At 38.2% G+C, this 140,285-nt stretch overlaps 13 protein-coding genes across 35 annotated transcripts in view; 8 read left to right on the plus strand and 5 right to left on the minus strand.

Moving 5' to 3' along the window:
* Positions 1-632: 632 nt before the first annotated feature.
* On the minus strand, positions 633-20,368 carry LOC307005032 (glutathione S-transferase kappa 1-like). Of its 7 annotated transcripts, none has more exons than XM_079624756.1 (9): positions 20,288-20,344; positions 6,179-6,302; positions 3,954-4,025; positions 3,781-3,862; positions 3,493-3,609; positions 2,159-2,304; positions 1,652-1,768; positions 1,452-1,545; positions 633-748 (listed from the first exon to the last, which is right to left on the minus strand). In XM_079624756.1, exons 3-9 carry the CDS (start codon positions 4,023-4,025, stop codon positions 699-701), a joined length of 678 nt encoding a protein of 225 aa, XP_079480882.1. In that variant the 5' UTR covers positions 6,179-6,302; positions 20,288-20,344; the 3' UTR covers positions 633-698. The 7 variants fall into 7 exon arrangements, with proteins under 7 accessions (XP_079480882.1, XP_079480883.1, XP_079480884.1 ...); XM_079624757.1 differs by having other exon boundaries at positions 637-748; positions 6,179-6,347; XM_079624758.1 differs by lacking the exon at positions 20,288-20,344 and adding an exon at positions 12,294-12,317 and having other exon boundaries at positions 637-748; positions 6,179-6,273.
* Positions 20,369-20,584: 216 nt separating this feature from the next.
* LOC307005030 (glutathione S-transferase kappa 1-like) lies at positions 20,585-24,910 on the minus strand. 2 transcript variants are annotated; one of them, XM_079624752.1, is made up of 8 exons: positions 24,415-24,910; positions 24,256-24,327; positions 24,080-24,161; positions 22,221-22,349; positions 21,838-21,983; positions 21,484-21,600; positions 21,304-21,397; positions 20,585-20,765 (listed from the first exon to the last, which is right to left on the minus strand). In XM_079624752.1, the coding sequence occupies exons 2-8, from the start codon at positions 24,325-24,327 to the stop codon at positions 20,716-20,718; spliced, it is 690 nt and encodes a 229-aa protein (XP_079480878.1). In that variant the 5' UTR covers positions 24,415-24,910; the 3' UTR covers positions 20,585-20,715. The 2 variants fall into 2 exon arrangements, with proteins under 2 accessions (XP_079480878.1, XP_079480879.1); XM_079624753.1 differs by having other exon boundaries at positions 24,507-24,661.
* A 496-nt stretch (positions 24,911-25,406) lies between these two features.
* On the plus strand, positions 25,407-31,620 carry mboat7 (membrane bound O-acyltransferase domain containing 7). Its single transcript, XM_079624749.1, has 10 exons — positions 25,407-25,533; positions 26,266-26,439; positions 26,884-26,963; positions 27,193-27,322; positions 27,406-27,532; positions 27,617-27,773; positions 28,193-28,388; positions 28,510-28,662; positions 30,868-31,044; positions 31,160-31,620. Exons 3-10 carry the CDS (start codon positions 26,888-26,890, stop codon positions 31,545-31,547), a joined length of 1,404 nt encoding a protein of 467 aa, XP_079480875.1. The 5' UTR covers positions 25,407-25,533; positions 26,266-26,439; positions 26,884-26,887; the 3' UTR covers positions 31,548-31,620.
* Positions 31,621-33,682: 2,062 nt separating this feature from the next.
* tmc4 (transmembrane channel-like 4) lies at positions 33,683-43,919 on the plus strand. 2 transcript variants are annotated; one of them, XM_079625481.1, is made up of 16 exons: positions 33,683-33,868; positions 36,318-36,492; positions 36,677-36,819; positions 37,021-37,185; positions 37,811-37,896; positions 39,587-39,738; positions 39,830-39,977; positions 40,146-40,304; positions 40,961-41,115; positions 41,364-41,490; positions 42,000-42,097; positions 42,182-42,365; positions 42,451-42,581; positions 42,681-42,836; positions 43,046-43,124; positions 43,620-43,919. In XM_079625481.1, the coding sequence occupies exons 1-16, from the start codon at positions 33,823-33,825 to the stop codon at positions 43,788-43,790; spliced, it is 2,175 nt and encodes a 724-aa protein (XP_079481607.1). In that variant the 5' UTR covers positions 33,683-33,822; the 3' UTR covers positions 43,791-43,919. The 2 variants fall into 2 exon arrangements, with proteins under 2 accessions (XP_079481607.1, XP_079481606.1); XM_079625480.1 differs by having other exon boundaries at positions 42,000-42,365.
* Positions 43,920-46,077: 2,158 nt separating this feature from the next.
* Positions 46,078-49,659, plus strand: leng1 (leukocyte receptor cluster (LRC) member 1). Its single transcript, XM_079626051.1, has 4 exons — positions 46,078-46,606; positions 46,863-47,054; positions 47,412-47,710; positions 48,511-49,659. Exons 1-4 carry the CDS (start codon positions 46,475-46,477, stop codon positions 48,722-48,724), a joined length of 837 nt encoding a protein of 278 aa, XP_079482177.1. The 5' UTR covers positions 46,078-46,474; the 3' UTR covers positions 48,725-49,659.
* Positions 49,660-50,066: 407 nt separating this feature from the next.
* lmtk3 (lemur tyrosine kinase 3) lies at positions 50,067-69,184 on the plus strand. 3 transcript variants are annotated; one of them, XM_079625477.1, is made up of 16 exons: positions 50,067-50,533; positions 52,632-52,765; positions 52,948-53,092; positions 53,197-53,267; positions 54,881-54,999; positions 56,481-56,568; positions 56,971-57,119; positions 57,229-57,313; positions 57,545-57,666; positions 57,849-57,998; positions 58,377-64,779; positions 64,869-65,032; positions 65,354-65,490; positions 65,748-66,082; positions 66,199-66,277; positions 67,838-69,184. In XM_079625477.1, exons 1-16 carry the CDS (start codon positions 50,446-50,448, stop codon positions 67,963-67,965), a joined length of 8,397 nt encoding a protein of 2,798 aa, XP_079481603.1. In that variant the 5' UTR covers positions 50,067-50,445; the 3' UTR covers positions 67,966-69,184. The 3 variants fall into 3 exon arrangements, with proteins under 3 accessions (XP_079481603.1, XP_079481604.1, XP_079481605.1); XM_079625478.1 differs by having other exon boundaries at positions 65,357-65,490; XM_079625479.1 differs by lacking the exons at positions 50,067-50,533; positions 52,632-52,765; positions 52,948-53,092; positions 53,197-53,267 and adding an exon at positions 54,117-54,302.
* Positions 69,185-70,175: 991 nt separating this feature from the next.
* On the plus strand, positions 70,176-78,033 carry prpf31 (PRP31 pre-mRNA processing factor 31 homolog (yeast)). Its single transcript, XM_079625000.1, has 14 exons — positions 70,176-70,388; positions 70,496-70,705; positions 70,797-70,857; positions 70,945-71,028; positions 71,138-71,235; positions 71,371-71,477; positions 72,133-72,302; positions 72,566-72,723; positions 72,822-72,911; positions 73,717-73,844; positions 75,142-75,214; positions 75,318-75,446; positions 76,853-76,951; positions 77,265-78,033. The coding sequence occupies exons 2-14, from the start codon at positions 70,496-70,498 to the stop codon at positions 77,382-77,384; spliced, it is 1,527 nt and encodes a 508-aa protein (XP_079481126.1). The 5' UTR covers positions 70,176-70,388; the 3' UTR covers positions 77,385-78,033.
* A 525-nt stretch (positions 78,034-78,558) lies between these two features.
* Positions 78,559-90,127, minus strand: cnot3a (CCR4-NOT transcription complex, subunit 3a). Of its 4 annotated transcripts, none has more exons than XM_079624996.1 (19): positions 89,960-90,127; positions 89,280-89,340; positions 89,059-89,126; positions 88,867-88,941; positions 88,519-88,608; positions 88,216-88,344; positions 88,027-88,122; positions 87,653-87,872; positions 87,408-87,535; positions 87,221-87,271; positions 86,910-86,960; positions 85,909-86,824; positions 85,524-85,629; positions 85,284-85,425; positions 85,016-85,100; positions 84,559-84,757; positions 81,266-81,398; positions 81,056-81,181; positions 78,559-80,020 (listed from the first exon to the last, which is right to left on the minus strand). In XM_079624996.1, the coding sequence occupies exons 2-19, from the start codon at positions 89,302-89,304 to the stop codon at positions 79,922-79,924; spliced, it is 2,739 nt and encodes a 912-aa protein (XP_079481122.1). In that variant the 5' UTR covers positions 89,305-89,340; positions 89,960-90,127; the 3' UTR covers positions 78,559-79,921. The 4 variants fall into 4 exon arrangements, with proteins under 4 accessions (XP_079481122.1, XP_079481123.1, XP_079481125.1 ...); XM_079624997.1 differs by having other exon boundaries at positions 87,653-87,866; positions 89,960-90,108; XM_079624999.1 differs by lacking the exon at positions 86,910-86,960 and having other exon boundaries at positions 87,653-87,866; positions 89,960-90,096.
* A 1,172-nt stretch (positions 90,128-91,299) lies between these two features.
* Positions 91,300-102,566, plus strand: sphk2 (sphingosine kinase 2). 2 transcript variants are annotated; one of them, XM_079625002.1, is made up of 8 exons: positions 91,300-91,468; positions 94,385-94,559; positions 95,474-95,914; positions 97,550-97,699; positions 97,826-97,920; positions 98,260-98,375; positions 98,854-100,561; positions 100,818-102,566. In XM_079625002.1, the coding sequence occupies exons 3-8, from the start codon at positions 95,491-95,493 to the stop codon at positions 100,878-100,880; spliced, it is 2,556 nt and encodes an 851-aa protein (XP_079481128.1). In that variant the 5' UTR covers positions 91,300-91,468; positions 94,385-94,559; positions 95,474-95,490; the 3' UTR covers positions 100,881-102,566. The 2 variants fall into 2 exon arrangements, with proteins under 2 accessions (XP_079481128.1, XP_079481127.1); XM_079625001.1 differs by having other exon boundaries at positions 91,302-91,468; positions 94,385-95,914.
* Positions 102,567-108,584: 6,018 nt separating this feature from the next.
* Positions 108,585-113,633, plus strand: gprc6a (G protein-coupled receptor, class C, group 6, member A). Its single transcript, XM_079624903.1, has 6 exons — positions 108,585-108,851; positions 109,416-109,713; positions 109,796-110,548; positions 110,663-110,860; positions 111,718-111,841; positions 112,130-113,633. The coding sequence occupies exons 1-6, from the start codon at positions 108,655-108,657 to the stop codon at positions 113,167-113,169; spliced, it is 2,610 nt and encodes an 869-aa protein (XP_079481029.1). The 5' UTR covers positions 108,585-108,654; the 3' UTR covers positions 113,170-113,633.
* Positions 113,634-116,670: 3,037 nt separating this feature from the next.
* kpna5 (karyopherin alpha 5 (importin alpha 6)) lies at positions 116,671-130,379 on the minus strand. Its single transcript, XM_079627107.1, has 14 exons — positions 130,245-130,379; positions 125,219-125,352; positions 124,937-125,038; positions 124,181-124,280; positions 124,002-124,096; positions 123,782-123,913; positions 123,585-123,673; positions 120,776-120,875; positions 120,485-120,648; positions 120,310-120,388; positions 120,088-120,213; positions 119,872-119,999; positions 119,053-119,231; positions 116,671-118,531 (listed from the first exon to the last, which is right to left on the minus strand). The coding sequence occupies exons 1-14, from the start codon at positions 130,246-130,248 to the stop codon at positions 118,344-118,346; spliced, it is 1,620 nt and encodes a 539-aa protein (XP_079483233.1). The 5' UTR covers positions 130,249-130,379; the 3' UTR covers positions 116,671-118,343.
* zufsp (zinc finger containing ubiquitin peptidase 1) lies at positions 130,266-135,757 on the plus strand. The gene is made up of 12 exons (XM_079627106.1): positions 130,266-130,465; positions 131,423-131,960; positions 132,038-132,139; positions 132,261-132,320; positions 132,407-132,514; positions 132,707-132,816; positions 132,946-133,114; positions 133,853-134,038; positions 134,112-134,274; positions 134,666-134,829; positions 134,963-135,183; positions 135,378-135,757. The coding sequence occupies exons 2-12, from the start codon at positions 131,432-131,434 to the stop codon at positions 135,423-135,425; spliced, it is 1,860 nt and encodes a 619-aa protein (XP_079483232.1). The 5' UTR covers positions 130,266-130,465; positions 131,423-131,431; the 3' UTR covers positions 135,426-135,757.
* Positions 135,758-137,732: 1,975 nt separating this feature from the next.
* The window catches only part of rwdd1 (RWD domain containing 1), a 3,419-nt gene continuing 866 nt past the window's right edge, over positions 137,733-140,285 (minus strand). For all 9 annotated transcript variants that reach the window (XM_079625039.1, XM_079625035.1, XM_079625036.1 and 6 more), the window contains exons 3-8: positions 139,899-139,964; positions 139,643-139,773; positions 139,365-139,517; positions 138,286-138,418; positions 138,149-138,211; positions 137,733-138,041 (exon numbers count right to left, since the gene is read on the minus strand). In XM_079625039.1, coding sequence (XP_079481165.1) covers positions 137,929-138,041; positions 138,149-138,211; positions 138,286-138,418; positions 139,365-139,517; positions 139,643-139,773; positions 139,899-139,964 — 659 coding nt within the window. In that variant the 3' untranslated portion in view covers positions 137,733-137,928. The remainder of the gene's footprint in view (positions 138,042-138,148; positions 138,212-138,285; positions 138,419-139,364; positions 139,518-139,642; positions 139,774-139,898; positions 139,965-140,285) is intronic.

The raw sequence follows: 140,285 nt of genomic DNA on the forward strand, positions 1-140,285 counted from the left end.
ATGGTTGACTCTTTCCACTGATAAGGAACACAGCTAGAATCCAGGAGGCCCTGAAAGAGCTTGGTGAAGACCCCACTTAGTTGGGTGGAGCAATCTTTAAGCACTCTGCCTCTGAGTCTGTCAGGGCCTGGGGCTTTGTGTGGGTTCACTTGCCTTAAAATAGAACACTTGCCACTAGTTTTTCATCAATGATGATAGTCTGGTGAGATAGACTGGGGCTAGGTGGATTCCAACTGGCTGGTGTACTTCCTTTGTCAAACCTGCTGAAGAAGTTGTTTAACTGCTCCGCAAAGGAGGCGGGGTCTTGACAGTTAATCGCTGCAGGTTTAGATGTTCTCCCCATCATGGTGTTTAACCCCTGCCATGCCTCCCTTGCATTCCCAGAGGTTAATTTCTGTTCCACTCTGTCCTTGTAGTGAATTTTTGCCATCTTAGCCTTCCTTCTAAATTCTTTCTGAAGCTCCCTCACTCTGGGTGTGTCACCTTCTAAAAAAGCCTTCTTTTTTAAAACTAGACAGATTTTGTGTGTGTGTGTGTGTGTGTGTGTGTGTGTGTGTGTGTGTGTGTGTGTGTGTGTGTGTGTGTGTGTGTGTGTGTGTGTGTGTGTGTGTGCTGTTGAAATAAAAACAATGTGAATTTACACCACCAAATTTTTATTTAGAAGTTGTTAAAATATATAGAGTATGGAGGAGTAGTGATCACATTGTGGCTGTGAGATTTGTAGGCTGAGGCCCCATCCACTTCTCCCCTGGAACGAGAGAGAGAGAGAGAGAGAGAGAGAGAGAGAGAGAGAGAGAGAGAGAGAGAGAGAAATTGGACAATGAACAGTATATCACATAAGATTTGAATATCCTAAGTTTAGTTAGGAATATATGTTTAAAACATGACACAGCACAATAAACATCCAAAAAATTCTATGGTAAATATAAAAATATAATAAAATGTTTTCTATGAATGCATGTTTGGGCAAATTCTTTGATTATCATTAATAGCATTAGAAACCGATTAGCATATAACCAGTTAAAATCCCACATAAACATTTGATAAAACGTGTGTGATCAAACAAACTCAAAGGCCAATTATTTGTAATCAAATCTTTACTCAGTGAATTTCAAAAACACAGATGGATCATTCAAAATGCTGTTCATCATTTGCAGTCAGTTTTCCCATGTCTAGGTCATTGTACTGCTAAACAAAGCTGGAAAGTGACGGGCATAAAATATCACAGAATAATGAATAACAAAGCATGAATAACATACCATACTTTGCTCATCTTGCAAGAGATGACAGCTTTTTAAATAATTTTATTGTTTATTATTTATTAATGGCAGTAGTTGGAGTAGCCTTTATAAAAAAATAAAAAGGAAAACTATGTATTAAAAAAGGCATTAGTCAAACAAGTTGTTGGTTAATGGGTTAATCAGTTAACCGTCTACATTCCTTATAGTTACTGATGAAATAAGCCATGAGCTCAAATCTGTCAGAACCAAAGAAGACCTCAGCCTTCCCATTCACATGACACACAATGAATGGAAGACCAAAGCACTGCAAAAATGGGGGGAAACAGTGTAAGGATGTTTTATCATATTTTTACCACAAAAAAAAACGTGTGAAAGACAAAGGGTGCAAAGATGCAAGTAAAAGCACTGACCTTAAACTCCAGTGCTTCCTTTGTGACACTCTTCAGCTTGTCTTTGATTGGCTGAGATTTGGCAAGGGTCAGAATTTCCTCCACCTCATTGGTTGAGAGACCTGCCTTTAATCCCGCCTGTGCAAAACAGAAATACATGGGAGAACACTATAAATTACCAGACAATAATTCATTTTATTGCCTTCGCTAGATAAAAATGACGGTCTCCATCGTGATGCTAAAATAAATTGTGAAATTTCCTCACATGTATACTATATTATATAATGTATAATAGAGCAGTCGTTCTCAAACATTTCCTGGAGTACCACCAGCCCTGCACATTTTGTATGTCTCCCTCATCTATCACTCCTGATTCAACTCGTGAGCTCTTTAGTAGAGACAGCACGACCTGAAATGGGTGTCTATACAAAATGTGCAGGGCTCTTGGTACTCAAGGACTGGTTTGAGAACTGTACCAGTGATCTTTTTTTGAATTAATGATATATGATGCTATATGCTATATGATACCTCAATGAATGAGGCAGGCTGGGTAATGTCCTGATGAGTGCGCCACATTCTTTTCCACAGCTCTCTAGACACCCTCTCCACCAGCCCGTCTCCCTCTTTGTGCTGCTCTGCCACAGCTGTCACAAAACGCATCGGAAACAAAGAGTCTAAAATGTCAAGAGAAAAAAGGACAAAATAGAGATGTGATTCACTTAGAAGCACAAGAATAACCTGTTTTAGAGTGTAAAAACATTCTAACTGGATGAGTTAAGTGCCAAAATTTAGCACTTAAAGCGATAGTTCACTCAAAAATGAAAATTACCCCATGATTTACTCACCCTCAAGCCAACCTAGGTATATATGATTTTCTTCTTTCAGACGAATAAAATCGGAGTTATATTAAAAAATGTCCTGGCTCTTTCAAGCTTTATAATGGCAGTGAATGGATTATAAATTTTTGTCCATAGAAGTCCATAAAAGTGCATCCATCATAAAAGTAATCAAGACGGCTCTAGAGGGTTAATAAAGGCCTTCTGAAGCGAAGTGATGCGTTTGTGTAAGAAAAATATCCATATTTAAAACTTTAAAAACTTCCGGCAGGTGGCCTACGCAAGTCGACTTACGCCAAAAGAGTAACCCTGACGCAATGGATGTAGGAGTATAGCATAAGCTTTGATGCCTCTCGCGGTTCAAACAAATAGGGCTGGACAACAAACACAAGCTCCTCTTCTCTTATATAATAAAAGCCTCCGACATTTCTCTTAAAAAATTCTGGTTTTAGACTTCTAATTCATGACCAGTGTTTTGTTTTGCTCTATGCGTCATGTCAGGGGTTACTCTTTCTCCGTAAATCGATACGTACGGCCGATTTCTCCGTAAATCGAAACGCATCGCTTGGCTTCAGAAGGCCTTTATTAACGCCCCCCCCCCCCCCCCCCCCGCCCCCCCGGAGCCATGTGGAGTATATGTTTATGATGAATGGATGGGCTTTAACATTTGTCCTCCATTCACTGCCATTATAGACCAAATGAGTCAGGACATTTTTTAATATAACTTTATATAAGATTAAGATAACCGACTGTATTCGTCGGAAAGAAGAAAGTCATATACACCTTGGTTTGAGGGTGCGTAAATCATGGGATAATTTTCATTTTTTTGGGGAACTATCCCTTTAAGTTTAAATTTGCAAAAAAAATTGCATTAGCACTAAACATCTTTTCCAGTAAAACAATAAAAGATTCCCTGGAAACAGCACAAAATTTTGTTTCTTTATGAGAGAAAGAAAACAAGTATGCCTTGCATGGCTCATTATAAATCTGCATGAGTGCCATTGTAGAGAAACAGTGGCTTGATACCTGTCTCATAAAGTTTTGAAGGTTTAAACATAGGGACCCCAAAGTACTCAGACAGCAGCTTCAGATCTGAGGCCATGTACTGCATCTTATTAGGGATAAATGCAGGGGGCTGGTTACCTAGAAAAAGAATTGATAAGAATTGAAAGGAATGATACATCTATTAAAAAAATAGTTGACAAATGTATGTTACAAGTTCTACTTAAGCGGTTACATTATTGCTCCCAGTAGTTATTTAAAAAAATAAAGTGATTAATTATAAAAAGAGATACATTTACAGTTACCCGTTACCTGAGCCGTGTTTGACTCCTCCTAAATATGCTGGTTTCAATTTGAGGTCGATGTTCCAAACATTTCTATAGCGAAACAGCACCTTAACACACACAATCAACACACATATATTAATAAATCTTGAGCAGATTAGATTTCAATTACGGTAACTATGTTAATAAACCAACACGCACCTCAAATGCCAGCCAGGAGTAAGGAGAGGCTACATCATAGTATAACTTGACCACTTTTCCGGAACTGATCATCTGTAATGAATAAGCACGTTATAACAATCACAAAACATTAATAGGTTAGCATGTGGACATTTAATTTTCCCTGCAGTGTAGAGCTTCAGATTCTAGAGCATTTGCACATGATGCTGAAGTGCAGAATGATGTCATCAACATTGTTGAATGAAGTGAAAACATTTGAAATCTTTTCTTTGTTCTATTGTCAGTTAAATAAAGTAGATTATTGATTTTATTGCATTTTTACAAATTGTCCCAACTTTTCTGGAAATGTGGTTGTATTTCTTTGTCATTTTGAAGAGACCTTTTTGAAGGATATTGGTTTACTTATCCCATTTTTGTGCACAAAAGCTTAACTGAGACTTTAGTGTTTGTAGACGTTTAAGAACTTGTTGTGTCGACCTTAATTTATTGCAATTTTATGGTGTTCAGTTTTATTTCGACTTTAGAAAATAAACTTGATTGTTCTCCTCACAAATCACCTATTTCTTGTTTTTTCACTGGCATGTCTCTTTGGAGTTGAGGACTATAGTGTATCTTTGAGCCTACATTCAACATGAGTAAAATACTTTAGTACTGTTAAAATCAGATTTTAAACCCCAACTGTGAACACTGACTGAATGCAACTGTCTCTGACTTGCCGCGTTTGTGCATGATCAGTAAGTATCAAATTACATTCATAATCGGCCTTGCAGTTGTTAAGTGTGTCCCTGGCTTAAGGCCTGGTTTCACAGACAGGGCTTAGATTAAGCCAGGATTAGGCTTTAGTTTTAGGACATTTAAGTATAGCTTTTATAAACATGCCTTAAACATTGCTGGTGTGCATCTTGAGACAAAACAATGGCACTAACATATTTTAAGATATGTCTTTGATGTGCAAATTGCTTTCGGTTAAAGGGTTAGTTCACCCAAGGGTTACTTATGCCCTAGTTATGTCCACCCACCACAGTTTTACCAAAAATCCTATGCCAATGCAGCTTATAGCTTGTTTTTTGGATTCATCACTGTCGAGTATAGTTCAATTTATGAATAAATTACAATTTTGTACTTCTTTCATCTGTTAACTCTCACTCGTTCCTACTCACTCATTACATGGCATTAGTGTTTTTTAAGGAATAGGAGTTGGTATACATATTCAAGGGTGTGCAAAGATGGGTGGTGTGTTTATGATCATATGTAGTGGGCCGGTCTGGGCCAAAATGCCAGGGCCTATTTTTTGTCCCAGTCCAGCCCTGTCTTTGGGGAACCAAAAATGATTCTTCGCATAACTGAAAATTATTTTGGAACCTTTATTTTTTATAAGTGTATCACACTGCGGTTATATTTACCACGCCTGAAAATTGCTGCAGAAAGATTCATCAGAGCTTTTTGGTGTTATTCATGTGCTACTATTAAAGTAATTTGTTAATACTCTTTTAAGTTTACTTCTGGTAATAGAAGAAGAAGGGATGGTGGCTGCCTCAGTGCACATTACCAGCCTCAGAAATCTGAGACTCAATACATTTGTATAGGATAGCGCATATGCACCACAAAAGCAAAAATGAAAAGTAGCCTACATAAAAATAGAAAGTATCGCTTGAAAAATATTTTTAAACATATCTTCATAATCATCTATAGTGGCAAGTTTGTGTACTCTTTGAAAAGATCTGGATTTCTATATTGATCTAATGTGAGCTTCTTTTCACCTATGTCACTCACAATTATAGACACAAACGCTCTGGCTTTACTAATAACAGCTTGATAAACAGTTTTACGTTTCAAAATCATTTACAGTGCAGGCTGAAAAAAGGCTACATGAAGACTTGGGTGTTCATGAATAACATAAAGAGGCCTGGGCAAATGAGACAACCCAGAGATATTTATAAACTGAAGGGAGGGATGGTCCAAAATTGGTCAAGAGGTAAATAAGCGACTACAGAAAATATTTGGTGGAGGCTTTGCTACAAAACGCAGATCTACACTTTACTAAATTCATGGGTTCACTTAATTTCCCAAGGACTGTGAATGATCACTGATGTTGTTCTTAATAAAAATGTGAAAAGTGCAATTGTTTGTGTTTACCAAATTGTGAGTTAATTAAGACCAGACTACATTTTATTAGTCAGTGCAGAAATATAGATATTTTAAAGTGCCCATATTATGCTTATTTATTCAATTCATTTTTATATTACCTCTGTCACGATCCACACACGGGACACAGGTAAGATCCAAGTGCAGTATTTATTTGGGGTAATCCGTAAATCGTCATCCAGTCCAGGCAAGGGTCAAAATCCAATAGGGGAGTTCCGGTTGGGCCTTGAAGAGATGTAGACGTGTCTAACTGAGCTCTCCCACATGAACCTTAAAATTCGTCAACAAGACACTTTTTTCGTTGTTTGAAGCCATACAGACACTGTGTGCATTGATAAAACGTGAGAATTTTTGTTTTTATTCTGTTAATCGAGTTGAGCCGCTTATAAATATGCCGGACCTGAGGAAGGCTGCTAAATCTAGCGAACCAGCGGAAAGCACGAGCTCGGGGCAGTCAGCTATATTGCAAGCAATAAATTCATTAAGAAACGAACTGCTGGCGAAAATGGATGAGAAAGCAGAGATGCAAAATGAAGAAATACGCAAGCAAATCAGTGGTTTGAGGGACGAGTTGAAGGGTGCAATCGATCAGACTAACATCAAAGCTAACGCGCTAGAAGAGCGCACCGCATGCTTGGAAACTGCAGCCAACACTCACTCGGATGCTATCGCTAATCTGGAGCAGCAGGTGGCTGAATTGAAAAAAGAGGTGGTGAGTTTGGCGGCAAAGGCTGAGGATTTGGAAGCGAGATCACGGAGATGTAATTTACGCATCTTTGGGGTTAAAGAAGGACGAGAGGCAGGCGTTTCAGCGAGCACCTTCGTTGCAAAACTATTACAAAAAGTGATGGGCCTGGACGAACCGCCCGTTATTGACAGGGCTCACCGTACTTTGCAGCAAGCCCCGGGAGATGGGCAGCCACCGAGAGCTTTTGTCGTCAAGTGCCACTACTATCAAGAGAAGGAAAGCATTCTACGAAAGGCTGTTACATCTCCAAAACTTGTATCTGAAAATGGCGACACTATCAGAGTGTTCCCTGATTACACGCAGAATGTGGCGCGACGGAGAGCGGCTTTCGGACAGGTGAGACAGTTATTACGGCAATGCGAGGGAGTAAAATACGGGTTGTTGTATCCTGCAAAACTGAGGATTACGACTCGGGACGGCCAGCAGAAGAGCTTTACTGACCCAGAGAAGGCGGTTACCTTCGTCAGGGGACTTATGAGTGATTAATGTGAAAGTCTGTTCGGCTACATACCTCGGTATATTTGGTGGCGTATTGGAGTGAACCAATTGTTGTTGGGGATCAATATCGCTGCAATGTAATGCCATGGGACATTGGATCAGTTCAGTGACATTGGACAGTGGGTGTACTGATGGCTAGTTGCATATGCGGACTGAGGAGTTATGCGTGTATATATATATATATATATATATATATATTTTTTTTTTTCCCCCATGTTTCATTCAGAACTGTCTTCTAATATATGTAGGAAACAATTATATATAATTTGACTGTCTTAAAGTAGGCCTATTATATATCTATTCATGTAATTATTTATTTTCTATTTTTATTTATATACAAGAATTCATATGTCTGCTTGGTTTTTCATGTTACACTTAGAATCGTTTTCTAACAGATGCAGAAATCAAAGTACTGATAACTTTATTTTTATATTATTATTATTATTTTTATTTTTTTTATATATATATATTACAATATATGTATATATACTTTTTATTTATATATATATATATATTTTTCTCTTCTCTCTTCCATGTACACAGGGATATTGAGTAATGGTTCTAATTAGTCTTGTTAATGTTATAGATGTTCAGCTAAATGGTTATTATAAGGTTTGTGTGGGGCCTCAGCTCCACTCGGTAAGTTTTATTTTCTTCTTTCTATGAAACTTCATAGTGGCTTGGGAGGTTGGGGGGGTGCAGTCTCTCATTTGGGGAGGGACCAGCAGGGGTCTGTGTTGTTAATGGGTGATTTAAAAGTTTTCTTTTTACTCTGCACAGTCTGTTTTTTTTCTGTCTTTGTGGTTTTGTTCCTTTTCCCTTTACCTTCTTTTTCTTTCTCAGAGTTGGAGATGAGTTTTCATAATAGCACTGAGTTGGACTTTATCAGCCATGGGTTCTGCAGATGGAATGAATAGACCTGCGACTAAATTTGTGAGCTGGAACGTGAGGGGACTCAATCATCCTGTAAAGCGAAGTAAGGTGTTTTCACATTTAAACAAATTGAAAGCAGAGATAATTTTTCTACAGGAAACACACCTTCGCACAACAGACATTCCTAAATTAAAGAGAGGATGCGTATCACAGGTCTACCACTCTGAATTAAATTCGAAATTTCGCGGTACAGCCATCTTGATTGGCAAAAATGTACAATTTATACAAACCAGTGTTATTAGTGATAAATGCGGGCGTTTTGTGATTGTTCAGGGCAGACTTTATAACGTGCCGGTGGTCCTAGTTAGTGTGTATGCTCCAAATTGGGATAACCCAGACTTTTTTAAAGAATTATTTGGCCGTATACCAGAGCTGGGCACACATCATCTGATTTTGGGAGGAGACTTTAATACGGTTCTTAAACCTTCTCTAGACCGTTCCAAAGTATTTACAGCCCCTCCTTCCCCCTCTAAATCTGCAACTAGTATAAATGCTTTTTGCGGCTCTAGTGGTGTAGTAGATCCATGGAGATTTAAGAATCCTACGTTAAAGGAGTATTCCTTTTTCTCCGCTGTTCATCAAACATACTCAAGAATAGATTTCTTTTTGCTGGATCAAAAAATGCTTTCATCAATTAAGTCTTGCAGTTATGAAAGCATTGTTATCTCTGACCACTCTCCGGTCACTATGGAGCTTTGGCTCCAGGTTAGAAGGCCAATTCAATGTAATTGGCGATTTAATACATCTTTGTTATCTGATGAAACATTTGTAGATTTTATTTCAACACAGATTGATTTCTTTATTGAAACTAACCAGCTGCCAGACACCGATATTTTAATACTTTGGGAAACTCTTAAAGCATATATTAGGGGTCAAATAATAGAATACACTGCTCGTCTTAATAGAAGCAGGTCTAGACGCTACAATGAGTTGATCAATCTAATCCACGATGTTGACCAGCAACACTCCTCGGCCCCTACAGCTGACCTCCGCAAAAAAAGAATAGCATTACAAACTGAATTTGATCTTCTTGCCTCTATGGAAGCAGGAGAGAAATTTTTGAAATCTAGACAAAACTTTTACGAACATGGAGAGCGGGCAAGTAGGTTACTCTCTCACCAGCTGCGTCACTATTCTGCTGCCAATTTTATTACAAAAATACAAACTGCGGATGGAGAAGTTAAGCTTGACCCCAAAGACATCAACGAACAATTCAGATTATTTTATTCATCCTTATATTCTTCAGACAATCCTAGTGACCATGTATTTCTTGACAATGTAACTCTCCCAACTATAGCTGAGGAAGATAAGGCTATCCTTGAGCAGCCGATATTTGAAACTGAGATTAGTCAAGCAATTAGGTCAATGAAAAATAGAAAGGCACCAGGCCCAGATGGGTATCCAATTGAGTTTTATAAGGCTTTTGCCTCCAAGTTGATACCTTTATTGTGCCTCGTCTACAATGAATCACTCAAACAAGAGAAGCTGCCTACATCTATGACCCAAGCCACAATATCTGTGCTTCCAAAAAAGGACAAGGACCCCACTAAATGCGAGTCTTATCGCCCGATCAGCCTACTCACATGTGATTATAAAATACTTACAAAGATTCTCTCCTTAAGATTGGAATCTATAGTACCAAAAATTGTGCATCCTGACCAGACAGGCTTTGTAAAGGGCAGGCAGTCTTTTCACAATTTACGTCGCCTCTTTAACATAATATATTCTAAACATTCGAATCACTCGCCAGAAATAGTGATTTCACTAGACGCGCATAAAGCTTTCGATCGAATTGAGTATGGACACCTTTTCAAAACTCTAAGCAAATTCGGCTTTGGTCCAGTCTTTGTTTCTTGGATTCAGACGTTGTATGCAGCACCCCAAGCTAGAGTGAGGACTAATAACTTTAATTCGCAATATTTCATTGTTCAGAGAGGGACACGACAGGGTTGTCCGTTGTCCCCTCTTCTCTTTGATCTGGTCATTGAACCACTTGCCGCGGCATTGCGATGTAATAACAATATACGGGGTATCACGAGGGGTGGCCTGGTTCATAAAGTGTCATTGTATGCCGACGATTTGCTGATGTTTATATCAGATCCGGAGACTTCAATCCCAGAATGCCTAGACACCATTTCTCAATTTGGTAAATCCTCTGGGTACAAGATCAACCTCACCAAAAGTGTTTTGTTCCCAATTAATGTTTTGGCTCGGAATCGATCCTTTGACTCATACCCATTCAGGACTACAGAGGGTCCCATGACATACCTGGGAGTAAGTGTCACAAGTAGATATAAGGACCTATTCCAAAATAACTTCAAATCAGCCTTAGGACAGATCAAGGAGAACCTTAATCGTTGGTCTACTCTGCCTCTGTCCCTGGCTGGACGTATTAATTCAATAAAGATGGTAACGCTACCTAAGATCTTGTACTTATTCCAAACAGTCCCAATCTTCATACCCAAATCATTCTTTAAGGAGCTTGACAGACACATCAGTACATTTATATGGAACAAAACTATACCTCGCGTACGGAAAACAGTTCTCGAGAGACGTAAGGAGAATGCTGGACTAGCTCTACCAAATTTTTTATACTATTATTGGGCTGCAAACATTCACAAATTAGTAATATGGTATGGAGCTTCTATTGGTGGGAGTAGTCCGAGTTGGTGTCTAATAGAACAACATTCATGCTCGTCCGTCTCTTTGGCCTCATTGTTGTGTGCTCCACTGCCAGTGGCAGTGGGTGCACATACGGACAATCCTATTGTAAGAGGCAGCTTGCGCATATGGACCCAATTTCGCAAACATTTTGGCCACATACAAGCTTTGGTGTCTATGCCTCTGTCCTCAAACTTTCTTTTTAAGCCATCGCTTATAGATACAGCCTTTCTCACCTGGGCTAGAAAAGGCATAAACAGTGTGGGAGATCTTTTTGTAGATGGCACGTTCGTTTCTTTTGACTATTTGGTTAATGAATTAAATTTACCAAAAACACATTTTTTTAGGTATCTTCAGGTCCGTGATTTTGTCCGTTCCCAGTTTCGTTCATTCCCCTTAAAACCAAATATCGGCCCTCTTGATCATTGTCTGACGGTTAAGCCCCATCTCTCGGGTGGTGTCTCCCAGCTATATACTGCTATTCAGGCCATAAAATGCCCATCTCTTCTGTCTCTTAAGGTACAGTGGGAGGAGGATCTAAATACAGAATTGACGGATGAAATTTGGCAAAGAGCTATACATAAAATATACACATCGTCTATCTGTGTTAGGCACAGGTTGATACAATTCAAAGTATTTCATCGGCTGCACCTCTCTAGGACCAAATTGGCCAAAATATACCCTAATGTGGATCCCAACTGTACGCGTTGTCACCAAGCCCCTGCTTCTCTGGCCCACATGTTCTGGTCATGCCCAAGCATAGGCACATTCTGGTCTGAGATATTTAATACCTTCACCTACATTTGTAAAAAGAATATTGATCCAGATCCTATCATTGCAATATTTGGGGTGGTACACAATAAAGTTGGGGTCTCAAGAGGCCAATCTCAATTAATAGCATTCTCTACACTGTTAGCCCGCCGACTAATTCTTACAAATTGGAAATCTCCCTCACCCCCAAAACACTCACGTTGGGTGTGCGAAACTATGTCCTTCCTCCAGCTTGAAAAGTTAAGAACTACAGTCCAAAACTCAGCAGAAAGGTTTCAGAATGTATGGCAACCTTTCTTGGATTATTATGAAAATGCATTTGATGCTAATTCTTTAGATTAAAAAATCTAGGTTCTCATCTCCCTTTCCTTTTTTTATGTTAAATTTTTTATTTTATTTTTTATTTTTATTTTTTTTGTGTTCTGTGTGCATTCTCAGAATTTGTACGAACCTTGGATGCCAATCTACGACGAAAGGGGATATGTGAGATAATGTATTCAAAGTATGGGGTTTGTGGATAGAGATGCCTTGTATGACAAAGAGAATGTATGTTGGTTTGTCTGTGTTATGTACATTTAAAACAATAAAAACACTTTGAAATAAATAAAATCCAATAGGGCAGTCCAATACAAGAACAAAGCAAGATACAGGCAAGAAACAGGAACCGAAGTGGTGTGATATACAATAAGGAATCCGTGACAAACAAAGAAACAACCAGGGTATATAAACACACAGAACTAACAATGATAAATATATATATAAATAAATATAGCTGCAAGCAGCGATTACGGGCCCAAGCCGGTGGCACCGCCACCCTGGTGCCTTTAGTTACACTAAAGGCACCGGGCTGGCGCTGCCACCGGCTTGGGCCCTCCATCGCTGCTTGCAGCTATATTTATTTATATATATATATATATATATATATATATATATATATATATATATATATATATATATATATATATATATATATATAAAAAGCCGCCACCCCGTTGCCTTTCGGGTTCCTGTGCACGACGGGCAATAACGTAACCCCGCTTTGACTGTCGAGAAGAAGTCTGCTTTAGAGCTTGTATCAGTGTGAGTCTTTCTGCTCCCCTCCAAACACACACAGAAAAGGGGGGGCTGTCTGTGTGTGTGCCCTCCCTCCCCACACACACACACACACACACACACACACACACACACACACACACACACACACAGAGAGAATGGCAGGGGGATCTCAGTCAGAGAGAGACAAAACCACATTCAAACCAAAATATCTGACTTCCTGTTGGTAGGAGCTAATGACTGTAAATGAGAAAGTTGTCCGGATCGATAAGCACAATATACAGACCGAGTTTTGTGACTGTAGGTAAAAATAACCCCACCACTTTAGTCAAAAGTATCTTGAAAGTAACACACTTCCTGCTGCCAGTTGGTGGCGCTATAACTTTGACTCACAATAGTCACATCCATGTGATCGCCCTCTTACAACAAACACACTGCTGAAGTTTCATCAAGATCAATAAATGTATGAAGACGTTATAACACATCGTGTTTTTCTTTTCTCGCCATAACTTCGTTTCCTCGCCATGGCCAAACCATTCGAGATATCAAAAATCCGTCTGCAATTTAGCGTCCTCAATGTCTTTACTTCATGCTGACCGAGTTTGGTGGCGATAGGATAATTTTACTTGGAGGAGTAAATAAAATTCCAGGGGCGTGCGTTTTCATACAACCCATAATAGCCGACTTCCTGTTGGGCTGGCGTAAAACTTAGAGCACGAAAGTTGTTCGGCCCGATGAGATCTATATGTGTACCGAGTTTCATACTAATTCATGCAATATTCAGTTTGATATATGGACCAAGTTTTCGGACCCCGTTAAAGGGGGCGCTGTTGAGCCCCCCTGCCACGCCCGGGTACCAGCTTCAGCCCGGCCCTGATGGCCGCAGGTTCTGACCTGTGTGCAAAGTTTCAAGAGTTTTCGAGCACGTTAAGGGCCCCAAAAGTGGCCGAGAAGTCCCACACAGCAGAGAAAGGGTTAAAATAAAGCCCCCCTCCTCTCTCACACACACAGACACTGAGAGAGACTGGCAAAATTCCCATCAAATCACATTCAAACCGAAATATCTGACTTCCTGTTGGTCGGAGCTAATGACTGTAAATTAGAAAGTTGTTCGGCTTGATAATATCAATATACATGCTGAGTTTTGTAACTGTAGGTAAAACTATAACTAAGTTATAACACACTTTATGCATCCTTTTTTAATCATAAATTCGTTTCCTCGCCACGGCCAAACCGTTCGAGATATCAAAAATCCGTCCGCAATTTAGCATCCTCCATGTCTTGACTTCATGCACACCGAGTTTCGTGGTCATCGGATGAATTCTCTGGGAGAAGTGTTTCAAATGCCAGAACATGCGTTTCCATACAGCCCATAATAGCCGACTTCCTGTTGGACTGGCGTAAAACTTAGAGCACGAAAGTTGTTCGGCCCGATGAGATCTATATGTGTACCGAGTTTCATATTATTACATGCAAGCGTGTTTGATATATGGACATGTTTTTGAATCCCATTCAAGGGGGCGCTGTTGAGCTCCCCTGCCACGCCCGGGTATCAGCTTCAGTCGGGCCCTGATGGCCGCGGGTTCTGACATTTGTGCAAAGTTTCAAGAGTTTTTGAGCACGTTAAGGCCCCCAAAAGTGCCCAAAAGGTAGTAAAATAATAATAATAATAATAATAATAATAATAATAAAGAAGAAGAAGAAGAAGAAGAATAATCCTTAGAAAAACAATAGGGCCTTCGCCTTTTCAAGGCTTGGGCCCTAACAAGAGACAGCTGGGAACAATGACGGGAACAATGACGAGAACAGCTGAGTGCAATGAACAGATAAGTGCAGACAAGGATTGTGGGGAATGTAGTTAACAATGACAGACACCGTGGGGAAAGAGGACCTCCAGTGGACACCCGGGGAAACACAACCAGACACCGTGACATAACCCTCCTCCTACGGAGCGGCTACCAGACGCTTCAAGACATAACAGACAACACAAGAGTCCAGGTAGAAGGTGAAATGGTGGAGGATCAGAGATGGGACGGGGGGCCAGGTCCATGGAGGGGAACAGGAACAAAGGTTGATGACTTAGCCGGCGACCCGGGTGAAACCGGCAGTCCATCGGGCGGCCAGGGCGGAGCAGACAGTCCATCGGGCGGCCAGGGCGGAGCAGACAGTCCATCGGGCGGCCAGGGCTGAGACGACCCCTCGGGCGACCAGGGCGGAGACGACCCCTCGGGCGACCAGGGCGGAGACGACCCCTCGGGCGGCCAGGGCGGAGACGACCCCTCGGGCGGCCAGGGCGGAGACGACCCCTCGGGCGGCCAGGGCGGAGACGACCCCTCGGGCGGCCAGGGCGGAGACGACCCCTCGGGCGGCCAGGGCGGAGACGACCCCGGCTCAGGAACTGGAACAGACGACCCCGGCTCAGGAACTGGAACAGACGACCCCGGCTCAGGAACTGGAACAGACGACACCGGCTCAGGAACTGGAACAGACGACACCTGCTCAGGAACTGGAACAGACGACACCGGCTCAGGAACAGGACGCGACGCGAGCAGTCTCCGGGTCGGCAGACGCGACGCGAGCAGTCTCCGGGTTCGGCAGACGCGACGCGAGCAGTCTCCGGGTTCGGCAGACGCGACGCGAGCAGTCTCCGGGTCGGCAGACGCGACGCGAGCAGTCTCCGGGTCGGCAGACGCGACGCGAGCAGTCTCCGGGTCGGCAGACGCGACGCGAGCAGTCTCCGGGTCGGCAGACGTGACGCGAGCAGTCTCTGGGTCGGCAGACGTGACGCGAGCAGTCTCTGGGTCGGCAGAGCAGACGTGACGCGAGCAGTCTCTGGGTCGGCAGACGTGACGTGAGCAGTCTCTGGGTCGGCAGACGTGACGTGAGCAGTCTCTGGGTCGGCAGACGTGACGTGAGCAGTCTCTGGGTCGGCAGACGTGACGTGAAGCTCAGGCTCGGCAGACGTAACGTGAAGCTCAGGCTCGGCAGACGTGACGTGAAGCTCAGGCTCGGCAGACGTGACGTGAAGCTCAGGCTCGGCAGACGTGACGTGAAGCTCAGGCTCGGCAGACGTGACGTGAAGCTCAGGCTCGGCAGACGTGACGTGAAGCTCAGGCTCGGCAGACGTGACGTGAAGCTCAGGCTCGGCAGACGTGACGTGAAGCTCAGGCTCGGCAGACGTGACGTGAAGCTCAGGCTCGGCAGACGTGTGCTTCCTCCATGCATGTAGAACAGACAATGTATAGAAGAGGAAGACCACCTTCTTGACCATGGCAGGATGACTGATGATGGGCAGTTCTGGGATGATAGCGGGCTGGACGGGAACGGCTTCCGGGACGACAGCGGGCTGCTCGAAGGGGATGGCCTCCGGGGCGACAGCGGGCTGCTCGAAGGGGATGGCCTCCGGGACGACAGCGGGCTGGACGGGAACGGCTTCCGGGATGACAGCGGGCTGCTCGGAGGGGACGGCCTCCGGGACGACAGCGGGCTCCTCGGAGGGGACGGCCTCCGGGACGACAGCGGGCTGCTCGGGGGGGACGGCCTCCGGGACGACAAAAAGCTTAAGATTCTTACACAATTTGTTCATCATTAACACAACTTTCATGAATTTTGAAGAGTAAATGCAATCGGCAGTAGTCAAAAGCTAAACGTATGGCTATAAACGAAATACACCACTGCCACATGACTTCAACATCACTTTGTTTAAAAACATTTTCCCTGAGAGTTCGAGTTATAATAGTTTGCAAGAGCACAATTATAAACACACAGAGGATATGAAAGCAGATTGGTGAGTAGATGATTTTATGTGTTCAGCTTGAGGACGTTTAATGTCCCCGACAACCTCTAGTCCCATTTAGCCACTTGTTAACAACCACCTTTTAGAAATCAAGTAAAAGCTTTTAAGAATCACAAGAGGGTACTGATGTATTTTATATTGTAGAAAACATTGTGACAATCCCTTGAGCTTGTGTTCACCACAAACTTTATTTCAAGCATTTAACCAAAAACTCATTAAAAAAACCTATTGACTTCAGGACAATGGAACGAAAGTGCTAAAATGCTAACTCGTTTCTGGGTTTTGTCCTACAAAAATGCATCATTCCTGTAGAACTCGTAGAACTCGTAATTACAACTTTACATTTTCTGGACCACCTGACTGCCGCAGATTCATATTGGTGTGTTAGTATAGATAGTATTGGCATAGAAATGTGAACTATAGTTAAGTACATTTACATTTGAGTAAAAATGTATATATACAGGTGCTGGTCATATAATTAGAATATAATCAAAAAGTTGATTTATTTTAAGAATTCAACTTAACAGGTAAAACTAATATATTATATAGACTCAAGGCCATTGCACACGGAGTCCGAAATTTTTGTATACGTTTTTTCGTATTCGTGATTCGGTGGCTCTGAATTGTCAAAGCACCATTCAAACACCATTCAAACTGCTTGTTACGGATGCGAAAAACGCAGAAAATCGAACCCGCTTCGATTTTTTTTATGACGGACGAAAGTTTCGGAGGCAGTGTGCAAGCGTGATTGACATAACGTGAGGTCGTATTTATTTTTTAACGTGCGAAAATTTCGGATGCGAATTTCGGACTCAGTGTGCAATGGCCTTAATTAGATGCAAAGTGAGATATTTCAAGCCTTTATTTGTTATAATTTTGATGATTATGGCTTACAGCTTATGAAACCCACGAAATCAAAATCCCAGAAAATTTGAATATTACATGAAATCACAAAGTAATTACACAGTAATACCATGGTCATTGAACCAGGTTTTGGTTCTGTTGGCAGTGTGGGCAGGTGCAAATCCTGCTGGAAAATGAAGGAAGCATGAAGTGCTCTGAAAATATCCTAGACAGCTGCGTTGAGTCCTCTTTTCTGATGAGAGCAAATTGTGCATCTCATTTGAGAATCAAGGTCCCAGAGTCTGGAGGAAGAGAGGAAGAGAGGAGAGGCACAGAATCCACGTTGCTTGAAGTCCCATGTAAAGTTTCCACAGTCAGTGATGGTTTGGGGTGCCATGTCATCTGCTGGTGTTGGTCCACTGTGTTTTCTGAGGTCCAAGGTCAACGCAGCCGTCTACCAGGAAGTTTTAGAGCACTTCATGCTTCCTGCTGCTGACCAACTTTATGGAGATGCAGATTTCATTTTCCAACAGGACTTGGCACCTGCACACAGTGCCAAAGCTACCAGTACCTGGTTTAAGGACCATGGTATCCCTGTTCTTAATTGGCCAGCAAACTCGCCTGACCTTAACCCTATAGAAAATCTATGGGGTATTGTGAAGAGGAAGATGTGACACGCCAGACCCAACAATGCAGAAGAGCTGAAGGCCACTGTCAGAGCAACCTGAGCTCTCATAACACCTGAGCAGTGCCACAGACTGATCGACTCCATGTCACGCCGCATTGCTGCAGTAATTCAGGCAAAAGGAGCCCCAACTAAGTATTGAGTGCTGTACATGATCATACTTTTCATCTTCATACTTTTCAGTTGGCCAGCATTTCTAGAAATCCTTTTTTTGTATTGGTCTTAAGTAATATTCTAATTTTCTGAGATACTGAATTTGGGATTTTCATTAGTTGTCAGTTTTAATCATCAAAATTAAAAGAAATTAACATTTGAAATATATCAGTCTGTGTGTAATGAATGAATATGATATACAAGTTTCACTTCTGAATTAAATCAGCTTTTTCATGATGTTCTAATTATATGACAAGCACCTGTATATATCCTGGACGCTCTCTCTCTTTATCTCTATTTTTATATACACACACACTGTGTGTATACATATACTGTATACACACAGAGATATATAATTATAATAATACACACATATGTTAGATGTGATTAATTGCTATTAATCTATTTAACGGCTCTAATATATATATATATATATTCATATATATGTATATATATATATAAATAAATAATTACTAACAAGACTTTTAAACAGTATTATATGTATATATATATATATATATATATATATATATATATATATATATATATAAAATGTATGTATGTTTGTGTAATTTTTATTTTAATAAGAAAGAGCATTGTAAAAGTGTTAGCTATTGACTAACACTATCAACAGCTATTGATATTAGAAATGGTCAACAAAAAGTTAATTCTATCAGCCCAGACAGAGGCAGGACGCAGGAGACAAAGCGATGTTAAAAATGCGATGTCAAAATAATTTTAATTCAAATCTGTTGGTAATCTCTAAATGTTCAAAAATAATGTTCACATGAAAAGTTCTAGAATCACGTGAATAAATATACCTTTTTGCAATTTTCCATTTTGTTTGCAAAAAAAAGAAAAGTTCAGGCCCCTTAGTTCTTGATTCTTTTCTCTTAAGACATTGACTTCTCTGCAGGCCATTTACAGTTTTTTTTTTTTTCAATTGCTAAAAAGCACCAATCAATACTAAAGTCTTACATGTATATAATAAATCATAATAAATATAACATTATGCAATCTTGCAGGACAAGTATGTGGATAAACCTACAGGACTCCGTACAAGTATGGTCTCTGTGGGAATAAGTGATGTAGAGAAACGGTGTGAAACTGTGAAATATGTATATTTATCTTCTTTGTAAGTATGTATCCCCCCCCAAAAAAATAAATAAAAAAACTATATCTCCACTCAGCGATGATTTCATCTGTTTTTTTATTATCAATTAAATTTTAATCAATTAACACAATTAACCTCGCTTACATATCAAAATTCAGTTGAACAGAAATCTTTTTCAGAAAGATGAACTTTAAAACATTCCAAGATAAAACATTCCATATTCCATAAAACATTCCATATGTGCACCAAGTGCACTCGAAACTTGATTGCCATGGCCTTTTCCACGATTTAATGTACTGGGTCGGTATGCGTCTGAAACTGATGCAAATTCCAGGTTGGTACGTTTCGACCCGTTCCCTTGGCTAAAATCCAAATCACATGCTAGCATGCTGCTTGTACTATTTCTGTCATGTATTTATATGGAAGAAATGGAGTACTACGCTAGTGCGCAGTTTTAAATGGGAAGAAATAGAGTACTATGCTATTGTACAATTTTTAATTCAGTAAAACTGTGAAACTTGTTAAGCTTAGTTAGATGCGCAGATTCAAAGGAATATCGCATACGTATTGCAAAGAGAGAGAGAGAGGTATTAAAGAATTGCTAAAATCTGCTGCAGCTGTTAAATACAGCTTTATTGTTTGTGATACTTTTATTTTATTGATTTATTTTTGCAAATATGTGGCATGATTTTTTCTTTACAGTTGACCTGAAAACATTGACCAATTGTAAGCATTAAGAATAATATACTAAGCTTTAAAAAAGTTGTTCAATAAATATTTTGCTGGGATTTCGATATGAAATTTGAAGGTGTCCTTGAATATGTCCTTGAATCTGATGTTCATAAGAATTGAGAACCGTGACTGATGTGCTGCGAGTTTTTACCAGCTGCATTTGGTTACGGTGTTCACACTTGAAAACCGGAAAATGGTATTTAAATGCATGTCCTCAACTTACCCTTAGGAAGCTTTAGTAACCCTTTCGCCCTCTTCTTCGGTTTCTTCTTCTGATTCTGTTTAATAGCAGTTGTCAGACTAGTTTATAGTGCTTTTCTGCCACCTACTAGACTGGAGCGAGAATCGACAATGTTGGATAGGATATTACCCATACTAACTGAAATTCAGCTTTGCCATCACATAAATAAATTAAATTTTAAAATATATTCAAATAGAAAACATTTATTTTAAATTTTAATAACATTTCACATTATTACAATTTTTTACTGTATTTTTGGTCAAATAAATGCAGCCATGATAAGCATAGACTTATCTCCATGGCTTTCCTTTATTATTTTGTATGTTTATGTTTGCTACTGAATAAAAAAAGTGAATTTACATCAAATTAGATTTTAAGTTGTTAAAATATAGAGTATGGAGGAGTAGTGATCACATTTTGGCTGTGGGTTTGAGAGGCTGAGGCCCCATCCACTTCTCCCCTGGAACACAAAAAGAAAGAAAGTGATTGGACAATAAATAGTATATAACCTAAGATTTGAATATCCCAAGATTACTTCAGAATTTATGGTTTAAAACATGATAAAGTGCAATAAACCATCAAGTAATCTGGGTATGATGATTGAAGACTAAAAATGTACTGTTTAATGTTATTTTTTAGTATAATTTTTCTTTATTAATTTTTTTTAATAATTTCATAATGTATTTTGTGAAGTCAGGGTATGTTGTACATGTGTGCTGAGCAGAGATATGGGATGAGCTATATTATCCTCACCTATAGCCTTATTCTTTTTTATATATATATACATTATATTTATTGTAGCTCCTATAGCCTTATTCTTATATGCCTGTTTCTCTCTGTCTGATACATGTATTAAATAATAAATAGAAATCTCTTGGCAAAATATCTGGTATAGCTTCCGTGATTCAACCATAACAGGGGAAAAGCGGGTTTCAAATCTACAATGATAAATATAACCATTATCCTATCTAATAAAAGAAGTAGAAATCCAAAGTTACCGATGCAATGAGCCATAAGCTCAAATCTGTCAGAGCCAAAGAAGACCTCAGCCTTTCCATTCACATGACACACAATGCACGGAAAACCAAAGCCCTACAAAAACGTAAGGGAAAATCACTGTAAGGAACATTTTAGTTAGAAAGACAAAGGGTGCAAAGACGCAAGTAAAAGGCACTGACTCTATAATCCAGTACTTCCTGTGTGGCACTCTTCAGCTTGTCTTTCATTGGCTGAGATTTGGCGAGGGTCAGAAATTCCTCCACCTCATTGGCTGAGAGACCCGCCTTTAATCCCGCCTGTGCAAAACAGAAAGGCAAGACATTAGTGAACACACTGAAGTCAAAGTCAGTGGTGAAGTACAATGGATGATAACAAGACATTTTTTCATTTTTATGAAGTAATAGAAGATTAACATGTCAATTTACTGACTGAAAACTGGCATTCAGATCTGCATCCATTTAGTTCTCAATGCCCAACTTCCTAAAATCCGTTTCATGCTGACTTTACAAAAGCGTTAATAGGGTATTTGATACCTCAATGAATGAGGCAGGCTGGGTAATGTCCTGATCAGTGCTCCAGATTCTTTTCCACAGCTCTCTAGACACCCTCTCCACCGGCCCGTCTCCCTCTTTGTTTTTCTCTGCTACAGCTGTCACAAAACGCATCGCATTCAAAGAACCTACATGGAAAGATGGAGGACAAGAGAAAATAAAAGAGACTGTGACAGAAAGTGATTTACCTAAAAACACAAGATTATCCTTTTTAGATTGTAAAATAAATCCTTAAGCAAAAAAAAAAAAACTCTATAAACAGTCCAACATCTTTTTTCTATATGAGAGAAAGAAATCCACAAGTATGGCTTGCATTGTGCATGTGGTCATCAGTGTCATCGTAAAAAAAACAGCAGTTGGAATACCTTTCTCAAACATTGCCTCAACAGGATTTGAAGGTGGATTCAAAGGGACCACAAAGTACTCAGACAGCCGTTTCAGATCGGTGTTCATGTAATAAAACTTATTAGGGATCATTCCAGGGGGGCGGTTACCTAGAAATAGAAGAAACTTGATAATGTCTTCTTATCTATAAAAGCACAATGTCACATACATCCATCAACATTCATTTAGAAAAATATATATTATAATACGTTTTAAAGGGGACATATCATGAGAATCTGACTTTTTCCATGTTTAAGTCCTATAATCGGGTCCCCAGTGCATCTACCAACCCAGAAAATGTGAAAAGTGACAACACAGTAACTTTGTTTTGGTAAGCTTTTCTCTGGAAAGGCTTATCATCCAAGCCGATCAGTTCCAAGGTTACACGACAACAGTGTAACCAGTTCTAATGCAATGGCAAAAGTTTGAGCAAAGCATCTCTCGCTCAGGCTTAATAGTTGTGGTATTTTGACCTAAAAATGTCACAGCTGTCTTATAAAGATCTTAGGGAACTGTGTCAAAGTTAAACATGAATGTCTGCAAGTCGATAAGATGAATCAATGTAAATCCACAACAACTACATAAATATATCCACTAACCATTGGAATGGGGGTTCAATCTTCAGCTGGCTGGCAGGAGCCGCCACTGGCATGTCATGTGACCTGTCAGTGGCTGGCTGGCAGCTGGCAGTCTGCCTTGGCAAGTTTCAGAAACCATTTATTTTTGGCAGTTTTTGTGTTTTGTGTTCCTCCCTCTCTAGCAACCGCGCGGCTGTTCAACCTGTTCGACTGCTTTAATTGGGATAAAATTCTCTAAACAACAATCATGCAAAAGAATAAATGCATGAGATTACATTCATAAAAAGAAAACAATGTATTTACTTGCAGCGAGAGTGACAGGCAACGCATTATACTCGCAGTTCAACCACGGCTGGCTGAAGTGAGCATCCAGCAAGTGTCAGTAAGCAACCAGTCGTGATCACGGCCATTTGACTGGTTTAATTGGGATAACCGGCTCTAAAACATCAATCATACAAAAGAACATAATCATAACAGATGCATATTAAATGAGCTAGAGAGGGAGGAACACAAAACACAAAAACTGCCAAAAATAAATGGTTTCTGAAACTTGCAACGGCAGTCTGCCAGCCAGCCACTGACAGGTCACATGACATGCCAGAACCAGACTGCCAGCTAGCCACTGACAGGTCACATGACATGCCAGAACCAGACTGCCAGCTAGCCACTGACAGGTCACATGACATGCCAGTGGCGGCTCCTGCCAGCCAGCTGAAGATTGAACCCCTCCTGAAGTTCTGAACCATTGAGAAATGTCCAGGTGCAATCTAAAAGTTGCAACCTCTTCCTGAGTCTCTCCATAAGGCTGCACTCTGCTACTGGTTATTTCTGTGATTTTGGATGAGATTCGCGTGTTTTGTTATTGCCTGCCTGAGTATCCAAAGCTTGTGTAAATGATCTTCTGTGGGAGGCTCATGCAAATCAAAAGAGCAGTTATCATTGACAGGTGCAAATTTGTACTCTGACCCACAGTTGTGGGTCATAGTGACTGAGGCCAAAATCCTCCTGGTTGTATTCAAATAGTACCCAGACTTTTCTACAAACATATCTTAATGCTTAATAAAATTACACTATACATTTTTTATACTTTTTTATATTTGTTATTTGTAAACGCTATTATGTGTCTCGTTATATTTATGTGGACTGAATGCTTCAATGCCAAGGTAAATTCCTTTAATGTGCAAGCACATTTGGCAATAAAGCTCTTTCTGATTATGATTTTGGTATATTTTGTGATTGGGGACATATTATTTCTTTATTACCTGAGCCTTGCATGACTCCCCCTAAAAATGCTGGTTTAAATTTGAGGTCGATGTTCCAAACATTTCTATAGCGACACAGCACCTTAACACACACAATCAATACAAACATGAAAACATATTAAGCAGCATGGATTTCAATGAACTAAGTTATACTAAGTGGCGAAAACATCGTATACCTCAAATGCCAGCCAGGAATACGGAGAAACCACATCATAAAACAACTCGACCACTTTTCTGGGACTGGACATCTGTAACGAATAAGGATATTCGCGTCACCCGACATACACTAAAGATTATTAGAACTGTCATTTACATGCATGCGTAGTAGACATTACCCTTGGCGTCAGTCAGTCAGTCTAACTGCTGTACTTGAAAATAAACGGTGTCAAAGTTCAACACAATTAGATCGAGAAACAAATAGACCTACTGTTTATGGCAGAATACCGCTCATTTGCTACGACAGTCTAACAACGATTGTTTAGATTCCAATAACTACAACAAACTGTATTTTTATAAATTGTGAACGACGTTCAGCAGGTGCAGTTTAGTGTTGGGCGAGTTCGCATTTAACACTGAAGCTTCGAAACATTTTTGAATCTTTTGTTTCGAATCATGTATCAAACCAAGTCACGTGATTTCAGTGAACGAGTCCAGAGTGGCAGAGCCATAGAGAGAAATTCTCTCTATGGCTCTGCTGAGTGGTAGAGAAAACTCTCTGAACGAGGCTACTGTCTATGCTTCATACAGAGAATGTCTAATAAGTGGTAGATCTTTCCGTAGACGGGCTCTGCTTCAAATCTGTTTCAAATGGTTTACCGCTGGGGGGCGATCTCTGTAAACTTCTGAATCATGGAGACATGCGGATTCACTTAGATCGCCCCCAGCGGCGAACCATTGAACATGTGTCAATGTTTTGTTTTTTTTACCCATGGGTCCGGTTTACCCTATGGGTTTACCGATTCTACATGACCTCTGATCAGATGTATACATTTGTTCGCGTTAAACATTATTACAATTAAAATGAATAATAGTAGTTAGTCTCTTATTGGCCTGTGATTACGTTAGCTGAACAATCCATGATGCAACAAACAAAACACGCCTTGAAAATTGATAAAAGAGCACATATTACATAGACACTTGATATTTAATCTTATGATTAACGTTAGTTCATTGCATTTGAAAGATTTTACTTTCAATAAAACATCTGCAATGTGTTTGTAAAAGGTGTTTTATGCATGTTTGGCCTGAGTTTTTTTGCATTTCCACTGTTCTGACCAGCAGGGTTCACTAGCGTGTTCTGTTTCGAACGCTTCGAAACAGTGAATCATTGGATTCGAAGCTTTAAAAAGCTTCGTTTCCCCCATAACATCTTCCGCATTAGACATTCTCTGGGCGTGAGCAGCACGTAAAGTTCAGAATTTATAGAACAATTTTTCGACCTGCTGAAGTAAAAGGTAAATGCAATAAAAAAAATAACTGGCTTCTGATTAAAAACTAATCGCCAGCCATTGTTTTTTTTGCACGATAAACTTTCGATTTAAAACAATTATTATTATTATTATTATTTTTTATATATATAATAATATGACAGTGCTAAGATTGAATGAATGCAGTTACAATTTAAGTAAATGAAATTAGATTATTAACAACGAATTCCAAATGTTTCCGTAGTGCTTGAGCTCTATTTGCTCCGCCCCCTGGCAGTCAAAGTGAAGGTTCCCGTCTGTTAAAGTGGTTGCCAGATGTTGGATATGTGGAAAAATAAATTACGTTTATAATGTAAACATCATACATACCATAAGCACAAATGTACTGCAAATTGTGAACCTGCAGTTTTTCTGATATTCTAATATATTTTAAAATGTCTCTTTTACAGTCAGAAAATGTAAAAGAAATGCAAAATACCACAATACACAAGGACTTGTATAAATTAAAAAAATATTACAAAACTTTTATAAAACTATTTTTATAAGATTTTCGTATTTTTAAAATATATATATATGTATTAATTGACCCTTTTCACTTTTCTGGGGTTCTCAGAAGCGGAATAGTTGTATTGTTGAAATTTAAATGTTATGAACAGCGCTTTTTTTAAGTATAAAAAACTGGGGGGGGGGGGGGATCTTTATAATTCATTAATTAGCTGCTGTGATGTTTTACGGTTTTTTATTTATTTGCTGTTGCAGTTTTTGTGAATATCTGGCAACTCTAATGCGACGCTTGCAGTGCACATATGCGGTAGTAGGAAGTGGTGAATGAGGAGAGAGCAGGCTAGTGCTCGGGCTTAAAGGAGACTTTGGAAAATACAGTATCCGTCAAAATAGCTAGTCTTTGATAGCACACCTCCATACCTCACTGCTGTAAGTATTGCTGTGGTTATTTAAGAATTATAGGTGGTATATTTATTATCCAGTCTTACTGTGCCAAAGGCTATCTGCTTCTGTAAGGCCAGTCTATTAGATGCATCCCATATGATTCAAAAAATCACTATTCAAATGTCAGTTTTCTAAAAACTATTTTGATGTTGTTAAGAAGTGTTGGGTGACTATAGTGTCAAGAAGTGACTTCTAGATTTACAGACCTGCCTGCTCGTTTGGTTCAATAAAATCATTAATGAAATCTAAGAAAATATTAAATATGCTCAGGGATGGGATAGTCAAAGATGGGATAGCTGGCTAAATGTTTGGAGTTTTCTAAACTGATTAACCCAAGCACTATTTTAATGTTGGATGGATAAGCTTGAATATGAATATAACATAATAAACGGTGAGATAATTGTTATGCTTTGTTATTGGTGTAAACAGAAAGATGTCACCAGAGGAATTAGTCTACCTAGGAATCCTTGGTGCATCAATACCTGTAGGATTCCTTTTCCGCTACCTAAGTAAGTCTGACTATGTCTTTCTTTACGTTAGAGCCCACATATTAAAATGTGTTAATAATAGGGTGAATAAAGGTAAAAGTCAAGTGGTATACTTTGTTGTTGACATTGTTTTACAATGTGTTTAGGATGTGTGTGTGTGTGTGTGTGTGTGGGGGGGGGGGGGGTCACTACTTCTATATCATCATGATTTTAACAACTCTTGATCACTTTTGTGTGCATTATTTACCAGGCCCTCCAGTTAAGCAGGGGGCGGCATTGCTCTTGGGTTTGATCATCTCCATTGCTACCTGTGGGATCCACACTCTACACTCTTTCTTTACAGTGTTAGGAACATGGCTGATTATAAAGATCAATTGGAGGTTAGTGTTATATGTAGCTGTCTGGAATTTTACATTAGATTCGGAGCTATTTCCCTGTGCTCTGTTTCATTTTTTTTATTTAGAAGTGCCCCTGCTCTGTCTTTGGGCTGGACGTTTCTGTACCTCCTCTTTTTCCGTCTGGTCACCTGGTTTGGCCTCCCTCAGCCAACACCTTTTGCCAATGCCATTCAGCTTCTTTTAACGTTGAAGGTAAAACGCAATAAAATTAGAAACATTTTCCATGTTTTAATCTCTTGATAGAATTATTGAATGAGTTTTGTTTTGAATACACAGATGGTCAGTTTAGCTAATGAGGTTCAAAGTTTTTACTTGGAGAAGAAAAAGGAAGTGAGCGCCTTCACTAAGTCCCCAGTTGTGGGAGGACTTTCCCACGAGCCTTCACTATATGACATTATATCATATAGCTACTGCTATGTGGGCATAATGACAGGTAATTTGCATATTGATTTGAATTTCCTGGAATGCTTTTGAGTCTGTTCAAACGTTCTGTGCTGTATGTTTTGCATGTATGCTAACTTGTCTTTCTCTGTTTCTCTCTGCTACTAGTTCAGTAATGTGTGAGTCCAATTTCTTTTTATAACTGATTGTGTTATTATTGCTCCTCTTTTTTTACCATGATTTGTCCTCCCAAACCCCAACATCCATATGCTTCATTTTGTCATCCCCTGTGGCACATTGATATGGCTCATTATTGCATTTGATTCCATACTAATACTCCATTCTATCCCAATATCATGTGTCACCTTTGCCCATCTACGCCATGTCTTCATTGATAACTCTTACCATGCTCTCCTCACATTCCTTCATTTTCCATTCTTTGTCCCACCCACTCTTGCCGGTGTCCCCCAGGTCCCTTCTTCCGCTATCAGACGTATGCAGACTGGTTGCAGCAGTCCAGTCCCCTGTCGCTGCCGGGTAAAGAGCCCTGCCTGCAGAGGCTGAAGATGGTGCCCGTTTACGGAGTTCTCTTTATGGCTGTCAACTTTGTCTTTCCCTTGTCCTATGTCCGTACTGAAGAATTCCTGGAGAACAACTATTTTTACAGGTTTGTTTTTCTGGATTAAAGGACCAATCCATACTGAGTCTAAAAGTAAAGTCCAAAGGACATAATTATATTTAAATCACACTTTATCATTTTATTGACAATCATAGTGGTTATGTTTCAGATTTTTCTACATGGTGGCAATATTCTTTGTGTTCCGGATGCGTTTCTACTCTGCATGGTGTGGGGCAGAGGCAGGTTGCATCAGCGCAGGTCTTGGCTGTTACCCCCAGGGGGCGCTGTCCAAACCTGGGGGAGGGCCAACGGTGAAATATAGGTAGGGTGATTCACTTTATTACCTGATAGCTTTTAAATGTGCTTTTACAGTTTGACTTTAACTTGTAAATATGATGACTTGAACTTTGAGAATTTTATCTAATCAGGAGGTATGTCAGGGAAAACATGACATGTTCTATAAAAAGATATGATAGATCTTTAATTATCTAAGAATAGAAATGTACGTTACTGTAATAGACTTGAAGCAGGATCCTGTAAAGTACAGCATCAGAGGTCAGCAGGGTTACAGTTAGGCAATATTAAACTGTACATGTCAAGACAAACATGATACATTAGAATAGGAGAATTTTCAGAAGCAATTAAACACATTTTTTATCCTTTACAAAAGCTTCAAATGTATCACAATTTAAATACAGTGCAGACATAATGTTGTAAATAATAGTTGTGGCTGGAAACAGCTGATTTTTAAAGAAAGATCTACAGTTGCTCAAAGGCCCATTATCAGCAACTATCAGTCCTTTTTTTAATCTCATGTTATTTTTGCTAATCCAAGTTAATAATTTTAAAAGGCTAATTGATCATTAGAAAATCCCTTTTGCACAGATGAAAACTTTTGCGCTGATTAAGGAAGCAATGAAAGTGGCCTTCTTTAGATTAGTTGAGTCTGCTGCATCATGAGTTATGGGTTTGATTACAGTCTCAAAATGACCAGAAACAAAGAACGTTCTTTGGAAACGCGTCAGTCTATTGTTGTGCTGAGAAATGAAGGCTATTTAATGGAGAGATTGAACTACTTCCTTGATAGAACAGCACAGACTGCTTCTAACCAGAATAGAGAGAGGTGTGGGAGGTCCGGTGCACAAATGTGCAAGAAGACAAATACCTTAGGCTTAGAATGTCTTGTTTAAAAACAGACTCCTCACAGGTCCTCAAATGACAGCTTCACAAAATAGTAACTTCTAAACACCAGTGTCATCAACAGTGAAGAGGCAACTCTGGGATTATGGGCTTCTAAGTAGAGTAGCAAACAAAAAGCCATATCTCAGGCTGTCCAATAAAAAGAAAAGATGAAGATGGGCAAAAGAGCACAGACACTGGACAGAGGAAGACTGGAGAAATATGTTGCCATTTCCCACAAGTTTGAGGTTTTCTGGTCAAACAGAAGAACATTTGTGAGATGCAGAACAAAGGAAAAGATGCTAGAGGATCTGTCAGGTATGGTGGAGGGTGCTTTGGTGGTGGTACAATGGGACATTAGTACAGGGTAAAACGGACCTTGAAGAAGGAAGGCTATCACTACATTTTGCAACGCCATGCATGCCATACCCTGTGGACAGCACTTGATTGGGGCCAATTACGTCCTACAACAGGATAATGACTCAAAACACACCTCCAAACTATGCCAGAATTATTTAGGGAAGAAGTAGTCAGCAGGAATTCTGTCTGTAATGGAGTGGGCAGCACAGTCTCCGGATCTGAACCATATCGAGCTGTTGTAGGAACAGCTTGACCGTATGGTACGGAGGAAGTGTCCATCAAGCCAATCCATCTTGTGGGAGATGCTTCTGGAGCATGGGGTTTAATCTTATCAGATTACCTTAAAAAATTGACAGCTAGAATGCCAAAGATCTGTAAGGCTGTAAATGCTGCAAAAGCTGGCTTTTTTGATGAAAGCAGAAAAAAAAAATCAGTAAATGACTGCATTTCCTATTCATTTGCTATATTTCCTCTTCAAACTAATTTCATGCGTTTCTAACACATCTAGACATTTCTAAGTGATCTCAAATTTTTGAGCGGCAGTTCAAGCAGCACAACTGTTTTCAACTGTGAAAATATAGAAAAAAATTTGAAAATATTTATTTAGTTATTCCAAGTTATATATGATATTAATAATAATAGAATGTATTCTTGATATAGAATGTATAGTAATTTTCAGAATTATTAAAGATTATATTGTGTTCTATATATGTATACCGGTATATACAGTGTTAATAAATTAATTGCGTTTTTAAAGATTAGCTTTAAGTGAAAATTAAATAAAGTAAAATAAAAACATCGGTTAATATCAGACAGTCATCTGGGAACGATATATTGTAAATCACTAGTGTAAACAGTACTCGCAATAAAAAACGTCCATGTTTCTCTTTAGCCTGTACCTATAAGACGCATTAAGCGAGGTTATCTACAGGAAATTACTAGCTCATTTGAGGTTTGATCACGTGGTTGATAATGTTGTATGTTTCAGTCCTGATCCAGACACTGCTGTGGAGTATGACTTCAAAACTATCCAGAACATTGACTGTTATAATACAGATTTCTGCGTCAAGGTTCGGCATGGTATGCGCTACTGGAACATGACGGTGCAGTGGTGGCTTCACCACTATATTTACCCCAATGCCCCTTTCAGAGCGTACGCTCTTAGGTACGAGCATGTACATTTGACCTTTCAACTGCATTGTGGTTAAAATGCTCTGTTATTGACCATCATAATCTTTGACCATCAACTTTGTTTTATCTCTTTTCTCACATTGTGGCAGGGCTGGATGGACAATGTTAATCAGCGCTTACTGGCATGGCCTCCATGCTGGATACTACCTCTCTTTTCTCACCATCCCACTGTGTATCGCAGCAGAATCGGCCATGGAGGCTTCCGTCAGAGCCCGTCTGGGGCCGAAGGGCCAGAACATCTTCGACTGGATCCACTGGTTCCTCAAGATGAGGGCTTACGACTGCATGTGCATGGGATTTGTTCTCCTGAAGGCCAGCGACACCGTCAACTACTGGAGCTCCATATACTTCATAATTCATATCATCGCCATTGTTTGTATAGGAATAGGACAAATGATGAAAGGAGGGAAAAAGAGAGAGAGGAGGGACGGAGCTGAAGGAGAGAAACAGGATGTGGTAAGAGAGAAGGCTGAGTGAAACAAATGTGTGATGTGATGATTGGGATGATAACTGGAGAGTTGGTATGTTTACACACACACACACACACACACACAAAAACATTTCCCAACATGCACTGTAATAGCCATCAACTGCCATTTAACGGATTTTGTTTTTTAAAAAGCAACACGGAGAGAAGAGTAAAATGCGATGAACCCAAGGATATCAATCTTTATTTTATTAACAGTGAAAATAGCTTTCAATTCATTTCCAATACTTTTAATGTTATCATTTGCTTTTTTATTACATATATTGGAAAATGCTTATTTTTGTTGTCTGGTGAAAAACAGTGCAACCTTATAGATTCATCCTGACCAGGCCAGTATTGTATTTATATTAATAGTTTTTCTGCTGATCAGTGGCCATGGGATTCGAATTCAGCTCCCACACAGAGGACTTATAACTGAATCCATCCGTACACACACACACACACACACGAATGTTAGACCCCTGCCATATTACTACATTGAGTGCAAATTTGTGGAGATTTACTCCCTCTGTAAGTGTCAATGAGGTCACACAACCTTTGTGATAACAAAGTTGTATATGTTATATGGGATATTAAAGTTGATCTACCATCTTTTTCATCCATTCTAAGCACATTGATGGTTATGTATCACTATTAGTTTTATTGTTCTACAAAGAATGTGAAAGTATATGGAAACTTTCTTTTTCTCACATTTTCAGAAAGTAGGAGTGAATGTTTTTGCTATTTTGTTAATTTGCTCTTTAGTTTGATGCCAAATGAGGTAAAGTGCAACCTAATGTTAAGTGTTGCTAAACATGTATCAACAAAGTAATATGTTATTACTAAGAGCAATTAAAGTCTGGTTGAATCTGAATAAGTATGAAAGATCTTTTCTTAAAAGATCAGATGTAAAACATTCTTTCCAAAACATTCAGATTTTTTTTGTTCTCGTACACTGGAGGATTGTGCTGGTGTTTAGTTTGTTGATCGTTTCAGAATGTATGCTGGTTCCTAATGTCTACCTGCTATATTTTATCTCTAATGTTTACCTTCTGGACTATATTTAACACAGGATGTACCACTCATATCCTTCCAGGTTTTGTTTGAAAAATCAGTGTTTTCAATAAAATAAGTGATTTTTATCCCTGCCAAACTTCCTTCTCCTGATGTAATTTCTGTGTTTGGATACAAAGTATATTTAAAAAGTATCATCTGATTTTTCATTATTGTCTCAAACATTTTTGTTATTCCTGTTTTTCTCTCGATGTAATTGCTCACATTCTGACTTGCCTTACTTTTCAAAGGATGATTTTTGTTTTCTGCTTCTTCTTTTTTTTAAAGTCACTTATTATGCTCACCAAAAAGTATTTATTTGATATAAAAACTGTAATATTTAACTATTTAAAACTATTTTATAATATAATAAAATGTGATTTATGCCTGTGATACAAAGCTGAATTTTACTCCAGTGTTCAGTGTCACGTTATCCTTCAGAAATCATTTTGTTTGGAAACCGGGAACTATTTTTTAGGATTCTTAGATGAAAATTCAAAAGAACAGTATTTATTTAAATTAGAAATGTTTTATAGCACTATAAATGTCTATACTGTCTCTTTTGATCAATTTAATATGCTCTTTCTAGATAAAAGTGTTCATTACTTTAAAAAAATGTAAGTTACGTTACTGACTATAAACCTGTATATAACGTTAGTAGGCTATACCAATTGTCGGAATTCTTTTGCCCATTTTAGTGAATGTTTCATAAGTTGCATTGACATTTTTTATTATTTAGTTCTCGTGTTTAGTAATGGTGTGTAAGTTAAGTGATACGATTTGATTAACTAAAGTCTGAAATTACTGGCTTGCGACAAAAAGGTTGCCCTTCGTCTCCATGACAACATTAACAGGCAATAACGTTAAACCACAGGAATATGCTTACCAATGGGCTCATAACAAGCCTGACTTAATTTTCAACAGATTAAAAACTTTATTATTCAATTAAGTCATTATTAAAAAAATGTTGCCAATTTAGTAAATCTGCTATCAGTCACAGAGAAAGGAAATTTTCCAATTGAAGACTGAGTTGTCTTTACTCATGGTAACGGGATCTGTCAAGGTTGCCTTTGTTTCACTCATAGTCTACCTACAAGGAAGTGTTTCCAACTTTTATTTTCATGAGATTCAAAGTCCAGACACACCTTTTCATCTGACTAACGCAACTGCCTTTTTGGGTTGTGTTGGTTGTCTTCGTGTGTGTTTTTATGTGGAATCGATAGTCCCTGATTTATGATGGAGCTGAGAGAATTCAACAATCAAGTACATCCAACTCCAGGTAAGAGAGTACATGTAAAGGGGAGTGTATAGAGTTTATTTACGCTCCAGTTAGCTAGCAATTAAGTTAACGTTAGTTCTCCGAGTACAAGAGAGACCTTAGTGTACAAATAGTAGCCTATAACGTTACTTAAGCACAATTTATTCGAATCGTAACGTTACTTTATTATAACTAGGCCTAAATGTATTAGTGGTGTGGTACACTATAAATTGGTATACTTAAAGTCTGTTAAATTGGAACAGCTAATTGCATTTTAGTCCAAAAACAGTGGAAATGTTAATACTTAATTAAGTACACTTTAAATATACTCTTGCATTTAAGTTTTCAAATGCAGAATTCACTAAGCATAAACTTAAAATATATTTAGGTACAATTGCAATTCAATAAGCCTACCTACAACTAGAGTGTTGAACACACATAAGTAATCTTTATAAACTACCTGATATTCAAGGTGTAGGCAAATTATTGAAAAGGTCAAGGTAATTATAAAACTTACTTCCTGGTTATTTTTTTGCAACTCAAAACACATTTCCTGTAAACTTTTATCTAGGCTATACTATTTTTTTTATACTCAAGTAGAACTCAAATACAGTTCATTGTATTGTACATTTGATCATAACAGGTCAACGGAGGATTCAACAAAAATAAATAGCTGAAGTAGTGAAGTAGTATATATTAATATTTAACAAATTAAATAATTTAATCTGCCCATTGCTCATTGTTACATTAGCGCTGTTGGAAAAAGTTGTGTTTGTAAATACAGCACCTGTTAGCAGAAACAAACTAGATGTTTCAGTTCATACCTTACATTTTCTTTCGTTTGCACAAAAAGAAAGTCTCATATAAAAAAAATTACATAGCATCATCTAAAGATAATTTCATCATTCTCAGATTTGAAATACATGGTGAGACTTGTGTCTTTAGCTGCAATGAATTTCTAGACTCTAAAGGTTTCCTTCTGACAAATGTGCCAAATCTGCAACATGGATTCCCAATAGTGTGCAGTCTAGGCGAGTTCGGTTGTTTAGCCAAAGTACAGCACAACCGATTGTTGATGAGTGTGATGGCATTGGGTCTATGGCGTGTTCCAAACATAGATCAAGCATAGTGGTCTGACATGTCAACTTCTGGTTCAACCAATGGGGGTCAAGGTCTAGCTTCGGCAGTTACTGTGTTTTCAAGTTATGTCAGAAATGTATTCATGAGATAAAAAAATGCATGGAAAGTCTGCCCTAGTGAAAAAAACCTATGCCAAAATGTATTTAAAATAGGCCTATATATTTATTTCATACTAACTAGGCTATACCACAAACCCATTAATATATTTACTGACATATTGCTTGAGACTTATTGATATAAATATTATAATTAAACTTTATTTGGAGTTTTCTTCATTGCACAATGCATATTATTTAATGTTAAGCCTGTGTTTAATATCACTATAATTAAGGATAGTATGATTACATACTGTATACTTTAAATGCAAGATATTTAAAGTGTAAGTAATGTATACTTGCAAAAGTTTCACTTTAGCACAATCAAATATAATTAATGTATCTTAAGTTGGACCTCAGCAATATTTCCGGATAGCCTAACTAAAGTGCTTTAAGCACAAAATTACTTGTTCCAAATTAGCAGACTTTAAGTATAGCAATTGAATATACCAAAAGTACAATCGCAGGGTATTTACATTAAGTACATAAATATGTAAATGTATTGGTAGTATACTTAGCATAAAATAAATGTACGGTATTTCAAATAGGCTATATATTTATTTTTCACTAGGGGAGCTATACATGTTTTCATTTACAGCTGAATAACTGGAAAATCTTAAGCTAGCTATTATGAGGCATCATTTTGGAGACTGTGACAGTTCCTTAACTGTGTGTGTGTGTGTGTGTGCACTTGTTTATGTGATTTATGAGGACACAAATTTGTATAATGGCGTGTATTACACTGGTATTACAACTTAAACGTGGTTTATGAGGACATTTCATGACGTGTGCGTGTGTGTGTGTGTGTGTGTGTGTGTGTGTGTGAATAATCATACTATTTACTGTATTTGGTGAGGTAACTAGTTAATTCGCTTTTTACTGTTGCTTTTTTATATTCTTTATTCATTACAATGACTAATGATGTATGTCCTTAGTTTTTAACCATGTTCAGTGTGAAGTCTATGATGTAAAGTCTGTTATTTTACAAGTGTTAAGGAGAACTGGCAGGGATATATGGGTCATCATGGCTATGTATAGAAATGTGGTGCATAGAATATTTTCAGAGCTGATGGGAAAATGCTGCTCCAGTTTGTTCTCAGTCCTATTTTTTAACACAACCATTACTGTACCTTGGCTTGTACTGTAATGTCTCACAGTAAAGTTAAACGTCAGTATTATAGTTTCCTATATATCATATATCATTTTAATATACCAACTTTTGTAACTGTTATTAGACTACCCAAGTCCTTATGGTTCCCAGCATTCATTGAGGTTACGGACAGTTCCTCCCCAAGAGACCAGTGCGGTTCAGTTTGATTGGGCCTCCCCCCCTGAAGATGCTGAAGACTCTAATGAGCCTCCAAATCTCCGCGAGCTGCCGCTGCACATGGGCCTGAAGAGAGCAGTATGGTATAAATGCATTATCTCATTACATAAATGTACCAGTGTCAACATTTACATTTTTACATTACCAAAATTCAGCTGTACTCTTAGCACTAGCTCCGAAAGGTTTCAGGCAGAATTATCCATTGAAACTTTTAGTTTCACAAAGTTGAATCGTAATAAGGCTTGTTTCTCTCTCACTTTATTCCAGGCAGGTGCAACAGATGAAAATCCCAGTTGTTTCTAGCTCTTGGAACATCAAGCAGTCACAGACATTTCGCCGTTTCTGTGAGGTTGCCAAACATGTTCTCAGCTATTTTGTTCTGTGGAAAAGGGGAATCCAAAAAATAGGAGGTGAAATGAAAAAAACATTTTAAAAAAACATTAAAATTCTGCTCTCATCAGCACATACATATGTTTTTGCCCCAAAAATGAAAAGTAAATCAACTGGTAATCTAAGAAAAAACGCCAAGAACAAGATCATATAAAAGCCTAGTGGGGAGGAAAGAAAATAAAATAAAATTCCCTTTCCTTTATCCACTTGTTTCCTTGTAGGTCACTTTGGTGGAGGAGTCCAATCCTACTTCCTGTTCCTGAGATTTCTTGTGATTCTCAACTTCCTGTCCTCCTTGTTAATCGCAGGATTTGTCCTCATTCCCAGCATTGTGTTTCGCTCTATGAACTTCAACTCCACCATCCCTACTACAGTCAATCTAACCGGTAGGAACACTGTCTCTCTAGTATAAAAAGCTCATTTCTATGCTTCAAAATGAGAACATTCTAGCTGGTTACTGGATAATCCTCTTTCTCTGGACTGTCTGAGACCCTTTATAATATCTGGTAAAGCTGCAAGACCCTGACAACATGTTTAGCATTAGTACCTTCACAATCTAACTAAGAAACAAATGGCGCCGATGGCACGCCATGTTCATAAGCAGAGGTCTTCAACCCTGCTCCTGGAGATTCACTGTTCTTCAAAGATTATTCTCAACCTGCTTCAGCACTGCCTGTCATTTTCAGGCGATCCCGAAGAGCTTGATAAACTGGTTCATCTGTGTTTAATTATAGGGCTTGAGCTAAACTCTGCAGGACAGTGGGTCCCCAGGAGCGTCTGTTCAATGCATTTGTTGATTTGGTTAATAATTCATTGTAATAACTAATCCTTTAAAAGAAAACCTTAGATCACTTTAGAAACAGTTAAACTATCTTAATAGGAAAAGTTGTTTCCTGTAGTTAATAATAGTTTGCTGTCATTTTAATTCAATTCACTTTTGATTTTAATTCAGTTCACTTAAAAAAAAAAAAAATCTGCAGTCAAATTTTCATATTATTTTGTTTGAAACAGGTGTGGAAATATGCTTGCAGTATGATCCAAAACCTGATACCCTGATGGTGTTCATCACATACTTTCTGGACCTGATCTCGGGAACGGTATGGACGGACTTAATGAATACATTTCTAAATACATTTACCCCCGGTTTCACAGACAAAGCTTAAAGGGGTGGTTGCTTATGATTTCACTTTTCTAACTTTAGTTAGTGTGTAATGTTGCTGTTTGAACATAAACAACATCTGCAAAGTTACAACGCGTCAAAGTTTAAAGCAAAGGGAGATATTTTCTTTTAAAGAAATAGCTTTTTATGGACTGTCTACAACAAACGGCTGGTAGGGACTACACGACATTCCTCCCGGGTTAGTGACATCACGAACCCTAAAATTTACATAAACCCCGCCCCCGGAATGCGATTTATAGATTATCAAAACAGAATATACTAATCAATGACTTGAAGATAACTACACATAATCTACATGAATTCACCAACTAACCATTCAGAAATGTTGTCTACATGTTGTCACTTCTTCTTGAGTCTCTCCATCTTTCTGACTCTGGTTTAAACATAAAAAGCTAAATGTTTTTGGAATTTTCAGTGCATGTGTGTGTGAGGTAAAAGGACACAAGTTTTTGTGGCTCCGTCCCTCTGTGCCGGGAGCAGCAGCTAATTTGCATTTAAAGGGACAGACACAAAACGGTGCGTTTTTGCTCACGCTCAAAAAGTGACAATTTTAACATGCTATATAAAAATATATATATGTGGGGTATTTTGAGCTAAAACTTAAAATTACTCACTCTGGGGACATTTAACATCTTGTGAAAAGGGCATTATAGCACCCATTTAAGCTCACTGACTAAAATGCACGTTTGATCTGTTTTAACTGAAAGCAACTTGCACTGATATATCTTAAAATATGGACACCAGTAATGTTTTTTGGACATCAAGATGCACACCAGTAATGTTTTTTTCTAAGGCACAGTTATGAAAGCTACTTAAATGCTAATTAAATTGATCTAATCCTGGCTAAATATATAAGCCCTGTCTGTGAAACCGGGCCCTAAAGTAAATCTTTTCTATTGTAAAACATTTTAAAATATAATTTATTTCTGTGATGGCAAAGCTGAATTTTCAGCATCTTTACTCCAGTCTTCTGTGTCACATGATCCTAAATTTTTCCTAATATGCTGATTTTCTGGTCAAGAAACATTTCTTATTACTATCACAGTTGAAAATAAAAAGTTGTGCTGCTTTATATTTTTTTGTGGTAGCCGTGATACATTGTTTTCCTTTGGATTCTTTATTACATAAAAATGTTTTATAACAATGTAAAAGTATTTACTTCCACTTTACTTTTTCATAAATTAAATGCATCCTTACTCAATAAAAGTATTAATAATAATAAAAAAATAATAATAAAATAAATCTCACTGACCCCAAACTTTTGAATGGTAAAGTATATGAATTAAATATCATATTTAACATTGTCAAAAAAAAAAATTTAAATGCAGCCTTTAAATTTAAATGTCTGAACAACAATGATCGCTAATGGGTATTTGGGCACAGAGGCAAAAATGGAATACAAATTAAAGTAAAAGTAATGTGTGTGTGTGTGAGAGAGTGGTGTGTGTGTTATTTTAGGAATTATTATGTTTGTTTTTGAGCCTGTTCTTAAATAATGTGAAACTTACTTAGAAGTCACTCTGAATAGAAAATAATCCCTGTTTATTAATTTTTTATTGTGAATATCTTCTAAATGATCTTCACTCATCAGTCATGTCTTCCTTCAGGGATTCATGGAGTATTCATACCTGTTTTATGGCTACTATACCAATTTCAATTCAATGGTTGAGAGTAATGGCTTCTCTTACAACATCCCTCTGGCGTATCTGTTGACGGCAGCCTTCTACTTTCTCTTCTGCTTCATTTGTATGATTATTAGGTGAGTCTTGTCAGCTTTGTCAGAATTTTCTACCAGCATATTAAAAGAACATGGCTGAAGTATTAAGCCGACATCCCTGATTGACCAACAGAATGGGCGGCACGGCACGTGTTGCCGTTGTGACGGGTGGAGGAGCTACAGGGGGTTACAGTGCGCTGGTTTTTACTGGATGGGATCACGGTCTCCAAGAAGACCGTACAACAAAACTTAAACAGAGCAATTTTCGCTACCGGTTACAGGTCTGCTTGTAAAACAAGTTTGAAATGAAATACCTTTAGATATTGTGTAGGAGCAGGTTCCTTTTGGAGAAGAAATTATTCAAAGGAAACTGCTAGTGCAGAATTATGTTTATCATTATCTTGACAACATATATCTTTTTTATCTTTCTCACCGTCTCTTTCCTGCAGGTGGATCTAGAAGAGGAAAGACTAAAAAAAAAGTCTGCTTCCCTGACTTTGAGCCAAACAGTCTCTCTCTATGCGCTCCGTGTTTTCCTCAACATGGTTGTCTTAATTCTCATCGGTGCAACTTTCTATGGCATTGCTAAGGCAACACAGTTCAGCCAGGTAAGCTGAAGTTAAAAAAGACCAAAGACAGTAACTAAAAAATTGAGAGGCCACACAACATAAACAAGAAAAATATTTTTCTGTCAATTTACCATTTTTTAGATTAAATTAAGTATTAGCTTTTCATCAGTTTCCGAAACCCCTGCAATTCCTACACACACGCCAGTTTGAGACAGCCTGACGTATGTTTAATGCACTTCACGCTATTGATAACAAAGAGTGGAATACCTATTCTTTCTCTTTGCTTTTTTAAATCAATATGCTACTAGATGATTCTATTCAAATTGATAAATGAGTTAGGTCAAAAGTAATCAAAAAGTAATCAGATTATATTAATAAAATGTGAAATGTACAGTAATAGATTACATTACTAAATAAAAAGTTTTCATCATGTAATTTGTATTCAGTAATGGATTACAGTTAGTAAGTAATCTCTCCAGCATTGATCACATGACAGCGACAACACGGCGTCCGGATTTCATTCATACTACAATTAATACTGTATAGAACTTTTTTTAGAGGATGTTTTAAGATGATTTACAAGTAAGATTATAAAAATCAATGTCAATATGTTTATTTATTTGGTTGAGGTTCTGATTACCTTTTTGGGCTTTATTTTTTTGACAATTAATTGATTAAATCTCTCTTTCTTTCAGCTTATGAAAACAACAGGCTTTAAGGGACTGGTGTTGCAATACTTACCCTCCATGGTAATAACCGCAAGCAATTTCGTGGTGCCTTTACTGTGTGACAAGATTGCATTACTGGAAAAGTATTCTCCCAGTACCACAGTCATCCTGGCCTTGCTGCGGTTAGATCAATTCTCGCACCCACACCAAAGATATCAAAGAGAACAAAGAGCAGAAATATGAAGAGCAGTACCGTACTAGTTTAGCAGTTTCTTTTGTTCATTTAATAGCTTTCAAAATGAATAATTTCAAAATACTCACACATTGTTTGTTCATCCACTGCTCTCTTTGATTTGATCTTTGTCATTGTTCTTTTAGAAACTTATTCTGCTTGCTCATTTTTACTCATTCTCTCCATTTGTCATTGTAGGGCAGTCTTCCTGCGTTTGGTGAGTTTGGGTGTTTTGCTGTACACTCTGTGGGAACAGATTACCTGTGAGGGAGATATCAGCAAACAAAACTGTATACCCTGCAATTATTATTACGACGAATATAAGGTAAACAACTTAAGATATGCACTCTTTCATAATTTGTCAGATACACTAACGTTCAGAAATTTGGGGTCGGTAAGATTTTTAAATGTTTTCGAAAGAAAAGTGTAATGTCATTTATTCCCGTTATGACGAAGCTGAATTTTCAGCATCAGTCCTCAGTGTCATTTGATCATTCAAATTTGCTAATTTTGTGCTCAAGAAACATTTATTATTATTAACAATGTTTAAAACAGTTGTGCTGCTTAATATTTTTGTGTAGACTGTGATGTATCTTTCTTCAGGATTTTTTATGAATAAGAACAGCATTTATTTGAAATATAAATATTTTGTAAAAATATGAGTCTTAAATTGCTTTATAAAATGTATTGTTTAAAAATCTTACTGAGACCAAACTTTTGAACAGAATAGTATAAGTTCTAATCAATATCTTACTGTTTAATGCCCAAAGAGTATAAATTCTGCTTATTTCCTTTTCTTTTTTAACTTCAAATCCCTCTTTCACAACCACATAGTGCTGGGAGACTCGAGTTGGACAAGAAATGTATAAACTTACTCTTTTTGACTTCCTGATTACCATTGCTACACTGATCCTGGTAGAATTCCCACGCAGGTCTGTTAGTGTGTTTGTGTGTGTTAGGTCATATATTTCTATATTAAAAATGTATGTCTTTAACTTATTTTTTGGCATGTTCAGGATTGTGGTGGATCATTGCTCATGTAAACTAACTCAGTGGGTGGGACGGCAAGAGTTTCTGGTTGCCCCAAATGTTCTTGCTCTAGTTTACAGTCAAACGGTGGTTTGGACTGGAGCTCTTTTCTGTCCATTGCTGCCATTCATCAACACCATCAAATTCATCCTCTTTTATTTCTGCAAAAAGGTACCATGGCATGAGCACAACCTTCTTAGACATATACACGCAATTGATTGAAATGGCTAATTTTGTCCATGTTTGCTTGTATCAGATAACTCTCTTCCAGAACTGTCAACCAGCAACAAGAAACTTCCGGTCCACCACCTCCAACTTCTTCTTCCTGTTGGTTCTGCTCTTTGGATGGATGTTGGCCACCATGGTTCTCCTTTACAGTGTGACTAAGTGAGTGAGGCCTGCCACTCTCCATGTATTTTTTTTAATGACAGAGAGAGAATATTCAAGTATAATCATATATGTCATGCTTTTTTTGTTTGTTGGTAGGATCCATCCATCTTATGGCTGTGGGCCTTTCCGCTTTTCCCCAACAATGTGGGAGGTTGTACCACAAGCTGCCGAAATGCTAAACAGCACCAGTGCAGAATTCCTGTTTTATATGGGCTCCCAGAAATTCTCTATCCCACTCTTCATCTTCTCCTGGTCAGTATAAACAGCCATGGATCAATTCAGAATTTCTTATGGTTTCATGTAAAACTTTACTCAACATGCATTCTATCAGCTTACTAAATAATTGATTTAGATTGATAAATAATGCTATAAAGATAGGACTGCTTATGATATAATTGTTGATGAAAATGTGATAAAAACGTACATTTATGCATTACATGTATTTTATATTTAATACACAGTGTGCTCCTGTGCTATGTAAGCGCTTTAACATCTGTCCATGGGAAAAGTGTAGCACTCCTGAAATCTCAGTGTAAGCTGGTGAGTGCTTGGTTATTAATCCTAATCCGCAGACTAGAATGGTTATGCATATTTTTAAATCTACTTTGAAAACGCATTTTTTCTCAATAGCTTTTAAAATATCCTGATGTGTGTGTTTTATGTTTACATTTCTATTTTTATTGTTTGTCTCTTTGGCCTTGTTAAGCACTTTAGTCAACGCCAGTTGTTTTTAAATGTGCTCTACAAATAAAATTGTATTGTATTGTATTGTATATTTAAAGTGTGTCATTTGTGTAATTGTATTATACAATGATATTTATTTACAATAAATTCAATTGGTATACCTTTAAGCAAAAAGTGTTTTAGGTCCAGATATAATATAAATAACACTGAAAGCCACGATAAAATAATATAACATTTAAAATAAGGGGTGTGATTACCTACCTAAACTAAGACTTTCTTCTTTCCAGTTTAACTTCTGACTGGAACCATTATTAATCCCTCCTTTAATCTGTATTTATCTGGGTGTAACAGGAACAGCGTGACAAGCAATTCCTGGTCCGACAAATTGAAGAGCTGAATGCCACAGTGCAGAAGGAACAACGTGAACCACAGCAGCCCCAGAGAGAGACTGACACAGCAACACGGTGGAATCAACATGACAATTATGCATTTGACCGCGATGAAGATCCAAGGCCATATTAAGACTTTGTTGATAAAGTGCAGTGTATGCTTGAATTCTGAAAACCGTGCACTCCATTATTTTACACAAATGCATCCAATGATACTTTTACCACCGTTAAAAAGTTTGGGGTCAGTAAGATATTTTGAAAAGAAATTAATACTTTTATTCAGCAAGAGGATGCACTAATTTGGATAAAAGTGACAGACATTAATAATGTTACAAAAGATTTCTGTTCTTTTCAACTTTCTATTCATCAAAGATATCCTAAAAAAAAGTATCATGGTTGTTATAAAAATACTAAGAAGCACAACCGTTTTCAATAATGATAAGAAATTATTCTTAAGCACCAAATCAGCATATTAGAATGATTTCTGAAGGATCATGTGACACTGAAGACTGGAGTAATGATGCTGACAATTCAGCTTTGTCATCACAGGAATAAATTACATTTTAAAATATAGTAGAACAGAACTATATGGTAACTTTAGCCGTAAAACAAATACGTGTTTTTTTTATGAGTAATATTTCACAATATTACTGTTTTACTATGATCAAATTAATGCAGTCTTGGTGAATACTTCTTTCACATGGGCGTAGGTTTAGGGGGGGACGCTAGGTACTAGTCCCAATCAATATTTTAAAATGACAAAATTGTCCCCACCAATATTTGTGAGAGAATTACGAGGCGGCCGCCTCCGTCAAATTAGGTACCGCCTCCTGCTCTCGACAAAACTCGGATAGACAAGTCACATGCTCAGATACACTTTTTCCACGGTTCTGTTGGGTTCCTGTGTCCATTCTGTCCTGTGTCCATCAATCATATTACATGCGCTTCTTGAGGCACACGCGCGCGCGATCTCTTGCTCTCTCTTCCTCTCTGTGCACGCGCTACGCGGTTTGAAGCACAGTCTGTCTCGCGGGCGCGCTCGCTAGATTCCGGGAGGTTTTAACTAATTCGCGGGCATCAGTGAGCCGCTATCAATATGCGGGAGACTCCCGGGATGTCTGTATTTCTATACTGAAATAATATCGGCATTATTATTGATTTTCATTAGGTAATGTTTTTGGTGCCCCCTCAGCTCTTGGTGCCCTACGCACAGCGCGTGGTTTGAGCGTTGGCGCTGAGCATACATTTAATAAAATTAGGGGGGAAATGCCCTTTATAAAGGTAAAAAAATTATATTCTGATAAGATTGTTTTCCAACAGTGACGTAATGAAACATTGACAATTTAAGTTTGAAGGGAGTAAAGCCTCGGTTTAGGCTATTAAAGAAATTTAATTTTGCCAAAAGAAGAACTTTTATTTTAAATAAATGTTATTTGTAAATCACCTACAGTGTGACATTTTACCATATTATCATGCTTAACACTGATCATTTGAATTGTAATGTATTGATCAGATATCTAAATCTGAGAATATCATAGGTTTGGGCGGGTGGATTATTTATTTTTAACAGTGGGTTCTGGTGACTCAAAGTGCACCAGATTAATGAATTTATCTTTAAAATGTAAAAAAAATTCTTATGGGTAGGCATGCACCCTGTCCCTGACCCCCCTAGAGGTACCGAGGTCCATCCACAAAAGTACTGTGGAAAACAAACGTTGGTATATGAAAAATACAAGTTAAATTATCTTTTTAATAAAGTACATCATCAGAATTTTACCAACTCCGCCTAGTTTTGAGCCAGGAAAAAAACCCTGTTGCAGCGATTTGCATCGATTCCCATGGCCAGTACGACAGTAGGACAGTACAAGGAACGCCGTCATTTGATTGGTTGAAAAAATAAGGGGGCAGTGTGGGGGTGGGATGTCCCCACCAAAGCTGAGACCAAACCTACGCCCTTGATATTAACAACCCCATATCTTTGAACAGTAGTGTATAAATGTTTATGTATACAATATATGCATGTTTATGAGGCAATGTACACTTCTTACTTTGTGTGAAATTGAGTGTTTGCCACTCAAAACTGTTGTGATGGATAATGTACTCTAGTGTCCTGAGCTTTGTTAAGCTGTACCTCCTTAAGCATAAAATCCTAATTATTTTTTTACTCAAGTCTTTGTTCATTTGGATGAGTATTCCGTTATTTTGTAAACTATGAAAACATCACACAAAAAACTAAGGACCTCTACACAAACTGCTTCTATTTTTAAAACATTTTCAAAAAATGTAAATACACTGTCATTATACAATGCTGAGCGTTATGATGACTACAAAGATATTCCTCACATGAGAAAGTATTTCATGGATTGAGCTATGAGAATTGCATCTCTGGTAAACAAAAGGCTTTCTTTGGGGTTTTTTTTAGGTGCGCCCTCGTGTGGTACTCTACATGTTCTACACTGCGTCACAAATATTTTACGTGTGACGTAGTTCACGTTTTCACTACGACAACTTCCGGTGTTTACAAGGTTCTTTCCATACCATTCAGTAGGTGTAATTTTCGACAGCTGTTTAAATTTGTTTTGTTGTGAATAGGCAGTATGAAAGAAACGAATCTGACATTTACCGACGAGATACACTGACGAGTTTGAATTTCGTTGCGTAACGTTAAGTTAACGTTAGTTAGTCGACGAGGCTGTTTATTTCGAGCCATAAACTGAGCTGTTTCCGCAATTGTTGGATCTTGTATGTGGCCTGACACACTCGCTACCAACCCACAATTATATTTGTCCGTTTGACTGTTCTCTTAAGTATTTCACAATGAACATTTTGCCTAAAAAGAGCTGGCATGTGCGCAATAAGGACAACATTGCGCGCGTGCGCCGCGACGAGGCTCATGCAGCAGAGGAACAACGCGAGATTCAAAGGCGAGTGGAACGCGCAGAGCAAGAGGTAACCATAGCAACCCAGCATCCTTCCACTGTTTCTAGGTTCATTTACTACATTGATTCTCAGCCCCTCATGAAAAAAAAACAAATAATGTTTTTAAAATAAAACATGCATTTTGTCAGTCTTTGTTTGTTTTTGCATGTGTCATAATTATAATGCATGCTAAAAAAAAATGCAGATTGTTTGTATTCCATCTACGTTGCTATCTATATTTTATGGCTTGCATTTTGAGCTGAATGTCTGTCCCATAATCCCTCAGGCCCGAACCGAGTATTTGAGAAAGAAATCTCAAGCAGGCCTGCAGCAGACAGGGGAATTGACAGAGGACGGAGAGGCGGTGGAGACAAGTCGTGCAGCTAGAGAGATAGAACACCTAAATCTTTTTCCTATAGAGGACTCGTCTGAAAAGAAAGGAAATGCAGAATACCTCAAAGAGAAGAATGAAGAGAAGGTGTGACTAAAAGATTAAAAACATCCTTTATACTGTTTTTTTTTTTTTGACAATTCTTAATTTTTTATGGAATATTTCTGCATTTATTATAAATGATTTATCCGGGCATATCATATTTTTAAAATCAAAATGCCCTTGTAATCTTGTATCAAAATAACTTCCCCTCCCCCTTGCAAATGACATATTTTCTCTGATGACGTGTTTACTGGCGTGAGGGTGACCTGTCACTCAAACATGAGATCACAGCAATCCGTTTCATGCTGACTTTAAGATTTAGCTATATACTTTCCATACTGCCCATGTAACATATTCTTCAAATTGTAATTTTAAAGCTGTTTTTGTTATATTTTATTCTAGGAGAAGCAGGAACGTGCTATTGGTATTTTAGTGTCTCTAGGTCCCGCTCCTGGAACAGAAGTCACTCCCTGGTACCTGAAAGATGGAAAAGACAAAGAGGAAGAGAGAGACAAAAAAGAAAAAGGCAAAAGCAAGCAAGGAAGCATGACTGAAGAGGAAAGAGAAAAGAAAGACAGGAAGCTGAAAGACAGATTGGATCCTCTTAAAGAAATGAAAAAGGCACTGGCAGTGAAAGACAGAAAGCTGAAAAAGCATAAGAAGGAGAAGAAAGACAGAGGAGAGAAGAGGAGTGGAGAGAGGTGCGAAATCATTTCTATTTCTGTCAACACCAGTAAAGCATCTTGCCTGACAACACAACAATTTAGTCATACTTCACAAGTCATAATGATTACTGAGCCATTTCTTGAAAATGTGACCATGATTATTTGCAACCTGCAAGATTTTGATTTAATTATGTTAATATTTTTGTCATAAGTCTCTTATGCTCATCATAGCTGCATTTATTTGATCAAAAATACAGTAAAAAAAAGTCATGTTGTTAAATATTATTACAATATAAAAGACCTTTACATATAGACCTTACATTTTAAAATGTAATTAGTTCCTTTAATGGCAAAGCTGAATTGTTAGCAGCCATTAATGCAATATTCAGTGTCACATGATCCTCCAGAAATCATTCTAAAATGATATTACAATATTGCTGCTCAAGAAACATTCCTTATTATAATCAATGTTGAAAACAGTTGTGCTGCTTAATATTTTTACAGGATCCTTTAATTAATGCATCAAATGAACAGCATTTATTTTTAAAATGGAAATCTTTTGTATCATTATAAATGTTTTCACTGTTACTTTTGATCAATTTAACATGTCCATGCTTACTAAAAGTCTTACTTTTTCCAAAAATTTTGAACGGTAGTGTATATACATTAATTTGCTTTCATATATTTTTCTGATGTCATTTTCCAGTCAGTTTAGAATTACTGGATATAGAAAAAGAAATGAGGAAGTATCACATAGGTTACACTCAGTAGATGCCCACTGCAGTAGTAACATCTTGTTTTTCATCCTGAAATTATTTATTTTACTCTCATGACAGTTCAATTGAGAGGTTACGGGCTGAACGACTGCAGAGAGAAGCGGAGGAGAGGAAAAGGACAAAGGCTTTACTGGAACAGAGGAGTGGAGGCGGGAAAGAAAAAGAGCACGAGCGAGAGACGGGCGATAGAGACAGACCATACAACAGCGCCTACTTTCCTGAATTGGCACGGAAAAGGCAAAGGAGAGACAGAGATCAGTTTGGGTTTTATTAGCTAACAAAGGCATTAATTCACTAAGTCTAGAATATGCGGAACCGTTTTGTGATCGGACAAGAAATTAGCGGGTGCAAAGTGTGAAGACCATTTAAAATGACTGATTGCTACCTAAAAGCCATCGATCTGCTCTCTGCATCACTTTTATTGGCATCAGATGACTTGGGAAAAATTGGCAAACAGGAAAACCTCTCGTTTGCCTGTATTTGTGCTGACAGCACTAGAAGCAAATAAGCTGTTGTAAAAATGTCATCTTTTGATTTGTAAGATCTGCATCAGTTGTTTTCCTGTACAAATATAAGACATCAGCATTAAAACATGGACAAGCCATTATTGTGAGACTAAGAACATCTCTTTGCTGCTGATACTGGAGTCCATAAAATATTTTGTTCCTGTCATGTAAATTCTTCATTACACCCTAGTATTGCATAGCTGGACTAAACAGCAAAAGGTCTGGGTCCATGTTTCTGCTTATTCTGGCCAGCTGCTGCCCTCTTGCTGTTTGACCCTAAAGTAACGCGATTGATTTTTTGTTTTTACGTGACAGATATGGGCAGGTTTATCTGAGATTGATTAATATAATACACCATAATAACATATTATGAAAAAAATGGTGTAGCAGTCTGTGATCAATTGTAGATCAAATGCATGTAAATATAGTGGAGAATGTACAGTACAGAAAATATCTATGGATTATTTCACAGATATACCTCAGAAAAAAAGTAGAATGTACAGTTTTGTGCAATATGCATCAGTCAATCACATACTGTGGGAACGGCATCTGAAGCTGACACTATAGATATAGAATTACATACCAAAAGAAATACTTAAATTATTTGTCTCAGTTATTTATCTTTTGTCGTTAATGATACCAAGTGCAATTAATTCACAGCACTGTTTTCACTGAGCACATTTTTTTTTGTGGGACACAAATCATAAATAATATAAATGCTATTATGGTAGGAGGATGAGATTAATGCTATTTGCATTAATTGGTATTTAAAAGCATCTTTGTGGTGAAAATATTTGGCCATTTCCAGACACAGACAGAGATTTGCATGTTATTAGAGAATTTCAATGGCTCGCTCTGTGCACGGTGCACCTGTCCTGCCAAACAGATCATGTCACCGCTCCGTGGAGGTGGTCCGGTTTAGGGGGATTTTGATGCAATGATACCCAAGGCCACGACACGGGGGCGTTGACGACGTTCTCTCCAGTCTCATAAACAAACGCTTTTGTTGGCCAGCAGCAGGTACCTGAGTGAAGGGCATCGCGTAATCGTTCTATTGCGAGGCAACGTCTACCTATGAAAATCGCCGCGACGCGCGCGCAGCTCCACAGAGATTTTAATAGCGCAAACTCGGTTGCGTCTGACGTAGAGGGGCTTCTTGGAGGAAAACATAGCTGGACCACTACATGATACTGACACACGGTATATAGGATAGGATAAAGAACCAATAGAATGACTTCACTGGTGTTTTCTGCCCGTTTTCGACCGTTGGGACGCGATGAGGACGGAATAGTAACAGCGCGCTGCTGAGGATGCGGATCGCGGGATTAGGCTGACACAAAAGAGCGTTCACGCCGTGTTTAATTGCGGATTAAAAGAGAGCATCAGCCTTGCACAACAAGGAGACGTTTCTTTATTAGCGTGGATCCAGACGCGCGGCGGGGAACGTTGACAGTATCGCTCGGATGGTGGTTCCGTGGACCGCGCGACCATGTCACTACAGTGCTGGGTGATTGTTCTGGTCGGGCTGATGTCGTACTTCAACCCGGAGAGAGCACTGGGAGCCCCGCAGAAGGAAGGTGAGCGTGTCGTTTAGATGGCATGTTATTGATGCGCTCGAGGGGGGAGGAGGCGATGAGACGCTATGAAAATAAGGGGAATTTTGTCTGAGGAGAGTATTTTACATTTCTGGTTGGGGGTGACGCTCATTAAATATTATTTCATAATTCAATCATATCTGTCTCTATATATCTAAGACATATATGTTAGGAAGTTACATATTCACCATATGCGTCTATTTATTGAGCCCAGTCATCATGCACTGGTGATAATAAAAGGTGCCTGGCTGTTATTCTGGTACGCATATGATTTTTTCATCGTGGGCCTGCAAAACCGCTCTTCTCTGTGTAATTTTACCTATGGGCCTGAGGTAAATCCTATATATTTTACATAGCGCGATTTTTCCCGATTCATCATCTGTCCCCGTATTAACTATTGTTCGCATAATTGCATAATAGGTGTTGGTGTTTTATTTCGCGCATCATTTTAGTAGCCTACCATAAACACATTTGCCAACAGGCCCGCGTGTTTGTTTGTGTGCTCTCGTATGCAGTATGTGTAACCATATGGTCTAAGAAGGGAATTGCACACACAGGTTCCTGTCTGTCAGCGTCTGGACACTGTTTTTCGAACAATAAAAGGTTACCAGATGAATAATAACACCCTTCATGTATTCATACACCTACCTGCATATTAGCCTTTATATTTTCATAGTTCAAGTGGACCAACACCGCGGGGTAATTCTCGAATACAGAACGTGTGCCTATTGTTAATTGCAAGCGTGGCATTTGTGGTATTTTTTAATATGCATTTATGGCATTTATTTATTTTATTTTATTTTTAAAATTGTAATTATTAACAACATAAGATTCTCACATCATGTGATATAAATGTTAAAGCTTTACATTGGCACCATAAAACATGGCTTTAAGTTATTGATAGAATACTGATTGATAAACATATTGATATAAATTTTCTTTTACTGACAAATTAATATTTATTTTTGAATAATAATAATCACAATAATTATATATTATATACTATTATACAATAATAATACTGCTTTATCATTGAGAAAAGATGCCGAAAACTAGGATTTAATGACATTTAGGTTATAAGTGTCTATAATGAGCCTCAAATGACCTGCAGTTTTTAGTACTCGGACTTTTTAAACAGCTTTAAACATTCTCAGCTGAGACCTTGCTGTCAGTTCTGATGTGCCCAAAAATGTATTTGTGGTGCCTATGCTATTTTAGGAAAACCATGGACCACCACGTTTAAAAGTTACATTACTGTTTTAACTCCTATTTTGTGATTTGCTTAATTTTGAGCTAAAAGGGAGATGTACAGTAAATTCTCCAGCAATGGCATGTGTGCTAACATTGATGAATAAATAATGAGGTTTCAGGTCAGTTGAATACATTATTCGAGTTATTTTAGTTTAGTGGATATTCATTCTTAGCATCTGGTTAATCACAATACCATAAGGTATTTAACCTCCTTGCCCTCCCCCACCTTCTCTTCTCCACAGATGGCTCTCCTAAAACAAACGGCCAAATTGAGGTACAAAATCAAGTATGGCACCTTTCCTTCTGACCCAGCAACCCTCCAGATACAAGAATCTTTTTCAATGATCCAGTCCCTTCCCTAAAAAAAAAGGCCCTTCCCCCCAAACAAAACTCCAAATACCTTCCCTTCTTCTTCTTCTTCTTCTTCTTCTTCAATAGTGACGAGTACAAGGAATGTCTTGTATGATGACTCTCTGGTTTCTCTCCTTTGCTTCCCTTAAACCTTAAGTCTCAAACCCCTCCCTAAACCCAATATGAAGGTGATCTATTCTGAGTTCCTCTGCTTTTCTCTGTACTTTCACCCTTTGTGCAATGAAAACTCTTCATTGGATTCCTGTGCTATGTTCTGAATGTAACGCTGCCCTTTTAAATTTTTCCCTGTTAGGAAAATATACAAGTTCTCTTTCACTTCTATCTATCTATCTATCTATCTATCTATCTATCTATCTATCTATCTATCTATCTATCTATCTATCTATCTATCTATGGATCAGTCTCTTAGTATTTGTCAGGATGGATATTTAAAACTCTACCCCCTTTTTTTCCTCAGTCTCTGTGTCCCGGGACGACTTTCTCTCTCCACCCCCTTATGTGATTATTCTCATCTCCTGCTCTGGGCTGGTCTCTTTTGTTCTGTTGCTTCTCACCTGCCTTTGCTGCAAAAGAGGAGGCGTGGGATTCAATGTAAGTCTCTTTAGTGTGTGGTTTATACATGTGGGGTTTACGTTAATTTTGCATAATGTGGGTGTAACTTATATGAATCAGCATGAAACATACATTTACTTGTTCTTTTGATGTTGGTTGCATTTCTTTTTTCTTTTATATATATATATATATATATTCCCACCTCCACTTTTCTCTTTCAGGAGTTTGATAATGCCGAAGGGGAAGAATGCTCTGGGGCATCCAGCCCTGTTCCTGAGGACAGTTTGTCCTCCTGTCCATCACTACCGGAGGTCTACACTCTCCCACTGCGGGATAAGAACTGCACCATCTTACTGAACGGCACAGGTAAACCCACTAACTACAGGCAATATGTACATGTTGCTCCATAATCTGTTCCTAAGTGAAAAGGTTACGAACTCTTCTGAACACACTCCTGTTGTATCCCACAGACAGCTCTCACTGTTTCCGAAGGCACACTCTCAACTACCTGCAGGAGATTGGAAATGGCTGGTTCGGGAAGGTAGACACGTTTAAATGATAAGATTTTAAATGTCAGGAACAGCTTGAAATGTAACTAACAATAATGGCAAACCCACGGTGGATGATTAACGTATCTAAGAAAACTGAAAAGTAAATTATTATGATTTTATTTGCGTAGCTCTTTCGGGTAAACATAGTACTGGAAGGAAGTAATTATTGTGTTTTTTTATTACCGGTAAAGTATGGATATGCACTTGAATTAATGTTGAGGCTTCTGAATCAATGTGTAATATTCCAATTATATGTGAAATTGATCAGTCTAGACAAGCAATTATTATATCTCTGATTTTAAATACTTAAAATATGACATTTCAGGCCATGGTCTTATTTTCCGCTGCTCTCTTACTTGATGACCAACTATAATTACACTGACCTGAATTTGTAGTCTGTTTGACACGTGTAGGTCGTCCTGGTCTGTATATCCTCACTGCACACATATTTACATAAGAACGTATGCTTTTTTTAGTGTCTTTCTTTTTTTAGTCTCTTGCGCTTCTTTTCCCTTTTTCATTTGATAATCAGTGTTGGGAATAACGGCGTTTAAAATAACGGCGTTAGGTAACAACGTTATTTTTTCAGTAACGGGGTAATCTAACTAATTACTTTTCCCGTCGTTACAACGCCGTTAACGTTACTGGACGTTAAATTCGGTGCGTTATGCATTGATTGAATAAACTGTGTAATCCGATTCCGAACGCACCCCTGGCTCACAGCTAGTGAGGAGGTGGGTTAATAACGATGTAAGCGATTATGATTGGCTAAGGCAAAGTTATGTTTCATGGTAGCCAGTCAGAGCCAGTGTTTTTACACACATGCCAGCACACGCGCCAGGCGCCACACACACACAACCGCTAAACAGATTTGACGGAGCTGCAGAGATGGCGAGTCTGGAGCAATCCGATGAAAAGTTGGTGGAGATATAAGCACTACTTCAAATTCATTGTGGTTAAAGGCAAGAAACGTGCATGTAATGTGTACATTATGTCCAGGAGCGAAGACTTTGTCGACATCCGTTGTAAGCAACTCTAATTTAATGAAGCATCTCACATTGACACACGCATCTACAAAGCTAGTGGCAAAAAACACAGATACCTCCACCACAGATGCTAGTTCGCCAGGTTGTTTTCTTCACCAGTTGTCTCTGGTTGAGAGAGTTTGATTTAATTTGCTAGAGTTATGCACTTTATATGGTGTAACGGTTTACTTTTCTTACAAAGATAATACTTGAAGTGCAGGATAAACCTCTTGCTGTCTGTCGACGTGCAATAAATATCAAAAGTTATGTACAAACACCTGTCTGTTCTACTCATTTCAACTGACTTGTGAAAACTGCTCACAAAAATCCAAATTCTTTGGATTATAGCAATTTTTTATTTTTTTTACAGTAACGCAAATAGTTACTTTCCCTGGTAACAAGTTACTTTTATTATAGAGTAATTCAGTTACTAACTCAGTTACTTTTTGGAACAAGTAGTGAGTAACTATAACTAATTACTTTTTTAAAGTAACGTTCCCAACACTGTTGATAATAATGTACAGGTTTGGTGAAGCAAATAGTTTTGTTGTTGTAACTGTTTGATCTGTCTCTGTTAGGTAATACTGGCTGAGGTGCTGTGTGACTGCAGCTCCTATCAGGCTGTGGTGAAGGAGCTGAGGGTCAGTGCTAGTCCTCTGGAACAGCGAAAGTTTTTGGCAGAGTCCGAGCCTTACAGGTCAGACAAACTGGGTCGCTCTGGCTGCTATTACTGTATTGTTCTGAATTTAAGACAATGTTTCTTTCTTGGAAATACATCTGAAAAAAATGGGGTCGTCTTTATATTTGGAGTCTAAACTTTGACATGTCAATAATACACCCGAAACAATAGGGAGCATCAAATACGGGTAAAACGAATGTTCCGCCCAGGACTGATAAACGCTGCAGAGTCATCAAACAACTCTCATTAAGCAGCCAAGAAATACAGTGTCAGAGTGTAATGTTAGAAGATGGCGAGCCGAAAAGACAGTCTTAAAAATGCTAACAGTCAAAGATAAGCTTATCACGGTAAAAGTGGCCGCTGCAAAGAAACTGACAGGCAAGTGTGTCAGTACATAAGCGAAAAGCTAAATGAAAGGCTGCCCGTAACCGGAGCCGTCATCCAGCTGAAGGCACTGGATATCGCCAAAAAGCTGATCCTACCCTCCATTGAGGCCCATCATTTCTTATTTCGGCTACTTACTGACACACTTGCCTGTCAATATCCTCGAAGCGGCCGCTTTGATGAGGTGTAAGAATGATGCGGAGTAATGGATTAGCTCTTGCCGTCCGACTTCAGGGAGAAACTGCTGTCTTTTCAGCGCTATGTGATCGGCCTAAGGAAAAAAACATTCATATCCCCTGCTGATCAAACACCTGTGTTTTTTGACATGCCAACATCTGTCAATGTGCATAAAAAGATGAGAAATCAGTCATAGTGAATTCTACTGGAAATGAGAACTTCAGGTTATTTTTATGGTATCTATCTCATAAAGTGTTTATTTCTGAATGTAATTAATGATGGTACATTTGACCAGTTTTTACTTTAAGTAAAAAATGCAAAATATAAATATGAAAAATATTATACAAATTAAAATGATAAAAAAATATATTATAAAAATATTTTCAAATAAAGTACAAGATTCAAACAAAGACAAGATTTGGTCTTCAAAAGCCCATTTTCCACAAGGTACAACTTGAAGGGGGGAGTCGTCTTATATTCAGGGTCGTCTTTCATTTGGAACAATATGGTATATTTAGCTGATTGTTCTTTTTCCTAGTTAGTCTGCTTTTTTCAATGCTATTAGTGGAAATTTTTGCTGCTTTTTATTGAGGCTTTTTCCTCCCACTTATCTAACACTTAAATTGCTCCTGTTAGCAATGAATTGCCTATTTTTGTGCCAGTATATTTGTATTATAAAAGCTTTTAATGTTGTAGGTTTCATTTGAACTCCGGACATATCCGTATACAATACCTGCCTACTCTCAATATATATATATATATAGAGAGAGAGAGACGGGCCGTGGAATGCTACAAAACATAACAGATCTATTTATTAGACCAAAGTTTATTTTAATTACATTTGCGATCTCTCTTTCTCTCACCATGTACACCTTATGTTTACAGGATTATTGACAACACAAACTAACATTTATTGATTTGTTTTTCACACCTGACAGAAGTCTTCAGCATCCGAGTATCCTCCAGTGTTTGGGCCAGTGCAGTGAGAGCATTCCGTATCTTCTGGTCATGGAGTTCTGTCAACTGGTGAGAAACCCAAATCTCGGACATTGAGAAAAATGAAATAACCGCATTGGACAATTTGTTTGTCTCTTATCGGTAGTTCGTGGAAATACGCTCATTCATGAAACACTGGTGCATTGAGTTTAAGGGAACAATTTTACATAAGAATGGATTTATGATGGATTGGATTAGATAGTTCATAATTTTATTTAATTAATTCTGCACATGTGTCATAAACAAGGCCTTCTGTGCACTCAAAAGACTAAAAAAAAAATGTAAATATACCAGTGCTTATGTAATCATAAATTGTCTTATCACTTTTAATAAGACATTTTAGAGGACAAAGAATTTGATCCTATTTTCTGTATTGAATATTGATTTTCATCAAATCATAATTTTCATTTTTTTGTGTGTCTGTATCTACAGGGTGACCTGAAGAGGTATTTAAGAGCTCAGAGGAAGTCTGATGGGATGACACCTGACCTGTTAAACAGAGACCTCTTGAACTTACAACGAATGGCATATGAGATCACCTCAGGTCTCTTGCATCTCCATGAGAACAATTACATTCACAGGTTAGATTGATTAAATCTCTAACCCTAAAAGTGTTCAGGAACATGTGACTGACATTGACACACAGCATTTGTGAAAATGGAGAAAGGTAAAAAATCTGTTTTTCTCCAGTGATTTGGCACTGAGGAACTGCCTCCTCGCCTCAGATCTTACTGTTCGAATCGGAGACTATGGCCTCTCGCACAATCAATATAAGGTATTTAAACAATTACTAAACTGCATTGCACTTCAAATAGACTTTATAGATCAGGCCCTCAATCAATCAATGTCTTAGGGTTTTTCTGTTCACAATAGAAGATGATTTGTCAGTGTTCAGAAAAGTATTTCATAGTGTTTAATCAGCATTTAGCTGCATAATGGTTTTAGAGCAGCTTAGCCTCTTTTTTGAAACTTAGATAATGTGGTTATCCATATTTAACACAAACAGGAGGATTACTATCTAACCCCAGAAAAACTGTGGATACCTCTCCGCTGGATTGCCCCTGAACTTTTGGAGGAGTTTCGTGGGAATCTTATTGTCACTGATCAAACCAAAACCAGCAATGTGTGGTATGAAAAATTATGGACAAATGTATTTCTAATGGTATTTAAATGAAGGAATCCAATAATTGCTTTATTAATTGCAAATTACATCTTTTTAATGATAAAAAAAACAATTTTAGGGATTTTGATAATAGGCTACATACAATACTATTCACGTTGACATTCTTCCTTCAAATGAAAACTGACAGGTCTCTGGGTGTTGTGATATGGGAGCTGTTTGAATTTGGGGCTCAGCCGCACAGACACCTGAGCGATGAAGAGGTTCTTACCTTTGTCATAAGGGAACGTCAGATCACTCTTGCTCAACCTCGCCTCAAACTCGCACATGCAGACTATTGGTCAGTATTTTTAATGGCTTTAATTAGATGGAATTATATCTGTACTTAGATCTGGAATTCACCTACACAATATTTAATAATGTTTTATTCATGCAAAAATTACTCTTTTTCATTTAAAATATTCAAAAGTCTATTTTGTCTTATAGTGTTGCTTATAGTGTTGCTTCTCAAGTCAATATATCTTGTCAATATATCTACGAGTCTTGTTCTTTTGATTTTCTTGTTCTTTGTCTTCTATCTTGTTCTTTTATTTTAACAAAAGAATGAGACAAAAAATGCTAGTTTAAAACAGGATTTGTAATCTTAAGAAAGTCAAATGTGTATTATACAATATGTGACATACTAATATATTAACTATATTTTTGCATGTGTCATTAGGTACGAGGTCATGCAGTCATGCTGGCTGCCTTCATCCCAGCGGCCAACAGTCAGCGAAGTATTTCTCCTCCTCTCCTCACTCCTCGCCGCAGAACAGGGAAGCCGAAAGCGTTCTAGAAGGGATGAGGACGAGGAGGATTATGAGGAAGACAGTGGACAAGAAAGGAGAGGAGAGAGTGACGAATCATTTGAAAGACGATGGGATGCGCTCCGACCTCCAGCTTTCCAGTCAGCCGCACACAAACTTCTGAGGGAGCGAGAGTACGGGAGGGAGGATGGTTGCCACAGAGGAAACGGAAACTCCTTCCCTCTTTTGGACCCCGTGGACAATATGATCACTCCTACATCTGAGCTTGATGACATCCTTACTGTAACAGAGACCAGCAAAGGCTTAAACTTTGAATACTTCTGGGAAAAGGCCCATGGCAGGAGAGGCTACAAACCCCTTCCTCCACCTCAACCAATACCAACACCCAATTCTGGCCACAGGCAAACCTTGGACACACCCACTGTCGTCCCTGTGATCAGCGCCCGTAGCCCTTCCCTGGCCAGCGAGTATTACATTCGTCTGGAAGAGCATACTCCCCAGGATAAATCCCCTAGTTTAGGAAATGAGTGCTCATCAAGAACAAATTCAGTGTGTCCTGGAAATCTGGAGCTGGTAGAGCTTCAAACAGGGACTACTGAAAAAGACAGACCATCTTTCAGGCAGCACGATGGTTTTACAAGAGGAACCTCTCAGACTGTCAGATCTAGTGAGGTAAAGGTTATGGTTCCAAACACTGGCTTGGTTGAGTTTAGTAAGGAGAGCTGTAACCGAGTGACAGATTATGCTGTTATAGACATTGGAGAAACAACCCAAAAGTTCTTTGGTCCTCAAGCACCCATTCTTCCACCTAAACCTCGTTCACTGTCCATGTCCTCTGGCAGCCATCTGCACTCACGTCCCCTGCCTGTTCCTCCACTAGGATACGTGAGAACATACGGGTTAGATGTCTACCCTGGATCCTCATACCCAACAGGCAAAGTTGAGACCTCTGATTCTTTACTAATGAGTTCACTGTCGAAAGCCAACTTTGACCATTTGGGCTTAAATCGCACTCACCAGACACTGCCCCCATCTCCATCACACTCTCCTTCCATTCCACCATCTTCTGGTTGTCAGTCCCTGTTCCTCCAACCTCAAACCTGTCCTCCACCTCTTCCTCCCCATCATAGACTCCAAAAGGGTCAAAATTACTCATTGGAAATGCATTCCAGATACAATGTGATGCACTTACAAAGAGACCAACTAAGCTGTGACCATACTGACGAAAATGAGTATGCTGACAGAGGCATGACACGATCTCAGTCTTTGTATAATTCGAGAGATGGTCCATATAAGTACATTACAGACAATGATCCCTACTCCAGAATGACTCGATCCCAATCCACAATTCCAAAAATTGAAAGAATATCATCCTCTAGCCCAGAGTTCTCCAAGGATGATGATGATGAAGAAGATGATGATGATGATTCAGCTTTCATGTCACCACACAGACCCACCAGTGGCAGAACCATTCAGCACACCAACCTGGCTGATAAACCAGACCCAGCTACAACCGAGCTTTTCTCAAGGGGTATGAAGCGAACCCAATCCCGTCTCGCCACCATCCTCCCAGCCTTATGGAGGGAAGATGCAGTCATGCAACGAGAGCGAGTTGCAGCCGCTAGGAAATCTCCCATACATTTGTTTCTGACCGAGATCTCCAATGACTCTGTGGACATGAAGGATGGAGAAAGCCCATGGGCACGAGAAAGCGATGGAAAGAAAGACAAAGGAATGCGGCGATCCCAGTCTCTTGTCACAGAACTAGACTCATCCTCGCAAGCTTGGACCTCAGACAAAGACTTCATGCCTGGATATGAAGGCAGCGCCAAAAAGAGAGATTTATTCCTTACAGAGATTGAGACATCGGTGTCGGATTGTGAGGATGCATATGATGGCGAAGGTGGCACCCCTGTTTCAAGATTTGGAACTACACCTCATCCTTTTGCACATCACTCAAATTTGCCAACGTATGCAGAAGCTGAGGAGGCTTTCTCAGCAGGGATGAATAAGTCTCATTCCCTTCTCTCTGAAATATCCAATGAAAGCGTTGAATCTGAGCCGAAGACAGGGGAAATGACAAGAGAGGAGTTTTTAAAGGAGATTCAGTCTGCTGAAACATTTTTAACTGAAATCATTACAAGGCAACGTAAAAAGGAGGAGAGTGTGTCACCTGCTCTGTTGTCTCCTGAGTATGAGTCAATATGCATCGACCCAGAATCTTCTCAGACAATACAGTTTGAATCAGAAAGAGCAAGAGCAGGAAAACCACCAGGTGACACAAAAGAAGCAATTTATGCTCAAGTCACCAAGCGGGCAAAACGGAGTGAAATAAAAGTTGCCATGCGTCCAGAAATTCCAGTACTTCAAATTGCATCTGAGTTACAAAATCTTGAATCAAGTCAGAAATTAACTCCAGCTAGTTGCTTTACACCTGAAATACAGATAGAGAAGAGTTCCCTTATTGATTTTCCTTCATCAGAAGTAATGCCTAAAAATGGGCCTCTATTGGAGCAGATATCTCCTGTTATAAAAGAGAAACAAGATTCAAAAGTGTCTCAGAATCAGCATGACCATATAAGTCAAGGTCCAGTAGAAACCAGGAATATACACCATGTTAATGGTTCACAAAGTTGTGACAAAAATCAAATCACTGGTGATATGCAGATTAGAAGTGTAGATCAAAATGATTTAAAGGGCATGTTTGTTCAGGCAAAAGACCAAATTCAGAAAAATGATTACAGTGTTTCACCTGGTGTCGATGTCATGGCATCAAATGTAACATTTGAAGAAGATGCACAAAATCAGGAACTGCCAGAACATCCAAAACAGATACAAAAAGAATTAAACTCTCATGATCATTCACAAAACAGAAATTCAACAGGAGGCACAAGCTCTACAAAGGAAAGGGAATACAGTTCAGATGTGAGTCAACACTCCCCCACTGACAACAGACAGAACTTGGAAATGGAGACATCCTCTAAATTCCTTGAGCAAACCACTTTAACTGACAAGGAATCCAGTTCAAAGACCGTGCGTCATGACAAAGACACGGAAATAGCAAATGAGAAAATACTTCCAAGTGAGAATTCACTCTGTTTGAATGAATCAAGCACAGATGGTTTTCACTCGCCTATGGTGCATGAACCCAACTCTGATCAGTCATTGTCCACCATGACCCCCTCAGATTCTGTCTTGTCACCTTCGACCTCTAGTTCACTGGACTGCCTCACACCTGGAGACTCCTGCTTGGGTGGAGGAAGCAATGGATGGAGGTCCCTTGGAACTGAAACACCACATCGGGATTCGGCCTACTTCTCAGACAGCGACTTGGATGGTGGAGAGGGTTTAGGCAGAAGAGGCACCGATGTACTTGGCCCTTCTCGTTCAGGGGGCGTTAGAGCTGGAGAGCGAGGAATATTGATGGGAATTGAGGAAAAGATTGAGGATGAAAGACTACTAGAGCATTTTGAAAAGGAAGTGAAGGTAAAGCAGGACATACAAGAATTGTGGGTTTCAAATGATTCATCTGATATAGAGAAGGGTCTCATACCAGGTGCTGTCATCTCAGTAGATTCTCAGAGCGAATACAATGCTGAGTTTATTGCCAAGTTGTTCTCCAATGGAGAGGATGAGCCAAATAAAGGAGTTCCATTTAGCAACAGCTCCCTTAACTTCCAAAACTCATCTCTAGTTAAAAATAGTGACCTGGTCATTTCTCACACATTTTCAAAAGAAATAATGCCCCATGATTCAGGTGCTATTGATCTCACACTGCTTGCCCATATAGTCTCAGAGCCTCAAAAAAACATTTCTGGACCAGTTTGTCAAGAAGAACTCATTGAAGATTGTTCATATTTGCAAACCGCTAAGTCTAAAGAGGCACATTGTAAGTCACCTGATTTCCCAATTGGTGAACAGTCATCAGACAATAGTAAATCTAGGTTATCACGGTTTTACAGCTTACAGTCTGATTATTCTAAAGGCATCAGCAGCCCTGAGATAGACATAAAGCTCAGCAATGATGACACCAAATGCGACCTGACACAGTTCATCTGGTCTGAGACAAACCCTGAAGGACATACAGGAGGGGAAAGGGGTGAGCCTGATATCCAAGACACAGATGCGAATGAACTAGGCTTGAGAAACCTCTCTTATTCAGAGGAGAATGAGGATGAGCAGGCAAAGGAGAGGTCTGAAAGTCAGCTAGCTGTAGGGGAACTCTGTTTTACTATCAAGGAATCCTCTCAAAATGCTACAGATGAAGAAGTCAGCAGTATGGAGCTCTCAAAAAATAAACGTTCTGATAAATTCAGCAGAGGTGCGTCAATGGGTCTTGAACTAAAGGAGAAGGAGTTGTGGAGCGCCCTTGAGGAAGATTACGGTACGATGGAGACTGTGAGAGGGGAATTCAACTGCCAGACATTTCAGCAGGGAGAACTTCACCTTTGGCCTGTGGAAAATGACCAGTGGGCTGCAGCCGAAGCTCAGACACCAGAAGTAGAGCTCGGATCAGAGCTCTTCCCGAGTTTTGGGAAAAAGGGGTGGGCAGAGGAGGAGCACTTAATGATTAGTCATGAATTCTGGGAATCTGAAGCAAATGATGAGCTTGCAGATAGTGAGTCTCATCCCTCTGCTCAGAGAATATGTGAAGATGCATTTAATGATGAGAAGGTAGGACAGGCTGATTATCCACCACCTGAGAGGCTGATCCTTTCTGGTGAAGCAAAAGGAACTATTTCACCTCAGCAAACACCTTTAGAAAGGCTGGACTTTCAGCAAGAGGAGAACATAGAAAATCCAGACATGGAAAATGGATCACCAGAGCACTACACTAGAAATATAAAGATGGAAGTTGAGAATCTGGAGAACCCAGAGCTGGAGGCCCCTGTACAACACAAACCTATTGAAATGGTGATTGATACTCAGAATTCTGAGATGTGTTTACAAAATGATGTGGGAGGAGAATTGTTTAGTGATGAAGATAATAAAGAGTTTGACAGTCATGAAAACATGGTAGGTGTAAGAGGTTGTACGACTCCCTCTCCCTCATTTTCTATTACAAATGCTCCAACCAATGATTTGGAACTTCTGCAGTGCCACAAAGAATCTCTTTCTAGTAACAAGAACAATGTACCAAGAGACCAAACCGAAGCTTCATGGGCGCCCGAGACTGAAGCAAGCAAAATGTTGTTTGCAGCCCTTGAAGATCATCAGACCTGCACAGTGGAGTTGGCTGATAATTCTCACATCATTTCAGTGTATCCAGAGTGTCACAGTATAGAAACCAGTAGACACGATGTTGACAGTAATCACTGTTCTGCCACAATCAGTGATGTATCTTTTGAAAAAGAAAGATCAGATTCTCCATCTTTCCCAAGTCTCACCATTAGCACTGATCCAGAGCCGTGTAAGATCCACAGTAGCAACGTTCAGTGTTCAGCCCCTGCACTGATTTCTATGGATCTTTCAGAATGTGCTGCTTCTCCATATGCAGGAGTTGGTAAGTGTCAAGGTCCAAGTAGTTTCCCGAATACAGTACACCACATAGAAATCAAGACAAGTTCAAGTCTGTTCTGTTCCACAAATCAAACATCAACCAAAGGACTTGAGGAGTCATCGGGATGTTCTGAGGATGCTAACTGTTTAGATCAGTCTCTTGAAGAACTTGCAACTAGTACAACCACTCAAAGCAAAGGTATCACTGCAAACCTGGGACAAAAACTGCACATGTCACTCATGAAAGAAAACCACATTCACCCAGAATCAAATGCTTTACAGGAGGACGACAGAAATGGGCTGTCCCAGAAAGCGCCCCATCCACCTCTCTCCCAGTGTTCTCTGAACTCCATCCCAGAGTTGTTGATCTCTGAGTGGAAGGACTTGGATGAGGAGCCTCTGGAGGATTTTGAAAAACTAGAGCAGCTGTGCTGCATTTCTGGGGATGAAGAAACCCTTGGAGATCTGTTTTTAGGAAACTTAGATCTGCTTGAATCTTTAAAGAGAAATCCAGAGCAAAGAACAAGTGGTGCTGGAGGTATAATAACCCAGGATGACTCAGCAGATTCAGAGAGGAAGACAAGAGTAGAGCTAAAAGAGGAAGTTGATGGGATATCGAAAAGTACCATGGCTGTCTTGCAACACTCAGAGCAATATGAAAACATTTCTCCAAATTTACCAGGAGAAACTCAGCAATCAGTGGAGAAGGGAACAGGGCAACTTATGCCAACGCCTCTCTCTATCCATTCTACAGATGGTTCCAAAGGGCAGAGGTCACTCTCAAAAATGCAGACAAAAAATGGACTTATGATGCAGGTGAGTAAAAATTACACTAAAATTAACTGTACTCTATTGATGCTCTACTATTTCTGAAACCTTTTGTCTTTGTGCAATAATATTTTTAGGTTTGTGAGGAGAGACTTCAATACTCTCTCAGTGAAAATGTTCAAACCAATGTCCTGTGGGGTTCTACAGTTAGTGACAGCGTAATTCTACACCCTTGGGGAGCTTCTACAACTTCGTCCTCTGAAGAAAGTGTTTCAAGGGAAGATTTCCAGGACAATGAGAGGTGTGGTTATTGCTACAGAAACACTAATAAAAAATAAATGTGTGATGAATTGAGCAGAGAACACTATTTTAATACAAGTTTCACTGTCTGGAAATAACATTTTAAAAAAATCCTAGTCACATATTCTGTATTTAATCAATGTAAACTTTAGAGAATGTGATCTTAGCTTTAATCTCCTCATGGCATAAGTCTCATCGTGGCTTTTAATGTAACCACAGTCTTTGCTTTAGAATTATGATTAACTGAATGCTTTTCTTGGTTAAATTAAATAAGCTAAAAACCAGACTTCATCTTAAATTCATCGTAAATTCTCTATCTTAGCAGCAAAGAGGAGACCCCACCCTCCTCTCCCTCAGTGTCTGTGAGTGAATCTTCTGAAACACAGACAGAAGAACTGACTGTGCTTGAACAGCCTGAGGTTACTTCCTCTCTACCTCCAGCAAATCAAGCAATGAAAGGTACTGTGAACTGAAAGCACTCTAATTTTTTTCATTTGGATTTGTGTTAATTTTGTGTTTTGCATTTTATACTGTTTTATGATGTTTACAATTTTAAATACATTTTAATAAAAAAAATTATGTTAAATTAACCACAACTGAAAACCAAACATTGGGTGATTTGGCTTATAATATATATACAGATATATAGATACCACCATCTTTGATATTTATCTTTCATCTTTCCCTCTCCACTCTACCTTCAACCCCTGTTCCAGCTAAGCTGGCCCGTCTCTCCTTATCCCTCCCTCCGCTTTCTCTCTCTCTTCCTCTCTCACCGAATGCCAAAGGAGGATTCTGGGAAGGAGGGGAGCATAGAGGGGGGAGGAGAAGGACTGCATCAGCAGGTAGTGATCCAGATGAAGAGGAAGAAGAGGAACAGGAAGATGAGTCTCCAAGGCGTGTCATCGTTGTCACAGAAACAGATGTTGACAAGAGAGTGGGTTTACGTAGTTTGCTGAAATCGCCAAAGGAACCCGTGGACAAAGAGAACCGTGACCGTGGGAGGAATGTGTCATTTTTTGATGATGTCACAGTCTATCTTTTCGATCAGGTATGTCAAGGGTATTTTTACAGGAAGTAAAGTACAAGTACCTTCAATGACAAGGTTTCACATTGTTAAACATTGTGTTTTGTTACTATTCTGTATCTTAAAATTCTTCATGCCAGGAAACTCCAACCAATGAACTTAGCTCTGGATCTACTAGTTCATCTCCCCACGGAAAGCCCCCCAGCACTGATGGTTTTGGTAAGTGTATAGACCATTTGGGTGTTTGCAAACAGCAATGACGTGTTTTATGAGAGGTGGAAAAAATTACAGTTCTGTAGCAGGAGTCTATGAAAGCCATGGAATAAAAGAGTAAAAAAATGTATTTCACAATTCTTTCTAAAAACATTTCTCTCTATTCCGAGTTTATATCTCACAATTCTGAGAAGAAAAATCTGCCTTTTTTCCTGAGAATTGTGATTATATCATAGCCTGGCTAACGCCAGACCCAATTCTCGTTGAGACTTGGGTCTGGGAACCACATGTTCATTTTCTCGTATTTGAGGCGTGGTTTACGAATGCGCCGGCGCCGTTTATTGGGTGCTAAGAATGTCTATCAAATGCGCATAGCCAATCGTTTCCATTATACCAGATGACGTATGTAGAGAAATGGTTTAACGCCAAACGCTGCTCTTTTTTCTAAATAAAATTGCGATCTAAACTACTTAGAACAATATCTAAGGCTGCATCAAAAGGTAGCTTCGCGTCTGCTGCCATGTTGACTACATAGATATAAACAAACTGCTTAGTTGTGTCGCAAAGATGTCGTCATCGTCTTGCTGCTCCCTCCCCGTTCTGTAATTGGTTCCCTAAACGAGGCGAAAATCAGGTCCATGGTTTCCAGACTGCCTTTCAGCGAGAATAAAATCGCGCTGAGCAAAGGCAGTCTGGGGAAACCCAGGCTAATTATATCACTCAATTCTGACTTTTTTTTTTGTCAGAATTGTTATATAAATTTGCAATTGCAAGTGATAAAGTCCAAATTGTGAAATAAAAATGTTATAGGTATATATATGTAATCTCTTTCAAATGTTATAGGTTTAAATACTATTTTATGCTGTAACTGTAGACTAAGTAACTAATACAGCCCCCCATGAACTGCATATGCGAATATTATGTAGATCTAGTGTTTACATCATATTCATGCTTTAAATAATACTGTAAATAATAGCGCAGGTTTCATCAGTGTGGTCTTTCCGTTTAATGAAGACCATCTTTTTTTGCATTCCAATTCTGACATCCAAAGGCACAACAAGGCGTTTTTCTCTTATTCCGTGGATTTCGCCCGTTTTGTTACCACTGTTTTTCTGCCACCACAATGCGCGCACAGCTGCAGTGACGTAACTGTGACGTCTGCCCCCAAATGGTCTATTCAGCAGAAGATATGATAATTTGGGCCTGATTTGCGTAAAGCTAATGTAAAACTTCTGATTGTGTGAAAAGAGTAAAATTCATGTGATCATTTGATAATATCAGTATCACAAACATGGATTTTTATATTTAAAAAATTTAAACCAGCAATGCTTTTTGCTCATTCCAGACTCATCTGTCTGCATCTCCACTGTTTTAAGTTGAGATGAACTACCTACTGCGAGGCTGTTGCACAATTCATATTAGCTACAGTTAATAGTACTAATAAACATATATCTTTTTTATCATAAATCTTTTATAAAGATCTTCAGAGTACACCTATTACTCTTCTAAGATCACATTTTGTCAGATTATGTTCTTTCTTTCTTTCTTTCTTTCTTTTTTTCCCAGGATCAGGCAGCCACAAGGCATCAAAAAGCAAAGACCATGTAGTGAAGTCAAGATCTCCAACCGGAGTCACTTCTGGTTCATCATCAAGGTTTACAGTAAGCCCTGCCGATGACCCACATTTAGTGTGACAGGCGACTGTTCCCTAAACACCTGGACAAAAAGGAACCCCCCTGGAGTGAATGAGTGGCCCCCGTTGTCATCGGTAACTATGACGACTCCTGGAGGTTATTTTTTTAACTGCGAGAAAAAGAAGGGCTCCCGTTTCAAAAGGCTGGAGGCAGTCCAGGTTTTACTCACTGCAGCAGGAGGAGTGGTACGTCCACAAATAGAAATGACCTTCCAAAACAGCCAAAAACCTTGGAGCTCTGTAAAATCTGACATGTACTTTTCGGCTATGCAATGGGAGTCTTATGTACCAGCTTAACTGTTCTATTTTCATGGCTTCTTGAAGTACGTTTGTATTTTATTCCCCTTAAATGAAGGGGGCGCACTTTCTCTGACCAGTACCTGTCTATTTGTGTGCTTAGAAATATTGACATTGTAAATTTGTTCTCATTGCAGTCAGGCATTCTTGTAGTTTGTGGTTGAGGGGGGAATTGTCTCTCCAAAGCACAGCAGTGCAGTTCTCATTTAGCATTTGTACAAACTAAAAATTAAATTGCAACAGAATACAAACTCATTTTAAAAACATTTATTTTACATGTATTCTTAGAATGCACGAAAAAATAAAACTGCAACTAACTGTTGTTTTATACTGTATTTTTTATTGCAGATGTTTACTTGTTTGTTTATTTATTCTGCCTTTGTTTTTTATTTAAATATATGTTTGTCTTTTGGCCTAATTCACTTTATAAGTTTAAGTAAACTGGATATTTACTTTGTATCAAATTATTTTGGATTTATGGCATTTAATAACCGCCTCAACAAACATATATCTTTGCATAGGTATAAACACTGAAATGTTTTCTCTAATTTAGCTATTTCTAGATGTCCGTCTGTATCTAGTTGTCCTATGATGTGTCTCTCTGCAGGTGTTATTTTCTAATAATGTATTTGACATTAGCGTTTCCTTTATTCGTTTTTGAAGCAGTAATTATTGCTTGGCATGAAAAAAGAAAAATCAGCATACATGATTATTAATTGACTTATTTATTCATTCATTTTTAGTTTTCAATCTTATCATTCATTCAAATGTCTGAGGTAATCCAGATCATAACATCACGTTCAGCATCTGTTTAATTTAGAGGTTTCATATTATTCTGTATGAAGCTGAGCAAGTGAAAATAACATGGAAACTGTGAAACATTTATTGAACTGTTTGATGACAATAAATTGTTCTGTCTTATAATATCTGTGTAAAATATTGCTTTACTAACTTTAATATAATATTAAAATTATGCAGTTTCTATAATATAACTTAAATTGGCATTAAAATGATTAGTATCATGAAATATGTCAACTCATTGGCACATTTCACAATACTGTACACTATCCCATGAAGCAAAAATCCTGTCTATTGTTGTGTGGCCTATTAGATATGTTCATAAAAAATATCTAGCATAAAATTAGTAGAAAAAATAGTACAATTATTTTTTAACTATTATGAACATGACATATTGTATAGATCTGACACACATTTTGCATGCCGCTGTTACCCTATGATTTTATCCCATTACAACAAAAAAGGAGAAAAACATTACTAAAAAAAGTATGGCACTCTAGAAAAATCATCTTGACACTTTCTACAGAATGTCAGACTTGTCTACAGACATGAAAATTATCTCATTAAATTGTCTCAGTTTCTTAGTTTATACAAACTGAATTCCATGCACAAACATTTAATAAAAGTTTTTTTAAATCATTATTGTGTTTACTTTTTGTTTATTTGTGATTATTTCTAGAAAATGTATATGATTCAAGAAAAAAGATTAGGGGTTTTAAAGTGTATTTATGTTAGATGTCCCATATGTCGCTGTCAGGGTAACAATATTTATGTAAAATATTGATATTATATTTATTCCTTTCATTTAAAAAAAATTGCTACATTTTCTACGATTTTCAGGCTCTTTGATACCTTAATCGTGGAAAATGCCATAAGCGTAACAACACATTTCCCAGCAAGAAGAAACTGTGGAACATGTTATGATATATTGTCAGAAATAGGAGCTTGAAAGAAGGAGTTTAATAGGAAAATTAAGAAAAATAAAAATGCAATTTTTACCAGGGGATATTTTACAAAATACCTATGGAAATGAATGTTATAGTTTTGTTTTTCAGTATCTTAGAATAAATAATTTGTATGAGAGGATATAAAATGTCATTTTGATCCACACTCCATACAAGTTGGTGGCGGTAATACACCATTTTGTTGTTTGTCAACCGCCAATAAAAGAAGAAGAAGAAGAACACATTTCCCAGAAGCCTTTGCTGTAAAACATATGACGCATTTAACCTGCGACTGCAGCGCGTTGTTTGGTGTTGTGCGTTAGTAAGTCGTTGCATAGCTCATAATCTTGTTTCTTAAAGTGAGAAGAGGAGACGCACTGAAAATGTAAGTTGGAGCTCACTTGACCCTGCAAACTATTATAAAGACCTCGTTCAGCAAAAAAATTGTGTTTATTATCGTAATAGGCGTTTATTTTCTCGCTCTATTCGTAGATGTCGTTGGCAGACGAGCTGCTTGCCGACTTGGAGGAGGCAAGAGAAGAAGAGGACGGGCAGTACCCCGGTGAAGAAGAGGGTGAGAGTGATGGGGAACCCGGCGAGAGACAAACTGGAGGTCTGGAGGACATACCCGAGGAGATGGAGGTGGATTACAGTGGGGCGGAGAGTGTCGCATCCATAGCAAAACTAAGACACAGCAAGCCAGTGAGTTTGTCTTTAATCATATATGTATCTATAACTAGATTCTCCCTTAAGCGTTACACTAACTTAATGCAAACTTCTTGACTTTTCTCAGTTCTCCGAAATCATGGATAAAGTCGGTCTATATGTTGGAAATCAAAAAAAGAATTCGGAATGTAAGCAACATCCTTCTACTTTACGAAACGTGTCAAATGCTGATAAATATTAATTTTACATATTTAACGTCTTTCCACTCTCTTCAGTATCTGGACCTGTCGAATCAGACCCAGAGTACAGACTTATTGTCTCCGCCAACAATCTGACTGTGGAAATAGACAATGAACTTAGTGAGTTTACTATTTTTAATCTACAATATCTTCCTTTAATGTTAAATTACAAGATTTATAAAAAGAAATTAAGCATGATAACATCTCTTCTTCTTTATTTCCTCCCCAGATATCATTCACAAGTTTGTTCGTGACAAGTACTCCAAAAGGTTTCCTGAACTGGAGTCCCTGGTGCCAAATGCACTAGATTATATCAGAACTGTTAAGGTAGAAACCTGTTAGTCTCAAGCATTTGTGAGCGGCCTGTTAATGCAAAAAAAAAAAAGCCATCATATTAGTTATGTTCCTCTGATCTGTGTTTTGCATGTGTTTTTATAACTTCATGTGTTTGTGTGTGTTCAGGAGCTGGGCAACAATCTAGAGAAGTGCAAAAACAACGAGACCCTCCAGCAGATCTTGACCAATGCTACTATCATGGTGGTCAGTGTCACCGCCTCAACCACACAAGGGTGAGTGAGTGGATAGATGGATTCAGTATGATTATAGGAAGAGAATCTACTATTTCTTTTATTGTAGATATTTGCTAACGTTTATAATTTGGGGTAAGAAATTAAATCCAGTTTAAATTGAATTTATTAAAATTGACAGTAATGCAATTTGTTTTTATTTCAAATAAATGTTCTTTTGACCTTTCGGCTTATCAAAGAAGCTGAAAACAATATTTAAAAAAATTAAGCAGCACAAATGTTTTCAACATTGATTATAATAATTTTTTTCTTGAGCGCCAATCAGCATAGTAGAATGATTTCTGAAGGATCTTGTGACACTGAAGACTGCTGAAAATTCAGATATGCCTTCACAGGAATAAATTACATTTTAAAATACAAATTCAAATAGAAAAGTTACTTTACAATTATTTCATAATATTACTGTTTTATATATTACTGTATTTTTATCAAATAATTGCAGCCATGATAAGCATTGCCATATTTATTTACATTACAATATTTTGCAGAGATAGATGCAAAGATGCCAAGTAAATAATTGCAGCCATAAGCATCACAGACTTCTTTCAAGAACATTTTAAAATAATTATCAACCCCAAACTTTTGATAGGTTGTGTAATTTTGCTGATTTTCTGTTTAAATGATTGGATGTTTGCAGAACGATGCTTGGCGATGATGAGCTTCAGCGATTGGAGGAAGCGTGTGACATGGCCCTTGAGCTCAACCAATCAAAACACAGGATCTATGAATATGTGGAATCCAGGATGTCATTTATTGCTCCAAATCTTTCCATTATTGTAGGAGCTTCAACTGCTGCCAAAATCATGGGTGAGAACAAGAGGTTGGAGGCTGCTGAATAAAGTGCATAGTTCACCCCCAAAAATAAGTCATTTACATGTTGTTCCAAACCTACTTGACTTTCTTCTGTGGGTCAAAGAAGGTTAATTGTACAGAATGTTATTTTAGTTTTTTGGGGGGAGATCTATTCACTTAAGATGCTTATGCTTGATCGCAATCAATATACCGCTTTCCATCCCGTTTATTTCTGATCTGTTTCTGGCCACATGCATACCTTCCCCCCCTCATTACAGGTGTTGCTGGTGGGCTGACTAACCTGTCCAAGATGCCTGCATGTAATCTGATGTTGCTGGGGTCCCAGCGGAGGACACTGTCTGGATTCAGCAGCACGTCCCTGCTGCCCCACACAGGCTACATCTACCACTGTGATGTGGTGCAGTCTCTGCCTCCAGTGAGCATCAACCTTTTTGCTTTCACTTAATTTGTTTTTCATTTCTTTTGTTTGATAATTTTTATTCAGAATAACATTCCATTTTTCTATGTTTCCAGGATCTGAGGAGGAAAGCAGCTCGTCTGGTTGCAGCTAAATGCACTCTGGCTTCTCGTGTGGACAGTTTTCACGAGAGTACTGTTGGCAAGGTCAGCGATCGCATCAGTAGCACACGTTTTACATGGACATTTTTCTGATTGTTGAATCCGAACATAGTGTTTACATGAATGTTAAATAGTGATCGGGTAGTTGTGCACAGATTCCTGCTGTTGAAGCAAACTAACCATCCTCATTTTCTTTGTTTTAAAAAGCAGACGTAATATTTAGCAATTTCAGGTCCTAATTAGGAGACAACGAGCACACTAAGCTTTTTGCCATGATACTTGTATTAGTCAAGCAGTAAAAACTCCCTTTCCCAAAACAAGGTGTCTGCAGTTGAGTCCAAAGCAAGCGCTTGTGGGACAACGTTGTCCTGCACTAATTCACAGATGAGGAGCGGAAAGAGAATTTTAGAGATACACGACACAGTCATTTACTATATTCAACAACAACATCAGCTTGTTTTGTGCATAATGCACCCTTAGGCCATTTTTACATTGCACATGCGCAAAATTTTCCAGTTTTGTTTTTCAATCTGATCAAGTGTTTGCATGGATTATCGAATGGATTAGAACCGGTTTATCCCACTTCTTTCAAACTGATTGAAGTTTCGGTCAGTTTGGGCATTTTTATTCCGATTTAGGTTTTTACACGGAGCATTTTCATTCGGATTGGACTTTCAAGCTGATTGTAATCAGAATGCAATGCTTCATGTAAAAGCACCTATTGTCTGCAGCATCACTGTACAGTTAACTCATGTCAGATGTTAATATTAGACCATCTTTGCTGTAAGAAAATGTTTAGAAATACTATATTACTTTCTCTGGATTAACTTGTGTGTTTGTTTGTGTGCAGGTTGGCTATGATCTTAAGGAAGAGATCGAGCGAAAGTTTGATAAATGGCAGGAGCCCCCTCCAGTCAAGCAGGTGAAGCCTCTTCCAGCTCCCCTGGATGGACAGAGGAAGAAGAGAGGAGGAAGAAGGTGAGGGTCATAACGGATGGGAATGATGGGTCCCCGTGGTGCCAAGAAAATGTCATTTCATATTTTTTTCCTCAGAGGAACATTGAGATTTTACATTGCAATTTTTCTTGAGACAACCAAAAGAAATTTAAAAGGGGAAATACCATTTATATATTACTTTATTGAAAAGTACAAACAAATTAAAGGGAAAGTACAAAAACAAGACTCTTTGTTTAGATTTATGTAATATATGAATTCATAAGAGTTTGGCAGTTTCATAATTCTCAAATTTTGTATAGACACATTTTTCTTGACAATTAAAGGTGCAGTAAGCAGTTTCTGAGACACTGTTGATATTTGAAATCAACCTAAACAAAAACACCTCTTACTTTATTGCTCCGCCCCCAAACACGCAATGCAAGAGTGGATGTCTCTTTATTGTTGCTGAAGTGAAGCAAAATTATGCTTCACAAAAAAATAAAGCTGCCGAACGAATGACAAGGAAGAACAAAAAATGAACATGCAGTACACAAGACTATATAAAGCAAGAGTTGGTTGTTATTCACCAGCACATCAGCTCCAGGCAAACAATGACACTCAAAACGATCCTGTTACTATAGCTAACAGTACAACAGCAATGTGACCCACGTATGGAGCAGAAACAGCACAACCGCTGTGACCGGCTTTAGCTAGTCTCGAGCACTGGAAAGCTTTTCTAATATTAAGGCCCGTTCACACCAAGAACAATAACTATAAAGATAACTATATTAGCATCCACACCAGCGGACAATATAGTTCTGTTTATTTTAAGCATGTGCTTTTGTCACTTTAAATGCTCAAACTTGTTACAGCAGGATGGATTCTGATTGGCTGAAACACGCTGTGCCATGAGCTCTGCGATTCTTTAATATTGAGAGATTTTTAGAACTTTATCGTTATCTTCATAGTTATTGTCCTTGGTGTGAACGGGCCTTTAATGTGGGTCCCTAAGCTCTTGTCTGATCATAACCCTTCTTTTTCCAGTGTTATTCCTCTGACCTTTTCTCTTTTGTAATATTTCTCAGCCACCTCTTTCTTCAAATCTCCCTCTTGCTCACTTGCTCTTCTCCAGCATCATGTGTATATGCCCCCTTCTGCTGATTGTTTACAAGTGTGTTGTTGTGCTCAGTCCGATCCAACAGTATTTCTCAGAAATCGCTTACTGCACCTTTAAACAAAAGAAAGGGGACATATATGCATTAATTTGTTCTTAAATATGACTGTACATTAACTTTTTCAGAGTTATTTTGTTCTTTTCTTTTTTTTAACATTCTCTCAGGTATCGTAAAATGAAAGAGAGGCTGGGTCTGACAGAAATCAGGAAACATGCCAACAGAATGACATTTGCAGAGGTTGGTTGACTTCTGTCAATATTGCTTGATTAGTATGCATAACTTAATTAATCCATGAAATTTCAAAACGGTCTATTACAAACTTTCTTTCTCTGCCTGTAAGATCGAGGATGATGCTTATCAGGAGGATCTGGGCTTCAGTCTCGGTCAGCTGGGAAAGTCTGGCAGTGGCAGGGTCAGGCAAGCTCAGGTCAATGACTCCACCAAGGCCAGAATATCCAAATCCTTACAGGTATGTCTGCTTACTGTAACATAAATCACAAAATTGTAAGAAGAAAATTCAATTTCTTTTCAGTAAATTTTTTAAATGTAACTTCAAATCTTCAAATTCAAAAATTTGGGGCCAGTGGGATATATATTTTATTTTTGAATTTAACCCTTTCACACGTAAGTTTAAAATATTCTAACTGACCCCCCAGCGTGAGTTTTTCAAGGCGACCGTTATTTAGAACCTGTCACTTTATCGTTTCCATGGTGACGCGTCATTGCTTGTCACGTGACACAGCCTAAACACAGCGCTGAATGAATGATGATCTGCTTTTATGCAATTTTCTCTTTTTGATTCAAAATATTCAAAAATATGTTAGATATAGCATGAAACACAGATATTCCGATTGTCAAATATGTGCATGTGGATGTGTTTGGTTGTTTAAACACTTTTATAACGATCGCGTTAGTTGAGCTGTATGCGCGATGGGCGGCGCCATGTTAGTTTGTGCTGGATTTACAACACGTCAATTCCTCCACTTCTCACGAAATACAGGAAAGTAAGTGGCAGGTTAACTGGGGGAAGAAAAGGGTAAAATGTAAAGCTACTTACACATTGTGTATCTGATATGAATAAAACATGTCGTCTTATTATGATGGAAAGGATTATTATTGGCGCTTCCATAGACATCTGTGTGTATTTTACAAACTCAAATTCATTGGTTTGCTAGTACTTATGTGATTTTAAATGCCTGAAACCTAAAATAAACATTATGTGGTTGAAAACACTGAATAGTTGTGATATATGACAAGCGCGAGCACGTCCATCTCTGGCTCAGCGCCAGCCAACGCGCGAAAGCACATTTGAATTTAGCAGTTGATCACGTGATGCGCTGACCGTTCTAATCACACCGGTGTGATCGTACGCTCCAGGGACCAGCCAAGACTGATCACACGGGTGTGATCGTACGTGCGAAAGGGTTAAAGACTTTTTTTTGCTCACACTGCATTTATTTGCGTTCAAACATACAGTAAAAACAACTAGAGTATGAAATATTATTGCTATTTAAAATGACTTATTTTCTGTTTTGTAATGTGATTGAAGACTTGAGTAATGATGCTGAAAATTCAATTTTACTGTCACATGATCCTTAAGAAACTTTTATTATCAATGTTGAAAACGGTTGTGCTGCATGATATTCTTGTGGAAACTAATTTTCTTTGATGAATAGAAAGTTCAAAAGAACAGCATTTATTTGAAATAAAGCTTTTGCAACGTGTTTAGTGTCCCTGCTAAAGAAAAATATTGATGTCTTTAAAAACTGACCCCAGAATTTTGAACATTAGTGTAGATTTGTTTAATATAATAATTTTTTTTCCAGTTGTTTAATGCGTTCCATGCATTTATTTTTAAATGTTTTGTTTCTGCAGCGGACACTGCAAAAGCAGAGCATGACGTACGGTGGGAAGTCCACTGTCAGAGACCGATCATCTGGAACCAGCTCAAGTGTGGCCTTCACTCCTTTACAGGTACACACACTCATTTTTGTGTTATTCTTTTGGTGCGTCTAGAAGGCGTTCAGCGGAAATCCCGCCCTGTAGCTAATTTCATTGGTTAAGGTTACAGTGACGGGTAGGCGTAGGGATCACTGTTTGGTGTAAGCAATCAGTACAGTGATTGACATGACCAATGAAATCTTTAGCATTAGCTTTAGAATTCACGTCTAGAAGTGGTTACATCCATCATTTAAATTGTTCTCGCACAGAGCTGTTCACTTGCTGAAACACTGACTGACAGCTGTGGTTTGTTTGATTGATCTGTTCACTGTCTGCTGTCTCTCAGGGGCTCGAGATTGTGAACCCACAGGCTGCAGAAAAGAAGGTGGGCGAAGCCAATCAGAAATATTTCTCCAACATGGCTGAGTTCCTCAAAATCAAGCGTGAGAAGGAGGACAAGGTGTGAGGCTGTGCGTTAGACGGATGAAAACCACATATAACGACAGCCGTGGACGGATTCACACTTCAACCGCTAATTTATACTCCCGACACCACACCCACTCAGGACAGCAGAAGGACATGTGACTGGAGATCTTTCCGTGCCGAGGAAATGAAGAGGGAGAGTGTTCTGGTGTACATTTAGATTTTTGTTCATTTAACTTTTTTTAATGTGTACAAACAAATTGTGAGCTGTATATAAATCACAAAGAACATGGTAAATGCAAGTTGTTTTAAGCAATTTTTTTTCTCTTCCATTTTCCTCTTTGGCCAACATTTTGATTAAATAAAGTTGCTAATCTAGTTGTACCAACATTGTCACTAGTCCTTTTTCATTTGAGTTCAAAGCCTGCTGTTGTTTTTCTGTGTGTGATGTATTTTCTTTCCCTGAGGAAACTTGTATTACATTTAAAATGGTTTGAAACGCTTCCCAAGAGAATTTCGTTTAGTATGTTTGCATAAAACATGCTTTAATATGCAAGCGTTTCAATCTCTTTCCTATTAAAGGGGAGACCCGTCTTCCCCAAGTACATATAGGCGCAATCACATAACGTTCTGGTGTGTCATGAATTAAATATCTGAATACTTAATTTTCAAAATAAAGGTTGAATGTCAAATGGCTCTGTCAGTTTTTTATAATGCAAGTAAATGTTGGGTGTACAAGTAGTTTTAACTAACAAAATGGTATATTGAAAGAAATTCTGGTGTCACGTTTATCTTAAGTGACCTGTCAATCCTGTTAAACAATATTTCATGTTTATGAAATACATTTTAATTTAGTTACATTTTCAGTGTCAACTCTTACATAATGGTAGATCAAGGAACACAATGTCTTGTTTTTATATAAGTGCATTTGAGATGAGCTGACTGGAAGTGGTGCTCTACTAATTTTTTTAATAATCATGGTCTTTATGCTTTATTAAAGACCTATTAGCCAAATGCAGACTAATCTATTTAGTATACTACTAAAACTATGTTTTTGTCTTTTTACGTTGTATTATCACAAAAAACTGAAAAGCAATAACATCTTATGGCCATTTAAGTATTCATTTGGTAAGGAGCCATATAGTACTGTGGTGGATAAGAAAATGAATTTTTTTTTTTTTTGCTTAAACCCAGATGCAATGATTAGGACCTGATGTGCAACTGCTGGATGTATTTTATTATTTACATGAAGTCTGTGTATGAGGTCCAGCCACCTGTTAATGGAAACAAGAACACTGACACTGCATCACAAAAGTATTTTATTGAAATTTTACAACTCTGTTTTTTTTGTTTCCTCTCAACCTACGAAGCGACATCACAATCGCATGCTGTCCTGTCCATGTCAAAAAGGCAAGGATGATGGTGTTTGTTTTCTTATCAGAGAGAAATAGACAAATGCAATCAGCTGCCCTGTGCATCAAAAATACTTTTCCATCTTATCACATTTATATCAGTTTGTGTGTTGGTCAAGTCCATTGTTCTCCCCAAACAAGAGGAAACTGGAAAGTCGCAAGGGATCGTGTCACAATGTGAGGTGTTTCAAAAAGCTTTGCCTGATAAATGGAGTAACGGAACAATGATTTTTGTTTATTTTTAATAAGGGAAACTGTCCAGCAGAGTATGTGAGAATAAATTCAAGATGTGACTTCAAAAATAACAGGAAATTTGGGGAAGATTTTTGTTTTACTTTACATGCACACTTCCACACAACAAAAATATTCAGCCATGGACAACCTAAAGGACACTGAAAGAAAGAAAAAATAAGGTTTTTAACTTGTACATATTTTAATCTGTCTTTTTATTAGATATTTCTGAAGTGAGATCAATCATGCCATGTTTAACAGACAAATAATCACACGCCACTTTGAAGGCTGACAACGTCAACCCACCTTGCTTGTGAACATATGTAAGATAGATGCTACAGAACATTACCCTATCAACGCCAACTTTTTTGCGGTCAAGCAAAACCACATTTAGGTAATGATAAAGGTAGGGAGGTCGAGAGGAATTCAATTGCATAGCAATTTAATGGTCGACACGTTATCTCGCAAGGCAAAGTCACAGTGCCTAAACACTCCCAGAGGGGCTCAATGAACTAAGAACAACAAATCAATGCATTAAACTCGGGTTTTCGCATAGTGCCGATACACCATAGTCAGTATATGTCATCTAAAAGGATAAGACTTGCTAATGCAGCACTCCACCAAACACAAACTACGAGCAAAATGTTTTGTCTGTGGCATCCTAAACCAAATCGTTTCCTTTAATTTCTGTCACTTGGCTAGGTGGGGGGTTTCAGTTAGAACAGAAATGACGGGGATAAAGACTCAGTTAAAGGAGGTTCAAATGTTTGCATGTAAACAGGCACTCGACCCCCTACTCTCTCTCTCTCTTTTAAAGAAAAAGGCCAACTTCACATCCAACTTTAACCACGACATGGAGTTCATCTCGGAATGTCAACAGCAGCGTTTTCTCTGTCGTAGCAATCGCTCTCTCTCTCTCCGTCTCGTCCTCCTTCAGTCACTGCAGGTCTCTGTCTTCCAGGTATCTGTACTCGAACGTAAATCCTTCCTTTTTTCTCTGGCCCCACTTTTCATAGTCAAAGTAAATGTACGTGCCCTGCAGACAGAAAAAGAATATTCATTAAAACAGCAAGTTCAAGGTCTCCAAATGAGCAAATAAATATTATTATAAAGATTGCATACAATTTTTAAAGAAATAATTTATTCAGCAATGATGCATGAACTTAACCTCAACCGTAAGACATTTATAATGTTACAAAAGATTTGTTTGAAATAAATGCTGTTCTTTTGAAATTTGTGTTCAAAAAATTGCCACCACAGAAAAACAATAATTTGAAAATATATTCAAATAGAATAAGTAATATTTCACAATATTACTGTTTTTACTGTATTTTTGATCAAATAAATGCAGCCTTGGTGAGTGTAAGACTTTTCAAAAACATTTTAACTCGTGATCAATAGTGTACATAGTCTGACAAGCCAGACCCACATCAAGATGTTGGGTCTGGGAACACACCATTGGCAGGGCTCAATCCGAGGGGCGGGATAAACGGTTGTCTTTCAAATTCCCTGTGCACGCAATAGGATAGCGCTACAACCAACCAGAGCAACGAAGAAGGTGACGTAGTCTGAACACATCTTCCTTTTTTAAGAATGACTTGAGAAAAGAACGGCACTGAACTCCAAGTCTTCCAGAGTCGCGGCCAAAGTCGATTCGAAAGACCGCTGTTAGCCAGCAGCAGCAGCCAGCCCACCGACTCTATACACAATGTGATTGGCCTGACTAGAGTTTGGATTTTCCAGCTCGCAAGCCAACGGAGAGTTGCTAGACGACACTGGCTGCAAAATAAAACTTGCTGCCGCTATGGTGCGTCTAGATTTCTAGGCTATAGTTTACATTCATTTAAAAAAATAATATCTACTTATAAAAAAATTATGGCTAGTAGCCTTAATGCGAGTAATATATATATATATAAAAAATTATTGTTTTTTCATTGTTCACTTTCACTGGTATTGGTATCAAATACTGAAACTAGTATTTTGGCAAATATACAAGGAGCATTAGAAATTTAAACTCAGTTTGCCATCATTATCTTCAGTGATGAGCATGAGAACAGTGTTGGGTTGGTACCTGTTCAAATTCATCAGTGATGGTCTTGGGTTCCTCGTGCCGTTGGAACCACATCATGTATTTGGTGTGGAACCTCCACGATTGCTTCTTCAGTGCTTTGGCTGACAGGTACTGTGCCTTTGTGCCCTGAGGGGAAAATACAACCAAGAGAAAGAGTTGGAAGACTGCAACATCCAACAGACATGCTTATAAAAAGTAATAAATGCAAACCTCCAGGTAGTAGAATATGAAGAAGAGTGTTTCAGTGGACAATCTCTGGTAGAACTCAATAGAGTCCGAATGATGTGGGGGCACCTGGTGGTGGAATGGCGGTGTAGGACAGGGGTTTCTCATCAGGTACTGCCTACAGACGGGACGGGAAAAGAAAAAGAGATTTATGTCATGTTAGGCCTACATCTTCAGCTTGAGTAGTTGCTGTGTTTTTGAATGGCTTGACATTGATAGAAAATACTTTGTCACTCCCTTTAAAGAGGAACTATTATACTTTTTTACATGTTTAACTTTGTTGTTGTTTGAGAATGGAAAATGACAGCACAAAGGACAAAGTACACTTCATATGGAGTTATTCTCTATATCGGTAAGCATTGTTTTGGAACTCCCTAAAACACCTTGATTGTAATCTTGAGTTTTCTTCTGGGAAAGTACACATCACAATATTCCTTATTTAAATAATTCCCACCCAAGGCATACGCAAAAAAGGGTGAGGCCTGACTGAGTTGCGTTAGTGGTGTGTTGTTTCCGTATGAAACTCGAAGTTATGGTAAGGGACCCCAAACACGCTCAAAGTGGTTGACCAATCATTGTGCTTTTCGGGAGGAAGTGACTAAGTGACAGGAAATAAAAATGGGTGCGTTTCCCAAAAGCATCGTTAGCCAGATATGGCTAGTTCTAGTTCGATAAGTTCTATTGTTATCAGCATAGTTCAACGAGTTGGTGTTTCCCGAAACCATAGTTCCAACAAACATTCGCAAAGAGCATCGCAAAGTTGCATGTTTGGAACTACAGCTCTCGACCTGTGGTTAGAAGAAGAGTTTCCTGTTTGCATGACGTGGACTTTATAAATCCTTATCTTGAGCAAAGTAAGCAAGCTGGCATTTAGTACGATCTGTAACTTTTATTTCGAATATATAAAAATTTCATTTACGTCTTTTAGTTTGTAAAGAGATCTAAAACGCAGTTTTTGAAGAGTGTGCATGTGCGTGCTCTAGAATGTAAGAAGGAGCCTATGATTGAATCTGGAAATAAACTGTAACTGAGAAAATTTTTAAATAGTCCTCAGATGCCATGTCTACAATTTATAGCAAAAATACTGGCATTAATTCAAACTCAAACGGATTGCTTAAAAGAAGTAATAACTCCACCGCCTGCGTGACATCATTAACCAAAGTGGTTGAACGACCAATTTGCAACACTGCGGTTACGAGAAACAATCGTGACTAGCTAGTTGATTTCTTCAATGACGCATCAAACTACGGTAGTTAAGCAGTGAGTTACGTCACTGTATAAACACAAGCATTTTGTCTGATGCTGATGACCGATAATTCTTTACATTTGACAGCCCATGACCAATATATAGGCATATAAATATAAATCTTTATATAATTTTTTAGATCACTTCAACATACAATCACACACACAGTACAGTAGCCTATGTGAACCAGTGTAAGATTCCTTAAAACTAAAATAAATGTTACACTCCTGTGGCATGGATAAACAAATGAAATAGCCTCAGCATGGATAATAATGAAATGATTTAAAATGATGCTGTTTTATTACAATAGTGTTCTCATTATAATATGATGTAATATGACAGTCCCAATCATAGTTATTAATGCTGTGCACTGCTGTTTGAGCTGAGTTCACTGAAGCGTCCAAATAGATATTTTTAATATTATCTCATGATCCCGATAACTCCATAATTTGGCAGCCGTTAGGCTATATTAGGGCTGCTGTAACTAGGACCTGACGTCAGGACCTATTATTCTGTGTGCGCATTTTGGATGAGAGAACAAAATATGCGGGAATAAGTCAAATTAATCGCAATACCCGCAATCACATGCCGAAATTCAAGCCTTGTAACAGTAACAATATTAATCCGGAGCAAATTAAACGAGTGAGGGATGGTTTGTCTCAACTCACTGTCGGAGAGATGAGAGAGCGAGTAAAAGTTTATTATTTCTGATGCCTTTTTAAAAGACCACAAAAGAAAAGTGTATAGGCCTATATACATATATAAAATTCAACCAGCCAAAGTGGCTAGTAGGAGTGACTGCATTACACGCCACGGCGGAAATGTACAGAGCCCCTAAAGGGCCGTGGTGGTGTAAAAATTTGGTATGGGAGTATATATATTTTTTCACATTTTTGCGTTCCCTCGCAAAGTTATTTGCTTTCCCTCGCAAAACCTGTTGTGAGCTCGGACAGACACCTCCTGTTTAATGTCCAGCTGGCAGTGTTTCAGAGCTCTGTATGTTAATGGAGCATTTCATAGTGTTTGAACTTGGACTCAAATGTAAAGAAATGTGGTCAGTGCTTAACTCAAGGAGTTATATATAGCTATCACAGATTTGAATTTCCCGGATCAATAACTTGTGAGCTAAACGTTGTTAAAACACAAATTACACTTATTTGCAAATCACAGTAACGTAGACAACGAGCTACAACCCAAATATCCCTCAAAACAAGCTTTATAATAAAAATTAATCACTGAGCAGCTGGCTGAGAGAAAAGTCAGAAGGGACCGTCTGCAAAATGCAATTCAACCCAGAAAACGCAACTACAAAAATAGTCATTACCTTCAATGTTACACACTGTACTGTGACCCAATTCAGTTTACACATCAATGGTCTCCCACTGGTCATAATACACTGCTTCTGCACATTTTATATTATGAAAAATATTCAATAACTTTACTGAAACACACCAAATGCAGTTTATCAAACCAAGTATTGTAGTATAACCAGCAGGAGAGCAGTGATGTGTGAACTGAATTTGGTGACAGTACAGTGTTATAGTGAAGCTATCGAATATGTTTAATAATATAAAATGTGCAAAATGGTTTGGGGTTTTTGTTAAAAAAAAAAAAAAAAACTTTAAGGACCATGTACAATTTCCAACATAAATGTTACCATTTGATGCATTGTACCAAAATTAGCCACAGGCTAATTTACATCTGCAGTCCAGGTGTAGTTTGTCTTTTAACAACGTTTAACAAATATTGATCCGGGAAGTTCGAATATGTGAATATATTGCCAACTTCACTGAACTCCTTGAGTTAAGCACTGACCGCATTTCTTTACATTTGAGTCCAGTGCCAAACACTATGAAACGCTCCATTAACGTACAGAGTTCTGAAACACTGCCAGCAGGAAATTAATCAGGAGAATTTTACATCCAAGCATGAAAACCTAGTAGACCCCAAAAACCAAACCAAATTTTACTTTGTAAAAAGGCATAATATGGGCTTTTCAATCTAGGTTTAGACCAGCAAGCAGCATGTGTACCTGATTCTCTCTGAATCGGATGGGTGAGGCATGTGTGTCCATGCTGACTCCTGCATTGCCTGCTGGTAAAGCTGCTCTTTAGTAAGGGGGGTGGGGCCTAGCGGACACGCCCCTAAAGATGGCGGCAGGTTGACCTCTGAAACAGCTGGCTGAGGGGCCGTTGTGGGTCCAGGTGGAGCTGAGGATGTTGAGAACAGCTCTAAAGGAAAGACATTTTTAGTGTTTGTGATTATACCATGTACCTTACGTAACATCTAATCTTGCACACTAACTGCAGTTGAGCAGTTAGACAGGGTGTTCTGTGTGTTGAGTCATTTTTATCATAAGCTTGGTATAATGAAGGATGCAGAGGCGTAACAGTAGGCGGCACAACGTACAACAATGCATCTCAGTCAAATAGGGGCTAAAATGAGCAACTATTTCATGTGATTAGTTAGGTGCAGAGAGTGTAAGGTACCTAAGGGTGCGATTTCTACATCCAGTGCCAATCCTAGTGCAGCTCGCTCTGCCATCGCTTTTAGAGAGCTTGGAGGTTCAGGAGCCTGTGAAAGACAAAATGGAATTACATTTTAAATTAAAAAGCACATTTTCAATCTATGGGAACTAAGCTGATTTCACTGTATTTGATTTGATGGGGGTGACTTTTGAGAAACTTTAAGCTAAGGTGTGTCAGTTCTGCACCACTGACAGACTGAATGTAGTCTGGCCAGGATGAAAAAACACACCTTGATGGCTTCTGTGTTTGGTGTGTAGGAGTGTGGGCCATTTAGCAGACTCCCACCACCAGGTGTGCTGTCAGTGAAAGCAGGTGATGGGGAGGAGGGGGGTAGAGTGATAGAACTCAATAAACTGGGGCCATTATCCAGACTATAATACAGAGGAAGTAGGAGAGAGAAAGAGTGACAATCAATCAATTATTTTACTGTTATTAGTTACAATTCAAAGATATGTTGATGCATACTTACGTTTGATTGGTTGTTGAGCTTGAGGACGTGGAATGGCTGTTTTGTGATTGGCTGGCACTGCTGAGTGAGGAGTCTGGTGTGTTATCTGCAACCACAGCACTGTAACCTGTATGGAGAAAAAATTAAATACAAAAATATATAACAATGATTAACAATTAAGAGATTAATAATAATAAAATATAATTTAAAATAATAAAACTAAAAAAATACTAATTTTAAATTAACTAAATAATAGTTATTATTAATTACAAATTCAAAAAAATTCAAACAAAACAACAACTATAATGATCATTTTATTATTATTATCATCATTACTGAACAGGTAAAAAAAAAAAATTTGGGCTATATAAAGAGACATTTGTTGGCCAGACTCAAAAGTACTCACTGGTTGCTCCGTTTTGTTTGAGGCCACTGGGAGGTCTTGCAGGCGCTACGTTTGTCCCTGCTCCTCCACTCGACACAGAACTACTTCCATTCCCACCCAATAGGCTCTCTCCAGTTCCTCCTGCAGGTGTTGTGCCCACAGGGCTAACGGGTACCTGCGCAGACCCGTGGAGAGCCGTCTGCCCTGGTACCAGGCTCAGAATCCCTCCGGTGAGGGTTCCATGACCCGGACTGGACCCTAGCAAGCCCAAACTTGCCCCTGTACCCGTACCGTTACTTGTCGCGCCTGTGCTTGCACCCCCTGCACCTCCGCTCGGTAAAGATATGCCAGAACTACCACTGCCACTCCCAACTGGACCACTGGAAGCGCTGCCTATTGTTCCACCTGCAGCTGCCTGGGCATATGGGGCAGGGGTAGAGCCTGAGAGAAGCCCTGCCATGGTGCTGTGAGAACCAGACATGCCTGCCAAGCCCAGACCCGGCATCTGAGCCACACTACTGCTGCTGGTGACCGTCACACCCCCTTTCCCCAGGCCCAAACTCAGTCTAGAGCCCTCAACCCCAGGAACTGTTGAAGCCTGGGACTGGGAATTGGAAGTAACTGAGCCAGATGTGCTGGAACTGGGCAGAGAGGAAGTAGTGGAGGCAGGTAGCGTGGGGTGGCTAGGTGGGCTAGGTGTGTTGTTTGAGGGTGCAGATGTTGAGGAGAGTTTGACCTGTGCTTGCTGTTGAGACTGAGAAGAATGCTGCTGCACTGCGCTGCTAAAGCTTCCCAGGAGGTTGCTGCCCCCGGAGACCGCTGGGCAGGCCCCGACAACAGTAGCCATGGAAACCAGCGAAGAGGAGGAGGAGGAGGAGCCAGATGAGGCGGATGAAGAAAAGGACGAGAGAGACGGGTTTCCGTTCTTCACAGGAGACTGAGCGGAGCAAGAAAGCCACGAGGTTAGAAACACAAATATCTTTTTTTATTAAGCATGCGTGCAATTTAAAGGGATAGTTCACCCAAAATGACATTTCTGTCATTTCCTCATGTTGTTCCAAATCTGTATGATTCTGAAACACAAAACAAGAACATTCTGAAAACATGCTGGTCACTCTGTTCTATGCAAATGTAATGGACATGTTAAGCTTCAAAAAGGAAGAAAATAACCATAAAAGTGATCTATACAACTTGTGTGTTATATACATATTATATTAAGTGCCCGTACAATTACTTTAATAGTGAAAGTTTCAGTCCCCATTCACTGTAATAAAGTCATACAGGTTTAAAACAACATGTGAGTGTAAACCTTTAACAGATACTGCAGTCTTACCTGACTGACTTCACTGTCTGTTGATCGACCTCTCTTATCCTCTGAAATCTCCTGAGCAAAACATTCACATACAATATATAGTAAGACAATCAATTCTGTGGCTAAGAGAACATGATTAATGGAGATTATGAATGATGGAGATACTTTGCAGACTAGACATGAGGCCGAATAAAAGAAAGCAGTTTACCATTGTGCCTGTAGCAGGAGATGGAGGGATGGGAGAAGAGGAAGTGGTGGAGGTCGGTGTGCTGCTGGACTGAAGGAACATTTCATCTTCCATCTGGCCCTGAGGAGATGTCGCCATCAAGGCTGCCGCTAGAGAGAAAGAGATCATTTTAAATGTGACCATCTTGACAGTTGTTCAACAACTAGCCATTTCATTTAAAATAACGCCATTGTCCACACACCCTTCAAAAGAACACACAGACTTACGTATATCTTCCAAGTCCAGATCATCATAGAGGAACTCATTCTCTTCAAAATCTGGGTCTTGTGAAGAGTCAATGTAGTATTCCACATCATCTTTAATCTTATGGATAGCTTCAACCTGGATTGAATCATTATCCAGCATCCTCAAGATGGTCTCTAACATACGAATGTGGTACCTGTGTCTTTCGATTAACCTCTTTAGCTCCTCAATTCGATCCTGTTTCTGAAGGCAAACATAAATAACAGAAAAGAGCAATACGAGAATATGTTGAGCGTTGAGTGCAAAATAGTGAAAAGCATAAAAAATTAATCAAGCTATAATAAATTAGAAAAGTGGTCAAAAGAAATGAGGGGAAATAAAAAGAAATAAATTTGACCTCCTTGTCTCCTTTCTTCTTTCGTGTTTGAACAGAGAGGGACTCAACTTCACTCTCAAACTGGTCCACCTGCATGTTCAAAGTGTCTATTGTGTTCTGCGAGAGAGAGAAATCATGTTATTACTGCACTGCTCGCATCCTGTTAAAGGTTTTTCAACCCCCCGCTGTTATTTGTGAGCCCTCTGGTACCGTGAGCCACTGTTCCGTTTCCTCCTTCTCTTTCTGTGCTGGGTCTACTTTCTGAGCCAAGCCCAGCCCCTCTTTAGAGTAGGCCTTTGTCTTGGTTTCTCTTTCAACCACCTTAAAGCGCTCCATTTGCTGATTAGAAAGAGACAGAGTCAGGTTAAGGGCTTCAAGCTTGCCGGATCAGACTTGGGAAAAAATATTTTCAAAAAATTCATATTTTTATCAAAAGTATAAAATAAATTGTGGGAACTGTGACAAGAGTGTTAAAATAAAAGAGCCATGAGGAATCCGACAATGTGCTTTTACCGTTTCAATAAGCTTGCGGTTCTCCACTAGCTGCCGTTTGTCTTTGATCTCATTGGATGCCACCCATGTCTTAATCTGATCTCTTAGTCGCTAAAAAGAAAAACAGGTGAGAACAATTATACTGATTGAGAACACATATTTTCCCTTGGTTCGAAAGCAAGTGTACAATAATGAATTTTATTCAACGGTTTCTTCCGCTTCTCTAAATTGTTTGGCCAAGCAGTGTTCCAAGAGTGCTAATATCTAGTCCAACAGCAAGGAATACATCTCTATTATTCCGCTTGAGCATTTTCAAACCATTCCAGAAAGCCTTAAAATAAACTAAATGTCAGATGAGCACATTCTTACCTGAAGCTTTTTAATCTCTTTTTTGAGATCAGCCTCATATTTTTCCTTCTGGTTGGCATTGGCTGCATTGTGAAGCTGAGTATAAAATTGTATTTATTAATAAGATGTAAAATATGACAACATGTGCGCGATAACTTTCGCTTATTCATTTATTTGGATTAAGCATTAGTCATTGAGATGTTAACGTCTTACCTTTTTCCAAATGTCTTCAAACTGTTCGACACCTTCAGCAACTTTTTTCAAACATCGATCTATTTCACCTGGTTGTGTAAAGCATATGGTTATGCATAAATCATGAGATTATATGATGATTTAGAAAAATCTCTGAATAGAAACTGCTGTGTACAAGCAGTTGTGGCAGGGTAGAGTAGAGACAAAATTACATAATATTTTTCCATATCATAATGTCTTACCTTGAAGTTTTCTCTTATCAGCCATGGCTTCGCTATGATACTGTCTTCATGCCTTCTGTCACTGCAAGCACATTAGAGAGACTGTTAACTTGCACAGCATTCAGTGTGAAGCAGATGGAAAGCGTTTATACAGCTCCTGACAGATAAATCACATCTCAATAGAAAATGATATCAACACATCCTGCTCGATTGACGTTACACTATTTGTCTGAATCCCGAAAACGATTAATAACTTCAAAGATATGCTTTACTCGAGTGCTTTCCAGGTCAACAAATACACGCTATTTTATTTGCGTAATTTTCCAATCCTCCAGAATTAGAGAAAATATCAAGAATTATAACTGATCCTTCCCATGATTTAGATCACGTATACCGTTACGCCAACACAACCAGTGTTTACGCAGCCTCTGATCACTGAGCTGCACTAGCCAAACTGATGCTAACGTGTTAGATCAGCAGCATTTCATCGCCATATCTCATCTGCACTGATAAAATGTCACCCTGTCAGTATATATAGACCATATACTGCTTATTTATGCAGTTAACATGGATTAAGCTGCTGTTGTTGTGATTACGAGCAGCGCTGACGGCTAACGCTCTGCTAGCACACACATATAGTTTTTCCAACAGAAATTGTGGGGGATTTCAACTCTTAAATTGAATGCACATTCGTCGTATACCTTTTTCAAATGCGTCAGTATCTCTATGTGACAGCCACGACCAAAATATCCGCCAATTACTTATTTCAAATTTGGTAATGTTTTCAGCTCGACAGTCCCTTCTGTCCAGTACATTAAAGATGGACGGCAGACTCCGCCCACTGGTCGCTGCTAAAGTTCCCGCCTCTCGGCTTTTTCCGTTCTCATGATTCGTTAAAAATGTCTGTCAATCATTTCTCAAGCTGTGACCATTTCCGCTGGACCGCTGATCCAATTGGATGAAATGTTGGGTCAAAGGTTATATTTACGGAAAAAGGCCGTTATCTTCACAAAAATTGATTTATCCTGGGGTCTTAACCTTACAGTCTATGGTCTTAACACAATTTTTCTTTCCAATAATATATATATTTTTCGTTTGTAATAATTGGACCACTTTTAATAGAAAAATGTAATAACTGGAAAAATTATTTATTTTATAACTGTTAATGGAATATATTACTGTAAGTCAGTTGAGGAGTAATAATGATGGAATTGTAGTACAATTTCAAAGTACAAATACTAACAACATTGATAAAAATGTATATAGTTATGTGCCCTAGTCCTATGGGATTGTTTTTATATAACTATACTACTACTACTAATACATTATAATTTTATCCAGCACTTGTTTGTTAGAAATAATTGTAATTATAAAATTAGAATATGTTATTTCTTCCACCATTTCTCATTGCATCTATTTAATAACATAAATTGGAAGGTGACTTAATATTAAAGAGATCTATTTTAATTCATTCGTTTTACCCATGCAAATACTTGCATAATGTTCTCTTTGTGAACCCTTGAACCAATCCCTCACTTATTTTGTTTTTACCAATTTCCTTAAAATCTTTATACAGGAAATTTTATTATTATATTATTTTATATTGTTAATATTAATTATATTATTTCTGTAACTATATAAATGACTATTATTTATTACACATTTAATTACACACTTATAAAAAAATCAACTATAAAATCAATTCTGTTATCACCTGTTAACAAATATGATCTAAAATATGTTCCGTTATATATATATAATTCTTCTTTATTTTGCATTTTCTTCCTTATATATGTCATTTAACTTTAAATGTGCACAACGTGACTGTATATGTAAATGTAACGGAAATATGAACTGTAAGTATCTGTATATTTACAATAAAATTCATGCAAAATATCTCTCTCATCAAAAATCTAAATAGAAACAATGCATGTAGCAAAAACGCTTTTCAGCACTGAATATAGTACTGGGGAGTATCGAGCAAAAGAGTGTTTTATCCACTGATCTATATAATGACATTATAGTCATTGTTTTTATCCCTAGATATGGGCTGGCCAGACGGATTGTATTTCGTGATTGTACGTTTATCACGTCAATCATCCGCTTTTCTCCGCCCACCGCGTCGATAGACTTCCTGAAAACGCTCGTGCCTCCCCTACAGCTCAGGAAAGCTGTAAAACTCGACATGTAGGGGGAACAGAAAAAAACAGGTAAGTCCGGCATTACTTTCGCTTTGTCGTTTATTACTATTATTAAAGTCATTATACCCCGTAAGACACATAAAAGTTTCTAGGACGCCTCATTTGATGAAGAATTTAAACAGACACAGATCCGTTTTTCAGGTTGATGTCCCTGAGCTCCGCGTCGGCTTGGCTATTTAAAATGACAATAGCAACATGTTTTCTGTGTACATTATTCTAATCGATAAAACAGTGTTTTATCTTTACCAGCTTTAAGGTTATAACTGCTTCCGTTAAGCACAAACAAGTCCACTCATACCCATATCATGATATACTAGTTCCCTGTGTTGGCCTGTCATCAGCTAACTGTGTTGATATGCGAGTTTGGCTCTGAGTTGCTAAGAAACTGCAGTTGTACTTATTCATTTCCTTGCCATTAGTTTATTTGATCGTTTGAACTCACGTTTGGCTTGCAATTCATTTAACAGAATTATTATTATTATTATTATTAACAGTCCTTTAAGATAGCATATAACCTTGATTCTTCGTCCACTTATGATCATGCATCTTTATTTCCAAATCTCATATGAGCAGCCTTTTGTATGTAAATCCCTAATTTAATACAAATTCACTCAGATGTTAAAATCCCCCTTGCAACACTTTTAAATGAATGGGTGACTGTGACAGCTGACAGGCCACCTGTCTCATTCAAGAGACACTTTGTTTTGAGGTTGCTATTATATGTGTAATGTGACAAACAGAGCTTTGTATTTGTACCTTTGCTCAATTGGATTGCTAAGCATTTTTTGTCTTTTAATTGTAGCCCTGTGAATGTATCGATTTCACAACTGGTTGCCTAAAGAATGATCTACACAACTGTGTGTAAAGGTCATCAGTTTTTTTTTTTTATTACTATTATTTTATGATCTGTGAGGTCGGAGCTGACTAATTATAAGTCAAAAGATTTGAAATTGCTTTGGTGTATCTGAATGAATAATATTATCATATCATTGATGCAGTAAAAAGTCTTGGTGATAAAAGGGACAAAGTGTGCAATCATTTGTGTGAAGCCCAGACAGTCAACAGTGCTCTTTTGGCTCTAGAAAGGTGAAGCTTTAGAGAGGAATGCACTTTTGGTCTTCTATGGGTCTTGCTTTCTTGACAGTGTCTCGACCCAACTTTGCAAAAGGCGAAGTGGACATCACAGGGTTGTTGTTCTTTTTTTCTTTTTTTTAACAGTTATGGAAATCTGCCAGGCATTGATTTCACATGAGTCTTAACAAGCAGGACCGGAAGAAAATTAAAGTGCATGATTGCTGTGATAAGACAAGAGTCACATATTTCTGCATTGAGCATTACTTTCTGACTTCCAAAACAAAGGCTGCAGATGTTGAACTACAACTAAAACATCCTACACAGCCGTCCGTCTCGTCCCAGATGTTTATAGACTATGTGTCGATATATTGGGCCTCTCAACTGCAGCCGTTTCCTGTCCGCCATAAACTTGTACTATGAGATCTTAATCTGTTGAATATGTCGCCAGTTCACATTTCAGACATTCCTGTTCTCCATTGAGTTGAAATTGCGATTAGATTTCAACTCATCCACCTACGTGGTGTTGCGTTTCGGGCACAATCGCGGAATTTATATGTGGTGTCATCCAAGATTGATGCCGGACAGGTGTGTAATTCCACCCCAGGCCCAGACTGGTTTTTTTTTCTCTCTCTGTTTGGGTCAAAATGAAACCGCATTGCGTATTTGTGTTACCTAACAGTGGCAAACCACAGGCACCTGGACATTTTTAATTATGAACTTTGTATTTAGACTTTAAATCCATCTGTTCACATTTATCCATACTAACGGTTGCCACACTCTTTCTGTTGAGAAACATAATTGTATTGTTCAGCATGTTCCTTTTTGCTGATGTCATCATGATACTGCAGTATTAGTTATCTGATTACTTAAGTCTGGTAAGGTGAGGTGCAGGTCAAGGGTCAAATTAACACCACATTCCATTAGAAGGGCAGTAAAGATGATCTTGAGTTCTAATACATGAGATACACCAAAGTTTGGGGTGTGTGTGTGTGTGTGTGTGTGTGTGTGTGTGTGTGTGTGTGTGTGTGTGTGTGTGTGTGTGTGTGTGTGTGTGTTCGTGTGTGTGTGTGTGTTCGTGTGTGTGTGTGTGTTTGTGTGTGTGTGTGTGTGTGTGTGTGTGTGTGTGTGTGTGTGTGTGTGTGTGTGTGTGTGTGTGTGTGTGTGTGTGTGTGTGTGTGTGTGTGTGTGTGTGTGTGTGTGTGTGTGTGTGTGTGTGTGTGTGTGTGTGTGTGTGTGTGTGTGTGTGTGTGTGTGTGTGTGTGTGTGTGTGTGTGTGTGTGTGTGTGTGTGTGTGTGTGTGTGTGTGTGTGTGTGTGTGTGTGTTTTAAAAAGAAGTTAATACTCCGCAAGGACATATTAAACTGATCAAAGTGTGACCGAAAAAAAAAAAAATTTACTAGGCTATTTCAAATAAATGCTATTCTATCGAAGAATTCTGGGGGGGAAATGTATCGTGATTTCGACAATAATATTAAGTAGCTCAAATGTTTTCAACTGTGATAGTAATGAGTGGTTTCTTGAGCACCAGCTCAACATATTAGAATGATGGCTGCTGAAAATTCAGCTTTGCCTTCACAGGATGCCTTCACAATACAAGTGTAAAATGTAGTAGAATTGAAAACAGTTATTGTAAAATTGTAATGATATAATCAAAAATATCATATCTCACCAAGTCCAAACATTTTAACTTTTTGGTAGTATCTTGTATAACAGAAGGTCTTAAACTTCTTTTCAGAATAATAGCCTATATTACTTGAGCTATATTGCTTTGTAAGATGTCAAATATTGCATTTAATCTTTGAAAATGTAATCTTTCTTTTTTTCTTTCTCCAAACCTTCTCTATGTCGCAGGGCACCTATAACAGTGGATCAAGAGGATAACTATGACTTGAGACCCTGTTCCAGCACTCCACCTCTTTCTGTATTCTGGGTTTTATTTATTTCCCTTTTTGAGGACTATCCTGCAAGGATTGAATTCAGCTTTCATGGATATCAAATCCTGGATTTTCTGGCATTTTTTTATTGGGTGAGCTAGAATACATGATTTCCCAGCACTACTACAATCTCAGATGCTGTTTTGGGCCAAAACCAGTAGTTCATCTGTATCACTTCCTCAGCCTTGTTGTTTTTGGATAGGAACTGTATTTTCAGTTGTCCACCTCGATAAGGTTTCATTTGGTTCTTCTCAAACACTATCCTCGGCCGGGCCATTACCTCTGCTCTTTGTCTTTGTTTGTCACTGAACATTTTCGTAGCATTTATAGGGTTATTATTAACCTTAGTGCGTGCTTATTTTTAGTCATCTGTTAGTTCTCTGACCTTAAAACACTGCATTGTTAATTGAGATTGTGCTTCCAATTTTATTTAAACAACTTGTAAGAAAGTATCTGTTTAGTAACTTAAGAAATGTCGTTTAATGATTATTTATGTAGACGCGCACACAATTCTGTTTAATCTTGAAAAAAGACTTATGCATTTTCTCATATTTTGCCAGTGAAGTCAGACACATTTGAGAAAAGCAAATAATCTGGCTTATTTGTGCATCTTTGTTTTTTGTTGAGATACTAAACTGGAAATCTCTTTTGTGTATTGTGTTTTGATCAGATGATAGTTAGAGGATTTAGCCTTGTTTCCAGGCAAAATGCACTGATGGGAAAGATGTAACTCTATCAGGGATAGAAAAGCCTGCTGAAGTTTCTTTCTTGTTTTGAATAGACACCTGTTGAAGCACTTTCATCATTCATAACTTGTGTAACATTAAGTTTATGCAAAAGCCCATTGATTGGGCTTACAAAAGCTGAGACATTTGAAAATTTGTCTAGTGTATCCGTCCAGAAAGTAATCTCTCTACAACACAGAAGAAAGACCTCTGCATGAGGCACTCAAGCTGTATAGTCCAAACATACTTTTGAGGCCAGACATTGAACATGCGCTCCCCAGGCCCCGAAAGCCCGTCCATGACCGAGGAAGCCCTGTTGCATGGACAGTTCAGCGGTTGGAGTAGCGGAGGGGGAAGTGGAAGTAACAGCAACAGCAGCCCCAACAGTCCTGGAGGCATATCTTTACCTTCCAGCCCCGCCTCCACCAACTATGCCCTGACCCTCACACCAACTCACGTCCACGTCCAGCGGTTGTCTCCACGTGCGGGGAAGCAGTCCAGGCTGCTCCTGCCACTGGCAGAGCTGACCGGATGCAGCTGCCCACGATCACCTGCCCCTCCTTTGCTGGTGCTTTACTGGTACCCTCCGGGTAAACGTCGGAAGGGCGTCTCCAGACACAGACAGGTGAGGGCGTACTTGGCAGAGAGCAGAGCTGAGGCGGAAAAATGGAACGCTGCTATACAGAGCCTGCTAAGGGGGATGGATGTCAGCTCCACTACAGGTGGGTGTCAGGGTTTGATCATTCACAGATGCTTTGTCTTCAGGTAGAAATTAAATATAAATATTTTAAGGACAAAATTACTACAACTTAAACGTAAAATTCAATTGAAAACTGAAGATAATAGTCAAATAATGGATGCTGCTAATTCTTTATGACGTCTGAGTCAGTGCTGTTGCATAAAATGTTGTTAATTAGTATGTCTTGTAAATAGATGCCACTTTGATTTCTTGTAATTGAGCTAAATTTATGTGAGAATGAATCATGTCTGTCTGCATTTATTTGTGTAAGAGTTTAACTGTTGCTTCCCTTTTTTCCTTGTTTTTTCACTCATAATGTGTACCACATGCTGTCATTGACGGTCAGAGAATGGGTGGGTCTGTGGCAGGGAAAATACAGCCTTAGTGCAATAGTGCAGATCATTTGGTAGCAATGCACCACCAGGCTTTATTGACTTAAACAGATGCTGCGTGTTGTTGCTCTGTGCCTGTTTTTAACTGCTGTGCTGTAGTTAGTTGTCAGTGCTAGTCGTTGCAGTTCAGAAAATCATTAAAATACCTTTATATGATAAAAAAATAAATGTTTGTCTTGTAATTTGTGTTAGAAACTCAGATTAGCAGGTCTAGTGGTGTGAAAATGTAAGTGCTCTCCATTAAAGGGATAGTTGACCCAAAATTTTAAATTCTGTCATTTACTCACCCCTAAGTTTTCCCAAACCTGTATGAATTTCTTTCTTCTGCTGAACACAAAAGAATAAATTTTGAAGATTTTCAGTAACCAGACAGTTGACGGTAGCCATTGACTTCCATACTATTTATTTTTTTCCTACTATGGAAGTCAATGGCTACCGTCAACTGTCCCTACTGACAATCATCAAAATATCTTTTGTGTTCAACAGAAGAAAGAAATTCATACATTTTTTTTTTTTTGTGAACTATCCCTTTAAAACTGGGTATTTTGTTTTGAATATATGGACATTTAATCATCATTTCAGTTATACTGATTGGTTAAACTATAATTAAAGCAAAACTAAAACATAACATTTCACAATCAGCTGTTTAAATGAAAAGAAACTAATTTTACATTTATGGGCAAAGTTAACATCAAGGAATTGACAGGAAAGTCTTGCCTCAGTTTAATTTCAAAATACGTGAATCAGTCGTCTGAAAACAATAAAACAGCATCACTTTGCCCCACATGATGGGAAGTTATCAAGGAAGAAGCCTTCAATCTTTAAAAAAAAAAGATTACATCTAGGTTAAGATCAGGACTAGGACCATGCACTGTGCTCTGGATAGATGAGACTTATCCCAAATTCTCAAATCCCAGAACATAATGAAATGTTCTCAGATAACACACAGCTGAACCGTTAATGTAAGAAACTAAGCGATTCTGTTTTTGGAAAAATGTCAAAAATACTGTAAAAAATAGAATATAAATTATCCAATTGGATGATTTAAATTCTCTTTTTATCAGTATTTTTTAAATGAAGGTCAGATGTGTTCTTGAGGTTTACTTATTTTTCACATCAATTAAAACAACATCATGTCTACTTTCAGATGGTTTATGACTGGCTTAGTGTTAGTATTAAGCCTTAGAATGAAGGTCTTATCCTCACTTGCTTGTTTTTGTTTGCAGAATTTTGCAAAAGCATGTTGCCCCGTCCCCGTCGACTGTTGCTGCTGGTGAACCCATTCAGTGGCCGGGGTCAGGCGATGCAATGGTGTCAAACGCACATACTTCCAATGATAAGAGAAGCCAACATCAGCTACAACCTCATACAGACAGGTAAGAACAACACGCACACATGTTGACTACAAATGGTTCAAAATAAAAGCGCTCACACCAACAGTTGACAGAATCTGACTTCTTGCATTGAACTGATGTGATGCATGTATTTTTATTGTTGTGCAGAGCGTCAGAATCATGCACGTGAGCTAATCAGAGAGATCTCACTACAAGAATGGGACGGAATAATCATTGTATCTGGAGATGGACTGTTGCACGAGGTGAATATCATGTGGCTCTGTTACATTATATATTAACTTTGTACAAATCCCAGATGGAATCTACTGACTTTTTGCAGGAAATTTGTTTGGTAATTTTGCTGGAATGGATCTAATCCATGTAATGGATTAAAACATGGTAAAATACATTAAATGGTTGAGAACAATACTCTATTAGTAGCTGAAAACATGTACCAAATATTAAATATATGAAGGGGCTTGGGGATGTGTAGAACATTCTGAATGACACAAGTTTGATTTTTGTATTAGCTGACTGATCTACCACAGGCTTTGTATGTAAAAATAAGATTATTTACGTATTAATCTGTTTCCATTTTTAAGGTGATAAATGGCCTTATGGAAAGGCCAGACTGGGAACAAGCAATAAAAACTCCAGTGGGAATTCTGCCTTGTGGCTCTGGAAATGCACTTTCTGGTTCCATAAACCACTACGCAGGGTACGAAACGTACTTGAGCTCACCTGGGACACATTCTGTGAAAATCTCTTGTTCTTCAGAGAGCCTCCCTTATTTTTTATGAAACTGTTTGACCAAAAATGTAAAATTCTGTCATCTACTACTAATAACTACTACTTGTTATTTTTCTTATGAGCCCTCGTATGCAAAAAAAAAAAAAAACGGTGTGTAATGACGGGTTTTATTTTTGAGAATACTTTTAAATCCTGTTTTTCAGGCATTTTTGCAAGCTTTTACTAAGATGAGTTTCATACATTTTCTCAGTAGTTGTTTGCTCTATGTGTAGGTGTATTGGTAGCAATGTACCTACTTTTACACTCTCAGAAAAAATCTGTTGTGCTGATTCACTTCCATATTTGAATAATTCTTTGAGCCATCTTTTTAGTAAAATCAAATTTAGTTTTTTTTGTGTGTTCTAAATGTGATTTATCTAATCTATTTATTTTCTTGTTTGTCTCAGATATGACATGTGCCTTCGGGAGCCTCTCCTCCTCAACTGCTGTTTTCTGCTGTGCCGGGGTGGGGTTAAACCGATGGACTTGGTCTCTGTTACAACCAGCCCATGTGCTCCATCATCCACATCCAATCAGAATGGGCACCCACCTGCTCCCAAGAGGCTTTTCTCTTTCCTTTCTGTGGCCTGGGGTTTTGTGTCTGACGTGGACATTGAGAGTGAGCGCTACAGAGGGCTGGGTTCAGCACGGTTTACACTGGGAACACTGGTGAGATTGGCTTCTCTGCGGTCCTATAAGGGTCGTCTTTCCTATTTGCCACCCGGTATGGTCAACCCGTCCTCCGATGCCATGCCTCAGCTGCCCCGAAGACCGCTTTCACGCAGCATTACCGAAGGATTGGAGGGAGTTTGTCACACACCCATCCACCGCACCTGCTCTGATATGGGCCTGAGTGAACAAAGAAGTCTCCGTAAAGGAGATGGAGAAAGAGAGAGGGAAAGAGAACTGGAGAGGCAGGAGAGAGAGAGGGAGAGGGAGAGGAGGAGAGAGAGGGCAAGAGGGGTTGGGGTAGTGAGAGCAAGCAGTCTTGCAGAGGACAGAGAGAGAGAGGTGGAAGCAGAAGAAAAGATGGAAGAGACGTCAGAGACCAGCTCTGAATCAACCGAAAGGGAAGAGTGTGACAACATAGCCAGAAATAATGGGAATGGAAAAAAAGATAATGGACAAAGAGTGATGAAAGCAAGAGATTTGAGTGACAGAGATGAGGTAAATGAGTGTGACGAGAGTTATCAGACGACGCCACCTGACATCCAACACACATTACGTAAAAACTCGCTTCCCTCTAGTCAGATTATTAATGCCTTCTTCAGCCAGCCAATTGGTGCTGACACTGACCAAGACTTGGAGGTGGCAGGTTATGGGAAGGAAGACGAAGACATAAATGGCACCTACTTTCAGAGAGAGACCTTTCCTCTGGACAAGTCTCGCGAGCGAGCCCTCACCATCTCCTCCTCTCCATTCCGCCAGTCTCCTTTCAAAGCTTTCAAAGCTAAAACTATGGACCAGAACCAGAACCCCTCACGACCACGGCCCCTCTCCCTTCTCCACCAATCACATTCAAACTCTCTCCCCCCAAAATTTCCATCCCTTTCTCTGTCCCTCTCGCCGACCCCTCCTTCGTCTCCATCTTGCGCCTCTCCCCACTCTTCTTATCTCGCACCACGTCCCAACACTCCCAGCTCGTCTTCCCCATCGCCTTCTTTTCATTCACCGACCCCTTCCTTCAACTTTGACCTCGCAGAGCCCGCAGGACCCTTGAAGAACCATCATCACTTGACATCCATCAATTTACCAGAGGATGATCTGCTACCTCCTCTGGACCAGCCTCTCCCTACACGTGACTGGGTCACTATTGAGGGTGATTTTGTCTTAGTGCTTGCCATCTACCAGTCCCACTTGGGAGCAGATCTTCTCGCTGCGCCTCAGGCTCGATTTGATGATGGGTTGATCCATCTGACATTTGTGCGGGCTGGTATCTCCCGGGCAACGCTGCTTAGACTGTTTCTAGCAATGGAGAGAGGAGCTCATATGTCTCTAAGCTCTCCCTACGTCAGTCATGTTTCTGCTCGGGCATTCCGCCTTCAGCCGCTTTCACCACGAGGAACCCTCACTGTAGATGGAGAGCTGGTGCCCTATGGGCCACTGCAGGCACAGGTACGTGGAAGTATAGGGATGCACAATATATCAGTACCACATTAGTTATCAGATATTAAAGATATAGTTGATATTTCATTGATTGCAATGTTAAAGACTGATAATTTAATAACACTAGCAAATCTCATAATCAATATATTATAAAGATTTAACAATGTTGTGATGCCTAAATTCTCTTTAAGCATTTAAAATGATTGATTTGTTTTCTTTCTTTTATTTTTTTTCACTTTTCTGATTGCACATTCTTTTGTCCCAGGTGCATCCCTCCATAGCCCGTTTGATTGTTGGAGACTCTGGAATAAAGATTACAAGATTCTGACCTGTTTGGAACTGAACGGGCAAGGATTAGCGTGACGCTCTGGATTATATAACATTTTGCCGTCCGCATATTGGGGGAGAGAGAAACAGAAAGCCAGCAGTTGCAATCACTGCTTTTACTGGGATTAACTAAGGGATTGCTTATTCAAGCTGCATATGCAATGAGTGATTTTGAATTTAACGAAGGGATGAAAACTTGCGGCCTATTGCATGACTGTAGGATTACACTTGGATTACCCTCACTGTAGTCAGAGAGAGAATGCAGCAATGTCTACATAAAAGAGGAAATGGCAAAACTGAATGTGTCCAAATGGTGTATACATTTTAGTATGCATTTGTGCATAGATTCTCAATAGTGCTCTTGCCTTATTTCAGAGAGTGAAAAAAAATACACAGACAAACACTAAAAACAAAAGCTGTCTTAGGTTGCCACACCCACATTCAAATATGGCTCCACCCATTTTGCATAATAGGTACCCATCTCTGAACTTTAAGTGCAACCCTCCTTAATTTACATAATTGCTTAGTTCAATGTAGAATGAACTGAATTGCTAAATGAGGTTTCAGATTAAGTGTGACACTAAGTCTCCGTCCAGCTCTGGAAACCGTTGTTTAATGAAACTGATCAGAAATGTTCTTGCATCAATTTTTGCGGGTATTTTTTTTAGGACACAATCAGTGTCGATTGAACGGAACCTTTAAACATGGTCATGATATATATTGCATTGCTATACTGTAAAAAAAGCATGCAACAATCATGGTGATGACGTTAATTGATAACTAGCTATATAGCGAATACAGATTGAAGCTTGGAAAACTTTCAGTTCCACATTATTATCGAAGCATATGCTATGTGTTCTATGAGTTACAAATTTGCATAGTGTTTGCTCACTTTTATTCAGAGAAATGAAGAAAGGACTGGAAGTTAGGGATCAACTGCCAATGCATCTTTAAATCCTTTTCCTGAAAGATTATTAGTGATCAGTAACTCTAACATTTTAGTCTATTTCTCTCAAAACAATTTTTAACACCGAGTCACTAGAGCAAGAGGAACTGTTGAAAGTCCAGCTGTGGAGCTGATTTGGAAAGGAGCCTTTCCAGTGCTTTTAAATTTTACCTAAATATTTATTGGAGAAATACCCTATTTGCATTTCTTTTATCCTTTTAATTTGACAAAGTACCATAATTTGACAATTGCAAACTCTTTTTGCTCTAATTTCTGAATTTGCAATGATTAGTAAATAATATTTAACTCCAATGACTCGACTGGTATTTCCGAACGGCTGTTCAGTTCTTTCTAGTGCAATAATTTCAGCTTCTGTTGATCACGGCTGTCCTCAGCTCTTAAGCATCAGCTGATGTGTAAATCTAGTTGTTTTGTTTGTGAGTCTGGGTACTCAAAATGATTTTCAGCTGCAATCAGATGGCCAGTTATTTGTTTTTGTTATTTATCCCCTATATTTCCTTCCTTTTTGTTGTACCATGCTTTAGAGTGATATAATACATTTGGTATCAAACTGCAGTCCACCTTGAAAATGGTCTCTTCATTCTACAATGCTTGTATTAAGATTGTAATTATTATTAAAAGAATATTATATTAAACATGTATACATATATCATTTACAGTTCCTAGTTCTGTATGGTTTAAAAGTTTAGTTTCAGATAAAATTTAACTATGAAACCTTGCATGTTTGTTCTCCTGTCTTTTGCTCTTGCTTTCTATAGAGGTATCTCTATGAACACTGAGGATATATGTTTTCTTCCGGTTTATTTCAACAAATGTCGTTTAGGAATGTTTTTTCCTCCGATTAGCACATTGTCAAGGGTAGACGAGACCAAAAAGGAGCTTGAACTATGACAAACGTGCCAATTTTGCACATTCACGGTTGTAATTAATAAAACTGATTCCGAGGTGGAAAAAAATGCAAGTTCCTCAGACAAGATGAGTAAGGCACCAGTGGGCTGATAGCCCAGTGTTTCACTTCTCTCTGTCTCCTAATGTTTATCAGGATTGCACAAGTCGGTAAACAAGGAAGCCGTCGTCTCTGACTCTTTTCCTCTCTTTCTTTCAGCTCTTCATCTTTCTCTTCAGTCTTCTAATCTCCACACACACGGTTCAGCCACAATCTTGTTTGTTGTAGTATCTCTCCCTTCCTATCAGCTCATTGAGCGGTTTATTTTCCCCATGTTTAGTACTGCATTGCCCTTTTGCTCCTGTAGATTACAGCTATAGTCAGCATTGCCCTCTCCCTCCACTCGCATCCTCTCCTTTTCCCCTAGAAGCGATACATTGTTTTGGTGCTCTTTTGTCCTCATGAGTGGCTCAACTGTGGCCTACACCATGTCTTAACTGCTCATGTGCAGTTGGAGGCCGCCTACTGGTTAATTTAGCCACTTCCCTGTTGCTTACTCTCCATTGTGAGCACATTTAAAGGTCCCATATTGTCAAAACTGAAATTTCCTGGCTTTTTTCATAACACAGAGGTCTAGGGGCTATGAAACTACCATAAGTTACAAAACAGTCAATCCACAGACAAATGTGTACAACCTGCATAAAGTAGCTGTGCCTTTTCACGAGCTGCTGTGACTTCCGTATAAATGTGATGTCAGAACTACTCAGTCACCGCCTTCAGTCCCAACCCCGAGCACTGCCCACCGTCAGGAAACTACATCATTGCACAGGCTTCCGAAAAACACTAATATAAGGGAACAGTGGCTAATGTTTATTCAGAAACGCCACAGCAATTTAGTTCGCCCTTAACCGTCTGTTCTGCATATTTCACAAGTGATTGCTTTGTTAATCAGGCACAGTTCAATGCCGGTTTTTCGAAGCTCCTCAAAGACGCTGCAGTCCCTCGTACTTTTACCAGTTTACCTTGGGCATCAATTGCAGCATGTTCTCACATTCTGTGGGCATCTTTGCACATTTACCACAAGCACAGAAAATGCAACATTGTAAAAGAAATTGTAGCATATCAACTTACTGTATCAATAGGAAAGCAATGGTTACATTCGGTGTCTGTCTGCTAACGTTATTATAAAGCAGTAAGTGTTTCAAAATCAGTGTAGCCTATATAACTAGCTATTAACGTACATATTAATCTGTGTGCAGCATTGATGTAATAGTAATTATAATAGTCCTACTATAGAATCAAAAAAACTAAACTGGTGTGCATCCCAAGATTGGGCTCAGGTGCAGGACAACTAAGTAATAAACAAAAAAGAAGCGTAAAGTCTGCACATTGAAAATAGCTGCTCCAAATGAATTTATTAATAGCACAAAGTTTCGACCCCCAGGTCTTCATCAGGCATTATAATACTCTAACAATAACGCCGAAAGTAAGGAGGTGGTTGTTTGTCTCCTGTCGTCGTAGATTCGGGGTCTGAGTCCAAAATCGACCTGTTCTTAGCAGAGCTCCTGAAAAAGGAGCTGTAAAAATATATTGGGATGGTTTTTGAAAAGAAAGGTGTACAATATAGGATCTTTAATGATGTTATTCCCAACGTTAAGCTATAAGGCCTGTTTCAGTATTACTTTTAATAAAAAGTTAATTCCCTGGTTTCACAGACAAGGTTTAAGGCTAGTGCCAGACTAAATACATGTTTCAACGGTTTTAACTGAAACCAACTTGCACTGACATGTCTTAACCCTTTGATGCACAATCTGAAATCCCCTTCTAATGCACAACATGGGTCTAAAAAGACCCGTATTAATTTCCTGTTATTTCATGCATGGCTTGGCATTTTTTTGTTTCATCTTTTGACATCACTTTATTTCAGCATTTAATATTCCGTGATCTAGCTATGAATTCCATAATTTATGAATATTCAAAATATCTTGTTTTCAATGATCACAAATTCATATTTTAATATTTCCTAGGTTTTGTGTTAATACATCAAGTTTACACACATGGGTCAAAAATGACCCATCTATGCAAGTGTGATAAAACAAAAGAATAAAGAAAACTTGTTGTTAAAATAGCCAATTTCGCAGTTATTTAGAGATCAACACATTTACTGTAACACTTGAAATATGTTTATTGGCCACTTTGTCACACATAACACACATATAACCGATAACACTAAAATGTAATTCGTGTAGTGCAACTGTAGTGAATTGTGGTGAATGTGAATTAATGAAAAAATAAATACAAAATAAAATCACATGGGTACAGTGCCACCTTAAATTGTCATCTCAGCGCCTACATGTCTCACAAATGAAAACTATGTGCTCTTTGCACACTGGCCTGGTGCACTCTTCGATTGGCCCTCCTGCTGATGTCCTCCTGTGGCCGGGTGGTGGCAGCGTTTTTTATTTTTATTTTTTATTGTTACATTTATATAGCGCTTTTGTCTGAACTCAAAGTGCTTTACATGGAAGGGGGGAGTCTCCATACTATGACAGCAGCCATAATGCACCAGAACGCCACCACACACCGGCTTATTGGTGGAGAGGAAACAGAGTGATGAAGCCAATCAGTATATATGGGGATGATTAGGAGGCCATGATGATGGACAGAGGCCAATGGGCAAATTTGGTCAGGATGCCTGGGATTTTTTGGAGGTGCCCTCCAAGCGCCTCTTCATATGGGGCATGACAAGCTCCTCGACCATGCAGCTTCGTTAACGAATAGCCGTCGTACATTGGTCACATCACATGTAATCAGGGTGTTGTGCAGTGAAGTTGGTGTAGACATTGAGGGTGGCAACATCCAGCACATTGTAGTATTGAATAGTTTCTGGTTTCTTAACACTGTTATCATCCACCTTTTTCATCTGACAATATATACTTGTATATATAATAATGTTCTATTTCAACCTTTATTTTGAAATGAATAGAATAGAATATGTCAACAGCAAGCTAGCTAATATTGGACATGTTTCTCTTTCTCACTACTAATGGATTTCAAGGTCAAGGTAACCTTAGCCTAAACGTTCAAATATTATATCCAGTTATCTTTCACAAAATATCAAATATTTTCTGTGACAAAAAAAAATATAAAATAAGACTTACAGTACATGCATGAAATATACAAAAGCATCCGTGTTGAGTTGTGAAATGTGTGGCAGGTGAATAGTTTTCTGCAGTAAATATGTTCCTACTATTTACAAATATCAAAGGTTATATGGGTCATTTTTGACCCATGTGTGTAAAATTGATGTAGAAATACAAAAACTGTGTTTGTTTATAAAGTAGCCTAAGACAGGAAAAATAAACATAATGATTTATGGAAATCAAAAACAAGATATTTGATGAATACCTGGATTAATAAATGATAAAATACATTCAAAGATTCACACTCATGATTGAAATAACATAGGGAATGAATACGGGTCATTTTGTTGTGCATTAGAAGGGTAGTAGTGACACAAAAACGATTTTTATCCGAAAAGTAAGAAAAAAATAAAAAAAAAGGATTTGTAATTATTTAAAACAAGTTAATTGAGTAATACCTGGAATACTGAATGATGAAATGAATTAATTGCAAAGATATAGAAAATTAAAACTCACTCGGGTATTTAGACCCATGTTGTGCATCAAAGGGTTAAAGATCCCCTGGTGAAAATTAAGATGTAGATTATTTGTCTATGTGGTGTTTTTCAATATGCTTTAAGACAAACCATGTGCAAATTCATCATAAGTCAAAACCATTGCTGAGTATTTTCTCCCTAAAACGGCAGTGAACCAAAAACACTCAACGCGATTTCTACCTTGAAACCATGTGCGGGTGCAGCTTTAAAGCCTGTAGCAAAGGGGAATCTCACACTATGGAATCTCAAGTGAAACCTTATCCCGGTATATTTCGCGTAGTCGCGTAGGCTACATTTAGCAGTAGCCTATAGTGGGTGAATATTATGTATTTTACAATAAAAGGTGGAGATTTTATTAACTTGAGTAGCTTACACATTGATGTCATCTACGCTGCAGCATAGGTATGATAATTAAAACCATGTCGATGTAAGATTTGAACCAGAGGTAGGCCTAATATGTAAATAAAATAGTAAATTATGGAACAAGAACGGATCCCTGGGGGACACCTTTCAGATGGACGGTCAGAGATCTAAAATCCTGCATTGAAATGTAAAATTTCATGGTTTGTTCAAAGCGTTTTTAAGGATGCTGATTTTCAGGCAGCTGTCTGTTATGTTCAAATATGGCTGAATTGAATTTCCACTGGCCTTTGCAACTAAAGTTGACCTTGTGAATCAGGTAGGCTATACTGAGCTGGTGTGAGTGGGCTAATTTGCATATTAATCCGTAGGCCTATTAGGCCTTCTAAATAACACATATTGGTGTACATTTAAGCTTTTAAGGCATGCATTTTTTTTCACAGGAAAAACGTTTAAATATGTAATTTTGGTAATCAAAGATTAGTGACTACAGGGGGACTTTAAAATAGGCCTACGTCAGTGCCATAGTTTGTCTCAAGATGCACACCAGTAATGTTATTTTCTAAAGAACATTTATGAACGCTACTTAAATGACCCAAATTAACTTTCTAAAAACCTAATCCCGACTTAATTTAAGATCTGTCTGTGAAACCAGGCCCATATATCTAAATTGTGACTTCATATCTTGCACTTGCTAATTTTATATCTCACAATTAGTTTTTTTTATAATTTTTTAATACAGTTTGCCTACTTGAATACAGAAACAGATTTTTGATACAACCCCTGTTCCTAGATCACAAGTAGCCTACTGCAAAAATTAAGTTATGGAAGTATCTGAGTGCTTTTTCACCACAAGGTGGCGTGAACAAGCCATTTCACTTCAAGATTTTTTTTTTTAGTATAAAGGCTACTGTGACCTTTGAAAATAAGATGAATGGTGTTAATAATGATATTGATGCACTACATAACATTTCTCTTGTTTTGTCTTGGTTTTTGTAGGCCGTTGTTTAGTATACATTTTCAATTTGCATAAATTTGATTAATTATTTGATTAATACTATTATTTAGGCTATTAAAAATAATTATATTTGTTATTGAATTCTATTTTTAATATAATATTTGTTGTGGTTCTATTGTCTTAACGGTTTCTTTTGACCTCTATATTAGCAGGTCCCCACCCTTTAACTTATTCTTTTCCCCCTGAGACAAAAACAAGTGAGCATCATGTTATAGTTAAAGTTATGTTAAGATGCTCTGAAAAATAAATAAGTACAGTATAAGGATTCAAATAAGTTTGGATAAGTGTTATTTTGGTATAATTGAGATAGCCTACTCTTACAGTTTTTGTTAATCTTTTAAATTAGTTTAGGCTATATTTTGCAATTTAATTTTAGTTAAAGTTTTAGTAGTTTGGTTGATTGTATTTGTCTCTTTTTTTTCTTTTTTGTTGTTGTGTAGGCTATATAATTTGTGTATTGTGTATATTTATTAATTTTTATTTCAGTTTAAGATATTGTGGTATAGGCCTAACCAAGTTAAACTAAATGAAAATTAGAATTTTTTTGAGAAAAGTGACAATTATAGGCTAATAACCCTTTGAATTACTGTTCTTTCCTGTACACGTGTGTATTAAGAAACAACTTTTGTTGTTTTGTTAAGACGTGTGTCTGCCATTTTTATGTTTCACCTGATTTACAGGAAGATACCTGCTTTTTTTAATAGAAGTTGAGGTGGGGGAGGGACTTGAGAAACATGTGGGAGGTCTGCATGTTTTTTTTTTTTTTAAGCTATGCGTGAAGGAAGCGTGTGTATTATAAACAAAGATGTATGAGCGCACCTGTCATTCGCACGGTTGAGCTCAGGGAAAACAGCCTACAGCAGTGATGGCTCGTTTGGATTTGACGATCCTCTTACTCATGTTGTCTGTGCAGTTGGAGGTCACAGACGCCTCTCTGACACAATTCCATGGGGCAACAGCCCCTGGAGACATCATCATTGGAGGTCTTTTCCCCATCCATGAGGTAGTGACGGCAGTGAACTCCACAAGCTTCTCTCCTCCTCAGCGTCCCACCTGCAGCAGGTGAGTGTTCATTCTGGAGAATCCAGATATGAAGTTTAGAAAAAAGCGGACTGGACTGAACCGATCATTTTTGTCATTGGCTAAGTCTGTGAATATATGTTGGACAGTAAATGTTTTTTTTGTCTGTCTGTTTATTAATGGGGATTTATGGACATTACAGTAAAATATTTGTAGATGTAGAAAAATAGATACATTTTTGAAATTAGGACGTATGTCTCTTATTTTCACCAAGGCTATATTTATTTGATCAAAATACAGTAAAAACAGTAATACTGTGAAATATTATTACAATTTAAAATAACTGTTTTCTATTTTTACATAGTTTAAAATCGAATTTATTCCTGTGATGGCAAAGCTGAATTTTCAGCAACCATTACTCCAGTCTTCAGTGTCACATGATCCTTCAGACACCAGTCTAATATGCTGATTTGGTGCTTTCCCCCTAAAAATACATTAGTGAATAATCATCATTATGTACGTACTAAAGTTTTCTCTAGAGTATTTTATGCTTTAATCTGAAGAATCTTGTCACAATCATCTCTATGTGGTTTTGGTTCCCTCTAGATTCTATACAAAAGGTCTAAATCAGGCTCTAGCTATGATTCATGCTGTGGAAATGGCAAACAGATCCCCCATGTTGAGCAATTTGAACATTACTCTTGGATACCGCATCTATGACTCATGTTCTGATGTCACAACTGCACTTTGGGCCATCCAAGATCTCACACGGCCTCTCTCAGATTGTGATTCAACAACAAACTCTTCTCAACCCGTCCTGCCTATAACTGCGTTAATTGGGACCACTTCTTCGGAGATCTCCATCACAGTTGCCAGAGAACTCAACCTTCTGCTGATTCCACAGGTAAGCTCTTGCAGGTTCTCCACCCATAGAGCTCAAAATTAGGATGGGGTAATATATTGTTGTCTGTTTATCTGTTCTGCAGATTAGTTACGGATCTACTGCTACGATTCTAAGTGACAAAAGTCGTTTCCCAGCTTTCATGAGGACCGTCCCAACTGATGAGTACCAAACCCATGCCATGGTAAAACTTCTGAAGGACAATAAATGGACCTGGGTTGGCATTATCATTACAGATGGAGACTATGGGCGTTCTGCCATGGAAAGTTTTCTTTACCACACCGAAACCGAGGGAATTTGTGTGGCCTTTAAGGCCATCCTACCAGACTCCCTAGCAAACCAACAAAAATTAGACACCTACATCAACAAGACCGTGGACATCATTGAAAAAAATACGAAGGTTAATGTGGTGGTCTCATTTGCTAAATCATCTCAAATGAAGTTGCTTTTTAAGGGTCTACAGAGCAAGAATGTTGCAAGTAAAAAGGTATGGGTGGCCAGCGATAACTGGTCAACTGCTAAAGATATTCTGAAAGATGTAAAACTCTCAGATATTGGAACAGTACTGGGCTTCACATTCAAGAGTGGAAATGTTACACCCTTTCATCAGTACCTTAAGGATCTACAGTTTGAAAGTGAAGATGCGATGAACAATTCATTCCTGGTGGAATATTTTAAATCTTATACAGGAAATGCTACAAGCGCAGTACAGGAACTGATCATGTATTCGGACTTGGTCTTCAACATTCAGATGGCAGTCAGTGCTATTGCTAATGCTGTAGCTGAACTTTGCAGAATAAGACAATGCAAAACCCCAACAGCTATCCAGCCCTGGGAGGTATTTTACCACACTAAAAAAACACTTGCTGCCAAATTCAAAACTGCTTTTTTTTTTTTTTTTAGCTTGTCACAATTAACATCCTAAAAAAATCATTGCATGTTTGTGTTTCAGCTCCGTAGACAGTTGTGGAATGTCACTTTTGAGAAAGAAGGAGTAATGTACAATTTTGATGAGAATGGCGACATTAATTTGGGCTATGATATCCTCCTATGGGATGGACACGAATCTGAAGGATATATCAAAATAGCAGAATACAATCCATCCTACAGCAATTTCACTTTTACAACCAAGAATCTAAGTGATGTTAAGGTAATTTGTCCTCTTTAATGATCATTTTTATAGAGACAGATTTTAAAGTATTCTGTATAAAGCTTCCTGATTCCTGCAGTTTTTCGTCAGCAGAGCATTTCAAAACACTCATTCATAACAATACAACCCACTGAAGAGATGTCTATCCCTAACCTGTTAAAAATAAAAAAGGCACTGATTTGAATAAGGTTTATTCAGCGTAGTGAAGCCTCTCGTTCTTTTGACATCCCCCAAAAAAAAAAGGTTGCAGGCTTGCCTTCAAGTGGCTTTGGTCTTACTACGCTGCATTACGATACGGTATGGAGACCCTAAAGAGACATGGTGACGGAAGAAAAATATGAAATTGGAAGAAAAACTGTAATTCGATGCTTGTCTTGCTTTCTCGCAAATTATTTGCGTTTATCCAGTAAAACTTTGCGTTCGCTTGCAAAACTTTTAAGTATTTGGCGATTGAGCAGAAAGTTTCTTGAGGAGTCCAAAAGTTTTGCAAGGAAACACAAAGTTTCTCTGAAAATAACAAAAGTTTTTCAGGCGAATGCTGATTTCCCCAGGGAATGTAAAACTTTAAATATAGATTGTTTCATATCAAATTCCCCCCCCCCTATCACCATGCCTGTTGAGGGGCTCCATAGTACCGGCATACTATGGAAGGACCGCTACACCATTTAGAACTTGTTCTGCTTTTTTTTTCCCCTTTTTTTTCTTTTCGCACATTGTTCTCTCTAAGGAAAGGTGAAATGTCTGGAGACTCTTCCATTCATCAGCACTGTGTTTTTTTAACCGGTTTTGTGTTAAATGACCAGAACGGTATTTTCTAAAAAAGCATTCTCAAACACAGTCTTTCACTTGTTTCTCAGAGCGTGGTATCTAAGTGTTCAGAGAGCTGTCAGCCAGGGGAGTACAAGAAAACAGCATTGGGTCAGCACACTTGCTGTTATGAGTGTCTCACCTGCGCAGAAAACCAATATTCCAACCGTACAGGTAAGTTCCTGGTACCAAGTTCCTTACTCTAAAGGTGAAGTCACATTTACCCTTACTGGGCGAAATTTCACTGGAAAATTCAGACATTACAATCAGAATGAATGTGAGGGCAAACAATTTCATCACACAGATTTCACTCATGTTCAAGTTGGTCATGCAAACTTGATAATGACTTCTGTGTGAGCAATGCGTCATACATCTCTACGCTATTGACAATGAACAATGGACCTTGTTTGCACGAAAAAGTTTAATCCCAACAGTCAAAAATGTTTTTCAATTGTCTTTCAGATGCAGATTCATGTTCCCAGTGCGACTCCAATAGTATATCAAACGATAATAGGTCACAATGTAGTCTCAAACCTTATGAGTACTTTGAGTGGAACAGTGGGTTCGCTATCGTTCTGTTGACGCTGGCTGCCTTCGGCGTCCTCCTCCTCTTCTTGATGTCTGCACTGTTCTTCTGGCAAAGGCACTCTCCGGTGGTAAAGGCTGCAGGCGGACCCCTCTGTCATCTGATCCTTTTTTCGCTGCTGGGAAGTTTTGTCAGTGTCGTTTTCTTTGTGGGTAAACCGAGCGATGAGACGTGTAGGGTGAGGCAGGTCATCTTTGGTCTGAGCTTCACGCTGTGTGTCTCATGCATCCTGGTCAAGTCCTTGAAGATTCTTCTGGCATTCCAGATGAACCTAGAGGTGAAGGAGCTACTGGACAGGCTCTACAAGCCGTATGTGATCATCTGCCTCTGCACAGGGGTGCAGATCATCATTTGTACAGTTTGGCTAACCTTGTACACGCCTTTTAATAAGTTTGTATCACAGCCCGAAGTCATTCTGCTGGAATGCAAAGAAGGTTCAAATGTGATGTTCGGGTTAATGCTGGGATACATAGCTTTGTTGGCACTTATATGTTTCACGTTTGCTTTTAAAGGCAGAAAACTGCCGCAGAAGTATAATGAGGCCAAGTTCATCACATTCGGTATGCTCATCTACCTCATGGCCTGGGTCATCTTCATCCCTGTGCATGCCACCACCAGTGGCAAGTATTTACCTGCTGTGGAGGTGGTTGTTATTCTTATTTCAAATTATGGAATCCTGAGCTGCCACTTTTTGCAGAAATGTTACATAATTATTTACAAAAAGGAGCACAATACCAAAGACGCATTCATGAAGAATGTATACGAGTACGCTAGGAAGAGTGCTGAGAACATCAGGGGCTTGAGCGGAACTGAGCCACAGAGTAAAATGGAGAATTCAGCCTACATCATATCCAATCCGTCACTTGTGCCTGAGGAGGAACAAGTTTCTGAACCAAAATTAGATACCACACCTTAAAAACGTATTACGAATAATTGGATGCAAGAATTCAAGATCATGACTCAAAGCAACCATTTTGATGACGTTGTTTTCATTTAACTTAAATAGACTGAGTTAAAAGAAAGTACTAACATTATGATGATTCATCTGAATGAGGATTAATACTTGAATTCAATTATGGAAAACTAATCAAATGCATTTATGTATATGTATTTGTAAAATATGTATTGTGTATACTGTTTAATTTTCAAAAATGTAACTAAAAACGTTCATTGCTCATGGTTAGTTCATGATACTTAATGCATTAAGTCAAATGTACTGTATTTTAATGTCACCTGTATTTGTAAAATGTACATATATTTGTAAAATGTAGCTATATATATATATTTATGTGTATATACTGTTATTTGTAGCAATATCACATTTGTTAATATTAGTAGATGCATGTCAAACTATCAATAAATCATCATTTTACAACATGAACTTTTTATTAATAAGCTTTATAAATGTAGTAAAGCTAATTTTAAATGAGTTTCATTACATTAAATAATGTTAGTTTATATAGGCTATTATAACATAGTCACTGTGTTAATATCAAATTAATGCATTATAAAAAAACAGTTGAAAATTGTTTATTTAATCAAATTAATTCTCGGGAAGCTGGCACTTTTCCTATATGTATATACAGACAACATCATCCATATCCTTTTCATGGATGAATGAAACTGTCATTTCTGTTTGCTCTTCTTTACATGTATTTCACGTGACAGGGTCTCTCTTGGCTAGAGTCCTAACACATCACTGATACTGAGAGAGAGGCAGCGAGAGTGCCAGAGGCTTGATAACACCCCCTAACTCTCGTCTCCGACTGGGAAATAGCTCAAGTTTCTTAAGTCATGCTGAAGTGAAACCTTTCTTCCTCAATCACCTATGCTTAGTAATTGGCTTTTGTTTGAATTACTTATAGCACTACGTCCAGCTCAGGCATTCAGTTACATAAGACAATAAACAGAAGATAATATTGTTACGTAGTGTTACGTTTATTCAGTCATACATCACTTTGAATGTAGCCAACATATTTGTACATTACATTTTAAATTGGATAATTTTTTTGTCTGGGTGGGTTTGGTTGTCTTTCTTTCCGAAGGTTTGTGTAAATGTTTAGGTTTTCTTTTTCTCTCTCACCCGTAGCATAATATTACAGGATTCAGTATCAAATGTCACCCGGTACGACAAAGGTCTTACTCGAAATATGAGAAATGGGAGCACATATGCAATGGCTCAGAAGTGAAACTTTTGCAACGGTTCTAAAAATTGTGACAGATGATGAATCAATTCTTTATTGCTGCTTGAGTGAAACATCACCTGTACAATCGTAAACGCAGACAGTTGAGTGATTATTGCCAGTGGCATGCAGGTGTTGTTTTGCGGTATTCCCCTCTCTAAACAAGCATGTCTAGTTTTGTCCTCCTTAGACACTTTTCCGCTTCAACACATATTTATTCAGAATTTTAGATAAAGTTACAATTAAATGTGTGCCAAAGATGCTAATGAAGGAAGATAAAGCTGCGCCCATGTTAAATATTTGTCGAGATGATTATGATGATGATCTAAATACACAACCTTCAAGAATGATACCCAGGTTTATATGTAAACAAGTAAATGAAGTCGTAAAAAACAACTCAAGTGGCAGTGCATAAAGTGAGCTTCTCAACACTCTGTTTAATATGCTGTTTAAAATATCCTTTCCATAAATTAAAAGACATGTTTTTATTAGCGCATAACAATCGGAATCCCACATCATCTTTTGTTTCTGTGGAATTTAAGATGCGCGACACATAAATGATTCATGTTTAGTCTAATTTTGTGTCTGTATTTTGCCAGTCACACACCTGTAAACCACAGAGAGTGATTCAGATGTTATGAATCAAGAACTGACGTCTTTTCGCCGGTATAAATATTGTTTTTGGACTTTACGTCTCACGGAAATAATGTGTGAAGCTGTGAACCCTTACATAACACTTATAAAAGAAATATAGTGTTACACGATATAAAAACAACTTTGAACTTTTCACCATTTCACTGAGCATGAAAGGCACTTGGCTTAACATTTATCATAAACTATAATTATGTATAATTCTTATTTAACAGTTTCAAGTCTGTGCCAGTATGAATTGTCGATTCAATATAAATGTCCGCAAATGTTAGATTTGGTAGGGTCTTCTGGGATCTGGTATGGATCAATTCCAGTGGTCAACTTGGAACAGTGGACCATGTCCTTAATCCAAATATATGGACACCTTTGACTGTTGCGCATGAGCCTGGTCCATAAGCACAAGGGTGATTCTATAATTGCAGGTACATTTGGTGTCTTTTTTCAAATGGTTATATTTTAATTATTTAAATAATTTGTCAATCATTGTCATGGATCACAAGATGTTACAGGCCATAATATATTCATATTAATATATATATATATATATATTGATTCTATATATCATAACATATCATGATTCTTGTCTGAATTAGTGTAATAATTTTTCCCCCATTGTGTAAAATATTTAATTTAGCAAATATTTAATTTATTTATAAAATATATGTCCCTAAATAGTAATTTCCCAAATTCTACATTCAATTGTCAAAATAACTTTTATCTTATGAAAAATGTGTCCATAAATCTTGTTTCAATTGTTACGTACCATACTTTGTTTAATTGGTGGAATTATCTCCCACAACTATGGAAATTATTTTTTCCTCACTGATAAGATCTGAAGCACTGAAAGGTGTGCGTGCTCTCTCTGGGAAAACATTTTAATCTAAAACGAGTTTTGTAAAATGTAAAAATTGTTACCGCAATATCAAAAGGAAAACAGAATTCATCACTGATCACACAGTGGGTTGTTTAAAAGTCTTTTAATCATGATTTCATTATTGCCATGTGCTCTTAGCATTTATACTAGCAGTTTTTGGCTAGATTTTTTTTAATTGTCAATTCTGTTACCGGCAAACAAAGCTAGAGTAACAATGTTGACAGTATGTAACAATTGACAGTAACGGAGTTGACAAACGATACTACAGTAGTCAACATTTAAAGTGGATCAAAACCTTTCATCAAAGTTATAGGCAACATGAATTACAATACCAGTTCTAGTCTTAGGACAACTTTGATAAAACATATTTTTTTAAATCCACTTCAAATGTTGACTACTGTATTAAAAAAAAAAATCAGCTTTTTCGTTAAAAGTAAAAAAAGGAAGTAACGTGTTCGGCAAGCACTGAATTATTAAAATTCAATACGTTTACAATAAGATACTGGAAAGAATTTCTGTTAGTGAACTGTTTGTTTTTTCCTTAACTTTTTGAAATGCTAAATTTATCTCCAATTATAGAATCACTCAAGTTCAACTGTTTAAAAACGTTTTTGGTCATGACTCGAGGCTACGCTTCGCAAGAAACCAGACTATATTCAGCAATGACGTCTGCACCTTATTGCTCAATTAAACCACAGTACACTTATTTAAATGTGTAACAGAACATTTTATTTGCCTACATTATTTCACACAATATCAACATTTGTCCTCGAGGAAAGCAATGATCTCCTCTCTCCTCTATACTGAAGGGTTGTACCAATGATAACTTAAAACACAGATGGGTTTTTTTCGTATGCAAAAAACAACAACCCAAACTTAGAAAACATTGTACAAACATGAGAAATATTACAAAACTATACACAATTGAATGTGCTTGATAAAGTTTCATTTTACAATCTCAATGATTTTTTTGTAAATATACTGACTTTCCATTAGTATAACTCTTATTTGGATCAAACTTGTTTCAAAGGGAAATGGGTGCAAGTGATTTACGGGCAGAACATGAGGAGGAAGCAAATAATCACACCAAAAACAAAGAACAGAGGGACTTTGTGCCAGACAGGTTTCATGACAAAGGCAATCTTCTGCATGTAAAATGCAAAAAAAAAAGAGTGTATACAAGCTCCTTGAAGGAATTTTGAGCACTAGTGGGGGACATATGAGAAAAAGTTCTTCGAATGAAGAATGCTATAAAAGACGCTTTCCTTATATTAGTATTTCACTGCACACCAAGACCATTTCACTGAAAAAAGTCCTCCTCCTATCCTCAATGTATATATAATATACACATTTCACTACATCTCAACACTTTCTAACATGTGACATTAAATAAATCAAATTAAAGCCAGTCAGCACAAAAAGAAACACCTTCAGGTGAGATGAGAAACCCAATGATATGCATACATACAAACAACTGCATCTTGGTGATCACGTGACCACACTTAAATAATTTCATGCGACGCTTTTAATGCATTAACAGCATTAGCAAAGTGGATGCTGAGAGGAAGTGGGCTATGTGCTGGTCTCCCAACAGCCGGAGCCCACAGACCGGTTCCTTCCAAAGAGCACAATAAATACGGCTATGAATCTCCAAGGTCAGCAGTTTGCTGCTAGTTAACAAAACGCCAAAATAAATAGTGTAACTAGGCTTGACATACCCTCAGGATGGATGCATTGTGAACAAACACAGTGGGTGTGATGGAAAACATATTTAAGGAGTACATCCGATGCAAATGTATCAATGCAAATACATTAGTTACTCTGTCTGGCCAAACACTACAATAGACCTTATGGTTTCTGCCACCTCAATTACATTTGTTTGCATAGAAGCATTTGCTTAGCAAGAGAAGAGAACTGTCAGAGCTAAAGGCTGGGTGTTTGTCAAACATTTTGTTTTCTGATTGAAGAGGTAGTTTCACATTTCTCAAGGGACATGGAGTAAAGTTTACTTTACAGGACACCAGTGCCAATGTCTAATAATAACAACATCAACAACAAGAATAATAAAAGCAAGATGCTTTCTGTAAGTCTCAACTGGACTTAAACTACAGACTCTGAGCTTTGCCCACCTTGGTTCACCTCACAGATCTTCTCTCTCGATAAAAGAGCTTGAAGATGGGCAGGATGGAAATAGAAGATTTAGTGGGTTGGGTTTGGGGGGGCGCAGGTGTCATCTCTGCTGTGAGTAGCGGGTTCAGGCCTCCCTGTCTTGGAGCGATGCTGGAGCGGAGGTCCTGCGCTGCAGAGAGGGAGGGAGAGGAGACTCCAAGCAGGATGGAGGAAGCAAGGCCTGAAGATCGGCCCGTAGCACAGGTGTAAGGGTTAGAGCTGGAAGCCCTCCATCGGTCCCTCAGGCTGCTGGAAAATGTACTGGCCCTGATTCTGGTCCACCTGCGGAACGATGCTAGCGTCTTCCTCCTCCACCCCGAAGTAGTGCTCGATCAGGTCAAAGGCCTTCTGGTAAATCTCCTGGTTCTCGTGGCTCTGCAGGAACTCAATCTTGTCTAAGCCTGAGGGGGAACATCAGACAAAATAGAAACAAATAAACAAACAAACAGCATGGAGAAAAAACAACAACAAGTGTTTGCATGAATGAAAAGCATGACAATTCAAGATGTTTACATGTTTCCAAAAAAAAGCAGCCAATCAAACACAAATATGCTATTATTTAATAATAATATAATTATAACTAACAATAATAATGTTTTCAAGTATAAAATATAATAATATCCACCACCACCAATCTGATAATTATGTTTTTCCCACACCTCCTTTAATAATACATTTCCATTACTCCAGTCCAATCATTTCCATTAGTTTTCCAGTTGTTTGAGATTATTGGATAATGATTTTTTAATAATTTTTTAAAAAGATTCAATTGCTCACAAAATTAAATATTTTAGAACTTAATTACAAATATTGATAATGTCGATAATTATTTATAAATACAATTTCTAAATCTGGAAATCAAAATTCTCTGAAAAAAAAAAAAAGCATTAGGGTGACAAAGTATGAGGTGACGCATGCCTACCGTAAGCCTCTTCAATGAGAGAACAATAAGGGTTGAGGCCCGATCCGTTCTGTTTGGACTCTTGTTCTCCCAGTCTAAGAATGTTCTCCAGGCCGTTCAGAGCCACCTGCACAATCTTGGAGTCCATCACCGTGAGCAGGTCACACATGGGCTTTATGGTGTTGAGAGAAACCAAGTACCTGTGTGTAAAACAAAACATTACAACCATTTAAAAAGTATGCTTTAAACCCCAGAACATATAGCTTTCTCTCCTAATGTACATGTAGGGTTAAATATAACATATCTAAATGAGAGAGGGAAAAGTACTACATAGTGATTTAGGACTTGGAACATCAGATAAAAAAAATTTTTTTTGGATTCATAACACACGATTAATAGTGTTCATGTTTTTATTATTAAGTGAAGTAAATTCTTGTTAAATTGGCAGCCCTAGTATTTACATAACCACAAAAAATATTGTGTAATAAAAAAAGAAAATCACCTTAATGATGGTCGGCTGATCTGACTAATACTGCCATCTACAGGCCAGAAATGTATCATGCACTTTGATCCTACTCAGTGGTTTAATGACTGTTATTAGTCTAACTCATATCCCCTCATAATTACTAAGCTATTTGAGTACTGCCTTAAAACAGATTATGGGTAAATGATAACCTGATGCAGCAGGTGGGGTGGTTTAGCATGTGTTACATAAGCAAACTAAGATCAACATTCTTGAAACATTCGAAAAATAATGAGCAGCAATGAGTCCTCCTCAATCAGAATTAATCCTTTCAAATTCCTAGAATGAGGTAGAAAGCAAAGGAGCCCACAGTGCACCTCATCTGCTCTGGCGTGCCTCCCGAGGTGGCGTTGGTTATTGCCCACGCGGCCTCCTTCCTGGTGCGGAACTCAGCTTTTTGCAAAATCTCGATTAGCACTGGGAATATGTTGGCATCGATCACCGCCTGCATACAGAAAGAGCATCAACCCACAGGTGTTCAGACACAATGTGTCGTGTAATAATCTTCTAGTGTCACAGTCTGGCTGAAGCACCTGGATTTGCACTCTGTTCCCAGCAGTGATATTGGAGACTGTCCAGCAGGCCTCTTTTTTGATGGATTCCTTCGGACTGCTGAGTAGATGGAGAAGGCAGGGCAGAGCGGAGCAGTTCAGAATCACCTGACACAGGACAGAGCAGCACAACAGATCAGAAAACGGCTCCTATTTTTTGACTCTATGTAGACAACTTAGCATGTCACAAAGGAGCTACACTACCTGGGTCTGAATATCATCTCCTGTTACAATGTTCCCCACCGCTCTCAGTGCAGGAGACACCACTTTGTAATCACTGTGCCTGTGAATGGCCAACACACATGGATTTTATGGCTAAGGCAATGGCAAATCAGATACCACAAGGTTTATTGGTTGTGTTAGCATGCCTGTTCCTCACATGAGCAACTCCACCAGCCTGCGGCACACGCCCGAGTCAATAACTGTCTGGATTTTGTCGTTGGGTCCATCTGACAGATATGAAAGTGCCCAGCAGGCATCTGCAAGAACATCAGGATCGCTGCTGAAGAGCAATCTGGAGAGCACGGTCAGACAGGGCGACACCTGTGTAGAAGGAACATTTGCTTGGTCAAGTATATGCATCATGTGAGAGTGTGGTTGTGTGCATGACTGAAATCTGATAACAATGCATTTAGAATGTGGTTTATCAAGAACTGGTTTGCGAACTCGCCTTTGCAAAGTCCGGAGGTGGATTTTTCCCTCTGCACAGGTTGGACAGTGCCCACACGGCGTTCCGGGTGGTAGTGAGCCGATTTGATTTGGCAAGCAACCTGCAGAGGCGAAGGGATTGGGGAAAAATAAAACCGATGTGCTACACAATCAGACCACTAGATGACGGTCATTGGGGAAATCTTATCTAACAGACATACTACTTCTGAAAAAAAAAAAAAAAATGCCATAGCACAGTGAAACATAAGCACACCATCTCAAGTCACACCAGCAATTTGAGAGTGGAAAGTGCCAGAATGACATGAAGTTTATTCAGTGTCCGATGTTCTTATAAGGACAAGGGTCCTATTAAAAAAAACTTCAACCAACAAGATTTAAATTCTTTGAACACAGAGATTCCAAGATTTTTTAACCCCTTTAAAATCCATACAATGAGGGACTTTTTTTTTTTTTTTTTTTTAAACAGGAAGTACGGTTTTTTTTAAACCTAGGTAATGGAACTAAAGTGTTTGGACTGTTAGTTTGGTCCAGTTAGAGACACCTGGGGGCGCATTTAAAGAAAGATCCTAACTTTAGAATCCTATTACAAAATAACATTTCTTAAGTGCATAATCTTATCCTAACTAGATAGAAAAGGGTATTACAGAAGCATCCTAACTCCACAAAAAAATCCTAAAAACTGTCTTAATCTTAGGACAACCCCAATGGTGTCCTAACTTCAAAATTATTTGAAGGCCAACTGTAAAAATCACATAATAGCCCTGTCCGAGAATGGCATAATATTTATTAATGATACAAGAAGAAGAACAGCGATGTTTGATGGTGGAAAGATCCAAATTATGTGCTGCACTTTGACGACAAAACTAATCATTTTGTCAACAAATAATAATTTCATTATTTATAATGAAAAACACCACTGTGGCAAGCAGGACGAAGCCGAGGGACGTGAGAAAACGGTGCGAGGCCGGTGGCGTGATTACTGATGAGCGACACCTGCACTAGCGGAAGCATAAAAGGAGGAGCGACGACAGTGAAGGACGAGAGGACATGGCCTGGCTTATTTTACGTTGTGTTTAGTTTATGTGTGGAAGTCAGCTGTGAGTGGCTGCCGCCTTTACTTTTGTTTACTTATTTTATGATTATTAAAGTTGTTAATTGTTCGCCGGTTCCCGCCTCCTCCTTTCCACAACAACATTACAACCACTTATTTTGTTTCTTCATTTTAACCTCTAGACTAGAGTTTTTCCATTTTAATTCACAGCAGCTCTTTGCACGTTGTAGGTTGCTTGGTAACAGACCTGAGAGTTGATTACCGAACTTGATGGAGGGGTTTAAGATTTCCTAACTACAAATATGGTGAGATTTTGTAAGAGGATAAGAATCCTAAAGCAACTTAAGATTTGCTTCTGTAATACAAATTTGTGAAAAATCCTAAATTAACTTGTCAGATCTTAACTTAAAGTTTCTGTAATACGCCCATCGGATCCTAAAAAGCATCTTTCAGCATTGACAGCAATTCTGACTTATTTTTTTTTTGTCAAGTAGCAAACGGTATACACACTACTGTTTATTTAACACCCATGCAATCTCATTCCTAAATGACATATTAAACCTGTGACAAGTATGATCACAGTGGACATTCAAATCTGTGTTCACTCTGTCACTGAGCCAGAGAGATAAGTTGTCATGTATGAAACAGCTTCACAAACAGTCTTTTCAAACACACAGACAGTATCATTATTTCTGTTACAAATGTTCAAATATCACAAGTACTGGGATAAAAGTTTATAGTTCAGATATAAACACTGATGTCTACGTAGAGATCAAAATGGAGCAAATCACCGTTTGAAAGTAAATTGACGCATCAAATATAAAGATTGTATCTAGGTAGCGACAAGTGACTGTAAAACATTTTTTTGTCAATGAATTGTTCATTTTAGAGATTCGTTAAAAAAGGAATTGGCGAGGTCAAGCAGTCCGTGATGGACAGTTCGTTAACATGGCTGGCCCATGTGGCAGGATATCCAAACGTTCGCCTAACATTTATCAACCACAGGCATGGTTTATCATTGGAAACATGTAAGTAGCAGCCTAGTGTTAACATGGCTGATCGCTCTAACATTAATGTTAACCTAGATAAATGCACGCTTTATTAGGTGCATTTGTGTTCGTGCGTAGTGTGAAAGCTAAATTAGTACCGCGTTTACCGCATGCTTAACTTAATGTGCATTTCCTATACTGTGGAGATGACGAGTCAGAAATCACTAGTTTATTAATAAAGTGTTTAAACGTTCAGTCTCTGTTGTTTTTTCCGACATTCATAATCATTACTGCTGGCGTTGCGCTGCAGCAAGCTGTGTGTGCACGCTTGAGTGCTTAATTTATATTTTAAATGCTCATTATTATAGTTTAATGATTATTTCTCTGTAATGTAGAACAATGTAACAATATTCTTTCTCAGCCCATGAAACCAGTTTCCGATGCCACTCCATATATTCAAGTAATTAAATTAGATCAAAAACTTTCGGTAGCAGCCCTAGTTAACAGTGTCCAATTTGATTGAAAAGCTCTTTTAAAAGCATGAAAACTACTTTTATTTTCCACGTCTGCACCTAACATCACAGCTCAAAATATTTGCTTGATCAGGGTTTGAAACTGTGTGCGTTTATGTCATTTTCCTGACATTAGGGATCAGCAAATATGTAGGGACCTGCGCAATTGAGATAACGAATACCTTCCAGCAGCAAATATAAAAGCAACAAATATAAACGCATGCAATTGCAGTTTTGGGATGAGTTGAAGGCACTCACTGCTGAAGAGAGGGCAAGATGCCACAGTTGAGGACATAGTCTCTGCACTCTGCATTATCCCCGGCAATATTTCCTAATGCCCACACTGCCTGCAAAAACAGTTATACACAACAGATCACTTTCATGCTGCTAAGGAGATCTGATAAACCAGCTATTGGCTGAAAGGCATGAACTAGGTTACAATCTGCAAATATCACCTGCTCTTGTACATCCTCATACTCCGAGTTGAGCAGCTCTATGAAGATAGGCACGGCCCCTGTCTCAATGACCACCTTGGTGTGTTGGAAGGTCCCTGAGGCAATGTTGGTCAGGGCCCAGGCTGCTTCAAACTAGTAAAACAAGCAACAATACCATCTTAACGCTTGGCTGTAATGGCAATTTACCTTTCAAAGGGCTTGTAATATGACGTGTTCTTACCTGCAGAGTGCAGTTATCACTCCTTTTTAAGAATTCAACAAATCGGTTGACGACACCAGGTGTAAGGATGACCTCATCAATGGGAGGATTGGGCTCTGAGAGAAATTAATAACATCTTCATAAATCTTTAAATGATTGTCATCCTTGAATCTATGAGACTTAGGAATGAAGACACCAACCTTTAGAGAGTAACTTCCTGAACTTCTGAGTGGCTAAGAGCTGCTGGTCTGGATCCTCAGAGAACATCATTTGAATCATTTCTTGGGTTATAACTCCTTCCTGCACAGATTGACACAATAATGTTCATACTAGATGTGCTTTTTTAGTTAAAAAGGTTTAAAATGTACCAGGAAAATGTGCCAATATTGGTCTTGTAATGCAAGATGTAAATGTGTTTCCACAGAAATATTAAGCAGCACAACCGTTTCACATTTAACATTGGTATAAGAACATTTTCTTGCGCACCAAATCAGCATATCAAAATTATTTCTGATAGATCATGAGACATTGAATAGCAATGGCTGCCGAAAATTTTAACATGACAGGAATTTTTTTTTAAATATTAAAATAAAATAATCAACATTTTAAAACTTGTCTGTTGTAAAACAACTCACAATATTTGTTAAAATGTATTTTTGCACCACAAAAGTGCAGCCTTTGGAGTATAAAATATATATGACTTGATATGAATAATTTATATGAATATAATGATATAATTTATATTAAATAATTCTATAACATGCTTCCTTATTACACAACATATACAGCTGTGCTAGATTTGAAGTGCTGTATAGTCAATTCAATATGCTTAAAATTATGATAATATAAATCTTTAAATATAATAAATATATAAAATAAACAAGCATGGCAAAAGTACTGACACTTATGTCTGTTCTCTGTCATATCTTTAGATAGTGTTTGACTGGATTACTTACACCTGATACAGGTACAGTGGAGCTGATATCAGGGTCTTGAATGGGGCATTCAAGCATGGACTCATCACCAGGTGGTATACACACATTCCTCCTCTTGAACAGCTACAGAGATGCAGAACAATTTAATTTCATATGTACACAGAACTGATATGTTAAATAAACAAATCCAGCCATATAACCCTTCAATATACACGGTTTTACTCCATAATGTACAATAAATCCTTCATAAACAAATGTAATTTAATGTATCTGTATAATAAGGAAGAAACAATGATGGCAAACCTGCTCCTCCCTCTTCTGTTTACGGAGCTGTATCCCCTCCTCTTCTCTCCTTCTCCGCATTTCCTGCGTATTCAGGGCTTTATTCTTGTAGCTCTTCATTCGATAGTTTTCTTTGCCCGGGCTTGCCATTGTGTCTTCAGATTAGAGAAAGGAATGTGGTCAGATGCACATTCTGATACTCAATTTCTCTTTGAGCCTATAGCTATGCAGGTACATAAGTGTTACACATACATAGTACATAGTTGAGCCAGTGTGCAATTCTCCTCATAATTTGAGCCAAATAGCATGTGAAGACCAAAGGAATGGTTTATCTGAAAGCAAGTATTGTTGTCACACAGTGTCAATATAAGCATTTCCTGTGTAACACCAGTGCTAACTGACACTTTGCATGCTGAACTTCCTGCATTATCCGTTGAATGTTCTTGTTGTTCAGCTTCTTTAAGAACACAGTTCAGAACAGCGTTGGGTGTAATGCATTACTAACTGTAATTAATTACTGTAATTTAAAGGAATAGTTCAACCAAAAATTTAAATTCTTTAATTTATTACTCATGTCGTTTCAAACCCGTAAGACACTCGTCCGTCTTTGGAACACAAACGAAGATCTTTTTGATCTCGGTCCCTCCATTGACATCTACGCAAATACTATTTGACGCTTCAAAATGTTTTAAAGAGCTCGTAAAACAAATCCATATGAATTAAATGTTTTATTCCAAATTCTCTGAAGAGACACGATCACTTTATATGATGAACAGATTGAATTTAGGCTTTAATTCACATAAACATTCATCAGCGAACATAAACAGAAGCTCAACCGAACCTGCTTGATGCACGAGAACAAACCTCATTGGTTCTTGCAGAAGCTCAAACGTGCTGCGTAAACCAAGCGGCAACCTGCTGTCTGTTAGCTGCCACATCACCTCAGCTAATTCTAGCCGGTTATGGTCTCTGCTGTGCTTTTTTTCTGATTATTCCATACAATTATCAAATAATATGGCTTGATATGCAGTTAGTTGTACTAACAGACCATCGAAGAAGTCCGTTTTTTACAGTGAGGGAAATTCTAAGATGATTTTGTTTATTAATTTATTTATTATTGATAATTTTATTTAAAACTTTACATTTCAGAATCCGACAGAATGTGATTAGCTGTAGGCTGAAACCATAGACTGTATAAAACAGTCTGAAACATTTAATGTTACGCGTGCATTTTATAAATAGCATAACATTTACTAACACAGACTATATTGGAAGTATTTGTTTTAATTGTTGACATGTCCTCAAAAATATGTGTAGGAAAAACGCCTGTAATTACCATAGACTTTTACCATTTTCGGATATTCGGGACTGCCAAGATAGCAACAGCCGGGTCTGCCCACTTTGGGCTTTAAAAATGCTCTTCAGAAGCCTACGATGACATCATGGACACTATGTTGCCTACAGCCATACAAACAGCTGCCTACAGTTGCCTACAGCCACTACAAACAGCCATATTATCACAGCAGCCATATCACCCTGTAGCCCAAGACTGGTTGCCCACTGAAGCTAAGCGGGGCTGAGCCTGGTTAGTACCTGGATGGGAGACCTCCTGGGAAAAACCAGGTTGCTGCTGGTAGAGGTGTTAGTGAGACCAGCAGGGGGCGCTCACCCTGTGGTCTGTATGGGTCCTAATGCCCCAGTGTAGTGACGGGGACACTATACTGACAAAGAGCACCGTCCTTCGGATGAGACGTTAAACCGAGGTCCTGACTCTCTGTGGTCGTTAAAAATCCCAGGATGTCCTTCGAAAAAGAGTAGGGGTGTAACCCCGGCATCCTGGCCAAATTTGCCCCTTGGCCTCTGTCCATCATGGCCTCCTAATCATCCTCCTATATATACTAATTGGCTTCATCACTGTCTCCTCTCCACCAGTAAGCTGGTGTGTGGTGAGCGTTCTGGCGCAATATGGCTGCCGTCGCATCATCCAAGTGGATGCTGCACATTGGTGGTGGTTGAGGAGATTCCCCCCCTTCTATGTAAAGCGCTTTGAGGTCTCAGATAAAGCGCTATATAAATGTAACAAATTATTATTATTATTATGTCCATTGATTTATACAGTCTATGCGAGTAACACAAGATAATGAACCTCATTGGTTCTAGCGGAAGCTCAAATTTACTGCGTAACACACGGCAATGAACCTCATTGGTTCTTGCGGAAGCTCAACGTTTACCACAACTGATGTGTGAGTTGATGAATGTTTTACGTGAATAAAAGCCAAAACTCAATCTGTTCATTATATAAAGCGATCGTGTCTCTTCAGAAAATTTGGAACAAAATTGGATTAGTTTTACAATCTCTTTGAGAAGGTCCTCACTGCAGAACATGAAATCCACTGGGAGGAGTTGGATCCAGATCCAACTCCTCCCACTATATATACTTCGCCCCCACGCCTCAGCCCCACCACCAGATGAACCAGCATATCGGTGATCATCATTGTTTGCTCTCATCAATGTAAGTCTACATTTTGATTACTAATATAGTCGAGATAGATTAATAATTTAGTGTGCGTCTTTAAGTAATGATCACACTTAAATATATGTTAAAGTTTTGACAGTGTCCATACTTTTTGATAACACCAAGACATGTTTAACTAGTCCGCTAAACTGTCATCCATTAATGGTAAGTTAGGTCGTTTGTAGCGTTAACGTTAGCACGCACGTGTAGAGGTGGCCTATCTATTTAGCTAAACTAATTAGCTTTGGATAATACTGTTGGTATGTTCATATGTTTATAGCTAGGGTAAGCTAACATGTGGTGTTGTCAGTTAGGTAGCTATCTAGTTAGCCAGGTTAGCCACGCTAAGTTACCCACTAGCCAGGTTAGGCAAACACTGCACTCCAGGTATGCATTGTTAGTTGTTGCCATGGAGTGTTTTACTTTCAATGATGAATTAAAACATTTAAAAAATAATGATCATTGAAATAATTGCTTTCTTTGCTAACCCACAGGATATGGAGGTCGAGGAAGAAAGGGGGAACTTTTTAAAATAATATGTGAAGACACCCACCCAGACTTCTGCAGCGAGTTCTGCCAGATCTGTGCTGACCTGAAAGGATGAATAGTTAATTGTGAATGTCCGGTGGTTTCCCTGTAATGTTTGTGTCATTTCTGCGTGTGCTCCCAATGTGGTTTTCCTTATGTTTTGCCTTCAACGTTTCCCTACTGTTTTCAAAATGTCTGTTTTACCTAGTGTGTTAATAAACGTTTTTTTTCCCCCTATTTAATTGTGCTGGTAATGAATTGTTCATGCATTTATGTAAGTGAGATGCTCTTATGTTATGTAAATTAAGTCAGATTCCCTTGTGAAGTCATTTATAAGTTTAAAATTAGTGCTGCTATAATTTAGTCACTTACAGTTGCATAATCAATGGAAAAGCACACATATTTTCTACTTGAATTTAAACTTGATTTAATATTACTCAAAAGTAGATGCGCCTACTTATTAATATTATAATATTTGAAATCAAAGTGCATGTGGACTACTGAGAGGGGTAAAAGATCAGCCAATCAAAGAATACATTTCTTTTTAAGATATATTTATTCTTGCATGTAACAAGGAACTCCATGCTTTTCAGGGAAGATGAAATGTAAGAATTTTTAATCAATCTTTTTGTTTTGGATTATTAAACGCTTATTAATTTTTTTGGATAATTAAACGCTTTTTCCAAATGAAAAAAAAAAATCACATTCACACAATGTACAAACTACAATGTTTGTAACTTTTTAAACTTCATTAAATAAGATTTGTTTTCAGCAAGTTTGTTTTTCTGTCAAAAGTCAAATCATCTTCATTTATATAGCGCTTTTAACAGTGTTGTTTCAAAGCAGCTTTACAGAGATAAACTTTATAGGAAATGGAGATGGTTTTGGCTTTATAGCGGTTCTTTAATAAAATTATTTTCCAGCTAAAGTTAGTTTTGATTGATTCGCTTCCGTCGCAACGATCATTTGTTAGGGGCCGCTAAGACGACACCATTCTCTCTACACAGACTTTAAACGCGAACCTGTGAGAAACGCTAGGAACCTGTCGACCAATCAGAATGCAGTGAGAGGAAATCCAACTCCGCCCCTCGGATCTGGATCCAACTCCGCCCATCGGATCTGGATCTAACTCCGCCCCTTGGATCTGGATCCAACTCCGCCCCTTGGATCTTATGTACTGCATTGAGGTGCTACTGATCTCTTTATGAACTTTTTGAAGCTTTAAAGTGGTAGTTGCGTAGCTGTCAATAAAGGGACAGAAAGCTTTCAGATTGAATAAAAAAATCTTAATTTGTGTTCCAAAGATGAACGAGTGCACATCTTTTGTATTCCAGAGTGGAAGAATGAAAACCATACAGGTTGTGATTGAAACAACATGAACACATGAAGACAGCAGTTTCATTTATAGGAAAAACTTTCTCTTTAAGGTTCAAACCATACGTCCATCTTCTCTACCTTTATAAATACTTGTTTAGACATGTGCAGCACTTGTAAACAATGCTGGTTTAATCGGATCAGCTAGTTATGTATGAATAGAGGAGGACTGGACTAATACTACACACACATTTTTCCACACACTACATAAGCAATCATGGTTCTCATTAAACGTAAAAGCCTGAGTACCAACATTGATACCACACAGTTAATTTGGCTTGTCAAACAACTACATGCTCCTGGTATCCATCTATTTCTGTTGCGCATTAGAACATATTATTTAGTGTGCCATCGCTGGACAGTTGGAACCAAGACCATACAGGTCACAAATCAAATCAGTCATATAAAGCAACAAACACACTTTTAATACGTTAGAGATTTATAATCATTTAATTCCAGCAGGCTTTTCCACTTTTATCCTAAACTGTGCTCTATGCTAATGCTAACCGTGTTATGCTAGCTTGGCATAAACGTCAAAAATGTTTAATTACTCTGTCTAAGGGCCATGTTACCCCATTCGCTCCATGAAAAGAAAAGACATTTACATCTTAGATCGTGTATGATTCTCACCCATTAGTCGTGGTTCGGAGAGGGAAACGCTGGTCGTGTGTTTTTAAATTTCTCTCAAGACCCTCCCGCGTTCCTCCAGCTGAGGGCAATATGGCGTCGACTGTTGGCGTGAACCTCACTTCCGCTGCTGTTTCCGGTTTTCATGAGCGGCCTCATTCAATAAAAATAATTGGAAAGCGAAACGGGTTATTGTTCAAGTCAACATTTCTACCTCTAAAAAGGTAACTTACGTTTCATTCAAATGGTGATTTAAAGATAGTTTCAGAGTGAATTTTTGTTGTTGTGCAGCCAGTAGGAGAAGACTTTTAACAAGTTACATGTTATGTTATTGTTTGTGTTGCAGCTTTATTGTCCAGTTTTGTTGACAGAATCGATGCATAATGTCTCGTCAGGAGCGCCTTAGTAAAAAAAACAGATTTCAGGTTATGTAACGTTAGGTAAAATAGCCGTCACTCGGAGTTTTGCTATTAGCTAATAATGACATTTTAAATGCGTCCCTTACAAAAATGTACCAACCTAAACATATCTGTTTCAGTCATGACATGAGCTTTTGGCTGTCGATAATTGTCACATAAATAAATGCGATTCTAATTTCCTTTATGGCTTTATAAACAAACGTTGCACAAGAGTATACTTACATTAATGATACATATTATATACAAATAATTGCTTAATTGTTTAATATTAATAATAGTATTTTAAATAATAAATATATTTTTAAAATGTACGTTTACCATACGTTTACCCCCCACCCCCACACTTTAGTTCTTATTCCACTTGCCATTCACACTAATGCTTTTTAGAACAAACAAAAAAAAAACCCCCGGAATATTTCATATTTTTTCGTAATATATTAATTATGGTTATAGTTATTAAATATTAATATAGTGTTATGTAATACATTTTGATGTATTTCAGTCATTCCTTCACTTTCTATTGTAATATTAAGGCAGGATAATTAAACCCACAAGCATTCAATTTCGAAGCAAGATACATTAAAGGCATTGTGACAGGTCTGTACTATTGTAAAATGAGAATAAATGAATATTAGATATCCTTCAGACAGTGTAAGAAGCTTTCGGATCACTTTATCATTTTGATTGCCCCCCACCCCCCTTGATGGTAGTGGATGTAAATTAAATTTTGTCTGAAACTATTCTTCCGTTCGTTTCATCCAGCCTTGTGTGATGCCTGTGTGTGACATCTGCTGTGAAGAGCTCCCATCTGAAGCAGAGATGAGAACCCATCTCCTCCTGAGTCACATGGAGAATGTGATGGCCTGCCCATTCTGCTCTTTGTCCGGGGTCTTGTACGATGAACTGAGCTTCCACATCAACACCGCACACATAGAAAAAGACTGCAAGGACATGAATGCAACAGTGGTTGACAGTGGACAGAAAAACTCAAAGGCTCAAAGTCTCAATACTTCAAGGACTTCCATTGTGAAAAATACGCACAAGGTATCTCAAGTCTCTCCCCCGTCATATGGCCACCCTACACCCTTTCAGGTAAACGGGATGGCCATTCCGATTACAGGGACCACTCTCTCTCAGGAAACCTCGACCAGCTTGAAGAGTTCACCACCTGCCGCAGCCACAGCGAATGGTGCAATAAAACAGGTCAGGACTACACAAACACCCAGCACTAACCCCAGAAGAGAGAGAGAAGATGGGCATCGAAAATCAAAGCAGAAGCGCTTGTCCTCACCTAATAAAGGTGCTCTTGACTTTACAACATGAAACTGATTTCAAAGTAAGCCATTAGGCTAATACTTTTCCATTTGTGTGTTGCAGAAGGGCGATTTCCATGTCCAATGTGCAGTTTGGTCTGCAATGACTGCTTTATTCTGCAGGAGCATGTTGAGCTTCATTTACAGGACCAAGATGTGACTGAAGGTGCCTTAGCTCAAAACATCAAGAATATTTGCATGTTTACAAAGCAACAAATTGTTTATTTGACCCTCTTTTTATCACTAACGGTCTATGATTGATGTCTGATATGGTTTGCCCTCTTAAGGGGCCGATTCTGATGTTGGCACTTCAACAGAAGCATCTTCGACAAGCAATGGCAGATCAGGTGAGTTAGCAAGGAATATGGCAGCTCTGCTGATTCAAAAAGTGAATGACCAAACTAAACTGTAACTGTATAATTGGAATCTCCAGGTGTGATACGTTATGAGTGTCCAATGTGTTCTTTGAGCTGTTCCAGCAGCACCTCCCTGCAGGAGCATGTTGAGCTACACCTGGAATACGGCTCCGCATCTGCAACAGGTATGTGGATATTATTAAGTACGCAAATGCATATGAAACTTTTCATGGAATTGTTTGTAAGAGTTGCAACCTAAGTTCTGTAGGTTGTCTTCACAAGTACAATGCATCAAGAAAGACACTATTGGCACAGCAAAACTTCATTTTTTTTTTTAAACATCTGAATTGATGTCCATTTGGTTTGGGTGTTTTAAGGACAATCATCTGGAGACCTGAATCTGGCTAGGAAGCTTCAGGAGGAAGAGGAGCAAAAGTGGAGGGAGCTAGAGAGCAGACGGGAAGCCGAGGACTTTAAGAAGCTCCAGGTAAGCTACATCTTCACTATTACAATTCAAGGAAATGTGCACCCAAAATATACAAATTCTGTCATTTACTCACCTTTGTGTTGAATCCACCACTAAAAAAACTTTATTTTATCTTCCTGTGGTTTTTAGAAGCAGTTTGGGCTTGATAACAGTGGTGGTTATCGCAAGCAAATGGAGAGGAATATGGAGAGGGCTGTGTCTCGAGGTCAGATGGTTCCTGCAGAGTTCCACAGGATAAGAGTGGAGATGCTTGAATCTCTGGCCTCGGGGGTGGATGATGGCAGAAGCAAAACATCAGGTGTGATAAGGACTGCATCATAGCTATACCATTAATCTACACATATTTGGTCCAGTTGGTAAATTATTGGATTGAAAATCTGTCCAGTTCTGTATCTTTATAAGTTCAAAGTCTTTACATGTTCAAAAGTTTGAATTCTCTTTTGCTCATCAAGACTGCATTTATTTGATCAAAACATAATATTGTGAAATATTTAAAATTGAATATTAAACAAATAAAATATTTTAAATGTATATTCTAAAATGTAATGTTTATTTATCTAGTCATTCTAATATGCTGATTTAGTGCTCAAGTTTCTGGTTTTCCAGTGTCTTATTGTTATCAATGTTGAAAACAGTTGTGCTGCTGAATATTTTGATGGAAACCATGATACATTTAAAAAAAAAAAATTGATTATCTGAAATGGATTCTTTTTGACAAAATGATAAATGTTTTTACTGTCACTTTGATCATTTTAATGTCTCCTCGTTGGATAAAATGTATTTATTTAAAAAAAATCTTACTGACCCAAACTTTTGAACGGTACCGTATGTGTATATATCTATCTATTTATTAATTATACATGATACATTTTTTATCAATTTTTTATTTTTATTTCTCATAAATAACAATAATTTATTATTGTTATTATTTTTATTGTATAATTGTTTTATTTAAATGATACAGAAACCTGTAGAAAATGAAACTGCATAAAGCAACTGAAGGTTTAGATTTAGCTTGTTAACTTTTCTGTTTCAGGACTTATGGAAGCTCTGTATAGGTACTACCAGAGGGACGCCTCCGACTGTTCGCATGTGTGGCTCTGTGCTGAGACTGATCACTACTCCTCTTCGGAGGGGGACAAAGGTTGGGGATGCGGCTACAGAAACTTCCAGATGCTTCTTTCATCTTTGCACAGGATGGAGCAGTATAACCTTTTACCTGGTACAACATCAGCAACATCATGTTTTCTCTTAGCTCCTTGTTGAGTACTACCTATCATAAAATGTTTCTTCAGTTTCAGTGCCCAGCATCCCGAGAGTGCAGGCCATGATCGAGGAGGCGTGGGCTCAAGGCGCAGATCCTCAAGGTGCTTCACACTTCAAACATCGGCTGCAGGGGACACGGGCTTGGATAGGAGCTACGGAAATCTATGCAGTTTTCACCTCCCTTAGTGTGAAGTATATATTGAAATCCCAAGTTTACATTCACACATACACTACCATTTAAAAGTTTGGGGTCACTAAGATTTTTGTTTTGAAAAAAATGAATGCGTTTATTCATCAAGGATGCATTAAAATGATTCAAAATGTCAGTAATGAGATGACGTATGCATTGCTAAAATATATATATATATATACTTTGTATTCATCAAAGAATCCTGAAAATATTTATAAATTGCTGTTTCCTCACTAAAAAATGTTTGTTGAGCAGCAAATCAGCATTTCTGAAAGAACATGTGACACTTAAGACTGGAGTAATGATACTGAAAAATTAGCTTTTGAACAGGACAGTACATTTCCATAGCTTAAATAATATTTATTTTATATCTTATATTTCCTTAATTTTTAGAGCCCGGATTGTGGATTTTCACAAGCCCACTGGCCCAGGAGACACACACCTCAGAATGTTTGAGTGGGTAAAACAATATTTCTCACATTCTGCCAGTAGGAGTGCAAGACTGCCGCCCAAAGTAGTGCAAACAACATTACCACCTTTATACCTCCAGCACCAAGGTATTTCAAGACTCGGGTTTCTCTTGTAAACTACAGCACTTGCCCCCTCATGAAAGTCTAGATAGCATTGACCTCACAGGAAAAGAATGGCCTTTGTAAGATGACGTACATGTTGTTCTGTCTTTATGATCAGGCCACAGTCGCTCGATTGTAGGAGTGGAACAGAAAGTAAATGGCAACCTGTTTCTGCTCCTCTTTGATCCGGAGTTTGCACCTGGGGAAATAAGGAGAGTGTTGACACAGAATACAGTCGCGACTATGGTACGCCGTATGCGCAAATCGCCCAGTGGCCTAAAACACAGACAGTATCAAGTGGTCGCTGTAGAAGGGGTGCTAACACCCGAAGAGAAACAGGTAATTTAGACCTACAGCTTTAGGAATTCATTGCTTTAGTTATTTTTTGGGCATTATAACGGCTAAAATGAACTTTTATTTATTTATTTTATTAATTTACTCTTAATTTCAGTAATGTATTTCATCTAGATATTTTAGTAGGGGCAGTCTATGTTAAAACTGTTCAACTACTGAATGGCGTGTTTGTTTTTCAGAGCTGCATTCTCAATTCAAGAACACTATGTGCTGAGAAAATTCCTTGATGCAGTTGTGCACATCTGCTGCAGTTTTATTTAGTCCCAGCTACTTTTATCTACTAGTCTCTTGAAACAGACTATGAAACACTGTATTTTTGTATAAATCTTAAACAATAATAAATAAAGAGTTTTATCTTACTAGCTGCACAATAAGTCAGTTATTATTGTGTCATCATGTGTGTGAATCTTCAGATTTTGAAAATTTCAGAAAAATGTATCAAATGTTTTGGGGTCTCCAGCTTATTTGTGATAATGGAAGTAGGACACCAAACATTCTTTGGATTTCTGGTCAGATGACCTATGGGTCATTAGGAAAAGTAAAGAGACATTTAAACATTTGTAATAGTCTGAAGCATTTTTAGTGAGATTGCAAATGCAACACTGCACACTCTTAAAACGTTCAACGGGACAAAAGGGTCTCTATAGTGGAAAAGGTTCTTTAGATTATTGTGTTTCTTCACACTGAAAACAACATGCTTCTTTTGAGAAATGATGACAGAAAGGTACTTTGAGGAACCCAAAATAGTTCTTCTATGGCATTATTGTGAAAACTACCTTTTGTACATTGGAAAGGCTTAGTTATTTTATTGTATGGCAGATGACACTGATCCTAGGGGAGGGGGGAGAAACAAACGTTCTTAGAGTCTGATAACCTATAATTATCAAGCTGTACGACAAAAGGAGATGTTATCAGATTGTTAGTGACAACCTTTTTCCCAAAGAGAGTAAATGGGGGCTGAGACTGACTCGGCTGATTTTGATCCTGATTAAGAAAGTTTTACAGGTGTGGAAAAACATGAGGGGGAATAAATGATGACCGAATCTTAATTTTATAATCATGAGAAGTATTTACTGATAGTAAATTTTATGCGACACATTATCTCTGTGTTAATTTTTTGGGTTGACTATATCTCTTTTAAGACATTTTATGAATCACTACCTCTTGAATGTTTCCACCCATCTTATCATTCCTACAGTAAACTTAAAAGTTATTAAAAGTCGAGTAAATTATTGTCACAGATAATAATTAAATCTGTTCTAATCATGTACTGTTCTAAAACAGCCACTTATCTCTTACATTAAATGTAAGGTAAGTAATTTTTGGAGAAGCTAGCTTTGAAATAAGATCCAACCCTCCTTTCAGAGAGGAGTCTACAAGCCACGCCTCCTCCAAAACACTTGAACGCGCAGAGCAAGGAGGATTTTATGGTCCTCTTCCACAGACGATATAGATACATTTAGATCACTTAACTTGATGATTGCAATCAGGGTGTGAAGAGACTTTCATTTAGCATAACAATTTTTTATTCTGGAACAAGTCACCTACCTGCCTTTAATCGGAAAAATACTGAAATGTTGAATTTTAAATACTCTATAATATATATCTCTGCTTAACTGAACAGGAACTGTTGGTGACTAGAAGGCTACTTCACTGTTCCACTGAATGAGACATTTGACAAAGTGGTTCCAACAGAAAAGGAAAGACGTTCATGGGAAGTCCAATTATTTTCCGCAAACTGGTTCTTAACCGGTTAAAAAAAAAAAAACGATTCACCTGTTTGTTTACATAATGACAATCATGTCACAAACGCATTCAACCCTTTTCACCGATTGTAATGACAAGTTTTAACGGCCTAAGAAGGTTTTTTTTTCTTAGTTTTTTTTAAATAGCCTACGTACATTTATAACACCATACTTGTATTACAATAGCTTTGCATACAATTACAATAAAGCAGTTAGTGCTGCTGTGAGGGTGTTTAATACAACGGCTGTGGGAGTGACAGTAAAATATATTTATCTCTTTTGACTGCCGTTATCAATCTCTCTACCTTTTCCTCTTTTTGAAAGTTGTGAAAACACTACAGTGGAGTTTTTCTTTTGCTATGTGAGCAAATAAATATTTAATGTAGTCTCATTCACCGCTACAGAAGTTTACCCAATTATGACGACTTCAGCTTCTGAGAAACCCAGAAATGTAAAAAAGGTACATACTATTATTAAAGCCATTTAATATATATAAGAAGGATAATGTAAAAACAGCTGTTTAACCCAAATGCTAAATAAAATGCATTTCAAACCATTATAATATTGAAAGGTAAAGAACCTCTTAATTAGAGGTATTTCATTTTACTCAGTTTTTCCTAAAAGTGTTTTTTTAATATGCTTAATAGCCTTATATATAGTAGGAAGAGACAGAGGAAAAAGAGGTAAATTACTTTACTGAAAGACTCAGGTTGCACTACCTGCCAGGCCACATTTCTGGGAAGCCTCAACTTAACATAACTCTTGTGTAAATGAAGCCATTCATATGAATAAGAGAACAAGTCAATGGTTTTTAATGGCAATAATTGTACAAATGACAATGTTTGAAAGCTTTCATAAAATATTCTGCACCATAGATGGTAGTGACTGAAAAGTTTGTGTTTAGCACGGATGAGCTGAAGTCCTGCTCCACAGGAGGATATTGGCATCTATACCATTCATATCAGGTTGAGAGAGTTAACACAATTCAGTCTTCATCGCTGCCCAAGTCCAGTGGGTTGAAATCAGGGTCATCCTCATCCAAGTCCAAATCATCCATTTCTTGGAAGAGCGACTCATCCACTTCCACACTGCTCCCAACTACACGGAAAAAGCAGAGAAGAGACATTTTGAACTACAATCGCAAAAAAGCAAATGGGATCTTATAAATTTTGTATTTAGAAAAAATAGCAATTGACATTTCTTACCATCCTCCAAGAACTGGATATCTGATGTGTCAAGATTATGGTCTGTCTCAAAGAGCTGTTTTCCTGTAATAGAAAAAAGTACATAAGCAGAATGTGACAACAGGTGGTAAATCAGATGAGTAAGATGAGTAAGTCACCTGTGAGTTTTGTCTTTCCTGCCTGCTCCTCTTCTTTCTGCCTTTTACTCTTTAGTTCTGTCATTTCTTCCTCAAATTTTGCTTTCCATGATAAGAAGTTCTCAATTGTCACCACAGTGCCTTGGAATGCAAACTGTGAAAAACAAAACAGAAACAAAGATCAGTCAAAAAAACATTTTCCATTTTAATATAAATTGTAGCTATGTACACTGGAGGTCAAAATTTTGTAATAATTAAGATATTTGATGTTTTTGAAATTAGTCTCTCACAAAGATTGCATTTATTTGACCATAAATACAGAAAAACTGTAATATTGTGAAATATTAGTACATTTTATAAGAACTATTTGAAATAATTTAAATACTTATATTTGAATATATTTGAAATGTAATAATTGTGATGGCACAGATGAATGTTCAGCAGCCGTTGCTAGTTTTCAGTGTCACATGATCTTTCAGAAGTCATTCTAATATGCTGATTTAGTGATCAGTTATCAATTATTATTGAAGCTCAATAATTAATAATGTTATAGTCTTATTTTTATCAATGTTGAAAACATTTTTGCTGCTTAATATTTTTTTGTGGGAACTGAGATTCGGGATTCTTGGATAAATAGAGCATTTATTTGAAATAGAAATTATTGCTTACCCACCTTAACTTTTAACCCCTAGTGTAACTACTAACAAATCTACCATTCAAGACAATAACATTCTTTAAATTATACAAAAGCAATATTGCCTCACAGTTGGGATGGACTATTTCAACTCAGCTGGTCGAATTTTTGTTAGTTATTGTGGGCCTCTACTGGCAGATGCTGTAATTACATCTGGCACAATGAAGTGCTTGTGTATTCTGGCTAAACAAATGTTATTGAAAGTAACATGTAAATCACAAATCTTTCTTTCAAGTCTTATAAAACATGTCCAGTTTTCAAATGGCTCTAAAAAAAGTATGAAATGGACTTCACCCTGTCTATTGAATTTGGTGTAACAGCTCAAAACAGTCAATATCCTAAAAGATGCTTTTGGATTTCATGATTAATGTTACACTACACTCCTTATGACATGCTCACAACAAACCTTCTCAGCTTCTTCGGCCTCCCTTTCTTTTCTTTCATTTCTTTCTTTCTCCTCTTCTCTTCTCCTCTTAATCTGGTCTACTATTTCATTAAGTTTCTCCTGCACAGCTGTAACTAATGTGAATATCATGACCATTCCCAGGTTTTCTTCAGCCTGCAAAAGAAAGAGGTTATTAAAAAGGGCTGCCGGACAGCAAAAGAAGCACAAGCCATCATCAGAATGTGCGCTTCATCAATTGTTAATGTGTTTTTGCTGGGAATGATGTCAGGTGTGCAGACCTGTTCCTTCAAAAGCGTTAGAATGCCTTCAGCGTCTGAATCTTCCAGATTCTCCTGTGAAAAGATCTCCCAGAGAGGGGGCTCGTCTGGATATTTCTCCAGATATGTAAACTTCAGGGTCGCCTCCACCGCTGAAACAGACAGAAATCAGTGCTTGTGGCGTTTTGAGATAAACTCTAATGTTGGTAAAAAAGACACTGTAACATTACATGCACTGACATTGTTCTACTTTTGATAATAAGGCACATGAACTTACTTTCATCATCTTCTCCCGGATCAGAAGTAACTGTGATGGTGAAGCTTGTAGGCTTCTCGGAAAGCACTGTATGAATATAGATATTGCAAAGAAAAACAAACAATCTAATGAAACCTTCAGATATCACCGCTTCCATGTTCAGCACGTAAACATATCTGAATCTGATGTGTAACATAACAGTTAGCCAGTCAACTTCTGCCTGACATATCGTTGGCCATCGGTTATCGTTTGCATTTTTTCTTAACCTTTGACAGCTCAATCTGCGGCTATAAAGAAAGATATCAAAGAGATGACTGAATTGCACGTATGATTAACTAACTTTGTTTCATGAAGAGCTAGGCAGCTAATGGAAAGCGTGACGAAGTTATGGACATAAAAAACATATAC

Source organism: Phoxinus phoxinus (genome assembly GCF_949152265.1).
Source record: "Phoxinus phoxinus genome assembly, chromosome: 10".
NCBI lineage: Eukaryota > Metazoa > Chordata > Actinopteri > Cypriniformes > Leuciscidae > Phoxinus > Phoxinus phoxinus.

Bases quoted from the DNA above. Each gene is read 5' to 3' on its own strand.
- tmc4 (XM_079625480.1), top strand. From the start codon at position 33,823: ATGATGGAGCTGAGAGAATTCAACAATCAAGTACATCCAACTCCAG. The intron at 36,820-37,020 runs GTGAAATGAAAA...GTTTCCTTGTAG, and splicing joins GGGAATCCAAAAAATAGGAG to GTCACTTTGGTGGAGGAGTC. The intron at 37,186-37,810 runs GTAGGAACACTG...TGTTTGAAACAG, and splicing joins TACTACAGTCAATCTAACCG to GTGTGGAAATATGCTTGCAG.
- LOC307005030 (XM_079624752.1), bottom strand. From the start codon at position 24,327: ATGTCCAGTCCCAGAAAAGTGGTCGAGTTGTTTTATGATGTGGTTTCT. The intron at 21,601-21,837 runs GTATCAAATACC...TGTTTTGCACAG, and splicing joins AGCCTGCCTCATTCATTGAG to GCGGGATTAAAGGCGGGTCT. The intron at 20,766-21,303 runs GTAACTTTGGAT...TTTGTGTTCCAG, and splicing joins GCTTATGGCTCATTGCATCG to GGGAGAAGTGGATGGGGCCT.
- LOC307005032 (XM_079624756.1), bottom strand. From the start codon at position 4,025: ATGATCAGTTCCGGAAAAGTGGTCAAGTTATACTATGATGTAGCCTCT. The intron at 1,546-1,651 runs GTCAGTGCTTTT...CCATTTTTGCAG, and splicing joins AGGAAGCACTGGAGTTTAAG to TGCTTTGGTCTTCCATTCAT. The intron at 749-1,451 runs GTAACTATAAGG...CTCTCGTTCCAG, and splicing joins GCTCATGGCTTATTTCATCA to GGGAGAAGTGGATGGGGCCT.
- gprc6a (XM_079624903.1), top strand. From the start codon at position 108,655: ATGGCTCGTTTGGATTTGACGATCCTCTTACTCATGTTGTCTGTGCAG. The intron at 109,714-109,795 runs GTAAGCTCTTGC...TCTGTTCTGCAG, and splicing joins ACCTTCTGCTGATTCCACAG to ATTAGTTACGGATCTACTGC. The intron at 110,861-111,717 runs GTAATTTGTCCT...CTTGTTTCTCAG, and splicing joins AGAATCTAAGTGATGTTAAG to AGCGTGGTATCTAAGTGTTC.
- prpf31 (XM_079625000.1), top strand. From the start codon at position 70,496: ATGTCGTTGGCAGACGAGCTGCTTGCCGACTTGGAGGAGGCAAGAGAA. The intron at 70,858-70,944 runs GTAAGCAACATC...CACTCTCTTCAG, and splicing joins TCAAAAAAAGAATTCGGAAT to TATCTGGACCTGTCGAATCA. The intron at 72,912-73,716 runs GTCAGCGATCGC...GTTTGTGTGCAG, and splicing joins ACGAGAGTACTGTTGGCAAG to GTTGGCTATGATCTTAAGGA.
- leng1 (XM_079626051.1), top strand. From the start codon at position 46,475: ATGAACATTTTGCCTAAAAAGAGCTGGCATGTGCGCAATAAGGACAAC. The intron at 46,607-46,862 runs GTAACCATAGCA...ATAATCCCTCAG, and splicing joins TGGAACGCGCAGAGCAAGAG to GCCCGAACCGAGTATTTGAG. The intron at 47,055-47,411 runs GTGTGACTAAAA...ATTTTATTCTAG, and splicing joins AAGAGAAGAATGAAGAGAAG to GAGAAGCAGGAACGTGCTAT.
- mboat7 (XM_079624749.1), top strand. From the start codon at position 26,888: ATGTCACCAGAGGAATTAGTCTACCTAGGAATCCTTGGTGCATCAATA. The intron at 27,774-28,192 runs GTAATTTGCATA...GGTGTCCCCCAG, and splicing joins CTATGTGGGCATAATGACAG to GTCCCTTCTTCCGCTATCAG. The intron at 31,045-31,159 runs GTACGAGCATGT...ACATTGTGGCAG, and splicing joins TTCAGAGCGTACGCTCTTAG to GGCTGGATGGACAATGTTAA.
- lmtk3 (XM_079625477.1), top strand. From the start codon at position 50,446: ATGTCACTACAGTGCTGGGTGATTGTTCTGGTCGGGCTGATGTCGTAC. The intron at 57,314-57,544 runs GTATTTAAACAA...TAACACAAACAG, and splicing joins TCTCGCACAATCAATATAAG to GAGGATTACTATCTAACCCC. The intron at 66,278-67,837 runs GTAAGTGTATAG...TTTTTTTCCCAG, and splicing joins CCCCAGCACTGATGGTTTTG to GATCAGGCAGCCACAAGGCA.
- kpna5 (XM_079627107.1), bottom strand. The intron at 120,876-123,584 runs GTGAGTGCCTTC...TCGCCTCTGCAG, and splicing joins ATCTTGCCCTCTCTTCAGCA to GTTGCTTGCCAAATCAAATC. The intron at 118,532-119,052 runs GTAGGCATGCGT...GTTCCCCCTCAG, and splicing joins TCTCATTGAAGAGGCTTACG to GCTTAGACAAGATTGAGTTC.
- sphk2 (XM_079625001.1), top strand. From the start codon at position 95,461: ATGCGCTCCCCAGGCCCCGAAAGCCCGTCCATGACCGAGGAAGCCCTG. The intron at 97,921-98,259 runs GTGAATATCATG...TCCATTTTTAAG, and splicing joins GAGATGGACTGTTGCACGAG to GTGATAAATGGCCTTATGGA. The intron at 100,562-100,817 runs GTACGTGGAAGT...CTTTTGTCCCAG, and splicing joins ATGGGCCACTGCAGGCACAG to GTGCATCCCTCCATAGCCCG.
- zufsp (XM_079627106.1), top strand. From the start codon at position 131,432: ATGCCTGTGTGTGACATCTGCTGTGAAGAGCTCCCATCTGAAGCAGAG. The intron at 132,140-132,260 runs GTGCCTTAGCTC...TGCCCTCTTAAG, and splicing joins GGACCAAGATGTGACTGAAG to GGGCCGATTCTGATGTTGGC. The intron at 132,515-132,706 runs GTATGTGGATAT...GGGTGTTTTAAG, and splicing joins CGGCTCCGCATCTGCAACAG to GACAATCATCTGGAGACCTG.
- cnot3a (XM_079624996.1), bottom strand. From the start codon at position 89,304: ATGGCTGATAAGAGAAAACTTCAAG. The intron at 81,182-81,265 runs GTTTGCATTTAT...TTTTCCCCTCAG, and splicing joins TCATATTCTACTACCTGGAG to GGCACAAAGGCACAGTACCT. The intron at 80,021-81,055 runs GTACCAACCCAA...TTCTGTCTGCAG, and splicing joins TCACTGATGAATTTGAACAG to GGCACGTACATTTACTTTGA.